This window comes from Pezoporus occidentalis, unplaced genomic scaffold (genome assembly GCF_034315485.1).
Source record: "Pezoporus occidentalis ecotype Australia unplaced genomic scaffold, CSIRO_AGI_Poc_V1 ctg387, whole genome shotgun sequence".
Lineage (NCBI taxonomy): Eukaryota > Metazoa > Chordata > Aves > Psittaciformes > Psittacidae > Pezoporus > Pezoporus occidentalis.
The window spans coordinates 1,418-136,253 of NW_026915710.1; the positions used below are offsets into that span (position 1 = coordinate 1,418).

At 54.0% G+C, this 134,836-nt stretch overlaps 7 protein-coding genes across 28 annotated transcripts in view; 5 read left to right on the plus strand and 2 right to left on the minus strand.

Moving 5' to 3' along the window:
* The first annotated feature begins 2,699 nt into the window (after positions 1-2,699).
* On the plus strand, positions 2,700-25,300 carry RNF157 (ring finger protein 157). Of its 6 annotated transcripts, none has more exons than XM_062632202.1 (20): positions 2,701-2,946; positions 7,418-7,536; positions 11,782-11,870; positions 12,614-12,760; positions 13,121-13,238; positions 13,350-13,416; positions 13,563-13,606; positions 13,971-14,018; positions 14,244-14,315; positions 14,857-15,016; positions 15,464-15,576; positions 16,172-16,398; positions 16,482-16,590; positions 16,777-16,888; positions 17,170-17,396; positions 17,522-17,587; positions 17,861-17,909; positions 19,341-19,451; positions 22,439-22,479; positions 22,902-25,300. In XM_062632202.1, exons 1-19 carry the CDS (start codon positions 2,859-2,861, stop codon positions 22,477-22,479), a joined length of 2,007 nt encoding a protein of 668 aa, XP_062488186.1. In that variant the 5' UTR covers positions 2,701-2,858; the 3' UTR covers positions 22,902-25,300. The 6 variants fall into 6 exon arrangements, with proteins under 6 accessions (XP_062488183.1, XP_062488186.1, XP_062488184.1 ...); XM_062632203.1 differs by having other exon boundaries at positions 2,702-2,946; positions 17,200-17,396; XM_062632199.1 differs by lacking the exons at positions 22,439-22,479; positions 22,902-25,300 and adding an exon at positions 21,185-21,525 and having other exon boundaries at positions 2,700-2,946.
* Positions 25,301-25,550: 250 nt separating this feature from the next.
* On the plus strand, positions 25,551-34,072 carry FOXJ1 (forkhead box J1). Of its 2 annotated transcripts, XM_062632205.1 has the most exons (4): positions 25,551-25,689; positions 27,418-27,470; positions 28,666-29,239; positions 31,727-34,072. In XM_062632205.1, exons 3-4 carry the CDS (start codon positions 28,709-28,711, stop codon positions 32,522-32,524), a joined length of 1,329 nt encoding a protein of 442 aa, XP_062488189.1. In that variant the 5' UTR covers positions 25,551-25,689; positions 27,418-27,470; positions 28,666-28,708; the 3' UTR covers positions 32,525-34,072. The 2 variants fall into 2 exon arrangements, with proteins under 2 accessions (XP_062488189.1, XP_062488190.1); XM_062632206.1 differs by lacking the exons at positions 25,551-25,689; positions 27,418-27,470 and adding an exon at positions 27,522-27,539.
* Positions 34,073-43,145: 9,073 nt separating this feature from the next.
* On the plus strand, positions 43,146-66,413 carry EXOC7 (exocyst complex component 7). Of its 13 annotated transcripts, XM_062632207.1 has the most exons (22): positions 43,146-43,243; positions 44,000-44,065; positions 45,278-45,462; positions 46,074-46,179; positions 47,403-47,625; positions 48,817-48,984; positions 49,994-50,005; positions 54,860-54,952; positions 55,943-56,011; positions 57,318-57,463; positions 57,793-57,945; positions 58,649-58,747; positions 59,335-59,397; positions 59,716-59,782; positions 62,110-62,148; positions 63,166-63,231; positions 63,945-64,065; positions 64,454-64,549; positions 64,834-64,897; positions 65,439-65,480; positions 65,647-65,780; positions 66,175-66,413. In XM_062632207.1, exons 1-22 carry the CDS (start codon positions 43,184-43,186, stop codon positions 66,275-66,277), a joined length of 2,175 nt encoding a protein of 724 aa, XP_062488191.1. In that variant the 5' UTR covers positions 43,146-43,183; the 3' UTR covers positions 66,278-66,413. The 13 variants fall into 13 exon arrangements, with proteins under 13 accessions (XP_062488191.1, XP_062488193.1, XP_062488195.1 ...); XM_062632209.1 differs by lacking the exon at positions 62,110-62,148; XM_062632211.1 differs by lacking the exon at positions 55,943-56,011.
* Positions 66,414-72,159: 5,746 nt separating this feature from the next.
* On the minus strand, positions 72,160-75,099 carry GALR2 (galanin receptor 2). Its single transcript, XM_062632221.1, has 2 exons — positions 74,679-75,099; positions 72,160-73,399 (listed from the first exon to the last, which is right to left on the minus strand). The coding sequence occupies exons 1-2, from the start codon at positions 75,005-75,007 to the stop codon at positions 72,634-72,636; spliced, it is 1,095 nt and encodes a 364-aa protein (XP_062488205.1). The 5' UTR covers positions 75,008-75,099; the 3' UTR covers positions 72,160-72,633.
* Positions 75,100-78,788: 3,689 nt separating this feature from the next.
* SRP68 (signal recognition particle 68) lies at positions 78,789-93,803 on the plus strand. The gene is made up of 16 exons (XM_062632225.1): positions 78,789-78,943; positions 80,823-80,889; positions 81,752-81,865; positions 82,810-83,005; positions 83,759-83,841; positions 84,052-84,161; positions 84,518-84,600; positions 84,940-85,080; positions 88,635-88,733; positions 89,030-89,094; positions 89,407-89,566; positions 90,233-90,327; positions 90,567-90,696; positions 91,099-91,174; positions 91,984-92,036; positions 92,495-93,803. The coding sequence occupies exons 1-16, from the start codon at positions 78,826-78,828 to the stop codon at positions 92,720-92,722; spliced, it is 1,818 nt and encodes a 605-aa protein (XP_062488209.1). The 5' UTR covers positions 78,789-78,825; the 3' UTR covers positions 92,723-93,803.
* Positions 93,804-93,941: 138 nt separating this feature from the next.
* EVPL (envoplakin) lies at positions 93,942-129,069 on the plus strand. Of its 2 annotated transcripts, none has more exons than XM_062632224.1 (22): positions 93,942-94,862; positions 110,203-110,302; positions 110,786-110,940; positions 111,604-111,727; positions 112,382-112,507; positions 112,783-112,821; positions 113,559-113,720; positions 114,219-114,326; positions 114,942-115,037; positions 115,435-115,560; positions 116,497-116,643; positions 116,771-116,925; positions 118,640-118,737; positions 119,567-119,748; positions 120,505-120,683; positions 121,079-121,217; positions 121,766-121,959; positions 122,466-122,616; positions 123,167-123,250; positions 123,336-123,446; positions 124,061-124,153; positions 125,261-129,069. In XM_062632224.1, the coding sequence occupies exons 2-22, from the start codon at positions 110,240-110,242 to the stop codon at positions 128,708-128,710; spliced, it is 5,982 nt and encodes a 1,993-aa protein (XP_062488208.1). In that variant the 5' UTR covers positions 93,942-94,862; positions 110,203-110,239; the 3' UTR covers positions 128,711-129,069. The 2 variants fall into 2 exon arrangements, with proteins under 2 accessions (XP_062488208.1, XP_062488206.1); XM_062632222.1 differs by lacking the exon at positions 93,942-94,862 and adding an exon at positions 104,152-104,366.
* Positions 129,070-132,643: 3,574 nt separating this feature from the next.
* Positions 132,644-134,836, minus strand: part of CDK3 (cyclin dependent kinase 3) — a 5,421-nt gene continuing 3,228 nt past the window's right edge. For all 3 annotated transcript variants that reach the window (XM_062632227.1, XM_062632228.1, XM_062632226.1), the window contains 2 exons: positions 133,930-134,133; positions 132,644-133,494 (listed from right to left, as the gene is read on the minus strand). In XM_062632227.1, the coding sequence (XP_062488211.1) occupies positions 133,369-133,494; positions 133,930-134,133 (330 nt within the window). In that variant the 3' untranslated portion in view covers positions 132,644-133,368. The remainder of the gene's footprint in view (positions 133,495-133,929; positions 134,134-134,836) is intronic.

Sequence of the window (134,836 nt, forward strand, 5' to 3'; positions counted from 1 at the left end):
GCAGGCAGTGGGCAAACTGTGCCAGGTGGAGGTATGGAAAGAGCAGTTCCAGAAGTGGGGTTCCCAAACCCGCTTGTCTCCTGCTTGCAGGCCTGGAGAGCACCCAGGACCTCCTGCTTGCCAAAAACACCCACATCAGCATCAGGCTGAGTTAGCAAAGCTGTGAGCAGCCGGCCCTGGGTACAGGATGCCTGTAAAACCCATGGGAATGCTGCTTATGAGCCTTCAGTGGTCTCATGCAAGCAACAGGGACCTGAGGCTGCGATAAAACAGTGTTAGTGGAATCTGGGAGACCAGGCAGGACCTTCAGAGCCTGGCCTGGCTGCAGGGCCACAAGGCTGCTGCACACACCTCGGAATTCCCACCTGGCAAGCCAGGTGGTGGAAAAGCCCCTTTTGGGGCAGGATTTGCAGGGAGGAAGATGCTGCGAGGGCTGGAGCAGCTCTGCTCTGGAGCCAGGCTGAGAGAGCTGGGCTGGGGCAGCCTGGAGAAGAGAAGGCTCCTGAAGGGGAGACCTCAGAGCAGCTCCAGTGCCTAAAGGGGCTGCAGGAAACCTGGAGAGGGGCTTGGGACAAGGGCCTGTAGGGACAGGCCAAGGGGAATGGCTTTAACCTGCCACAGAGGAGACTGAGATGAGCTCTTAGGCAGAAGCTCTTCCCTGTGAGGGTGCTGAGGCGCTGGCACAGGGTGCCCAGAGAAGCTGTGGCTGCCCCATCCCTGGCAGTGTTCAAGGGCAGGTTGGACACAGGCTTGGAGCAAGCTGCTCTAGTGGAAGGTGTCCCTGCCCGTGGCAGGGGTTGGAGCTGGAGGAGCTTTAAGGTCCCTTCCAACCCAACCCAGTCAGGGGTTCTGGGATTCGCCTTTGCCCCTTGCTGGTCTGATCCTGCCCGAGATCCTTTCCCATCCTCCCTGTGCTGCCACCCCACTGGGACCCCATGCAGGGTCTGGGCTCCCACTTCCAGCCAGGAGCTGCTCCAGGAACCAGCCTGGGGGCTGATGCCACATTAGGGCTCAGCACTCACTAATGAAGGGGCCACCCCCTCTGAAGCCATTGCAGGGCTGCACGGGGCTGAGGTCAGAGCCCTGGGCTGGGTTTGTCAGCACATCCCAGTGACTGTGGAGGAACTGGAGCACCGGGTCTATGGACAAACATTTGCTGCTCAGTCTCCCTTGAGCAAACTGCTGTGCCTTCACGTGCCTCAGTTTCCCCCTTAGCACGAGGAGGCAGGAGCAGGACCCTCTTTCCCTGCCGAACACACACCAAATCCCACAGCTTGAGCGCTGCAGCCTTGCATCTTGCCCAGCTGCGGGTGCGTTTTGGGGTTAAACATTGCTATTTCCCCATGGATTGGATTCCCCCTCCCCATGGATTGGATTCCCCCTCCCCATGGCCCTGCTGGGCTCGGTCCTGCTTTTACGCGTGCAGGATGTGGCCAGGCCTGGGAGGACCCTGCCCTCGAAGCCGGAGCATCGCCGGTTCCTGCCTGCGCTCCCGTGCTCCACTGCGGCACTGTCCTACAAAACCCTGTGCTGCAGCACAGGCACAAAACCCACCCCGCGAGCTGTGCGTGCACACGGGGCTGTGATCTGCGCGGGGCTAACCTGGAATTACGATGTGCACTAACCCCTGCAGCGGGCTGTGTGCTGCTCCAGCTCCCAGGCTCGCGTTTCCCACTGGGTGCTCTTCCGACGATCCATGTGCGCAACGGGCTCCCCAGAATGTGTTGGGGTGAGCAGGGATCAGCCCCCAAGGGCTGAAACAAGGCTCCTGGTGGATGTGGCCCTCGGCTCCTCTTTGGCGAGTGCTGGCCCCCAGCAGGGCTGTGATGTCCAGCAGTGTGGACACTGGCACTGCGGGTGACCCTGGGGCTGCGGGGCCTGGTGTGATGGCCACAGGCTGAGAAGTGGGGTACAAAGTGCCCCTGGGTGATGGTGGCTGCTCCTTGGTTTGGCTTTTCTCAGCCAAGAGATGAGGGAGGGTGAGGGATGAGTGGTCCCTCTGTGAGGGGGGAGCCCCGGGGGTGGCTCCAGGACACGGGGCAGCGGTTGCCTCCCCGCACGTCTCCTGGTTGATATTTATAGCACTCGAGTTATCAACTCGAATCAAAATCATGTGATGCTCCACTAACTTCCACTGCAGGACTACTTAATCACCACGGTTTAAGTGGGCATCCGGAGGGTCCCTCCTTCACCTTCATCTCCAAGGGGAAGATGTGAAGGTGCTCCTCAGTGGCATAATGCTGGGGGCCCTGGGGGAAGCTGGGGTGCACTGGAGTGGGCAGGCAGAGGCTGCTCCCGGCAAGCGCAGCAGAGCTGGGAAGGGGCGGGATGGAGGCGATGGAGGTGGGCACTGATAGCGGGGTTAATTCCACCCCCTTCTGAGTGCTGTGCAGCCCCGCAGGGGTCCCAGGCAGGCCCTGGGGGTCCCCATGGTGGGCTTGCTGCTCAGTGTCACCAGTGGTGGGGCTGGGCTGAGGCGGTGACACCGGGGGGGGGGCAGGTGAAGGGTATAGGGGGGTGACACCGGCGGTGGCACCGGGGGCACGCGGGTGCTATGGGGTAGGAGCAGGTGTCAGCTGAGGCGGGGGACACCGGGCTGGGGTGATCCCGGGGACTTGTCCCCCAGCCCCACGGCATCCCCGGGGCGGGGCGGGGCGGGGCGGGGGAGCCCGGCCCTGCCCGGCCCCGCATTGGCGCAGCCCCGGCGCTAGCGCGGAGGCGGTACCGGGCGCGGCGCAGAGCGGAGGATGCTGCGGGTGGGGGCCGCCGCCGCCAGCCTCGGTGCCGGTCCCGGTGCCGGTCCCGGGCGGGAGGGAGCCCCGGCGCATCCCGCCCGCTGAGCCCGGCCCGGCCCGGCCATGGGGGCTCTGACCAGCCGGCAAGACGCAGGCGTGGAGGAAGTGGATGTCCCCGCTAATTCCGTCTACAGATACCCCCCGAGATCCGGTGAGACCCCGGGGTGGGGGGGGGAATCCCGCGTCCCGGTGCCGCCACTGGGCTGCAGGGGAAAGGGGCAGCGAGGGGAGCTGGGCACGACCTTGCTCCGGTGGGGGATGTCCCTGCAGCCCCCGAAGCAAACCCCGACCGCAGGCAGCTGTGGGGCACCCTGAAATTACCCGTGTGGTGCTCGTGCGGTGCGGTAGGGATGGGGTCACCCCTGGGGTCCCCTCCCTGGGTGCCGCTTTGTCAGCCGAGCCGCACCCCCAAACTTGGCTGAGTTGATGCTAAATGTCTTTAATAAATTATTATTATTATTAATAATGATAATTTCGGCCGTTGTCTGCAGCGCGGGGCTGGAGCTGCTTTTGTAGCCGGTTGCTCCGGCGCTGGCTGCTTAGGGAAAACCTGGGTTTAAATTCCCGGGAGGCTGGGTGGGAGGGATTGGAGGGGATCCCTCCTTCCCAGGGCCCTGCCCCAGAGCAGCACCCCAGCCTCTGCCCTGGGGCGCCTTCCCCAAGCTCCTCTCCTGCCCGCGTTGTCGCTCCCGGCCCTGTCTCAAACCTTGTGCGTGACCTTGGGAAATCCGTCCCTCCCCTCCAGGCCTCGGTGTTCCCTGCAAAGGGCCGGGATGAGGCGGTGCCGGGTGGGGGGGTTGTGGTGGGGAGCGGAGATGGAGCCGGGTCCTTGGGTGGGCAGCGCTTCCCACCTCCAAAACACCCCCATTTCCCAGGATGCTGACCTGGAGCACGGCATGTGCGCAGGGATTGCCACAGGATCCTTGCGGCACGGGCTATTATTAATAGAGAACTATTTTGGTAGCTAATAGGATAAAGTAAGCCCTTGGCTTGTTAGTGCTGTGATAAATGACTTGCTAATTACAAATAAAGACCTCCTCAGGAAGCACTGCAGCCAGCACAACCCATGTTCCTGTGCTTGGCTTGATTTATTACTGTTATTTGAATTTGAAGCTGAAATGGGCTGGCACATCCATGGAGATGCAGGTTAACCAGGACACTGCGGGGTGGAGATGGCTGATCCTCAGCAGTGGGGCTCCCCCTGCTCCCCCTTTTCCATGCATTCAAGGCCTTTGTCACCTTGATGCTGGCTGAACCTGGACCACCACATCCTGGGTTTGCTCTTTGCAGGGGCTGTGGCTCTGTGCATTAAGGGGCTTTGTCTTGAGCTCCATTCTTATTTAGGGGCTCTTGAACTGCCTGGGTGTGGAGGGGTCAGTGCTGTGCAGCTCTAGGGGAGCAACTGCACCCAGCTGAGCACTTCCAAACTCATCTCAGCTGCAGAGGACACGGAGCTGATGCTTGGCTCTGGCTGTCACGGAGAAGCCCGGGCTCTTGGGGTGCTCAGTGGGGCTGGTCCCCCCGATGGGATGAGAGCAGAGCTAGGGGGACGGTCCTGGGGTCCTCAGGGAGAGGTGCCCGGGTGCCCTGGGGTGCGCCAGGGCAGGATGGTGACCGCGGGGGATTATGGCTCTTAATCCAAGCGGGGATTTGCCTTTGGCGCTGCTGGCAGCCGAGGGGACGTGCTGGGAGCAGAGCCGGTTCCTCCCTGGCAGCGGCGCTCCTCTTGCCTCGAATGCCGCATGGAAACAGCCACTGGCTTTGGGAGCGTGGCCCTGGGGCGTCCGTGGAACCCCAGGCTATTCCCTTCTCTCCTTGCAGATGTGGCTTTGGCTGCTGGGCTGCAGGCTCGCTGTTGGTGCAGCCCATGGGAATAGGGCAGCTATGTCTTGTCCCAAGCGAGCATCTCCCCTGCATCATCCCGGGGTCCCATCCAGGCTGGGGGCAAATGGGATTAGTTAAACCAGCATTTTGAAGCAAAGGCTGGGATTTGCTTTGGTGATTCTAATCTTGTGCTGGTAAAGGCAAGAAGGAGGAGCAGAAGGGGGCTGTTTATGGAGCCTGGCTTGGGGCAAGTCCCTGGAGTCCTGCCCCTGTCCCTGGCTGAAGTTGGCACTGGGAGGAGAGAACAGGAGCAGAGCAAGGGGCTTGTCCATGCAGTGACACCCCGGTCCCGGGGTTCCCATGCCAGGGTGGTGGCACTGCCATGGCACAGGGAGCAGCTCCGGGGCTGTGATGGGTGAGGGCTGACGCAGCAGAGCCTGGCTGGGGTTTGGCTTTGCCTCCAGCTGCCTCTGGCTGCCTGTGTTAGAGTGCAGTTAAATAAGCCTCAGTGTGCCAGCTCACCCATGGGGTGCTCCGGGGCAGGAGCACCCAGTGGTGGCTCAGGAGGTGATGCAGGATGCATGTCACCGAGTGCCAGAGCCATGGGCACACACAGCGCGCACCAGGCTCTGTGCCCATGGGGTCCTTGTCTCTCTTGGGGCATCCAGGCAAGGCTCACCCCTGGAACTCATGGGGCAAAGGGGCTGACAGTGTCATTGGCAGTGGCTGGTGTCAGATGTGTCCTGCTGCAGGACACACGTGGATTGCCAGGAGCCTCAGGCCGCCTTGGTTTATTGCTTCTTCCCAGCAGCAGCCCTGGTCAGCCCTTCCCGCATGCTCTTTTGGCCCCTGGGGTTTAAGATCTCATTAAAGCCTGGCTTTCCCTTGGCGATGTGACCATCCTGGATGGGCTTTTCCTTCCCCTGGGGACAGGTGTTGGTCAAGGCTTTATAACTAGCCAATAATAAGGTGGCTGTGCCTGGGAAGGTGCCTCTCTCCTCTGCCACCCGCTGTGCCCATGGGGCCACCGGCACCCCAGCGCACAGAGCCTGAGGCTCCTGTTTAATGGTGAAGCTTCTGGAGGACCTCCCCTAGGCTGCCTGCACGCAGGGATGCTCGCTGGCAGGGCGATGGGGTGGCAGTGGTGCGTTCCTCACCTGCTCCCATCCTATGGCAGCCCCCAGCACCCCCAAACCGTGGCTGGAGCCATCTCCGAGAGCCCCTGCTCCATTTTCCAGCTTTCCCCAGTGCTGGAGGAGCTTTCCTGCAGGTTTCAATGCCGTGTCCCCACCTCCTGCTCTCACCCCCAGGCAGTGCCAGGAGAAGCTGCGGTTGGCCCCGCGGTGCCCCGGCCGTGCCGCTGCCGGCAGCCCTGCAGGCACTTTGCTCGTGGCTTTTCTCTTTCCACGTGGCCACGTCCTTCCCTGGGGAGCTGCCTATAAATTATGTACGTGGAAAATGGGACCAGGAAGCAGCAGGCATCAATAATAGATGGTTGATGGTTGCTGCATCCAGGCATCCCTGCGCCGTGGGGTAAAACGCTCCAGCCCTTCTCATCCCTCCTGCTCCCGTGTTACATCCCTGCTCCCCCTCCCCTCGCGCTTTGCCTCGGGGTTGGTTCTGAAATGCAGGATTAAGGCCTGATCCAGCCCTGGGCAGCTGCTGCATCTGCTGGAAGCCAACTGCAAGCTCTGCCTTCAGTCCACACAAGCAGAGCTGCAGCCCAGGCTTGAGCTCCTTTATCCAGAGCTTTAGTTTTGGGGTGTCCCTGGGGGGCTATGGATGACTCCGTGCTCTTGGGTTTGGGGGTTGTGTAGGCTGGGCCCCATCCCCATGGCCAGCGGGATGCAGTGTGGTGCCCATCCTACGTTCATTGCCTCTCCTGACTCCTGGTGCTTCTTCTCTCCCCATCCCTGTTCTCCCCTCCCTTTCCCTTCCTTTTCCCACCTCGAGGAGAAGTCCAGACCCTCCTGCCCCAGCTGGCCCCTGTGGGGCTGCTCCCAGCTCTGGGGACAGGACATGCCCGTGTTCTGGCTCTGTGCTTTACCCTGCAAGGGGAGAAGGGTCCCTGGCCGTTGCCTGGTGTTCACCAGGGCAATGTGAGCACTTTGCAGGGGGGGGATTGAGCTTCTAGAGGTTCTACAGCCCCCCCAAATCCTCCTTCCTTCAGGTGAGCCCTTCCTAGGGAAGGCTGTGGGCTGAGAACAGACAGAACTGGGTTCAGGCGTGCTCTGCCCAGTGGCAAGGGTCTGGCTGTGGTCACGCTGCCTTGGCTGCACATGTGGTCTGTGATGCTGGGCAGGAGCAGCCCTGCCTGCGTGCCTGGTCCATGCTGCCCCTTCCCGGCTCCCCGGGGGCTCCCAGGGCTTTCAGTGCCAGCACCAAAGGTCCCTGGTTGAGGGTTGAGGTGACCGTGGGTGGCTCAGGCCAGGCCGGGGCTTGCAGGGGTGTCCTGGGCAGGGAAAGGGGCGCAGGGGAGGGACACAGCCCTGGGTGTGAGCCTGCTCCCATCACATCCCTGCATCAGCTCTCCCCACCCCGGCTCCATCCTCCCAGAGTTCAGCCACTGGAGCCCGGGCAGGGTCAGGATCGGGGGGGGGATGCAGCAGGGAGGGGTCGCTTCCTGGCCAGCTCCTCCTTCCCCTCCACCTGCTTTGTGTCTGCTCAGCCCGAAAGGCTCCAGCGAGGTGCCCCTGGGGACAAAGCCACCTCTGAGCCGTGGCTCGGTGCTGCTCCATTGCCCGGCTGAAGGCCGGTCCTCGCCCTGCGCTCAGCCCGTTTCTGTGTTTGCTTTGCAGGGAGCTACTTTGCCAACCACTTCATCATGGGCGGCGAGAAGTTCGACTCCACTCATCCCGAGGGATACCTCTTCGGGGAGAACAGCGACCTCAACTTCCTGGGGAACCGGCCCGTGGTGGTGGGCACCGGGGACACAGACGTGCCCCTTCCCAAAGTGATAGTGACTCTGTGTGTGTGTGTGTGTGTGTGTGTGTGTGTGTGTGTGATGGTGGGAGGCTGCTGGCTGTCACCCCCAAGCACGCCTGGGGTGGCCCAAGTGGATTCTCTGATGTCTAATATGAGGGTTGGCTGCTTGCTGCAGCCTGTCCTCCACTGGGCACTAACCCAAGTCTGCCTGCATTCACTCCACAGCAATGTAATCGCAGAATCCCAGCCTGGTTTGGGTTGGAAGGGGCCTTAAAGCTCCTCCAGTTCCAACACCTTCCACTAGAGCACCTTGCTCCAAGCCCCTGTGTCCAACCTGGCCTTGAACACTGCCAGGGATGGGGCAGCCACAGCTTCTCTGGGCACCCTGTGCCATTGTCACTGCTCTGTCTCCTGTGCAAGGGGTGAACGGGTTTGCGGATGGTTGGGAACAGGCTGGGTGATTGTGTGACTGTGGGTGCTGCCCCATGCGGCTCCGTGCTGTGGGTCATTGGAGTTGCTCATACTCTTCCAGCCCACAAGGGCTGCTTGCACACACAAACCTGCCAGCTTGAACACAGCAGCTGGTGAAGAAGATGGTGAAGGGTCAGGGTTCATTTAACTCCATTCTTGCTCTCTGAGAGCCCCTTTACTTAGGGGGGCTTTTGACAAGGACAGGACAAGTTCAAGGACACTTACAGCTTTTGGCCATGAAATATGATGGCACACCATCTGCTTTCAGCTCCTTTTCTAGCAGGGATAGTCCCTCAACCGTAGAGAGCACAAAGTGTTGTCAGGTTGGACTCTGATAGTCTTTGTGTGATGCTGAAGAGGTACCAGAACGACCACAGAGATGCTGCAAGGGCTGGAGCAGCTCTGCTCTGGACCCAGGCTGAGAGAGCTGGGCTGGGTCAGCCTGGAGAAGGCTCCTGAAGGGGAGACCTGAGAGCAGCTCCAGTGCCTGAAGGGGCTGCAGGAAACCTGGAGAGGGGCTTGGGACAAGGGATGTAGGGACAGGCCAAGGGGAATGGCTTTAACCTGCCAGAGGGGAGACTGAGATGAGCTCTTAGGCAGAAGCTCTTCCCTGTGAGGGTGCTGAGGCGCTGGCACAGGGTGCCCAGCCCTCCAAGCCCCCTGTGAGCACTGGGTGGGCAGAGGCAGTGCTGGGCTCTCCATCCTCTGCACTCCCCCAGAGTCAGCGCTCGGGTTCCCTCTGCAGCAGCGAGCACTGGAAACCCTCTTGGTTCAGCAGCAGCCTCTGCACTGCCCAGTGAGCAGGGCCCGGGTCAGACACCGGCAGCAGAAGCTCTGGGGAAGGACAAGGAGCAGCTTGGGAGCAGCAGGAAGAGTCAGTGCAGCGCTGGTGACTGAACTGCATCGCTCTGGTTCAATCACCAGCACCCCTGGGCTGCAGAGCTGCCACCAAGGTCCCATCTCCCTGGGGACCCGGGGTGTTTTGGGGCTGGGCTTCCAGGTCAGGCCAGTTTGGGGGGCTCAGGGAGGGGCTGGGGAGGGTCCATGTTGTTTCTGGTCCAAGCCTGTGTCCAGGCACCGTTGTTTGGGCATCTCTGATGCCACCTCCGAGACTTGGCATGATGCTGCTTGGCTGTGATGCTTTCGTGTCCTGCCTGCTGTGGGAGCCCTGGCTGGGCTGGAGGCGTTGGATGTGTCCAGTGCTGTTTGGTGGGGGTTTGTTTGGGTTCCTTGGCTATAAGGAGCCATGGAAAACGGTGTCGCAGTGTCCCAAGTCCCCTCTGAGCTGAGCCCCGTGTCAGGGCTGCTCACAGCCGCGCTGCGCAGAGCACCCCGAGGCGGTGCAGGCTCTCTCCTCCATGGATAAGCTGGATTTTCCAGCTGGGAACAGGTTCCCAAGGGGCTGGGAAGGGCGTTGCAGGCTTGAGCGGCTGCCACCAGGCTGGCACAGCCCTGCAGGGGCCGAGGAGCAGGGAAGCTCTTGCGGCACCCGCTGGGTTCCCCTGCCCCTGCAGACCTGCCTGGCTCCGCTCGTGTGGAACCCTAAGGGAGGGCTTGGGGGGTGGTTTCAACTGTAGCAGAAGGGGCCTGGACCAGACGTTGCTGTAGCTCATGGACGATGTTCTTAAGGGTAACGGTTGCAGTGAGGGGGTTTTCCTGTTGTTTTTCAGCTTGATTTAAATTGAGGAGATGCAAAACCTCCTCCAACCGCCCCTTTGTGATGTCAGGTCAGGCTTGCAGCAGCTAATTCAATAAACCCCTCAGTTCTTCCCCCAGAAAGAGCCCACACGTGGGTGTGAAGGAGCCCAATGGTGACGTTTCTGCAGCGCAAAATTTGCCTGCGGCACTTCCCCATCCTGCCCAGCACCCAGGGGACCCCTTCCTGCATCACCCACCCCTGGGTGCTGTGGTGCAATGGGGCCGGCACTCAGGGCTGCTTTGGGTATGGCTGGGCTGGAAGCAAGAGGTTGGATTGAGCAGGGGATCGTGACATGGCTCAGCTCCAGCCCGAGGCCTTTTCTCACTTGCTCCCTTCCAGCTGCAAGGTGGGATTCTGCAGGTGCACATTAACAGGTTCATTAACACCAGGTTAATGACTGAGCAGGGGCAAGCCTGAGGGGCTGTGGGTTCACCTTCAAAGCTTCTGGTGCCATCAGCAGTGCTGGGGCTGGCCCAAGCTTTAACCCGCTTTTCAGTGCCACCGGTGGGAGCAGCGCTGTGGGATGGTGGGACACGGGAGGTGATGCTGGGTGGTGGAGGAGGGATGGGGCAGGCCTGTGCTTGTGCTGCCTGGTCGTGCCAGCTGTCTGTTGCATCCCGTCCCATCCCATCTCATCCCTCTGAGTCGTGGACAGGTCCCCCAGCCCCATCCATCCTGCTCTGCAGGGCTCTGGGCCCAGGGCTGGTGCTGATGGATTTGGGGATGGGGAAGGTGCTGATGGATTTGGGGATGGGGAAGGTGCTGATGGATTTGGGGATGGGGAAGGTGCTGATGGATTTGGGGATGGGGAAGGTGATGATGGATTTGGGGATGGGGAAGGTGCTGATGGATTTGGGGATGGGGAAGCTGATGATGGATTTGGGGATGGGGAAGGTGATGATGGATTTGGGGATGGGGAAGCTGATGATGGATTTGGGGATGGGGAAGGTGCTGATGGATTTGGGGATGGGGAAGCTGATGATGGATTTCCCACGCGAGGGCGCCAGGGCCATGGGAAACCGGCACTTCGCTCCCCGCAGGGGCCATCTGCAGTTCGGTCTTGTCCCCTCAGTATCGGGGTCCAGTGGGTGCTTCACTACCTGAGCTGGGGGTGATGTGGGGGCCCAAGGGGACCCAGGCAGGCTGGCGTGGTTCCCATTCCCTCTCCCAAGGCAGCAGTTGAGCCCTTTGTCTTGTGAGCATCTGTCATCCCTGATGGCACCCGATGCCCTCCTGGCACACGGTGACAGCTCACCAAGGAGCTGGGCCTTCATCCCGGCCGCTGTGTCTCCAATGCGTCTTTGTGTTGTCCCTTCATGGGGCTTATCCTGCCTGGGAGATGGAGGGGAGGGCGATGGGTCCTGCACCCCTTCCCCAGTGCCCTCCTCTGGGCGGCTGCAGTGCCAAGGAGGGGGTGTCCCTGGCTGCCACCGGGTCCCCTCTCCCCAGCAAGCCCTGTAGCCCCTGTGCGGGTGGGCAGGAGGGACCAGGAAGGACGAGGTCACCCTGGAGGATGCCAGGACCCCTCTGCCTGTGGTGCTGCTGCCTGGTCCTGCCTGGTCACCCCTTTGCCTCCCTGATCCGGGCATGGCAGAGACCCCACCACCCCATCCCCATCCACCCCAGGGGCAAACAGGGACTCTGTGTCTGCTCCTTGGCTGTTCTTGTTCTGGAGCTTCAGCCTCCCCCTGCCCAGCCCCGTCCAGCAGCTCCACACTGCACCAAGAGCTTAAAACACACCAGCATCAGCCTGCCTGCCCTGTGCCCGCATCTCACTCACCCTCCAGCCAAAGGGACAAGGAACAGCCCCTTTGTGCATGTCCCAGCAGTGAAACCGTCCCCTGCAAGGGGCTTGGGGCTTGCTCTTTGCAGAGGGATGTCCCTGTCATCACACTGCCTGGGACCCAAGTGCCAGCGGGAGCTGCGGGTCAGCACCCATCAGGCTGTACAGGCCACGCTGGGTCCCTGCTTACAGGTGCTGGGTTGGGGATGGGGGATCCAGGACAAGGTCCATGGCTGCTGTACCCCGCTGTGTGTCTGCCTTCACCGGTGTCTCTCTCGTCCTAGTTCCCTTACGCTGCTCCACCTCCTCAGGAACCCGTGAAGACCCTCAGGAGCTTGATCAACATCCGCAAGGACACCCTGCGCCTTGTCAAGTGAGTCCTGTGGGGACAACAGGGATGGGCACCCCATGAGCTGTGGGTGGGCAGGGTCCGGCTGGGTGCTCCAGGGGATGCTGAGCACGGGGATGCTGAGCACGGGGATGCTGAGCACAGGGATGCTGAGCACAGGGATGCTGAGCACGGGGATGCTGAGCACAGGGATGCTCGCACCGTGGATAGAGGGGATGAGCTTTTGCTGTCCAAATGTGCCCCATCCGCTCGCAGCTCGGGTGCTGGTGCTGGCTGCCTCTGGGATTAAAGGAGCTTAGTGCTGCCTTTGAAGTGCTTTTTGTTCCTCCCCCACCTTCCAAAGGCTTTGCTGGAGGGAGGCTGGGACAGGAGATGTGGGATTGCAGCTGGAATCTGCTGCAGCATTTCCCGGTCCGCAGGCTGGGCTTTGCCCAGGGAAGCTGTGGCTGCCCCATCCCTGGCAGTGTTCAAGGCCAGGTTGGACACAGGGGCTTGGAGCAAGCTGCTCTAGTGGAAGGGGTCCCTGCCTGTGGCAGGGGTTGGAGCTGGAGGAGCTTTAAGGTCCCTTCCAACCCAAACCAGGCTGGGGTTCTACCACTTGGGGCACTCTGGACCCTCCTGCTGTGCCTCAGTTTCCCTTGGTGGATGGGGAAGCCCCTTTTGGGGCCACTGGTGCCAAGAGCAGCCTTGTGCCAGGGGCTCAGTCCTGGGGCACCCTGAGCCATGCCTGGGATGTGCCCATCTCCCGCACCCCCTGTGCTCCCCAGGTGCTCAGAGGAGGTGAAGACCCCGGGGGAGGAAGTCAGCAAAGCCAAGGTGCGCTACAACGTGGAGTTCACCTTCGACACGGACACCCGCGTGGCCATCACCATCTACTACCAGGCCAGTGAGGAGTTCCACAACGGGGTGGCGAGGTGAGGAGCCTGTGCCCCCCCCCATGCCCTGTGTGTGGCTCCTCCTGATGGACACGGACCCTTTCCTCCCTGGAGCGCTCCCCCATCACATTGCTGAGGGCAGAGCGGGTCCCCACCTCCCCTGGCTTCCACCTCCTTCCCTGTCCCATCCTGCCCCTCCTGGTCCCCACCAGCTGGGCTGCAGAGTCCCCTCCTGTCCCGTGTTGGCTCCTCTGGGGTTATTTTAACCCTTCTTAGGACTTAGCTCAGCCCCAAAGGCATCCACAGGGGATGAGATGTGAGCCCCCCCCCCCTTTCCCATCTTCCCAGCATCCCCATGATCCGAGGGGACCCTGACTCTGTCCTCTCTCCACGGCACAGCTACATCCCCCGGGACTCGAGCCTGCAGTCCGAGACGGTGCACTACAAGCGGGGGGTGTGCCAGCAGTTCTGTGTCCCCTCCCACACCATCGACCCCTCCGAGTGGAGCGAGGACGAGGTGGGTCCCACCGGTGGCATCACCCATGGGGTCCGGGTATGGTTGTGGATGCGGGGTGAAGCCTCCATCCCTGCTCCATCTCACCCAGCCTCTCCTGCTGTCTCCCTCCAGCTGGGCTTCGACCTGGACCGGGAGGTGTACCCCATGGTGGTGCAGGCGGTGGTGGATGAAGGAGAGGGTGAGGATGGGGTTCCTTGTGTGGGGTTGGCTTGTCCGGTGGCAGGCTTTGGGATGCCACCGCAGGGCAGAGCCTCCTGCCTGTCCTTGATGCTGCCATGGCTCTGCCCATCCCCTAAGCCCTGTGCATCCCTCTGTGTCTTGCAGAGCACAGCGGGCACTGCCACGTGCTGCTGGCCACCTTTGAGAAGGTAAGTGCCGCGCTGGGACCATCCTCATCCTCCTCCCGTCTCACCCAGCGGGCGCAAGAGCTCAGAGGAGCCCTGCAGGGCTCAGGATGGTGCTGCTGGGATGGGGCTGCTTTGGGGCTGCTCCTGAAATTCTGGGACTAGCCCCTAATATAAGCATCACTTTTGAGGTGTTCGGTCTCACCCCTCATCTTCCTTCCTCCAACAAGTCTCCAGCCTTGGATGTGAAATCCCAGCTTCCTGGTCCCGGGTGTCAGGAAACTGCTGCAGAAGGGGATGGTTGGGAACAGGGACTGCTCCAGGGTGGGTGCAAAGGGGTCCCTGGGTGCTGAGCCCCGGTGCCACCCATGTGCTCTCCTCCCTCCAGCACAGTGATGGCACCTTCTGCGTGAAGCCCCTCAAGCAGAAGCAAGTGGTGAGTGTCCGGGTGTCCCGGGGTGGTGGCAGCTCCTGCCCTGCGCACCCCAGGGTGACGAGGGGCTTTGAGGGGCAGCAACCCCAGTGTGGGCAGTGGCTGCCCCTGCTCCTGCCTCCCAGGAGCTTTTCCAGTGCAATCCTGAGTCCATTGATGCAAATGGATGGAGCAGGGAGCTGGGAGGGCCTTGTCTCTGCCCCTCACCCCTTCCCCACGGGCTTGCAGGTGGATGGTGTGAGCTACCTCCTGCAGGAGATCTATGGCATTGAGAACAAGTACAACACCCAGGACTGTAAGGTATGTGCCTGCATCCCACATCCCATGTCCCTTGGGCCTTCCCTTAGCCCCTGTTCCCTCCCCTTAGCACAGGTCCAGCCACTAGGACATGTTTGGGGCAAGAGTTTGGAGCTGTTGGGGCTGTGCAGGTGTCCGGGGACACTTTGTGGTGGCATCCAAGCTTCTGGGGGCAGAAAGCTGCAGGATGGAGCCTTTTTACCCCCTTCCTTTTTGCCCCCTTCCTCTCCCCCATCCATTGTGGCTCCCTGGGAGGATGATGGCTGGATCTTACTGGTTTCGGAGGGGACAGTGAGCCTCAAACATGGGATGTGCCTCACGCTCTGCTTTATATATATAAGAGATGGGGTGAAGGTTGCATCCCGCTATGGGTGCCTGATGCCTCCAGCCCCAGCTCCCCGCTCCAGAAGGGAGGGACAAGGTCCCAGGGTTGGATGTCAAGAGCAGGGACCCAGGCAGGGAAGGGAGCTCCCGGGACACCCACCCTTGTGCCAATGGGCTGGGGAGCAGGAGCTCGAGCTGGTCCCGTGTGTGCCATGGGCAGGTGGCCGAGGATGAGGTGAGCGACAACAGCGCCGAGTGCGTGGTGTGCCTGTCCGACGTGCGGGACACGCTCATCCTGCCCTGCCGCCACCTCTGCCTCTGCAACACGTGCGCTGACACCCTGCGCTACCAGGCCAACAACTGCCCCATCTGCAGGCTGCGTAAGCACGGGCTGCAGCCCTGGGAAGGGGCTGGCATCTCTCATACTGGGGCTGGCATTTCTCATACTGGGGCTGAAGTGTCTGGGAATGGGCTGGCATCTCTCATACTGGGGCTGGAATGACTGGGAATGGGCTGGCATTTCTCATACTGGGGCTGGAATGACTGGGAATGGGCTGGCATTTCTCATACTGGGGCTGGAATGACTGGGAATGGGCTGGCATCTCTCATACTGGGGCTGGAATGACTGGGAATGGGCTGGAGTGTCTGGGAATGGGCTGGCATCACTGGGAGTTCACTGGCATCTCCCACCCTGGGGTTCTGGGTCAGCCTGCTTGCAGCGATGCTGTGCAGCGCAGGGAGGCCCCTCCTGGGAAACGGGTGCTGTTCTGGGAGGTGTCTCATTCAGTACCCAGTTTTCCCCCAACCTCTTGTCCCTGCTGCTGCAGCTTTCCGAGCCTTGCTTCAAATCCGAGCCATGAGGAAGAAGCTGGGGCCCCTCTCGCCCACCGCCTTCAACCCCATCATCTCCTCGCAGACCTCCGACTCTGAGGAGCACTCGGTCAGTGCCCGCGGGGCAGGTTTGGGATGCACGAGCTCCCCACGGCCAGGGTTTAGTTATTTAATGCAATTGGTGTTGCCACAGACTGCAGGTAGAGACTGCAAAAACAGGGCTTTAACTCGGGTGGGAGGACCATGATTTGGGGCTTTCATTTGTGCAGGGAGTTTGTCTGTTCCCTGGGGCTTAGCTTCTCCCTGGAGTATCCTGATCCCAGCCTGGAGAAGACAAGCTGCGTGGAGACCTCAGAGCAGCTCCCAGTGTCTGAAGGGGGCTACAAGGATGCTGGAGAGGGACTCTTCATCAGGGACTGGAGTGATGGGACAAGGGGTGATGGGTTCAGACTGAAACAGGGGAGATGTAGGATAGACATAAGGCAGAAGCTCTTCCCCGTGAGGGTGCTGAGGCGCTGGCACAGGGTGCCCAGAGAAGCTGTGGCTGCCCCATCCCTGGCAGTGTTCAAGGCCAGGTTGGACCCAGGGGCTTGGAGCAAGCTGCTCTAGTGGAAGGTGTCCCTGCCTGTGGCAGGGGTTGGAGCTGGAGGAGCTTTAAGGTCCCTTCAGCCCAACCCCTCTGTGACTCCCTGGTCTCTCCGCAGGCCTCAGAGCACATCCCCCCGGGCTATGAGGTCGTGTCGCTGCTGGAGGCTCTCAATGGGCCGCTGATGCCATCCCCGGTGCCGCTGCGCAGGCTGGGGGAGCCCCCGGGCACGGGGCCCCTGCCCTGCTATGATGGGTCCCTGCCCCCCCTGCGGGCTCTGTCACCCCTCGAGCGCATCCCCGACTGCGGCCCCCCGGGGCTCAAGGTGAAGAGGAGCATCTCCAAGTGAGTACCGGGGCTGGGGGGGGGGGGCTCAGGGGCTGGGCTGGGGCAGGAGTGAAGCCCTTCCCTTTGCCCCCTCCGGGCAGGTCCATCTCGCAGAACTCCTCCATCCTGCCCGAAGAGGAGGATGAGAAGTCGTGCACCGAGTCGGAGCTGAGGGTCTCCAGGAGGAGATCCCCTGCCCGGTGCCAGGAGGTGAGCGCTCCCGAGCCGTGGTGATGACCCAAGGCACTGGGAGGGCCGCAAGTTTGGGGAGGTTTGGGAGCTGCTTGCGGTTTGCCCCTCCTGGCTCTTGCTCCATCCATGAGGATGCCTGGGGGAGATGGGTCCATCCCTGCGCAGTGTCCCCCATCCCATCCTCCCCGTGGGTTCTTCTTCCAGGAGTGTGGTGTGACGCCGGAGAGTGAAAACTTCACCCTGTCATCATCAGGGGCCATCGACCAGTCCTCGTGCACCGGGACACCGCTCTCCTCCACCATCTCGTCCCCAGAAGGTAGGCACCATGGTGAGGCAGCAGAGAGGTATCGGAATGTGGTTTGGGTTTGCATGGCCCCTTCCTATCTCTGCTTCGTCACCCATAGACCTGGAGCTGGGGACATAGGGGTGCTGATCACCCTTGCTTCATCACCCATAGACCCAGAGGGATGCGAGTCCCATGACCTATGTTGGCAGCTTTCCACCCATCACACCTCAATGGCTCCTTCCTCCTCCTCATTAGCCCCGTTGTGATTACCTGGTGCTGACCACCTGCACGGGTGGGCTGGGGGGGTCCAGTGGCCCCGCTCAGCCCCTTCTCTCCCGCAGAGCCCGTCAGCAGCAGCCTGGCCCAGTCCGTCATGTCCATGGCCTCCTCCCAGAGCCAGCACTCCCAGCTCAGCACCGACACCGTGTCCTCCATGTCCGGCTCCTACATCACTCCTGGTACGGAGGAGGAAGAGGAGGACGAAGGGGAAATGCTCCCCTCGCCCGCAGGTGCCAGCGCCACAGCCTCTGACGGAGAGGTAGGGGCTGGGGGGGGTTTGGTGGTGCCCATCACCGCCAGGCTCAAGAGCTTCTCCTCCAAACCCACCAGCACCACTCTCTTGGCTGGTTTTTCCTTTCCATCTTCCCCACCTTCTTCCCACAGTCGACGCCTGTGGAGTCCCCGGATATCAACTTCGTCAGCATCTCAGCCGAGGAGCGCGATGCCGAGGTACCCACAGCTGCCTGGGGAGGGGCTGGCACCAGCATGGCAAGGGGGGCATTGGGATCTGGGTGCCCCACGGATGGGCAAGCTGGGCGCTGGGCTGGGAAAGGGGCTGCTGGAACATCCGTGCCCCTGCAGGGCCTCCCTGGCAATGGATGGGGCAGTGGGGTTGTCCCCTACCCAGGAGCATCTTCCTGCTCCCTGGATATCCCCAGGGCCAGGGATGTCATTCCTGTGGTGGGACACTATGGGGCTGCTGATGCTCACTGCCTCTCACAGGGCAACGACGTGCTGGAGGATGAGGATGCGTCTCCCACACAGGAAGATGGTAAAAGGCCCCTGGTCACTGTTGTCCCCTCACTGTCCATTGGCTGTCACCGGTGGGCAGACGCTGGCTGTGCCCAGCTCCCCTGCCTGCCCCCTGCCACCCATGGGTGACTCCATGGGCGCTGGGGCTGGGAAAGCATCCCAGTGGGGTCACCCATGGGTGGGCTGAACACCAGTGGTGGGGGGAATCCAGGCGGCCGCGGGGACCCTGGTGAGCACAGTGTGGGATGTGCAGCAGGTGGTGGTTGGCATGCAGCATCCAATGGTGTTTCCATTGGGAAAGAGGCTCCTCTATGATTTTCCCTTTGCTAGGAAAGCCTTTCCTTGCACCTCTGAAGGTCTCCCCCCTAGGGGTCCCTGTCTGGGCTGGTTCTCATAGGAAGGGGCTGCAAAACTTTTCCCTTTGGGATGCTTTCCTGACTTCTTTTATGGCCTGCCCTCAATGTGCTTTCACGAGCCAACACACGTGCACTGAGGGCTCCTCTCACCTCCTCCCTTGTGCTCAAATAAGCCAAGGAAAGACGTGGTCACCCCTGTGCCATAGGCCACCAGCCACTTTGGATTTCTGTTGGGCTATAGGGAGCCCCCCAGCGTGCCCTATCCCACATTTGCAAGTCTCTGGTTAGCAAAAATGTGCCAAAGCAGTTCCCCCATCCAACCTGGACACTCAGCTGAGCTGGAAAGCAGGAACACCCATTCCCAAAACGGGTCTCTGCCCTCGAGGAGGCTCTTGCTGATGGAGAGACTTGTATATGACAACTGGGAGCGACCAGGGGCTGTGGTGGACGTCCATGGGCATCCCAACAACTCCGGGAGCAGGATGGCCTCTCTCCTTAGGACATGGTCCTGCATCTGTTTGCAATGGGGCTACTTACTTGGGAACATCCCTCCTGAGGTTTAGCGCCTGCATCTGATGGATGCAGGTCAGAACCCGGGGAAGATCTCTTGTAGAGGTGATGCTCAGAAGCAGAGTTATCCCCAACGGCCTCCATTCCCCTGCAAAGCTTGGCTACAGCTTCTTCTGCCCCACGCATCCGGTTGCTGCCTCCTCCCGGCATCCCTGCGGCTCCCACACGCGCTAATGGTGCTGGAGAGGCTCTGGAGGGAGGTGACGGTGACACCGTGACCGGGGACCACCCGGCTGGGCCAGGGGGAGGTTTGGTGAACCCCGGGTTCACGTGTGCCCATCACCGCATCGTTGCTGTTTCGCTGCCCTGCGATGCGGCCGGCGCAAGGAAAGGAGCAGCTGGGGCCGTTATTGTCCGCTCTTCACCCGCTCCCGGCTGAAGGCACCGTTTTAATGCCGTTTTCTTTGGAAAGAGGGTGGGAAAGGGACAGGAAAAGAGCCCGAAATCCCAGCCCCCACTGCTGAAAAGGCCCCCGCGAGCCCCAGCGCTGAGCCGCGGCGTTAACTGCCTTAACTCCCTTCCAGGCCCGAGGACAGGCGCTTTCCTCGGTCTGAGCTGTGACAATAACAATGACTTGGGCATCGCACACGTGAAAGCGCTGGACAATAAACTGTGCTCTGAGGCCTGCTTACCTGGTGAGTGGCCGTCTGCTGAACATGAACTTGGGGCGGGGGGGACAGTCCCACTCCTCCCTGCATCACCCCAGCCCTTGGCATCCCCCCCTCCTCTCCTACCGCCATCCCCATCATTCCCACCACCACCCCCAGCAGGTTGTCCTCACTGCACCAGGCATGTCACCACCCAGCTGCAGGTCAGGGTGATCTGTCCCCGCTGGGATGCATTGTCCCTTGGCCAGGGCAGTGCTGGTACCCCAGCCCTCCCTTGTGACGGCATTTGTGTGGCACAACTGCAGCCTGGTCCAGACCTGCGTTGGGCACAGCAGTATTTTGGGTTGGGATGTGATCCACAGCCCGTCCAGCCTTACAACCTGCCTCCCCTCCTCTTCTTGAGGGGAGACCGGGGATGTCATGTTGGGCTGTCCTGCAGAACCCCCATGTTCATCCCTCTTTCCCATTTCTCCATGCTTTCTTTTCCACCCTCCTTCCACTTCTATTTCCTCCCACCCTCTCTCCATCCCTCTTTTCTTTCCCTCCTCCCTCCCATGCTCCCCTGTCCCTATGGAAGTTCATGTTCGCTCTGTGCCAACACGGTTTTCCCAACCCACGCTTGTGTCCCCCCCTGCCCAGAGCTGCCCAAAGGTGACAAATGTATTGGTGACCCCGCTCCTCGTGTGGCCCAGGGGCTGCTCAGTGCTGCAGGATCCTCTTTGCCAGCCTGTGTACGGAGGAAACGGGGGGGGCAGAAAGCCCAGATGAAGCCCTCTGAGGGTCCAGGTCTCCATCAATACATTTGTGGACAAGCTCAAAGCAACTCTGCCCCCACCTTGCCCCTGTGCCTTAATCTGTGGTGGTGTGGGGTGTGAAACCTCGAGGAGCAGGGGGGGAAATCCTTTCTTTCCCCCCTCTCCTCCGGAAAGCTCCCTTTCCTGCTGCTTCCCCTGTTCCTGGTGGTTTCTGCGCTGGAGAAACATGGCTGAGGCTCCCTGGGAGGAACAGGCGCCTGCCACAAGTGCTCTGTGTCCCCTCCATCACCCTCTGGCAGCCACTGGCTGAACCCCACCAGTCTGGGGGGGGTCCCAGCAGCACCCCTACCTTTGCTGGGGGTCCCAGCAAAGCATCCCCCAGCTCTGGCACCGGCCAAAGCCATCCCCGACCGCGTCCCCCTCGCTTATACCAGGGGGAGGATGAGGAAGGGGCAGCTTTGCAGCCCTGCACTCTTGCTCTGCTGTGAGGACTGCAATGGCCTTGTCCCCCAGCTGGGCTGGGGTGCAGGATGTGGCCCCTGCGCTGAGCCCAGCCAAGGATGCTCTCTCCATCCTTTGGCCACCACGTGTGCACTGCTTGGAGCCCTCGGCAGGGATGGGAAAGCATGAGAGGGATAAGCGGGAGCTGAGGCTTTGGGGCTGCCCGTGGTCACTGGGGGCCAGGGGGAACAACCCCAGGGATGTGAGCTCTGTGCTAAGGTGCTTGGAGCAGGATTGCCATGGGAAGAGCTCGGGGAGCCGGGGCAGCGGAGGGGAGCAGCCACCCGGGGGCTGTGATGGTGGTTTCCTGGTTGCGATCAGTGTTGGGTTTGTCCCTTCAACTCAGGGCAGCTCCTTCCTTCCCCGGTCCCTCTGCTCCTCCTGCCCCGGGGCATTCAGCCTCCAGCTGTGCTGGAGCTCCTGTGGGGCACAGTCGGACGCTGGTGGTGCTGGTTTGCAGTCGCAGGGCTGGTTTGCATGCACTGAAATAGTCCTTTTTGGCAGAGGTTTCTTGCAGGTCTGGATGTGACCACATCCCCGGGGCCAGCAAGAACAGGGGCAACTTTTATTTTGGGGCCAGGCACTGGTTTCTTGGAAGCTTAGAAGAAAATCACCTTGAGCAGAGATGACGACATCATTATTGTTGTTATTTGTCCCTCCCTCAGTTTCTCTTGTGGGGTTAGACCTGGATAGACCCATGGGCTGGGTTTTGCTCTCTCTATAATGGATGAAGGCGCAGGGTTCCTCAAAGCTCTTGTGAAATCTCTGCAGGTTTCAGGCTGGTGGGAAAGGGCTTTGGGAGGAGTGGAAAGGCCACATCCCAGGATTTGGGGACACAAGGTTTATATCCAACCCGCAGACCTGTGTCCCTGTGGACCCTGCAGAGCCCTGGAGCGAACAGCAGGTTGCAGGGGCTGTCCCCATGGCTCAGAGCATCCTCTGGCTGTGGTCACGGCCTTGGCCAGATCCTGCTTCCCAACCCTGCTCCTCAGCAGCCACCCAAGGGTGCGCTGAGCTGAGCTGGGTCTGTGCTCCAGGGCGCTGCAGTGACCGATGCAGCGTCAAGCTCTTAATGGGATTTTGGGGGGTGTGTGTTCTGTGTGGTCCTGTTTAACTATCCCTTCCCTCTGGGATCTGCAGGCTTAACATGCCTTGCTCTCCAGCCTGAGCTTGCCATGGAAAGCCAGTGGAACAGCAGCTGCCCCCTCCCATACGTCAGCAGGCAGCAGGGATTTGTTGCTCCCTCTTTGGGAAAGCCTCAGCACTTGGCCTTGGCCTTGGGGTGCCCTCACATGGCCCCCCTCAACTCAGAGCTGCCCCGAGCCTTGGGCACAGGGCTTTCACCTCACTGGGGGGGAGCAGCCGCCCTGCTTTAGGGGTGCATCCCCTTCCTAAGGGCACCACGTAGCCTCTGGGACACAAGCCATGGGCAGGCAGGTCCCCAGCTCTGCCCATCACCCTGCCCTGGCTGGAGGGTGCTGCCTGCACCAGGAGCCTGCAGCCCGAGGTGGGGCATGTGGGGACGCAGCTTCCCTGTGCCACGAGCATGTCCCCCCCTCGGTTCTCCTTGGCACAAGCCCACGCATGATGTCCCCCTTGCCCCGTCGGTGGCTCCCTGTCCTCATCCCAGACCTGTTCCCGGGCAGTGAGCCCCTCATTCCCCCCAGTCACCCTGGCTGCTCTCTCGTGTGCATGTCCCCCCGGTCCCACTCTGCTCCCCCCTTCACCATGTGCCTTCTGGTCTCTCCCGCCACGCAGGCGCTGTGCCGGACTCCTGCCCCATTAACATTGAGGAATAGGTATGAGACACCCAGAGCCTGCGCCCGCCTCGTGCCCGGTCACCCCGGGGGGTTGGTGCCCCTGGCAGTCCCCTTGCTGGGTGACACCCCAGCCTACCCTGCAGCCCCCCATGGGGTGTCTGTAAGTGCCCTCTTACAGGGCACGGGTGGGCAGAGGCAGCCCCCTTCCATGCGGGTTATTAAAACCTGGCCGTGGTGCACTGTGCTTCCCATTCGCCCCTCAGCATTCCCGAGAAATCAGAGGTTTAAGGGGCTCCCCTGGTTTGGAGAGGTAAGTGCAGGCACCAGCTAGCCCTCAAACCCAATATGGGGGGGGCTGGGGAGGTGGGTGCCACTTGGGGAGACTGTGTTGCATCCCATGGGAAGATGCCCAAGGCTGCCGTGGCTTTGGCAGCCCCTAACCCCCTGTTTTCTCGCCCCAGGCCCAGAGGCAGCCAACAACAACGTGCGGCTGCAGCAGGCGCCCCGGCCCCGCTGCCCCCCCGGCCCCCAGGACCTGGAGCTGGCAGCGGCCACCCCTGTGTGAGGGCTCAGCCTCAGCAGGGGCACACGCACCCCCCGTGCACACAGAGGGGTCCGGGCACCGCAGGCATCGCCACCTCCCTCCCCTGCCTGTGGTGGGACTGCTTTTCCAAAGACAAGATGGTAACGTGGGCTTTTCCTGCCCGGCCCCGCTGTGCAGAGCGGGGCCCTGGGAACCACATCACTTCAGAGCCCCCCCATCGGCACCTTCCCATCCTCCAGCCCTGATGGGGATGGTCTGGGGTCCCCTCCTGCCCCCGGCCATCTCACACCCATCCCCAGGCCTCTCTCCTCCGGTGTGCAGAGCACATGGGATGGGGTCACCCCACAAAGGGTGTGCTGGGATGTTGCCAGAGGTGCACGATGCCCAGGGGTGCAGGTTAAGGATGAATGTTGGCACTGGCATCCTCACTACGCAAGCCAGTGACCTTCATGGGGGGCTGGCACCCCCCCAGGTTCGCTGACCCCATGCTCTGGGGTTGTCCCCATTAGTGCACTGGTGGGGATGGTGCCCCTGGGGCTCCCCGTCCCTCTGCTCTCCACCCTGGGCAGCACGTGGGCTCTAGGGCCTGGCCCATGAGTTTGTTTTCCCCAGGGGATGGAGCGGGGTGGCCAGGGGACCTGGGACACCCCCCCCCCCCCCCCGGTCACCAGCCCCAGGGACATGGCCAGTTTAACCTCACTGTCTTCCAGTGGGGCGGGGGCACAGGGCTGGGGCTGTGCCCTCTCTCTGGAACAAGTGCCAAACGTGTCACCCCTGGCCTGCCCTCTCCATCGCACTTTGTAGCAGGGGGTGGATGAGGGTGTGGGAGCTGCTTCCCCATCCCTCCAGCCCCATCCCTCTGGCCAGCCCTGGCCTCACAGCGTAAGTGGGTTTTGCTCCAGGAGACAGGAACACAGGGACTGCAGTGGGGTAGGGATGCAGCCACAGAGCTCGGGGACCTGATGGGGCCATTGGCAGAGGCCAGGCTCCACTCCAGAGAGCACCAGGAAGAGGCAGAAGGCACCCTGAGGAGCATCAGACCCAACATCCCAATCCAACAAGCTCTTGGAGCTGTTTGAGTGAGCCCAGGGTGGGAGGTTGAGCCCCCCTTTTTCCCCACCTGGTTTTCTCAGGCAGATGTGACAGCAAAGGCCACCTCCTCTTTGCAGAAGGAAGCTGCATTTCAGAGCTCCCTTAGGACAGAGATGTTCATCCAGTGAAAGCGACATCCCCAGCATGCAGGGAGCAGGTCCCCACCACTGTCCCCATGGTGCAGCACAGGCCATGCTGATAGCTGTTGCTGCTAAAGGGAGAGAAAGCCCTTTATGGGGCTGGGAGGTGTTTGCTGCTCACTTCATGTCCCTCACTTCATAGTGTGGGTCCTGCTGGAGGGGGGGTCAATGCTGGCCACCCTCCTCTGCTCTGGCACCCCACCATGACTCCTGTAAGCTCAGCAGCTCCCAGATTCCTCCCTGGAAACTCAGGGCTGGGTGCTTGATGGGGGGTGACGTCTCCATCTGTGGGATGGGAGCTGCTGCCACTGGGGAGCTGTGGTGGGGAAGAGCCTGGCAGCCATTTGGGGACATGGTGTGTGGCCCGTGGGGACACACTGCCCAGTGCCATGGTGGGGCAACCCATGGGGTTTGGGAGTGCTGGCCCCAGGAGCCAGCATCACCACACTGGGCACAATGAGAGCTTTGGGGGTTCACTGCCACGCTGAGCTGAGAGGACCAAGGGGGCTGTGGGAGGCTGGCTCTTCCCTAACCCCCAGCATGGAAAAACCAGGATGATGCTCCAGGGGTGGCTCAGCTACCAAAGCCAAACCTTCCTTGTGGCTTCAAAGGGGTCCAGAAGAGCTCTCCAGGCTCTACACCATCATGGTGTAGGGCTGTGGCAGTGCTTGTGGCTGCTGGCAGGTCAGGTCCTTGCTCAGGAGGGTCCCTGGAGGGTTTTCTGGCTGCTCTGAGCTGTGTGTCCCCAAGTTAGCTCCCAGGGTGGCTGTCCCATCCCACAGCTGGTGGCATGCACATGGTGGTGGAGAGGAGCCAGGAGGAGCGAGCAAAGAAATGAGCATCCTCCACTGGTGGCACAGGAGAGATGGGATTTGGGTGCAGGTGGCACCAGTGCTGTCCTCAAGCCACCCAGAAGGGACGAGGGGTAGGCAGGAGCTGCTGGTAAAAGGCAATAGCCCTTGTTCCAGTGATCCAGCTGTCAGGGATTTAGGGAAAGAAACCGGATTGCTGCTTCTGAACTCTGCTTTGAGCATGTTTTGGATTTTCAGAGTATGTTTAATAAAGGGCATCTTATGTCAACAAAGCATCCAGAGTCCTTCCGTGGTGACAAGGTGAGAGCAGCTGGAGATGTGGTGGGTGGAAACACTTTTTGGGTGGGAGCATCCACCCAGGAACCTCCCCAGAACCAGCCCAGCTGCTTCAAATCTCCTAAAACGCTTCCAAACGCTTCCAGCCCACACCCTGCCTTCCCCAAGCACTGCTAGGATGGAGAAGGTGCAAATGCAAACAAAGCCTCTGCAGGAAGGGGCTGGGCTGCGGTGTGGATGGCCAGGCAGGGGGTCCCTGGCACTGCTGGGATGGATGAGGACACCCAGAGGAGACTTCCTGGAGGAGAAGAGCTGGGTCCTCCTGCAGGAGAAACCCCTCCAGTGCTGGGGAGGAAAACTCATACCGGGGGCTGATACCTGAAAGGTGAGGAGGGTCATAAGGGGGGTTAGAATGCGGTTTTAGTGGAGGGGGTGATGAACAATGGGGGAATAATAAAATCATGGAATGGTTTGGGTTGGAAGGAACCTTAAACCCCATCCAGTTCCAACCCCCTGCCCCGGGCAGGGACACCTTCCACTTGGTTGCTCCAAATCCTGTCCAACCTGTCCTTGAACACTGCCAGGGATGGGGCAGCCACAGCTTCTCCGGGCACCCTGTGCCAGCGCCTCAGCACCCTCACAGGGAAGAGCTTCTGCCTAATACCTAACCTGAACTTCCCCTGTTTCAGTTTGAACCCATCACCCCTTGTCCTATCACTACAGTCCATGACGAAGGTCCCTCAGTGTTCTCACCCTGCCTTCATACAGGAGGTGCTCCAAGCCCTGCCTCCCCTGGGCTTGCTCCAGCAGCTCCATGTCCTTGTTATGGAAGCACCTTGCAGCTGCTGGGGAGGGCCTGAGGTGGCCAGATCCTCCAAAAGGAGAGGAAGAGAACTGAGGCCTGTGGGGCTGTGCCCGGGCTGCTCAGGAAAGCCCTTGGACTCTGCCTTAGGGAGCATTCCTGCAGGAGCAGGTCTTGCTCCTGAGGGAACTGACTTGTCCAGAGGGCAGGACCCTGAGCTTTGGGGTGGGTGTTTGCTGGATAGTCACCTGTGGAAAAGTGAAACAGAAATTTCCACTCCCCTGGGAGCTGCCTCCTCCACCGGGGATGAGCAGGAGCAGAGGGGAATCTGGGGAGAGGGTCTGACACCTGCCTGCCCTCCAGCTTGTCCTGCCCAAATCCCTGGGGATCCTGGCAGGAAAACCACTTAATGTACATGTGCTTCAGCCCCTGAGAGTGAGTCTGGCTGCTCCCAAACCCTCTTTCCCTGTGGGCAGACACAGGAGAAGCCTTTAAACCTCCCCAAGTCCCCCACTTCTCAAAGGGCAGAGCCTTGTGCTGTGGGGTGGAAACACAAGACTTCCCAAACAGGCTTCTCTTGGGATTCACGGCTGCTCCCTGCCCCCTTGGTCAGGGAGGGGGTCCCTCACTGGGATCCTTTGGGCTGGTGAGGGGTGGAACATAGGATTTCTTATAGAAGCATATAGTTGTAATAATTTTAACTAATAAAGGGGGACCCCTCCCTTTAATCTGGGGGGCTGCCAACCCCCTGTCAGCTTTGCTGTCATCGCTGTGGACTCCGTCAGGTGTCAGAAGCAGGTTGGGGGCACAGACAGGAGGAAAAGGGATGGGGCTGCCCCTCTGTCAAGCCGAGGGGGGTGGCGCGGATACAGGTTTGGGGTGTGCTGGTGCTGTGCTGGGTTGCGGTGGAGCCCCGCAGCATCCCTGGGTACCACAGACCTGCCCACTTCCAAACTGCGAGCATCCCCAGCCAGGCCTCTGGCCCCTAAATGCCCAAATCTCAACCTAAAGGGGCAGGTCCCCTCCTGCTCCCCATGACAACGCGGGGACCAGTGGCAGGCCCGGAAGCTGTTTACGGGGCGGAGCGTCGCCGTGACAACGGGAGAAGCCTTTCGGAGCAGCTACTTAACAGCAGCCCCCGGGAAGCCGGGAAATCACGGCGGAACGGCGGGCAGGGCCCGCACCGCCACCGGGCGGGAGAGCTGGATCCGCATCCCCCCCGCCGCATCCCGGCACCGCCGCTCCGGTTTTCTTTATTTTTTGTGTTATTTTCTCCTTTTTTTTCCCCTGTTTTCCCCCGATTTTCCCCAGCGCTTTTTGCTCTCCCGTGAACTTCGGAAGCAGCGGGGACATCGCCGGGCGGGGTAAGGGCTGCGGCAGCTGCGGGGCTGCGGGAGGGGCAGCGCAGCGCGGGGGGAGCGCCCGCGGGTGCGGTAGGTTTGCACTGGGGGGGTGTGGATGCGGCTGTGCTGTGTCTCTGTGCGTGTCCCTGGGTGCGCTTATCGTCCTGGGTTTTACTTCCTTTTCCATCCTTTTTACGCCCCCCAACACACGCACCGCAACGAGCGGCTCCGGTCCCGCTCACCCCGCCGCGGGCGCCGGGGCGAGGGAGGGGACACTGGAACCGGAGCATCCCAACCCGTAACCGCTGCTCCCTGAGCCTTTAGTTCGGGATTGGCGGGGGGAGCCCGTTTATTTGGAGCGAGGCCGGGGTTCTACTGTCCCCGCCCCTCCGGTCCCGCGCCCCGTCCCGCGCTCCCTGCGGCCGTTGAGCAGAACGGGATTCGAACCGTTCTGAAGCCGGTGCGGTCGCGCCGCTGCGGGTCGCACGGGAGAGGTTCCTCGCCTCCAAACCTCAGGATTTTGGGGGTTCCAGCCCAGCAGCGAGACCAGACACCTGCTCCTGCCCTGGGAATAACCGGGGCTCGAATCTACCGGCTGCTCTGAGTGAGGGTGTGCTTGGGGGAGAGTTCCAGGGGTGGGTTAGGGAGACCAGGGGAAGGGGGAGAGCAGCAACAGCCCAAACCCGAGGGATGCTGGTGGTGGTGGTGGTGATGGTGATGGGGAATTGAAGCTGTTTTGTCGAGCGGTTGGACCTTGAGATTTTGTCCTGCTGGGGGAAGTGGGAAAAGCATCCTCCCTTTGAGGGATGGAGTTTGTTGTTTAAAGGGGGTGTGGGTGTTATTGATTTATAAATATTTATAAATACAAATATTTATTTATAAATAAGTTTTATATATTTAAAATAATTTTATTTATAAATAAATATTTATTTATAGTTATTTATAATTAAATTTTAATTTTATTTATTTATAAATTGATGTGCTCTTCAGCCCAAGGCTTGTGCTGGGACACCTGGATTGGGGCATACTGGGGGGGGGGGGGGGATGTGGTGCAGCAGTTTGAGGTTCAGGGCTGCTGAAGCACTGCAGGGGAGTTGATGTGGCTCCAGCACGCAGCACCCTGGGGATGGGGCTCACCCAGCAGCACCCAGGCCCAGGTGCCAGAGAGTGGCTGCACCTCAGGGAGTCTCCAACTCTCTCCCTGTTGTTGCTGCAGGATCTGCCCCATCTCCTCCCTTCTGTATCTGCACACCCTGCAAATGCAGAACCCGGTACAGAACGAAGGCATCGCTGACGTGTGGTCCAAACGCGTGCGGGAGAGGAGGAAGAGACTGCAGATGGGCACCTTGGATGAGTTTGATGCGCTGGATGACAGCCTGACCAGCCTCATGTGGCTGCAGGACTTCTCCATCACCAGTGCCAGCATGGGCAAGTCCTCCTGCTGCCCCACTGGGCCGGACCCCCACGACTATCAGAAGATCCCCAGCTTTGCTGCCCCGTGCTCACCCCTGGCCGCTGACCCAGCGTGCATGGGTGTGCCCCACACCCCCTGCAAGCCCATCTCTTCATCCACCTCGAGGACAGCACACACCATCGTGGCCATGAACCCTCAGCTCATGGAAGACATCGACTACAAGACCAACCCACACGCCAAGCCACCCTACTCCTATGCCACCCTCATCTGCATGGCAATGGAAGCCAGTGAGAAGCCCAAGATCACCCTTGCTGCCATCTACAAGTGGATTACTGACAACTTCTGCTACTTCAGACATGCTGATCCCACCTGGCAGGTAGGAGATTTGGAGACCTCTTGCCCTGTCCCCTCTGCTTGCAGGGCTGAAGAGGGCTTTCCACAGCCTCCACCATGCAAGGCAAGGTCCCACTGGGATGCTGGATCCCACTGGGAGGACAGCTGGTGGGGAACGGCTGTAATAGGGGCACAGAAATGCCACAACCATGAGGCCAGCAGAGGGAAGGAGCCGTTACAGGGGAGAGCCCAGGGCCATTTTGGGAACAGGGAGGTACCTGCTAGTCCCTGCGACTCCTCTTGGCTCTGGCGTGAAAATGTCTGTGTCCCCAACTCCACCTTTCAGGATTCTTGTGGGGCCCCGAGTCTCTTGGGGCTGAACACATGTGAAGTCACCAGGGTGAGTATCTCTGGGTGCTGAGGACCAGGAGTAGCAGAAGGATGGAGAAGACCCTTGGGGAGATGCTGCTTGCTGGACAAATCCATCCTTGAGGAGGTTCAGAGCAGAAGTGCTACTGCTTTCCAAGCAGGGCAGGTCTCTGGTCCATCACTGTAAGGGAAGCCCAAGAGAGGTCAAACAGGGCTGCTGTCCCCAGCTAGCACCAGCATGTCCCCATTAGGTATGGGACAGCCTCTGGGCTCCCCAGCTTTAGGGACAGCCTGAAGCACAGGGGCTTTCCCAGCCACCTTGGCTTGCTGCCTTCCTGTGTCACACAAGGGGACCTCTGGCATGTGTGGTTTGTAGGATGTGGCAGGGCAGGAGGGACCTGGTGGCTCGTCCCTCTGCTTGGGTTATTCCCAGCCCAAATCCACAGTGTGCCAGTGATCCTGGCAATGGTGTTACCCAGGCAGGGCTGGGCAAACCAGCCCACCTTGTCCTCAGGCAGGGGGGTCTCCAGCAGCTTCTTGAAGGCCACCATGGAGAAGGGTCCCTCTCCAGGGCCACCCCAACCTCCCCTGAGCTGGGGGGAAGCACAGGAGGAGGAGCTGTGCCAATGTGTTGACTTGCTCCTGTGAACCCATGGATAAATACCCCAGTTTTAATTAAATGTGTTGATGAATAAAAGAAAGAAGGTTTCCAATCCCTGCCCAGAGGTGCAGGGGGGGGCACAGCACTGCTGCGGGCAGGAATGACAACTATGCTAACCGGGGAGGAAGGCTGGAGTGGGTTTGGGATGAGGAGGGGAGAGGGGGAGCAGAGAATTCAGCCTGTGAGTCTCTGAGCCTTGTAAAACTCAGTTAAGCTGTAAATCTGGAGTTACCAGTCTGGATTGTTTCAGGATGTCTGTGTCCTGCTGCTGCTTTCTTCTTTTCCTCCTTTCTTTATTTTCCTTCTTTTCTTTTTCCTTTATTCTTCCCTTATTCTCTCTTCTTTCCCTTTTCTCTTTCCTTTCTTTCTGAGGCTCTCTTCTCATTCTCTCTCCCAATTCCTGTACTGAAGACAGCCTAGAAAGGTCATGCCACCCATCCTCCGGGGGGAGATGGATCTATTCCTGTGGGAGCTGAGTGCTTTGGAGAGGAGCCAACACACCCGAGGAGCTTCAGCCCAGAGGAGGGTTTTGGTGTGTGTGTGTGTGTGTGTGTGTGTGTGTGTGTGTGTGTGTGTGTTTTTTCACCAGCTCCAAGCATTCAAGCCTTGTTTTTCTTCCTTGGCACTACGGATTATGGGTGAATAAGCATAAAGATATCCAGGCAACATTAGGGGGAAAAAAAAGCCTCTACCATATCCAATCTCTTAATACAGTCTTGGCTTTGTGGAGCCCAATGCAGGGTTATTTACCCAATAACTGAGTTCCCTTTCTGATTCTTCACATCACTCCAGGCACATTCAGGGGGTCAGAACAGCTCAACAGGAACAGAAATTCCTCTATTTCTTTTTTATTCCCATTTTTGACCCTCCCTCAGCTCATTTGAGCAGTGGCTGAGGAAGATGCAGTGATTCCATGTTAGCTTCCTTGGTTTACCTGCCTGGTGCCTAGTTTTTGCCCAAATATTTTCCCTTCAACACTAGCAATAGGCCCAGAAGAACTGGGGAATGGAAGGAAGGCCCTGATGATGCCCTCACGTGTGGGACTGCCATGTGTTGCCACTTGTCATGGGGCTGTGGTCACATTGGTGTAAAGAGCCTCCTCTTCCTCCTTAGCTGTGAGGGAGGACCCTTAGCTCCATGCCTAGAGCATGTCTGGCCAGTTTCTCCCAGTGCTCTGCATGATCCAAAGCCCCATGGCCTCAGTTTATAGCCAAGGAGAGTGGCCCAAAAGCTTCCTGCTGGTTGGCAAGTCGCAGCCTTGAACCCCTTGGCTCTTGCCACCTCTGGTTGGGTTAGACAGGAGACAAGAACACTGCTGGTGACTCAGGGGAGTTTCTGCTGAGCATGTAGCCCTGGATGCCCTGATGTTGCTGATTCTGCCTTCTTTTTCCCCAAGGTCCTTGCTGAAAACACATTTGTCCACCCATCTCCCCATGCAGGTAGGTGCTGGGGCAGCTGACCAACATTCAGCCTTGGCTTTCTTTCTCTTTTTGGTTCTAGAACTCCATCCGGCACAACCTCTCCTTGAACAAGTGCTTCATCAAGGTGCCTCGGGAGAAGGGTGAACCAGGGAAAGGGGGATTTTGGAAGCTGGACCCCCAGTACGCCGACCGGCTCAAGAACGGTGCCTTCAAGAAGCGGAAAGTGCCCCCTGTGCAGACCCAGACGGCCTTCACCCAAAACACCCAGCAGGATCCACCATGTACCACCAGCTCACCCTCTTTGGTTTGCACCTCCAGTAACATCCTCAACGTCAACATGGAGTCGCAGCAGCTGCTGAAGGAGTTTGAAGAACTCACCGAGAGCCAGAACATGAATCCGGTCAATGATGAAGTGGGGTGCAAGCGCAAGAAGCCCCTGCCCAACCGAACGGCCAAGGTAGCTCGTGTTTCCAGCTCTCCCTTGCTGACCCAGGAGGAGCAGACGGAGCTGGGGTCCCTCAAAGGTGACTTTGATTGGTCAGCCATCTTCAGCGCCAGCCTGAATGAAAACTTCTCAGCTTTTGAAAACCTGGAGCTCCCACCTCCAATCGATCCCATCATAGGTGATGTGGACCTGGAGGCACACGGCCACATCGACGGTCCCCAGGGGCAGGAGCAGGCCCTCACCGAATCCAACCAAACCAACCCAGACCTGGATGAAGCCTTGATGGCCGCAGCTTTCCTGGACAGCCCCTGGGATGAAGGCACAAACGACTGCCTCTCCAACTGTGTCAACATTGACCAGCTCTTTGAAGCCTGTGACGCCTCTTTGCCAGCGGAGGAGGGCAACTGGACCAGCCTCACCACCCTTGTATAAGACACCGGTCCCCATTTAAAGCCCATGCAGACTTTATGTCCCCCCCAAATGCTGCTGGGACTTAAAGGGACAACATTTTCTAGAGACAGAAACATCCACAGTGACTTTTGCCACCTTTTAAGATTACACATAAAAACATTTGGGGGAGGGGGGACGAACCACCATCACACGAACTGTTTGGTATATCCTTAAAGGACACATCAAATCACTAATTCATGAGTTTCCTCAAGAGAAGAATTATAACAGTACTTATTTTTTTACTTTTAAAGGAAGAAATGTGAATTATCATTTGATTTTATCCATAGAAATGGACATCTATTCCTTCAGGGCTAAAGAAGAAGCACCTGCTAAATTCCACCCAAGACATGAGATTCCTGGTGGCTTAGGACTTGATAGAATAAGTGCAATTTCCTTACCTTTTTTTGCTCGCTGTTTCTCTTCCCTTGTTCAGAGTAGTTGGTAGGTACAGTATGATCATTAGCAGCCAATAGATGTCCCTTATGGCTTCTGGAGTTCAAGCTCCCTCCTGACTTGTGCCTAGGGAAGAAGAAAAGGTTTATCAATTCACCAAGGCTGCCTCTTTAGACGGTTTTATATTATCTATTATATATTATATATTCAAAGAAACCTATATTTTTAGCATTAGAATTTCTTCCTAGTGGGGGGGATAGGGAAAATACAGTTTTGGGGTTTGTTTATATTACCACTGTTTAAAGGCTTGTTCCATAAACCAGCACTATAGGAGGGAAGATTCCTGCAGCAGCAGCAGCAGCAGCAACATGGCAAGGAGCCAGGGATTGGTCCTGGCAGGAGCTGAGCAGGATGCTCCCAGAACTGGCTTTTGTAATTTTTGCACCCCAAATCCTTGCTGTGGTTGCTGAAGGGTTTATATCACCATGAACCCTCTCTGCCTTTCACCCCTTTCTGCTTTTTTGCTCCAAGACTCTTGCTCTCCACTTCTGCTCATCCATCAGGCTCCGAGTGGCTGATGAAGGACCCCGGTTAAGGCTGTGCCATAAGGAAACACCGTGGCATGGCCATTGATTGGTGGCAACTGGGTCACTTCACATTCTATGCTCCCAGGTGGGACCGAGGAGGAAAGAAATCCACATGAAGCCTCCATCCAGGAGCTCAGACTGTGTGTGCAGCAGGCTATGGTGATGGCAGGGGAAATGAAGTCACATCCATCTGGGAGAGCTATTGGGACTGACACCAACTGAAGCTCTGTGCAGTGAGAATATGGCCGGTATCTGCAAATGAACATTTCAGGAGCGAAGCCAAATGCTGCTGGAACTTGACTTGAAGATCTCAAGAACTGGATTCTTTACCTCTCTTCACTATAGGTTTAGAGTTAAGAGTAGCCTTTAGGTAGGAGGAAGCAGAAGTTGTAGTTTTAGTGATATGTTTTAGTCTTATATAGAATTGGAAGATTGGAAAGAGTTTCTTTTTTTGTTACTAAAGCACTTAGGACCTTTCATAGGAACAATAGGATTTAGCAAGAGTAGAGCTGTAGTGTAAGAATCAATAAACAAGCCTTTCAAACAACAACCCGATCACCCTTGGACTGATTTCCACCCAAATTTGGGGAGAGGGTTGGAGCTGTGGAGGTGAGAGCACAAGTCAAGTCCTGCATACTCCTGGGTATAAAGAACCAACATCTTCAGCTCATACAAGCAGCAGGGCTCAGGGTGGGGCTGCTGCTTTGCCTGGGTACCAGGGGCTGAAGGCTCATGCAGGTCTTTGGGGGCCAGCATAGATGCTTCTATGTGTATTGGTGATGCTTCTATTTTTATCTGTTGTTTTATACTTTCCTGTTTGGGGGCCTCTATCTTGATGCTGAAGACCTGCAGAGATGTGTGTGCAATTGAACCTTTTTCATGGAACATTCTTTACAAATTAAAACAAAAAAGAAAGAAATTTTGAGAAGAAAAAAACCCCTTTTGCCTCCTTGATTCCCTCCTCCTCTGCCTGACCCTCTCCTAGGGGAAGGGGACATCTCACCAGCCCAGCCCTGGTTGCACACTCACCAGTACCTGGGTGCCACCATCCCCCTTCATGGCAGGATAGCAATTCCCCGTGGGGAAACTGAGGCACAAACCACCACCTGTGTGGCAATGGGTACGCAGTACCTGTGCTGCACACGGGTGACCAAGTCCTGCGAGCTGCTCCCACCCCCTGGAGCACCCTTCCCTGCAGATGACATAGTATGGGTATCTTGGCCTCACTTCCCAGGGAAACGGTGGAATCACCATCCCTGGCAGTGTTCACACACCGTGTAGATGAGGCCCTCAGCACCATGGGTTAGTGGTGGCCTTTGCAGTGCTGGGGAACAGTTGGAGCTGATGAGCCTTAAGGGCTTTTCCAGCCTGGTTGATTCCATGATTCTCTGATTATCCCTCTGCTTGTGCCATGTCCTCACCTGGCCCTAAAGACACCCTTAGAACCACAAGTGGCTTCAGAACCCTCCTGGGTGCAGGGTGGTGAGAGGAGCTGCACAGAAGCCGCAGGAACAGCCGAGCCCTCCTGAGGCCAATTACACCGAGGAGTAGTTGGGCTCTGCTAAGGCAGGGAGGAAAGGCAGCACACACTCAACACCCAGCCTGGGCTGGGCAGGATGGGGGAGCTGGGGGTGCAGGCATGGGGAGCCCCATGGGGAGGGCAGCTTGGCTCAGGGAAGTGGGGCTGGTGCAAGCCTGCAGGGGCCAGGCTGTGGGTACCCCTACAGCTGTGGGGCAGTGCTGCCATATGGGATGGAGAGAGAAGGCGAATCTGGAAAAGGGGGGTCTGGCCCTCACTTGGTGGCTGCCCAGTTCCCACTGTCACATCTGAGCATCTCCAGGGACAGGGATCCCCCTCCAGATTCTGTCTGGGGCTCATCCAGCTTGATGGTCCACTCCAGGACGTTCCACCCGTCTTGCACAGGGGACACAGCACTTGAGGAGCATGCTATGACCTCCCATTGATCTGCTGGATCCCATTGGCACCAGGCCCAGCAGCAGTGAGCCCTATGGCGGCCCCTGTGCACTGCAGTGGTCACAGCTGCTCCCAGTCCAGCCACTCAGCCCAAAATAAAGGTCGAGACAGAGGCAACCCTGGCTTCTATGTGCTTTCTGCTGGAAGAGCAGGATGTAGCTCTGGGATGAGGTAGGATTATCCTTTGTAGGAGACGGCTTTGGGGGGGGAGGAGGGGGGGGAGGAATTTTGGAAGCACATCTGGACTCTCAGCTTGAGGACACTGGGGACCATGAACCCCTAAAGGCAATAAGGAATTCCCTGTCCTGGCTTCTCCTCCTCTCAGCTCCCTGTCGGTAGCACTGAGGGAGCTGCTCTCTCCTTCCCCTCAGTAGTGGTGGCACTGGCAGGGCTGCAAAAACCTGGCAGCCCACTTGGTCCACTTCTTTATCTGGTTTTGCCAAGCACAACTGTGTAGTTTCTGTTGTAAACCCCCTGGAAGAAGAGGAGCCCCCAGCACCCCTCCCAACCCCCCTGTGCCAGGGGACTGGAAATCACCACCCTGCCAGGAGAAAATATTCCAGCCTGCCGGAGCCAGTCGAGGGTTTTAAAGCGAGAAAGGGTGAATATAAAGGAGGCACCAGGCGAGGCCTGAAACAACCTCGTTTTGTTCAGCTTCTGAAAGCAACAAAACCAACTGGAACGTGAAGTTTTGCTTTCAGGGAGCTGGTTTGGTGTGGGGGTGATGCTGCAAGCAGCAGGCAGGAGGTGCAGCTCTGGGGTGGGAGCCCTGGGGCAGGCAGGACACCACGCTGCTGCCCGCACAAAGCCCATGTGTGCTGGGCTGGAGCCCAGTGCCAAGAGAGAGGTCAGGCCCTGGCCTGCCCGGGCTTGCCGGCAGCAGCGGGGCTGCTGCAGCCCTGCCCAGTGCTGCTCCAGCCCTGCCCCAGCTCACCCAGCACCACAGGGATGGGTTGGGGACCCCTGAGCTGCCGGTGTCCCCCATGCTCTGCGTGTGTGAAGTGAAAACCCAGAGCCTTTGGGGGCATCCCACCACCGGCACCCACCAAAGCAGGTCTGAAGGACTCAGCTCCAAATCCTCCCTGCAGCCTCCACAGCTCCTTCCTAGCCTGTTATTAAACCCAGGGCAATTATTCCTTTATTATTTCTTTCTGCTATTCCTGCAGCCATTCCCTCCTCCATCCATCATCCCTTCCCAATGGGCAAACATTGCCACCTCAACCCAATCTCCCGTTCACAGAGAGGGAGAAAAATATACACATAAGCCCTTCTTTTCTCTCCTTTTCTTGCCGGGTCTTTCTTTGCTGTGCATTGAGTGCAGGGCTGGCCCGGAGCCTTCTGGCAAGAGCTGCCTTTCACTTGCTAATCATCCCAAATATTGAAAATCAACCCCAGAATCAACAGCTCCAAGACTGGGGCCATCTCTGCTCTGTTTGGAAATGCAAATCTCGCTGCTTTTGTTTTCCCTATGTGGGTTTGGTGCTGGCTTTGAGGAGGTCACAGCTCACAGGTTCTTCTTCCAGCCCCAGATTTCTCTTTTTATATTATTATTATTATTTCCCCCCTTATCCCCCTCTTCAATGGGATAAATTCAGCCTGTTGTAACATTTCAGCCTGGGATGGCTGGAGGAGTGAGGGGGGAGAAGGGGGAGATGGGATGGAGGAGAGTAGGGAATGGACTTGCCCTGCATAGCAATGAATGAACCTCTGAAGTTTGGGAGAAAGCAGGTTCCCAACTGTGCTTCTAGGAGCTCACACGGATGAGAAATCTCATGGGTGCTGCACTTGGGCAGGGAGCTTCATCCCTGGTATAGCAGGTCCCTGGAGGGGATGGGGACGGCATCAGGGCAGAGATAAGGACAGCTCAGGGGCTCCCTGCCCCTTCTACACTGATTTTTATGGGGTTTATAGCTGAGGGGATGGAGGTACCAGAGCAAACCCCACACAGGCTGCACCGGGCCCAGGGCTGGACCCTGATGTCTTTGCCGGGATGGATGAGGCTGGATGTAAACACCTTCCTGCAGGCTCACAGGGGCTCTGGGAAAGAGGGTTTTGAAAACACAGAGGGGACAAAGCCCCCGTTCTGCTTTTCCAGCAGTGCCCTGGGACTGGTGGCAAAGCCTGGTGGGACCTGAGGATGGCTTGGATGGCTCACAGCATCCTGGTGGGGGAAGCTGAGGCAGGGCAAGGCAGTTGTGCAGTGGATCCTGATTACCTGGGCAGCACTTTTGGAGGACGCTTGCACCCTCATGTTTTCCATCATGTTTTTGGGCCATGCACACCGTGGCACGGAGGATCCCATTCAGCAAAGCTCAGTTGGCCCCCAGGGCCGGGTCAGTCTGGTGCCAGTGGCTGTTCCTGGCGGCAGGGCTGGCACAATGCACGGGCAGGTCAGGGCTTGCCCTGCTGGGGGAGTGCCCGCGGCACCCGGGCCACTGTGGCGTGCTGCCCTTCCTCCTCCTTCTCCTCATCATCATCGCTGTCACCTCCCCAAGTGTGTGCCCGCATAGGGGGCTGCAGCCCCACAGTGCTCCTGCCCCTCCAGCCCAGCCCATCCCATGCCACACAAGGCAGCCCCCATGGGCAGGGGGTCACATCCAGCCCTGTGGTGCAAGGGCGGAGCTGCCGGGGCAGTGCCAGTATCACCTCCTCCATTGGGAATGCACATCATGCCGAGCTGGAAACTTGGCCCGTTTGCAAACAGGCACCGGGGCCACTGGGAGCTCTTCACAAAGGCTGGTTTCAGGTGATTGACTGCCAGGTTTGGAGCGCTGGGACCAGCCCATGGTCTCAGCATAGAGAAATTCGCTTTAGGAATACAAAGCAAACATCCTCCTTTGGTGTTAGACTCAAGGGAATGGGCCCTAAACCCTCCCCAAGGTGCAAGCAGGGGCAGGCTGCACCCTGCAGACACAGCTCACCCATGGGTGCTGCTGAGGGCAGCAAAGGCAGCATGAGGCTGAGCATCCCTCATCTGGAGAATGGCCCAAATGGCAATGGGAGCATAAATATCCCACCCCAAATATCCAAAGGTTATGGATGGGCCTAGCCAGGCTGAGCAGTGTGGGGATGCTGGGTGTGAATCCCATGGGATGCTCCCATTCTGTGCATGGAGAGAGCTGGCACAGGCAGTGGGGAGGCTCAGGGGCACTACAAGAGGCGGGTGTTGACCTAGAAATGGGAAAGAATTTGGCCTGGCATCGTGCTGGAGGGCAGTGTGCCAGCCTGGAAGCACGGCTTCACGATGGAATGGCACTCCTTTCTCCTGTGCCTGGCTGCAGGCGACTGCCTTCTGTCCTGGGAGCTCCGTGGGCATTCTGACTGGTGTCGAGGGGTGGGACGCTCATGCTGAGCATTGCTGGGGAGTTGTTTCTGTTCCCACCCAGCACAGGGTCAGTGGCGATTCTCAACTGAGGAATCACAGAATCATGGAATAGTTTGGGTTGGAAAGCTCAAAGGTCATCTAGTCCAACCCCTCTGCAATGAGCAGGGGCATGGAGGGGGGGGTGCAGACCTGCTGGGGGGAGCAATGCTCCATCCTGGCAATGTTTGGTTATGAGACACATTAACAAGCAGGAATGTGCAAACAAGCAAAGGTCGGAGCTGCACAGGGGCGATGAGGCTGCCGTGGCTCCAGCCCCTGGCAGTGCAGCAGGCGAAGGCAGGAGCCCTCCCTGCTGTGGGCAGAGGGGGTGGCAGGGGAGGGTTCCCAATGCATGGGGCTCATTGGCACTCCTCGATGGAGCCCAGGGCCTGGGGTCACTGAGTGTGTTCATGCTGAGGGGACAGGGGGAGATGCAGCCCTGCATGGCCCCCCCGTCCCATCACGTGAGGAGATGCACACCCAGCACTGACCCCCATGGCAAACACCCCCCCTTCCTTCCCCAGCAACGGCATAGGCAGAAAGAGAGCATCACCCCAGCCCGGCCCCAGTGCATGAAATCAGCCCTCCTGGTGCACACACACACATGCCACTCATCCCACACCCTGCTGGGACCCTCAGCTCCTGCTCTAGGGAGGAGGGAAAGGGCTCGGCCATGTGCTGGTGGCACTGTGTTGGTCCCCAGGATGTGCCAGCTCTTTGGTGGCCCTCGGCTGGAGGAGGGGGTCTCTCCCTGTTCCCCCCACTCTGCAGAGCACTAAATAAACAGGGAAACCTCCTTAATCCTGGTCATTCACTACAATAAGCCATCTCGAGCTGGCTGTGCAGGCAGCTATCAGAGCACAGGGGAGGGTTTCCCAGCAGGACCTTAATTCCCTCTGCAAATAAAGCTGGAGGGAGGGAGAGCACAGCTTGTGTCTGTGATAGATGAGGGCTTGGGGGGGCTTTTGGGGCCAGTCTTCAAAGGGCTGATCCCCATGAACCCCCTTTCTGCAAGAAGCCGAGGGTCACTGAGGGATTTCCCGTTAGGCCACTGCTTGGGCACTGTTTCAGTCCGACTGCTGCCATGCCACATCCCTTCCCTGGAGCAGTGAGGCTGGAATGGTCCTCAGTGCCACACGGAAGGACTGGGAAGCTGCAGGAGCCCACATGCCAGCCTTTGTTCCACATGGACCTGGTTTTTCTGAGAGCAGTGCTCATCCCTACGGCACATCCCAATGCTCCAGATCCATGTCAGGATCAAAGCACAGCTTAGAGACGTTATCAGAGAGGCAAAGTCCTGTGGTGGATTTGGTTCCTGCCTCATCCCTTCAAGCTTATGGGCACGGATACAGCCAGGCTGCATGCCTGGGTGCATCCCATGCCCTGTCTGTGCACACTGGCTCCTGCTTTCAGGGTCTCCCCCCTTTTAACCCCACCTGGAAGGAAAAGCTGAGGACTCCTGGGCCAGCTCAGAGTTCCTTGGTTTAATATCTGAAGATTAATGTGCCTAAAGATTAATCTCCTTTTCTAGCCAGCTGACCTAAGGGGGGCCAGAACAGGCTGGGTCTGGGGAGGAGGTGAGGGCAGTGCCACTGGGGATGGTGTTCCCACAGCCCGGGATGGCCCTTCAGCCCATAATGAAAGTGGTGTAATTTTATGTTAATCCCAGCTCTTCCATACTCTGATCCCTCAGCAAATGCAAAGCCCTTCCCGAGGCTCCTGGCTGTATTAATCTTGTTTTGCCCTCGCTGGCTGACTCGCAGGAGGCTCCCATGGCTCTGGGAGTGCTGCTGCCCAGAGGTGCCCCCACTGTCCCCTCCAGGCAGGATTAACCCCACTGGTGGGAGGCAAGGGCAGTAAGAATTCTTTTTTTGGGGTTTTGCACTAAAATGACTATTTTATAAGCAGAACTGCTCCTGGAGTGAGCAGTACTGAGCCGCAGTGCAGGGAGACAGCAAGCCCCTGCTCTTGAGAGCTACTATTCACTGACTGTAGCTGAATCGTGTCAAGGTTACACCTCTTTGAATGACCTTCACTAGGAGGGTGGTGAGGCACTGGAGCAGGCTGGAAAGGGCTTGGAGCAACCTGGTCTAATGGAAGGTGTCACTGTGGCAGGGGCTTGGAACTGGATGAGCTTTAAGGTCCCTTCCAACCCAAACCACGCTGTGATTCGCCACACCTTTGCCACCATAAAGGTTACCAATAGAAATGTGGATTTGGGGAATAGCTGAGTCTTCCCAGGGACGGGGAGCCAAACCCTGAGCAGGCAAAGCCCAGCCCCTCTCTGCCTCAGTTTCCCCACCTGTAAATCAGGTGCATTCTCTTTTCTGCAGCCTCTGGGTGACCAACGCCCGGAACACGCTGTCCTTGGGGAGAAGCAAGAGTCACGTCCCCACCAGCAGGAGCCGCTTCCTCATGCCTGTGGTGGTGAAAACTCCCGTTGCTGAACAACGGGGCCATGACGTTCGAACCCTCCATACCACCGAGGTGCTGGGCTCCCAACTGATCCTGTGCCTTGGGTTTATGGAGCCTTGGAACCAGCTTTGCTTGCCAAAAGCGACTTGGGGGCTCTCTTGTTAGCGCAGTGAAGCACTGAACACTGCACTGAGGGTGCAGTCCTCATTCAGCTTTCCTCCTCTGTACCTGTGCTGATAGTGAGCACAGCCACGTGGATGAAAACCCCTTCTCCGGGAAGAAAAAGGGGCTTTTCCTGCCTGTTCTGTCCTGTGCAGTAGGAGGCAGAGGGTGACTTGCATTCCTCCACGCCACTGCTGAGTCACCAGATCTGTCTTTCATCCTCCATGAAAAGCAATTCCTCCGGGGCCAGCAAGGGCTGGCGGTCTGCAGGGCGGGAAGCAGCGCTCCGGCGGGAATGGGGCCGGGATTGTCTCGGAGCTGCCATTCCACTGGAGAAACAGCCAGGGATGGGCTTAGTCCCGGCTGTGCTTTACACCCTTTTGCACTGTATTCTAACACACGTTCAAACGGCAGCATTCCTATCCTTTCTGTTTCATTTTGCCAGGAATAACCCCTGCTGCTTTGAGCCTCTTGAGCAGCAAGCCAGGATTTTTCTGCTGCTTCCCCTTGGATATGGCATTGCACCTCCCTTTGCAGCTGGGACATGGGCTGGGTGCTTCTATTCAAGCTCCTCTCTTTGCTCTGAGGGCTCAGTCGCCCCATGAGGGAGTGAAGGAGCCTTTTTTTGCTGAAGATAGACAGTTATTGAGGGGGAGCACACAGAATTGTTCCCCAGGCTCAGGGAGGGGAGGTTTCCTTTTGGCTCTGGCTGCCCTTTAGAATGATGAGGTGAGTGTTAGCATGGATTGCTCTTCCCAATCACACCAGCCCAGTGGGGAAAAGCCCAGGAAGTGCTGGGCACTGACCCTGCACAGGGATCTTCTCTCTTGTACCCACAGGACAAGGTCCCTTCCAGCAGCTGTCCCCACAACCCACGAGCAGGCAATGTCACACACAGAAAACACATCCCCCTTGCTGTGCATGGCCCCTCGCAGCAGCCAGAGCACAGCTGTTTGCAGTGTGATAAGGTGAGTTATGGAGTTGATGAACAAAAGAGGCTCTTCAAGGCTGTCTCGGCTCCTTTCCAGAGCCTGCCGTGGTCTGACGCGGGGAAGATGGATGGGAACACGCTGGTCCCTTTACATGGCAGGGGCTTTGCCTCAGAGCAGCACAACATGGCGAGAGGCCGGGACTGTTTGCGCTGATAAAACCAGTTCCCTGCTCCCAGGTGGAAGTGGTTTGTGAAGCAGCAGAGCTCTGTAACTGCCTGGGTGAGTGATGAAGCTGCCCTTGCCTCCCGTGCTGCAGGAGGGAGAAGATGGCTGCCTCCCTGAGGCGGGTGGCCTGTCTTGCTGTTAAACGGCTGCAGGACAGGCGTAAACCAACCTGCAAACGCCTGTGTGTCTGTAATTCTGATTGATTTAATTTCCCTGGGCCCAAATCTCTATAATCTTCACACCTTGCTTCTCCCTCAAGCTGTGGGGCACAGTGGGCCTTTGCGTGGTCACCTCAGCAAGGGCGGCTCCAAAGCTGGGTGGCTCTGGGGCTCCCTCCGGACCCCGTGTGCTGTGCAGCCATCCCTCACCACCGCTCTGCTTGGAGGGGCTGGCTCTGGGGAGCCCCCCCCGGACCCGCCATGACACCTCCAACTATGGCGGCGCAGCCCTCCCTCCACTCCCAAGATGGCCGCGACCAGGGGCACTGGCCGCGCAGGCGCACGGCTTTCCTCGCCGCTCCCAAGATGGCGGCCCGGCAGTGACAGGGGATAGAGGAGGTTGTGGGTAGCGGCAGCGGAGCGCGGCAGGATGATCCCCACCGAGGAGGTGTCGGCCCGCAGGAGGGAGATTGAGTACAAGCTCAAGCAGGTGGGACTGGCGCCCGGACGTGCTGCAGGCCCGGCTGCGGCCTGCGCTCATAGCCCCAGCGCGTTGCTCAGGAGACGGGCCTGGGGGTGCCCACAGGGCTTGGGAGCCACCCGGGACCCCCTTAGAGCCTGGTCACCCCCTCCGGGCCTGGCAGCATCCCAGGTCTCCTTCAGCGCCTAGGGCCCTGCTTGTCAGGGCTATCTCTACCCCACCCCTTCGGCCTGTGGCAGCTCTCTTAGGGCCTGGTGGCCTCTTGGAGCTCTCTCTTCAGGTCCTCAGACCCAGCCTGAGGCCAGCCCTTGCAGGCTTCTGTTCCTTTCCTATGCCTGGGCTTTGGTGTCTTGAAAACAGCCCTTGGTGGTTGCTTTGCATTGGCTGCTTGAGTTCATGGCTGTGCGTGGGATTTGGGGGATGCCTGTGCAGCCACTGTGTTGTGCTATGGCAGGGAAATGTGTGCTCTCAGTCGGTGTGCCTCTGTGGTAAAGGTATTAGTTTTATCTTGTGCTGTGGCTGTAGGGTGCTAAGGCTTGTGGTATTGAAGGGAAACAAGTAATCTGTAAAAACCTGGCTCATTTTGTTGTGTCTCAGCTTGGGTCAGTTGCCCAGATTTCTGTTAAGAGGTGGGTGGCCTCAGCATCAGACCAAGTGTGGTTTGCTGCAGCGTTTGCCAGGACGTGGAAAAACCTTCGTGTGATGTTGAGTGACTTAAATGCTCAGTGTTCAGAACTGAAGAGTATTTTTTCATCTTACTGGCAGGAAGAATTAACTCTGTCCTTCATCAAAGATAGCCTTGAGAAGAGTGACCAGCTCACAAAGAACATGGTAAGTTGATCCTTGAAATTCAGCCCTAATGTTGGGCCTGGCTTTACTCTTTATTAGGAGAAACTGTGTTTGAGGCTGTCACTGTGCCCATCTGAGGAGTGCAAAGTAATGAACCACTTGCTTTGTGTCTGTGTTTTGCACTTCAGTACCTGGGCAAAAGGGAGAACTGATCATAGAATGGTTTGGGTTGGAAAGGTCCTTAAGGTCATCCAGTTCCAACCCCCTGCCATGGGCAGGGACACCTCACACTAAACTGTGTCACCCAGGGCTCTGTCTGTCCGGTCTGGCCTTAAACACTGCCAGGGATGGAGCATTTACCGCTTGCCACTTGATGAATGTTTCTGTCCTAAGCTTCTCTCCTGTTTAGATGAGGGCTCAAATGAGCTGTTGGCCTCATGTCTTTATGGTCTGTCCCTCTTGGGAGGAGGTATTAATAGACCTCAGACTAGTTTGTGCAACAACATCATGTTGTTGCTTCATAAAGTCAGGTCTTGTTTGGAGTTATATTTTGGGAATGTTCTGTTTAAGAGGTAGAAAGTAGTATTGTGCTCTCATGGCATGATAGCCCCCAGCTACTACACTATGTCTAGTTTTGGGCTATAAGAAAGTCATAAAGGCATCACTAGGGAAGTGTGGAAAGCGTAGCATGAGAGTTAATCTTGAAGGAGTTGCATTTTGGCCTACAGAAGATGACAGTAAGGCATCCTTTAAGAGCGTACTATGGTTTAAAAGTAGTATCACGGTCCCTTTTAAGAAACAAGTGTCTATGATGGGTAAGATTTTTGCTTTACTTGTACTGTGCCTTCAGGTTGTGCATCTCATGTGTGGGTCTCAGTGGTATGGGGCGAAGTGGCTGCTGGTTTATGTGGGTGTCCTTTTTACCTAGTGCACCTGCAAGCTGTTCCTGTGGCTGTTCATGCTGTCAAATGGACTTTTGCTCCCCCTTAGGATGTCCTGAAAAGTTATTTTCACACTTCACAAACATTTAAGATTGGCCCATCTCTGTATGGCAGGTGATCTGTTTTGTAATTATGAATTGAAATTAGGACACGGAGGGATTAAAGAGCCAACCTAAGGAGAAATCAATAGCAGAGCCCCAAAAGAGACAGTGGGACCTGAAGGTCCCTGATTGCCCTACTGTTAACTACTACCCTACTATATGGATACATGTGGAAGGATGTCCTCAGCTCTCATTCTTTCTTGGTGTTGTAGGTTGCTATCCTCTCCTCCTTTGAAAGTCGTCTGATGAAGCTGGAGAACTCCATCATCCCAGTCTATAAACAGACAGAGAACCTGCAGCGCTTGCAGGAGAATGTGGAGAAGACCCTGTCCTGCTTGGATCATGTCATCAGTTACTACCATGTGGCTAAAGACACAGAGAAGATCATAAAGGAAGGGTGAGTGGAGCAGCTAGATCTTGCTGTTGAACTTTCAGGATGGAAGTAAGGGAACTGACTCCACACACTCTTCAGAGTGTTCCTTGTACCCTTCCCACACACTTTCCCTAGCATCACACCACAGTGAAGCTGCTTGTCTTGACCTTCAGCAATCCCCAGAGGGCAAAGTCTGCTCAGGCTTGGCACTGGTGTCTCTTCCAGGTTTAGCACACATGCTGCTATATGAAATTCATTAGCATTGGTGGCTTCTTTCCTCCACTGTTTTCCCAAAGGTTCTTCCTGCACTGCTGATGTTGTGCAGAACTCTATCCAGTTCTGGAGCCTGCTTTCAGTCTTCGGGTGGATGCTGTGATGGCCCCTCACTGGGGTGGGTGAAGACAAGGCTGAGAGTTGTGTGCTGCTCAGTCATCAGTACCTTTGCACTTGCTGCATGGATTTTATATTCTGCCATTGAGTGGAGGCAAAAGGGAATCCCATGATGATCTCCTGGTGGAAGAAAAGGGAATTGAAATGTTCCTTATTGTTTTTATCCTGATTTTGGTCTGATGCTTTCTTAATAACTTCATTCTTTGCTTCTTGGGGCATTACTTTAATTTTGGTTTTATTTTCAGGCCTACTGGGAGGCTGGAGGAATACTTGAATTGCATGGACAAAATCCAGAAAGCAGTGGAATACTTCCAGGACAACAATCCTGACAGCCCGGAGCTGAACCGTGTGGTAGGTCATGGGTTTGGAGCCTTGCATGAGTGAGATAGGCACAGATGTAGCCCTGCTGCTCAGCCTTGTGCTGTGAGAGGCTCTCAGCCTTGCTGCTGGTGAAGAGGGTGGTTGGGCACAGCTGAAGAAATGATTGTTTTGGGGTCTGGTGAAGTCTGTACACTTGGCAGCATTTCTGCTTGTGGGGTTCTGCTCTCTATGCGTTGCACCAGTAGGACATCTGAAAGCATGTCACAGAATCCTAGAATGGTTTGGTTTGGAAGGGACATTAAGCTCATCCAGTTCCAACCCTCTGCCATGGGCTTGAACACCTTCCACTAGAGCAAGTTGCTCCAAGCCCCATCCAACCTGGCCTTGAACACTGCCAGGGATGGGGCAGCCACAGCTTCTCTGGGCACCCTGTGCCAGCGCCTCAGCACCCTCACATGGAAGAACTTCTTCCTTATATCTAACCTGAACTTCCTCTGTTTCAGTTTAAACCCATTACCCCTTGTCCTATCACTCCAGTCCCTGATGAAGAGTCCCTCTCCAGCATCCTTGTAGCTCCCTTCAGACACTGGAAGCTGCTCTGAGGTCTCCAAGCAGCCTTCTCTTCTCCAGGCTGAACAGCCTCAGTGTTCTCAGCCTGTCCTCATATGGGAGGTGCTTCAGCCCCTGATCATCCTTGTGGTCTCCTCTGGACTTTCTCCAACATCTTCATGTCCTTAAAACTTGCACATGTGATGGCGTTGATTTAGCCTCTTCTTGAGTAGCTCTTGTTGGTCCTCCAGCTGCTTGAGCAGAATGGGAGATGTGTCTGAATCCTGCTTGAAGACTAAGCAATTCCCAAGCAGTATTTTTTATTATTTCATTAGCTTTAAAAGTCTCTTACTTACAGATGCTGCTGGAGTTTGAGCCATGTGGTACTTGACAGTGGTCAGAAACACTGCAGGAAGTATGTTCTTACGCAGAAATAATTTGGATGCTGGAGAGGGACTTTTCATCAGCAACTGTAGTGATAGAACAAGTGGTGATGGGTTTAAACTGAAACGGGAAGTTCGGGTTAGATATAAGGAAGAACTTCCCTGTGAGGCATCCCTGCACTAGATTAGACTGGGCAGGGGTTGGAACTGGATGAGCTATAAGGACCCTTCCAACCCAAGCCAGTCTGTGATTCTATGAAACATTCATGAGGGACTGATTACAGAATCTCTGTCCTGCTTTCTCCTTCTGTTTTGTGCCAGAAATCCCTCTTTGAGAGGGGCAAGGAGTCCCTGGAGTCGGAGTTCCGCAGCCTGATGACACGACACACCAAGCCAGTGCCACCCATCCTCATTCTGGACCTCATCAGTGGGGATGATGACATGGAGCCCCAGGAAGAGATGTTTCTGGAGCACCTCCCAGAGGGTGTCCTGCATGATATCATCCGCATTTCTGGATGGCTGGTGGAAAATGGCAGGAATCAAGGTTAGTGCTGCCGGGTGTTCCCTGGTAGTGGTGTATTGGGGAATGCTCTCCAGCTACTTACAACGTGTAGTTGAGACCAGAAGTAGGGTGTTGAGGGCTGTGTGTAGCACTGCACAGCTTGTCTTATAGGTCAGCCGTGAAGCCTCTGCTCAGGTGCTGCTGTGGTTAAGAAACCCCCAGGCACACTGCTGTTGGAAGCAGCACCAGCAAATCTAGTGGCTGCCTCAGTGGAACCTTTCAGGTGAGTAGTTCAGTCTTTCAGTCACCTCAAGATTCCACTTTTTTACAGTTTGGAGTGCAACTGAAGTGATGGTTTATTAGTTACAAAATAATCTCCTCCAATTTGTCGTAGTGCCTGGTCTGACCTATAGCAGAAATCCATTTAACTTGCAACTGTAATGCTTTCTGATGGAGCTGCAGCTATCTAGTCCTCAGCTATTATTAATGTGCAAAACACTGGTCACTTATTCCCATCTGGGAACTATTTATGAACAGATAAAATGTGACCAAGGGCAGGGAGAAAGCAGCCCAATCAGTACATGCATCTTTCATGTTCTGCTGCATCAAAATATGCCTGCAGCTTTATATTATATTAACTTTTCCTTTGGAAGTGATTGACTTTGTGGAATTATTACAAGAAAGCCTGTATTTCACATGCATGGAGCTGCTGGAATCACCCCCACTTCAGTCCTTTACTTCAGAGTGGGGATTACTGTTCTTACCAAGTATGACAAACATCTTTAAAAGCTTCTTAAGAATTTGTCCATGATCAAAGGCAATTCAAACACGTATAGCATAGTTTGTCAGTCACTTTGTGTTCTGCTTTTAAATGATGAACGCCTCATTTAGTTCCTGAGCACCCTGAACCCTGAGAAGTGTGTAAAGCCTCTTATCCTACAAACTGAGCCCTTCAGTTGGCAGCGTCTTGCACAAATGTCTCCCATCAGTTTCACAGCTGATGTGCTCTTGTAGCAGTGCATAGACTTAATGTTGTGTGTGGTGGGAGGGCTGGAATGAATACTGCGGAGGAGGGAAGAAGCTGGTTTGGAGAGACTCTGTGAGGGAAAACCACTTAGCACTTCCTTAGGGTCCCACATCAATGCTAATAAGCCCCCTTAGGAGCACAGAATGTTTCAGGAGAGGTTTGGTTTCCCGTTTGCTTATAACCTTGTTTCTACCTTGTCTCTGTAGATTTCATGACAGTTTACTTCCAAATCCGCTCGGTCCAACTTGACCGCTCCATCAAGGGGCTGAAGGACCATTTCCGTAAGAACAGCTCCTCCACGGGGGTTCCCTATTCCCCTGCCATCCAGAACAAAAGGAAGGACACTCCCACCAAGAAGCCAGTCAAGAGACCAGGTGAGTCCCTAAAGTAGGGGATCACTGCAGTATGTATCCTCTTGGCTGGGTATGGAATGCCTTCCCTTTGCCGAGGTAGCCTCTGTGTCTAAAATGTCCTTTCAGGACAGGAGCAGGGGTAAGATTTTGGAGGTGAGCACCTCTTCTCTGCCCTGGGTTCAGCATTTTGATGACGGATGTTTTCTGTCTTCTTGTCAAGTCCTCAGACCTGTTCTTTGGAGGAGAGGTCCTGTATACAGAGAGAGAAAAGGTCATTGCCTTAACAATGGAGATGAGTAAAGAGACCTGAGAGGGCTCTATCTAAGAACACCTATCTTCAGCCTTGGAATAGTGCTTATACATTGTGCCATAGCAAAACACAAAACTCTGATACAAGGCATCACTTGAATCACTAGTTATGAATAAACTAGTGCTGGGAAACCAAGAACTGGTCAGGAACCGGGATGGGGTATGGGGAGGTGCCTACAGAAATGAGATCCAGAGGTTTCTGAATTTTGGAAGGGTTGCTTAAGGCTTTTGGCTTGGCCTGTTGTTGAAAGAAAGTCTGAGGCTGGTGGGTTGTTCCACCTCTCCAGCTTATCATGGAGTTCTGCGTGTTTTGCAGCTGGTGAGAGCAGTCACTCCAGCGTACTGAAGTGTGGAGCTGGAGTTCCCATCTCTGAAACGTGCCATCTAGTGGGAGCACGGCCAGAAGGAGAGTAGCAAAAGCTAATGTGTGCCTCCCACAGCAGCACAGTGAGGTTGTCCCTCTGTGTGTCACGGCACCTTATTTCCTCCTCTGTAATAATGATGAAAGTCAGGAAAGTCCATGTTTATGTGGGTTTATACAGGCAATGCTCTCCCACCCACATATATTTTCCTGTGTTGTCCAAATACTCTTACTGGGTTTCAGGAAAATAACAAGCAATGTGGGTAGGGCCTGGGAATGGATGGGATGGGGAAAGAGAGGGAAAGAAATACCCATTTTAATTATGTTGTGTTTATTTTTATAATCCTGATGTGAATGCAGTCCTCATCCCAGGTAATGTGTCTCTGTGTGTGTGCTGGCCCTGGGGCTCTTCACTTCTCTGTGTGGAGATGCTTTGCTGGGCCTCTTCTTGCTAAAGCAGAGGGTGTGCCTGGGATATTTGCAGAGGGAGGTCTGTGGGAGGTTGAGACAGCTGGAGATCACCCCTCTGGTTGTTTAACATCAATCTGTTCCCTTGCTGCTGTGCCCTGGAGCTGTTCCTGAAAGCTGGAATGGGAGTTGCAGGTGATGGGTGCAGTCAGGCTGAACTACAGTGGGGTTTCTCTTGCCAGCAGAGAACCACCTGACCAGGGGATGTCTCTCTTGGTTTTGCTCTGGGGGTTGGTGTGTATTTACTTGAGTAAGAATTTGCCATCAGTATTTGGAGATCTGTAGAGGACAGTATCCTCCTGCTAAGGAGAACTGTGCTGCAGATGGCAGAAACCAGTGTTTAAAATTGCTCCTAAGCATGGTGACAGTCATTAGTGGCAGTACCTCCTACCCAACAGCATGATTACCACAGGTAAAGACTGGTTTTGTGTGGTTCAGTAGCTCTCTCCTGGAAAGATGCCCCATGGGATACGTAGATGAACCATTGGGGTGTGGGTGCTTCAGGCTTGGTCCACAGTGCTCAGTTAACACCTGATGCTAAAGAGATCTCTGGGTGTTGATTGCTGTGAGGTCAACATGGCCAGTAAATATTTCTAAGCAGCCTGCCAAATGGTGACATCTCCCCTGTGCTCTGGGTAAACAGAGATAGAGGAGAGGGATTTCATCATGGGCAGATGGAAATGAAACCAAGCACTAGGCTATTTTGTGAGTCTCAGATCTTGAGTGCTCACATAGAGAGTACAGAAAGTACACATGTTTGAGAGCACAAGCATTTGTCCCTATGAAGAAGAGTCCTCCAAAATGAATGCATTTGGGCATGGAATATTCCTTGTCATGATGAGTGTCTGTGCTGTAGATTTACCAGGAGATTTTCACACCTTTTTGCCCAGTTTCATTGGAGTTACTGGGGTGGGTCTGGTAGAAGGCAGAGAGCAGGTCTGGATGCATTTAGAGAGCTGACAGTGACAGAAAGAGCATTTCAAGTCATCTTTTGGGGTATTGTTCATCTCAAGAAAAAACTAGTGGCTAATTTGTCTCCAGTTTTCTGTGAACAAGGACAGACTGTAGCTCAAGGCAAGGGGTGGTTAAACCTCATGTACCAGCCATCTCTTACGGCCACTAAATTGTACTTAAGTGAAATTAAAAAATGAGGGAAAAAAATAGTCTTTGAGCAGATTCACAGGTTTTTCTGCAGTCCCATCAGCTTTCAAGGACACCTCTTGAGGTCTTTATCCTCTTTGCACTGGCACAGTGGCTCTCTTCATAGCAATATTCGTCTGGTGGGATTTGATTCCCCTGTTTTTAGCCTGTGTTCAATCATGGAAGAACAACTGGTTTCCTGTACTGTTGCTTCAGTAAGCAAAGTCAAGTTCTGCCAGTTTGGGTTTCAGACAAGGGGATTTTCTCATGGCTTCACTGAGCAAGTTGATTTCCTTATTCCTCAAGGAAGAATATCCCAGTGCACACCCCAGCGCACACTTTAACCTGTCGCAAGGGAAAAATAACAAACTAAATCCGATGTGCTATAACTTCTTTGCCCACAAAGCACAAGAGAGCCTACAGGTAAAGGGCAGGTGCTGTATTAGGGGCAGGGTAACAAGGCAGAGACATCCCCTCCCTGTTCCCCAGGTATTATTGCTGCATTATGGAGAACTTGTTCCATATCCATGTGTTGTTTCAGAGGGTCTTCATCCCTCTGTTGTGGTTTTATTTGTTGGTGTATCCTGTACTATCTCCTGTTGTTACAGCAAGTAGTTGGAAACCTGGCTGCTGGAGATGCTTCTAAATCAGAGTTATCTCCTCTTAAATGAAACTTGCCAAGTCGAGTTGAATTCATGGAGCAACCTGTGGGCTTGGTTTTTAGTAGTTTGCTATTTGAAACGTCAGCAGTGTATTCAGATTCTCAAATCAGCCTTCTGCAAACATATGCAGATCAAATATTGCTTCTTTGGGATGCCTATAGACCCAGTAGTCTCTTCTTGGCTGGAGAGCAGCAGGTAGCTGGGGAGCTTTTCATTGCCAGGGAATGATAGGACCAGAAGATGCCAGCCTGGCTGCCTGCAAGAAACAGAACAAGGTACAATTGGAAAACTGTGCCTCATGTATGCCCAAAACCTATTTTAACAACTGGGCCACAGGAGCAAATATTTCAGATGTTTTTTGACTTGTGGGGGCTCTTTTTAAGCTATAGGGAGCCCTTTTCCAGTGTACCCAGGGCTCCCCTTTACCTAGGGCTCCAGTTTACCCAGCAGTGTGGTGCTACCTGAAAGCAGGCTGTGGAGTCTTTGTGTGGCAGAATAAAGAGCTTCCCACTTCCCATTATTGATCGCTGCCTGGCTTGAATGTGATGTTTTCATTAGCAGCTGAAGCACAGTCCCATTTGGTTTGGAACTGCTTAATAGAAAAAACCAATCATGGAACAAAAGCTTTGGCTTCCCCTCGAATCCATTAAAGCCTAATTACAGTGCAAAGAGAGAGGGATGGAGCAGCAGTGAAGGGATGCTCAGGAACAAACACGGGTAACTGTGTTATGCAAAACAACACAGCAGAGGTTTTCAGCTCTCATCTGAGAAGGAACTGTCAGGGGTGGGCTGTGGAGACATGCTCTGCATACCTGTGAAGTGAGAGCCTCTCTGCTTGTGTTTAATGCCAGTTTACCCTCTTTTTATTTATTCCCCCCATCCACCCGGATGCTAGGAAGTGGGAAAGATGAAAGAACTGGTAGAGGAGCAGTGCCTGGGTTGAGCTGCTCTGCATCAGCTGGGCTACGGGGACAGCAGTAAGAAGGAGCTTAGCACATATCTCCAGAGCTTGTTACAACCCTGCTTGCTCAGAGGAACTTCGTGTTGTGCCCAAGCTCTTAAGGTTTCTGCAAGTAGCTAAGAATAAACTGGAAGTGTTGGGTGTGAAGAGCACTGGGAAGCTTGGAGGAAGAGGAAGAGCCCTCTCATTTGATCATATGGCTGAAGGTAGGAGCAAATGCATCAGCACAGGGAGGGTGTAAAGTCTTCCCACCTCCCTGCTGTGCGCCTAGAGGGGAAAATGTGGTTTATGGATATGATGGTTTTTTTCTTTACTAAATGGTTGAGAGCAGCCGAAACTGGTAGTAGAAAGATGTTGCCAGTGAAACATTACACTTTAGGAACCATGTGCTGTTGTTTAGCAAGTGCACCAGGTTAAGGCAGCTTGGTAGTTCAGTGGGAACTTCTCTCTCCTGTTCTCCCCCATTAGAGATGCACTGGGGGAAGTTTCAGTCCCCCTGCCCTATATCTTCTTATGAGATAAAGCTGTCCTGCACACCAGGATGCTGTTCTGCAGCAGTGTGTGCTTGGGCTTCCCCTCAGGATAGTGGTCCTCAGTGTTAGTGCAGCCAGCACTGTTTCTAGGCTGCACAGTGGCTCAGTCACTGATGGAAGCAGGGATTTTCTGCATGTTTGGAGGGTTTATTTCTTCAAAATGGAAGAACAATTCTTAATTTTGGCAGCAGCATTTTTATTTCTTGGATCCTTCTTCATTTTCTCAGTTCTGTTGCATCTGGGCCTGCTATAGAAACTCCTTCCACCTTCCGAAAACTTTCTGTTCCCTGTTGTGCAGGCAACAGCGAAGCTCTGCTCCGAGAGGGTGTCCATGTGCTTGTGCTAATTGTAGCTTCTTGCATGAAGGACTAACCTTTGAATGTGGAACCATTGTCTTCAGTTGTCACATTAATGCTTTGTTTTGTGCTGTCTAGCTGTATAGCCAGTGCTGGCTTTTGTTCAGTTCTGTCTGGTTTTTGTGTGTGTGAAGTATAAATCTTTTAACCCAGTGTTATGTTGTGTTTTTTTTTCCATGGTTTGAATTGATTTGCAGTTCCTTAGAAGAGAAGTGGCTTTGGGGATTAGGGGGTCTTAATGCCAGTTAGACATGGGTGGGCAGCATCCATTATTCTGGGATTCCTGGGATGGGAATTGCTCCCTCGAGCCCAGAGATTGTCACCATTTTACTGCTTCCTGTAACACCAGAGATCATTCCTTGGCTGTGGAGATCATTGTCTTGGCTGTTCGGCTCCTGATGGGTCTGTATTGATTCTGCTCAGAAAATCCCCCTTGGAAAGGTACCTCTTGCTGCAGCTCTAACCAAGTGGCTGCAGTTGTGGCTCTGGGGAGCACACAGTGTGTTGCCAGACAGGAATTGTTGGCACTGCAAAGCCTGCTTCCAAAGCTGAGGAAAAGCAATGATTTTGTATGCTTGGATGTAGAGCTTAAAGTCCCTACAGGGAAGGGTGCTTCAGTGCTTCCCTTCTCTGCTCCTGTTTTCTCCACCTCACCAAACTGGTTGAACACCCTCTGATTGAGGGAGTCTCTCCGTGTGAGGCGCTGGCACAGGGTGCCCAGAGAAGCTGTGGCTGCCCCATCCCTGGCAGTGTTCAAGGCCAGGTTGGACCCAGGGGCTTGGAGCAAGCTGCTCTAGTGGAAGGGGTCCCTGCCCGTTGCAGGGGTTGGAGCTGGAGGATCTTTAAGGTCCCTTCCAACACAAACCAGTCCATGATGATTCTGTAACCCTGGCTGGAATTGGTGCTCCCACCCTCAAAGCAGGGAAGCAGACTGGAAATGCCATTGGATCTGCACACTTGGACATGAGCTTGGGGTTCACGTTCCTGTACTGAGCTTTCTCATTGGTGCCCAGGTGACTTGCTGGTGGAGGGCTGGTGGTCCGCGTTTGTTTTCTTTCACTCATTTTCTAGGTCTTCTTGTCTCTTCTCTCTGGCTCTGGTGACAGGCACGATCCGTAAGGCTCAGAATCTTCTGAAACAATACTCTCAGCATGGTCTAGATGGGAAAAAGGGGGCCTCTAACCTCATTCCTATGGAAGGTAATCACAGCTCTAGCTACTTCACCCTTGACTTTCTGTGTATGAGCCTTGCTTTTTCAGGTGGGACTTCCATTACCCTAGTGCTTGGTGGCCAGCATTGGATACGTGCAGGTCTTCTTGGGAGCCAAGGAGATGCTGGAGGGCCAAATTATTTATCTGAGTTCAGTCTCTGACTTACAAAGTCTCCATAAGCATGAACACAGGTGGAAAGGAATGTGACCTTAAAGCAATTGACCCACCAGAGCCACCTGGCTAATGGAAGCTCTGCTCTGATGACATCTGCTTGTGGTGTTTCTGTTCTCTTTTCTTTTTGCCTGGACTTTGAGACATTCCGTTTCCTGGTGACCTTTCCAAACCTGATGCTGAAGTGTCAGACCACAGCCTAGCTCAATGCATCATGTGTGAAGTTCACCTCAGTGCATCACTGTGAAGACCTACCTAAATAGTTGTCTTCCGTATTCTGATCTCCTCTGCCTATAGAGGTTGGACCAGATAAGGGGAAGAGGTCACTTGCTTCAAAGCATCTAAGACCTTTCTGCCCCCTGTTATGTATGCATCCAAAGTAGATCTCTTCGGCACCTACACTGTAGTCTACTAAATCCCAGATGGTGACTAACATCACTCATTTGGGGTGGAAAAATCCTTGTGCTGAGCAGGAGATGGGCTTTGAGTTTGGCTTTGTGATGGTTGAGGGTACTTCTGGGGCCCGCTGTCCCATTCAGAACTTACGGCAGGAGGTTCAAGGGACTCCTGTGGCCCAGCAAATGGCTTGACTCACACTTTCATCAGGTTTCAAAGGGTTGCTACTGCCGCATAGCCCAACAAAGGGATTTGGTCAGGTAGTATTCCTGGGACTGTAGGGCAAAATAAGTGTCCATAACCTCAAATAAGCCAAGCTTGAAGCAGCTTCAGCCCGTGTGAGCATCCATCCATGCTGTAACCACCTGGATAAATTGCGCCTTCTGTTTGTGCCGGCTGCCATCTCACTAGGTCATGAGCATGACTTACGGGTTAAACACCTTTCCGATGCCCTGAGCGACAAGCATGGGCCAGCTGCTGGTAAGTACCATGTTGCCACTTCACACCAAGCTGGCTAACATCCCTTCTCTCCAGCATGTTCACGGTAGTTCTGTAGACAGTGGCTGTTCATGGGCAGTCTGGGAGCATGGGCCTTCTCTGGCTAAGAAGCTCTGGCTCTTCTCAGTAGAATTCACTCCTACTAATCACACACCCCCCGAGCCCTCAAAAAGGGAACCCTGGCTTTAGCCAAGCAAAGACTGGGAGCCACCATGCTGAGAGGCACTTTTTTATAGCTAGCTACTGGCTTGTTTGGTGCTGCAGTGAAGCAGACAGGAAAGGGATCACCTCAGCATGCAGTGGTGGGTCACTCTCCACTGTAGGCACTCTGAAAAACCACACATGTGTGTCCCCTGCTGACCATAGCCTTGAAAAGCTCAACCTGAAGGACCTGTCAGTGTAGGGAAGAATTGGTTCTGTGCCTGTCAAAAGTTGCACATTGTTGCTGGGAGAAGAGAAACAGCAGCAGCACCTATAGCTTACAGAAGGCCTCTCCATGTAATCTGTTTTATAGTGGTTCCTGCAGGGGTCTGGGTGATGCAGGATGGTGTGTGTCACTTTGTGGCTGTCCTCATGACACATGCAGCTGGTGATTGGCATGAGCTGATGCTGGCCCTTGTATTGTAGCAGCACTTCTCATGCTTACCTCTGAGGTTCTTTGATGGATCTTGAAGACATCTGTATGCTAGGACTCAACTATTTGCATTTGTATGCAGCTGTGTGTGAGATAGCTCACCCAGCTGTGCCGATAGTCCTGCTTCATGGGGTCAAAATGTTCATCTGCCTGGTTTTTATCTTGTTTCTTCCTGTGGGAAGATGCTGCCTTCCAGGACAGCTTTGGTTTCCCAGAAATGGTGATGCAGAATGGCATCTCTTCATCTGCATGATGGATGGAGATAAAGAACTCTAAAAATACCAGCAGAGATATTGAATAATTCACCTCAGACATTCCCAAGTACTCGGTGTTCAAGCCTTGATTTAATTTAGTCTGTGTCCCAGAAGAGTTCCAAACCTGCCTTTTGCCATGAGGCTGGCAAGAGCTGATGGCTTGATGTGCCTGTTTCCTGACCTGCAGGTAACTCTGCATACCCTGCAGGAGGCATTCATAGCTTCCTGTGCACAAACCCAGGGGCAGTTTGGTGAGAACATGACTGTAGTTCTCACACAAGGATGTGTGCAAAGCCAGAACCACCTTTTCCAGAAGAACCTTATGCAAACCAAGGCCTTGAGCAGAGCTGCTGAAGCTCAGGGTGGAGTTTGATCTCCTAAAGCCCTCTTGCCCTTGCAGGGAGGGACGACGTCTTCGACATTGAGATCGACGCGTACATTCACTGTGTTAGTGCCTTTGTCAAACTAGCCCAGAGTGAGTACCAGCTCCTGACAGATATCGTCCCTGAGCACCACCAGAAGAAGACCTTTGATTCCCTCATCCAGGTCAGTTGAGCCTCTTTGCTTGGCTTCTCTTGTAAAAGGATGCACACAGTCTTTTTCCCTTCCTCTTCATTGTGAGGATGTGGATTCCACGACCCACTGTGGGTGCCCAGGAGCACCACCACTGCTTGTGCTGTCCTCCAGGAGCTATTGAGGGAACTGGGGCCTCACAGACCCTGGAGAACATGTGCTCAGAATCACTCACTGGGTACCACAAATGAACCATTGGCTGGATTGGCACCTTAACTAGGGCATCCTGCATGGAGCCCCTTGTGCTGCTTCCTTCTGACACTGTCATGCTGCTTCCTTCTGACCCTGTGGTTTTGTTGCAGGAGTCACTGGATAACTTGATCATGGAGGGGGATAACATTGTCTCAGCTGCCCGCAAAGCCATCATCCGACATGACTATTCAGCTGTGCTTACAATCTTCCCCATCCTTAAGCATCTGAAGCAGATGAAGCCAGAGTTTGACCAGGTCTTGCAGGTGAGTGTGACAGGATTGGAGAGGGTCCTGTGGCTTGGGATGTGTGGAGAACTTCCTGAAAGGGATTATCACAGTGGCTTTGAACAAAGCTGCTTCTGTCTTCCAGCATGGGCTGGATGGAAATGCAGCTTGTTTCTTTCTGTGACAGTGAACCATTAACTCGGCATGTTAATGGTTAAGCTCTTTTCAGTTCAAGTCATGACTCAGTGATGGACCATATAAATGGTCCATTCTGCTATGTACATGGCCTCTGAGGAGCTTCATCTCTGTTAGTGTTGAGCTTAGTTTAGGCTGTGCTTACTGATGCCTGGAAGATGGGCTCCTCTGAGGAGAGCCTGCTTGGACTGTGCCACAAGGTACTCCAGGTATCAAACACAGCATCTAGGTTTAGCCAGGCTCCTTTCCATCTGCTTCCAGCTGGTGGCTGTGATGCAGCAACCCCCTGTATCAGGTACAGTCCAAGAAGAGACATGAGAAGTGGCAGGCCCTGGTCACCACTGGGGTCACAACATCCTCCCCTTCTGTCTAGCAGAAGGATGCAGGATTTCATGTGTTGTGGTGTTGATGGTGTTGTAATTATTCTCCTGGCACATGAGGAGTTGAAAATGAGATGCTGGGGTCGGGGATCAGGGTGGGTAGGTGCTGGATGACAGTTCAGATGCTGTTTGTTTAGCTTCTCTGATCTGTAATGAAACTGTTGCAGGGAACTGCAGCAGGCACCAAGAACAAACTGCCAGGGCTGATCACTTCCATGGAGACCACTGGTGCAAAAGCACTGGAAGAGTTTGCAGACAACATTAAGGTAGGATTCTCCTCAGTGTTCCTTTTGGCAAGACCAGCAGGCTTGGTAAAGGTGTTTTCTGTGCAGAACCCCTACTTTAGCTTTCAGCTTTCCATGAGACCCTGCAGTTTCTGAGTCTAAAGGAGGTGCTTGCTGGATCAGCTGCAAATACCAAATGCTTGGTGCTGATTTCAAAGACAGAAGGTCTCTGCATAAGACCCTTTACAGGGTTACTACAGATAATCTGCCATAAATTTCCAGATGCAGAATTAATCTCAGAATTAATCCTATTTAAGAAGAAACTAAAACTGCTGACTTGGTAAATTTTGGGGTACTCATGTGAAACTGGCCCTATGTAAGGTGTGTTTGGTAAGCATACTGCCTGGTAGGTGAGCTTGATGGTCACATGCTGCCCAAACCCCTGTGGTTCTGAGCTGCTGGTACGTTGGAGCTGTGGTTTCTGAGCACCAGGAGATGGCACTGCGAGAGCCAGCTCTGAGGGTGTTGAGAGAGGCTGGATGAACAAGCCTACAGCTCACTTGCAGCAGTTTTATTGTAGAGGCCCTGTTTCTTTACATGCTTACCTTGTGCCTTTCTTTCTTTCTTAGAATGATCCAGACAAGGAATACAACATGCCAAAAGATGGGACAGTTCATGAACTCACCAGCAATGTATGTGATGATGGTTTGAACCACCCTGTGTGAAAAACAGCTTCTGATGATGTTTGAAAAAGAGTAGTAAGGAAATTTCTGAAGTTAAACTGTCTTGGAAGGGCAATGAACTGGTTTCCATGGGGAGATCAGTCAGTTACTGGTTGAGCCATGATATGACTCTGTGAGTAAAACCCAGCAACTTAAAGCAGTGTAATGATTTGTTTCTTGAAGGCTTTTAAGTGTGGGGGACACATGGTCTTGCATGATCCTTAATAGCAGAGCATTTAATAGGAGATGCAGTGTTGGTTGTTCATAACTTCCCTCTCTTGCTTCCAGGCCATCCTTTTCCTCCAGCAATTGTTGGATTTCCAGGAGACAGCAGGTGCCATGCTGGCATCACAAGGTACAGACATGCATGAGGCTTGTTTGGGCATGCAGTTCCTTCCCCACATTGTCTGGACATCTTCCCTAAAAAGCTCAGACTTCATCATGCCTGTGAGCTTGTTCTCCTCCTGTCCTTCACCCTGTGGTTTGTCTTGTCCTCTGATATGCCATGACCATGTAGATAGTTATCTGGAGGGGATGCCGAGAGTTTCCTTCCACACTTGCTGCTATCAGGTACTCTTGGGGTAGTGTTTATTGCTGATGTGTTCCATCATGAGAGGATGCCTCAGTCATTTAGCTACAAATCTGACACTGGGCTGGTTCTCTGTGGCTGTACTGGAGTGAGGGTGGATGGACCAGCTGAGCTGGCTTTAGTTAGGGGTGTGTTGATGAATTTCACCTTTCCTGCCACAGCCTCTGGTCAGAGCATAACAGTAGCAGCAAGAATATTCTCCTTGGAATCTAGCATGGGCAAGCTGGAACTCCTGAGCTATGTGTGTGCCTTGTGCTCTAGCAGAGAGATGAGTTTTAGCTCTGCTCTCCAGGATGCTAAAGAGACTTAGCATCCAGAAAGAAATACATGGATCAGAAGCTGAGGGCAGCTGCCTCATGGAACAGGATGTTGCTGCTTAACAGCTAGAGCATGAGTCTGTGTTCTGTGCAGAGCAGCAGCTCCCTGCTGAGCCCTTGGCCTAGGCAGAGCTCGTGTTTTCATGTTTCCCTTGTAATAGAGCAACTTGAGAGGTGGAGAACTGTGGATTTTGGAGGTACAGAGACCTGAGGAGGCACAGGCCAGCCACAGCCTGGTGTTTGGGAGCCCATTAGGAGCAGGGGAAGGGGGAAGTTTACAGCTGCCTCCAGACTTGTATCTGCTATTCCTGCTTGGAAGATCCTGCCAGTTCTAAATTAACTCAAGCTGGGATGTGTCTGCTTCTTGCCACATCTCCTGTAACCACTGCCTTGTGCCCTTGGCACTTGTAAGCTCAGTGTGCTCAGAGCCTCCTTGACTTTCTCTCCTTACCCTAAGAGGTGATCTGGGTTTTTTTCTTCTGGAGAAACCAACTGTTTCCCATGTCCTTCCCTGAGTGGTGATGTCAGCACCATTATGTAAAGCCTTGACATGTTGTCATGCACTAGAGCTCTGTCACAGGAGCTGATGCAGAAGGTAAATAGGCTTTTTTATTCTCTGTATTGGTCATGCAACAAAATGTGACACACAAGCCATTTCCTTTTGAGTTGTGGCTGTCCCATCACATCAGGTGTAGAGGGATCCTGCTGTATAGTGAGACACACAGCTTTGCCCTCTGTTCAATTATTAAAGCTTGAAGTCAATGTAATTGTAGCAGCTCTGGTAACTTGGGCTGACATGCAGGAGCTCAGAGCCATGCAGGAAGTGACCCATAATCCATGTGCTGTCAATGGTGCTGTCTCTGGCTGCAGCCAGGCCTCGGGGACCATCTGCTGCAGTGGTGTTCTCCTGCAGAAACTGCTGTCACTTGCTCCAAAGCTATGCCCAACAGAGGGCACTGTACAGGCCAGACGGGTTCTCATTTTGAGTGACACTGGTTACTGATTGTTGGTGAAGCTGTAGTCCCTGTCTGGCTGTGGACCTGGTGTCACCCTACACCAGCCATCATCAGATCGGAGGTGATGTTAGTGAAGTTGGAGGGAGTTGCTTCTGGATCAGAGGCTTTGGGGTGGTGACTTGCCTTCAAGGCTTCACTCTGCGACAGCTTCCTGCTGCCAGCTCAGGTGTGGGTGCCTGGAGCTGGGTTTGATAACTCCCAGTGATCCCAAGTGGTGGGAATTACAGTTTTTTATGTGATGTTTGCCTCGAGTGGTAGCAAAAGCAGAGTGATGGGTTAAATGTGTGCTGCCAGTTCCTTCCTCTTGCCTGCTGAATGGTTATGTAGAACCCTGTATGGTCATGGAGGGATGCTGAAATGCAGAGTGAGGGTGGGAGTGCTTTGCTCAGGTTCTTGGGAAGGTTACGTGGGCTGTGCAGTTCATTTCTGGGGCATTAAACTGCTGCTTGTGTGAGGGGAAGCTTTCCTTTGCCTTGAAAGTGTGTTTGAACTCATTTGGAATGAGATGTCTTTCAGTGACCATGCAAACAATGTTTCTGGCAGGGGAAGGAGGTTAGACTGCCTTTCCTCTGTGATCTCCACTCCGTGGCCTTGGAAGGAGTTCTGCCTGCTCTCCTGTGTAGCTGTCTGTGGCTGCTCTGTGTTAATATCTGCTTTGTTCTCCAAGAGATGCTGGTCTCTAACCTGTCTTTTTGCACTTTGCCTTTCTTTTTCTCTCTCCACCCGCCCCTTTTCTCTCTGCTCTGCCTAATCTTTGTAGTTCTTGGGGACACATACAATATTCCTTTAGATCCCAGAGGTAAGCAGACTTACCCCCACCTCCCTGTTCCCATTGCCTCAGATGCTGGTGATGTATGTTAATGCTTTATCCTCCAGGAGTGGTAAATAAATGAACATGTAACTGAAAAGGGAAAAGGGGAGAGTAAGTAACCCTTGCCAGGGCTGGAAAGACTAGGGAGGGCTTGTCACCAGCAGACAATGAGGGATGCCACATGAGCTGCAACAGGCTAAAGACACTCTCTTGGCACTGAATCCCTTTGGCACGGGTGCAGATTGGCCCAGCTGGGATCATGCTTTATCCCATGTGCATTCGGCTCCTTATTGTCCAGCTCCCAGCAACAGGAGCCTCGAGGCCTTTCCCATGGGGGCTGATGAACTCAGACCACCCCAGCTAGGCCTGGCTGCCAAAGTCTCTGGTGGAGGAGGAGGAGATAGTTACCCCATGTGTCCCATGAGCAGCTGAGGGCAGAAAGCCATCTCTTATGCACAGAGGGACATGTGCCAGCCCAGAGTCATTGCTTATAAGGGCAGGCTCCCATGCTGGTGCAGCCCCTCTTACAGAGCCAAGCAGCCCTGTCAGCAACCATGGGGATGGCTGAAACTTCCCAGAGCCCTTGTGCCTGTTCCAGTTCCTGTTGTGTGCCTGCTGTGAACAGCTCCAGCTTGGTTGTGCACCGATTGCCAGTTTCTAGTGCTTCCAAAGCCTTTCCAGGTGGTGGGGGAAGAATGGGGATGATGTGCTTAATGACTCTATTTCTGATCAAGAGGATGTCCTCTGAGCACTAGGAAGGAAAGGAGAGGTTTCTGTGGGGGGTGCTGAGCATCTGATGCAGATAAAAGGGGTGAGAGGTGCACAGCTCTTCCAGCCTTGCCCTGGATAATCAGCACTGAAGCAGGAAGCTTCCCACTGGTGATGGGAGCTCTGCACTAATTCCATAGCAACTTGGATGATGCTTGTTTGACTTAGAGGCAAGGCTGATGACACATATCCCCTTCCCATGGCATGATAACTGGCCTGAGACTCTTTGCTTTTCAGAGACCAGCTCTTCAGCTAGCAGCTACAGCTCGGAGTTCAGCAGGCGGCTGCTGAGCACCTACATCTGTGAGTACCCTGCACACCTTCCCAGTTCTTCCCCATCGCCTGTCCTTTGTGCTTGGGTGAAGAGCACAGGCTGTGTCTCTAATGCCATGTGCTCTTTCCACCTTTGAGCTGGAGTCTGATGGGAGGGCTGGTGAAAAAAGGGTCAAACTGGGAGTTTCAGGCTGATAGAGTTGGTCAGGACAAAGCGCAGAACTTTGTGTTCACTGTGCTGCAGAGCTTTTGTCATCAGCTGCCTCAAACCGTTCTCAGACAGTACTTTGCACCTTCAACCCCACAGAGGCTCCCAGCTGTCAGATGAGCTCTGTAAAACCTTTATCCTGGCTTTAACAGTAAGGTAGTGGGATGAACTCATGGTGCTACCTCATCATGATCTGTTACAGTGGGGATCATGTCCTTTGGCTTCTTTGAGATCAGAGCCTGCATCATGGTCAGGCTGTGTCTGATCCCCCCTAAGTCATGGGATGTGCTCTGAACCCAAAACACAACTATTGCCAGTTGCAACAAAGGCACTAGTTTGCAGAGAGCTTTTGGTGGCTCCCTGAGGAAAGACTGTTGTAGGGCTCATAGGATTGTCCCCTTGCCTGCACGTGTACGTGCAGCTGGGACTGTGCTGTTCACCTTGCTGGGGCCCCCAGTGATGGTACAGTTTGGATTGCCAGTAATGAGAAGTTTCAGTGCAAAACCTTTTTGTTATCTGTTTTTCCCTCTTTAAGGCAAAGTGCTGGGCAACTTGCAGCTTAACCTTCTCAGTAAATCCAAGGTTTATGAAGACCCAGCTTTGAGTGCCATTTTTCTGCACAACAACTACAACTACATCCTGAAATCTCTAGAAAAGTAAGTGTGGAGCTGGGTAAATCTCCCTGAAGTCCAGGCTGAATCTAAGCGTGGTTCTGGAGCAGAGTTTTGCATCAAATGCATTTCCTTGCCAGCCTGTCTCATCTCTGCTCTTCCTTCCATTCTTAAAGTGCTCTTCTGAAAGCCTTGCTAAGCATCACATTACCCAAGAGTAGGAGATAAAAGCATCAGAGATACCTTAGCTTGTAGAGTGTCCTTGATCTTGGGAGGACTGAGGACATAGGTTTGGAAAGTAATTTCTGTCTCCCAGTTTGTGCATTTCAGGGTCCTTTTTATTGTAAAGGGCAGAAACTTGCTAATAGGGGGCTGAAGTGCAGACCTGACAGCAGCTGCCTCAGGTGCTTCCTCAAGTGCTCTGTCCTTTCAGATCTGAGCTGATCCAGTTGGTAGCTGTGACACAGAAGACAGCCGAGAGGTCTTACCGAGAGCTCATTGAGCAGCAGATCCAGACCTACCAGCGCAGGTCAGTCACATCCTCTGCTCTTCCCTCCATTTGCTTAGTTTGGAGCTCCTTGGGAGCCAGTGCTGTTGGAGCGGTGGGAGAGATTGGTCTGAAAATTGGTCTAAATCCAAACCCAGGTATTTTGGTTTCCAGGCAATGAATCTGACTTGGGAAGGGGTCCCTGTAGGAAGCTTTGGGGGGTGTATTGTCAGGGGTGGCCTTTGGGTCATGCGTGAATACACAGATGTTCTGGTGAGGCAGGAGTGACTTCTCTTTGCCTCTGTCCTATCTCATTTTACATACAGCTGGCTGAAGGTGACAGACTACATCTTAGAGAGAAACCTGCCTGTCTTTCAACCAGGAGTGAAGGTGAGAGGATGGGCAAGGAGGGTTTTGAGATGATAGAAATGGCTGGAAGCATCTTCTCCTTTGTCATATGAAACAGTTTCCAGAAACCTGCTTTATATCTCATGCCAGTAGTGCTCTGTGAAGTGAATACTGTGCCTGGGATAAGATGGAGAGCATCACTGCCTTCTGATTTGCCCCAGGCTCATACAGGTCTTTTAATCTCTGCCTCCGTTCTTATATTTCCACCTGAACAGTTCCTTCTATTTCAGATCTGTAAAACCTTGAGACCTTCTCTTAGAAAGGGCTGGGAGCATAAAGAAATCTATTTTTATGTCTGTTCTAGCTGAAAATTACCCTTGTTAAACCTACTTCAGATGAAAGCCAATTGCTGAATGTAGAGTGTGCTGCTCACTGCAGCTTTCTTTCCTCCCTGCTTTAGGAGAGGGAATTCAAGCCAAGTAAGTAGGATATTACTTAGGTTGGATGGGGAGCTGTGGGCAAACACTAGTGTTGGAAATTTACTTCTGGAGATGTAATAAAATCTTTTCCCTCCTTGTTGCAGCTCAAGGATAAGGAAAGGCAGATGATAAAGGAGCGCTTTAAGGTGAGGAGGTGTTAGATGGCCTGGGAACATCCCTTGGTGATGGGGATAGGCAGTCAGACCAGAGATCTGCCTGAGGAGGAGACCTGTCAGTGGAGAGGAAGAACATCAAACTTGGTATGGAGATGGGGTTGCAGGCAGGACACTCACTGAGTTTTACTTTGGACAGGGATTTAATGATGGGCTGGAGGAGCTGTGTAAGATCCAGAAGGCCTGGGCAATTCCAGACATGGAGCAACGGGACAAAATCCGTCGGGCACAGAAAACCATTGTGAAAGAGACCTATGGTGCCTTCTTGAACAGGTGACAGCATTGCAGCATTGTCCTCTCTCCTTTGGATTTAAGGAGGTCTTTAGGCCCTAGAGTAGCCTCAGATGAGGCATTTTTCTGTTGTCCTGTCTTGGCTTCCCTACTAAAACATCCCCAAGCTGAACTCTCCTGGTTGCCAGCATCTGCTGCCAGCCTGATTCCTTGGTCAGGGTGAGTGCAGATGTTGTAGCCAGCACAAAGCTCTGACCCACCCTGAGCTACTCATGTAAAACTCAGGAGAAGACCCATTATAACCAGGTTACTTGCTCCCTACAAGATAACCTGTCAGTGGGATGTGCTGGTGTGGAACTGATTTGTGGCACGGGAGGCACCAGTGGGTCTCTTTTCTGTGTTCCATTTGTCACCTAGGGGTTGTCTTCCTTTGCAGATATGGCAACGTGCCCTTCACCAAGAACCCTGAGAAGTACATCAAATACCAGGTTGAGCAGGTTGGGGAGATGATTGAGAAGCTGTTTGACACCTCAGCATGAATCTCTAGCTGTCATATACAAGTCAGCACACTCTCAGCAGCCTTTGGGACTCCCTTTGTTCCCCCCCTGCCCCATTGTGGTGGGCAGGTTGTTATACTTGTATTTATCAGATTTATAAACCTGTGGAAGCACTCCCTCCTGGCTGCCTCTCCCTTCTTCCATGGATCTGGAGCAAAGGCTGCTGTGTGGGCTCTTACACTGATGCATCTTCAGGCCTGGGTGTGTTAATGCTTTGATGTGCAGCAGATGTGGTGAGTTGTTTAAAAAAAAGGCAAAACAAAAAAAATCTCTTATGGGTACAGCCCTTCTGTTAAGGGCAGAAGGCCTTAAACTCCAAGTGGTGCTTCCTGCTTCCCTGATGGGTTTTGGGAATCTTGGTTCTATAGGATCCCAAAGGATTTTCCCACTGTAACTGTTAGTTCAGTGAGGGGGTGAGAAGCTGAGTCTCTCCTGTGGCTGTGCCTGCCAGGCTTTGTTTCCCCCAGAGTTTCATGAGCTGTCCCAGTAGCAGTTGTCCTGTGTGAGGTGGTGGGAGTCATGACAGAACCCTGAGAGCCGGAGGGAGCTGGGCTCTGCCATGTGAGACGGGCTGAGAACATTGGGGCTGTTCAGCCTGGAGAAGAGAAACTGCATGGAGACCTCAGAGCAGCTTCCTGTGTCTGAAGGGAGCTACAGGGATGCTGGGGAGGGACTCTTCATCAGGGACTGGAGTGATGGGACAAGGGGTGATGGGTTCAAACTGACACAGGGGAAGTTCAGGTTAGATCTAAGGCAGAAGCTCTTCCCTGTGAGGGTGCTGAGGCGCTGGCACAGGGTGCCCAGAGAAGCTGTGGCTGCCCCATCCCTGGCTTGTCCAGCTGCAGCTGGACCACTGCATGGTTCAAATCCTGACTGTCCCTGCTTGGCTGTTTTTCATGGGTCTGGCTGTGCAGGCTCACAGCTCCCTGCAGGGACCTTCCCTCCTGCTTTCAGAGCTCAACTCCTTGAGGAAGGCTGAGGCTTCAGTGCTAGCTGTTCCCTCTGCCAGCTCCAAGAGCCTCTGCAGGCTGGCAGGCAGTAGACAGAGTGGTTTTAAGCATAAGCAAAGTGCTGCTGGCGTGCATGATGTGCAGTGTCAAGCCTGCTGGATCCACATGCTGACACTGACCAGAAGGAGCTGGTTTCCATCTTTCTGGGTCTGTTTCTGCCACCACAGTGGTCTTGACCTGAATTTCTGTCTCCAGGAGAGTGGGTGGAATTGGTTGATGTGCTCATGTTGAGTCTGTAAATCATGTTTTATTGCAGCCCATCCTGGGGCGAGGTGATTCACCTGGAAGGGTTGGAGGCAAAGCCAGGGGAGGGAAGGGGGAGCTTTGCCTCCAGCTTTTAAGGCTGTAAGCTGCCAGAGGCGAGGTTGAGATGAGCTCTTAGGCAGAAGCTCTTCCCTGTGAGGGTGCTGAGGTGCTGGCACAGGGTGCCCAGAGAAGCTGTGGCTGCCCCATCCCTGGCAGTGTTCAAGGCCAGGTTGGACACAGGGGCTTGGAGCAAGCTGCTCTAGTGGAAGGTGTCCCTGCCTGTGGCAGGGGTTGGAGCTGGATGAGCTTTAATGTCCCTTCCAACACAAACCAGGCTGGGATTCTGTGATTTCTGGAGCATTTGAGCCTTAGTGTACAGGAGCTGGTATCTCCCTGTACTGATGTTCTTGTGCTCACCAGGCCCCAAAGATGGATGGGACCCTTTATGGACTGCTATGGCGCCACATCCCATTCTCCACAGGCTCTGGGAACATCTCTGCATGGCCTGTACTGAAAAAGGCATTTCTGGGCTCCACTGTAGGCCTTTTCCCATGGGAAAGCTGGACTGGTCTGGGGCTGTGAGGAGCAGGACCAGCTCGGCTCAAACATGGGGAGACGCATTCAGAGGGGTGCGCAATGTCCCACTCCTCTGCCCTGGTCTCTCTGTTACCAGCACCAGAAGTTGGCTGGGTTGTTTCCTACCCTAGGGATTCTTTATCCACATCTGGAAGAAGGAAAGGGGATAAAGAGGCTACTGAGTCCTAGCTTGGTGGTAGCTGTGCAGCAAGGAGGAGCTGGAGGTGGTGAGTACCCAGAGGAAGAGGCAGCTTGTGCTGCTCCCAGGTGTATGGCTCTTAGGTGGGAGACCAAGACTCTGTTTTCCCTGAGCTAAAGGGAAAGCAGAAACTCCCTATTTCCTAAATCCAGCCTCCCAGTTGCTGTTCCCACACCACCTGCCTCTCTCCTGCACAGGGAATGGCCATGAGGAGGTGGATGGGATTTCAGCCTTCTCTGGTGCCCCCTGCAGTGCCCAGAGCTGCTGAGGGAGCAGCAGCAGCTTCAGCCAGAGCTGCCCTTCCATGGGGTGGGAGCAGGGGAGCCCCTCGTGTGTCCCCCCCCTTCCCGGGCTGACCTCACGTGTCTGAGTGGCACCTGATGCTGCGCAGCGCTGGGGAGCGGCTGCCTGTGCTCCGTGGCTTTTTATGGTAAGGAATGTCAGAGCATCCTCATCAGAGCCACCGTGGCAGCCAGCACCACCCGGCACGGCTGAGCTCCTCACACCCCTGCGGGAGCTGAGACCACAAAGCCCACTGGGGGCTGAGCCCCCTCTGCCTCCCCACTGGCTTCCTCCAGGGCTCCAAGCCCCCTCCTCACTTCCTGCCCTGCTCTGGCTGCTGGTGAATCCCTGACAGGCTGGAACAGGCTGGGGATGTGTCTGATTCCAGGGGTTTGGGGCTGATCTCTGATGGTTTTTCTCAGCCAATGGTTTTGGGGGCTGGAGCTCCAGTTCTCTGTTTTGTGTTGGTCTCTCCTGCAGCGGGCCATGCTGTGGGGATCTGCAGGGTCTGGTGTGTTACCTGCACTGACTTACTCTGGGGTAGCAAAAGGGGTTTCTCAAACCCTGCAGGGACAGTGACCAGCTCTGTGTTCCCTGCAGCCCCCAGGGCTGCTGTGGGTGCAGTTTGCAGCCTGGTACAGCAGATGAGGGTGAGAGGCTCAAAAGTCTCAGCCCCAACCCCCCTTTGGCTGCTTATGAGACCAGGGAGCAAATTTGGCAGAGGAAGTGTTTGAAAACAGAGCAAAACCCCAGATGAAACCAGCTTCTTCAACCCAGTGCTAAATCCACATGCTGGACAGCTCACATCAACCCATGCCCCTCAGCTCCCTGCCCACGGCTGGGCGTGATGGGAGCTGAGTGCAGCCTGTTTATGTTCCAGTTGCATGCGGATTTATTAAGCTTTAACTGGGACAAGGGGACTTGTAATGTTCATTTAAGATAAAACCTCCCAGTGGAATGGACCAGGAGCCTGTCCCTGCTCAGCTGGGAGGTGGCAGGTCATGGTGCTCTTGTCTTGTCCATCTGGTATGTTGTTATTCAGGGCACAGTCGCTTACCATGGTGGTTTTGTGTTGGCAGCAATATCTTGTGCTTGCCCTTGAAGGGCTTCTCAAGGTGTGGGCTGGGTGGAGCAGGGTGATGGCTTCCTCCTCAGATGAACAGAGGCAACAGCAGATAAGTTGGAGGGTTCGTTTTTCCTCTATTCCTGTAGTATCCTGTAATGATCCAGCAGCTGATCCAGGCTTCTCTGCCTACAAATGAATAAGGACCAATGGATGGGGGAGGATCCATAAAACAAGGAGAGCAGTTGCTTGTGGCACACTGCAGGGACCTGTGAAAGCCCAGCCCTTGCTGAACAACCATCACAGAGCCCCTTCCTGCTCCTGTGAGAGGGTGAGAGCAACATGGGGTGTGTTGGGGGGATTTGGGATGCAGGAGGGAGGAGTGAGGTGCACCCCCAGGCAGAGCCTGCCCCAGCCCCATGTCACACTGGTGCTGCTGAGCAGTGACCAGAAACGAGCCAGTGCCCAGGTAAAGGGGATGCAGCGATGCTTTGGGCTGGGATTGGGGTGTTCTGAAATGTGTCCTCAAAACGGTCACAGGGATGGCCAGGCAGCTCTAGAGTTGTTAACAGGGGAGGGCAGGGCTCCATTTCCTTCCTTTTCATGTTTGTTCTTTACTGTTCTCCTTACAGAATCCCAGACTGGTTTGGGTTTGGAGGGAGCATAAAGCTCATCCAGTTCCAACCCCTGCCATGGGCAGGGACACCTTCCACTAGAGCAGCTTGTTCCAAGCCCCTGTGTCCAACCTGCCCTTGAACACTGCCAGGGATGGGGCAGCCACAGCTTCTCTGGGCACCCTGTGCCAGCACCTCAGCACCCTCACAGGGAAGAGCTTCTGCCTAAGAGCTCATCTCAGTCTCCCCTCTGGCAGGTTCAAGCCATTCCCCTTGGCCTGTCCCTACATCCCTTGTCCCAAGCCCCTCTCCAGGTTTCCTGCAGCCCCTTCAGGCACTGGAGCTGCTCTCAGGTCTCCCCTTCAGGAGCCTTCTCTTCTCCAGGCTCACCCAGCCAAACTCTCTCAGCCTGGCTCCAGAGCAGAGCTGCTCCAGCCCTCGCAGCAGCTCCATGGCCTCCACTGGCCTCGCTCCAACAGCTCCACGTCCCTCTTGTGCTGCTGCCCCAGAGCTGGATCAGGACTGCAGGGGGTTCTCCCCAGAGCACAGCAGAGGGGCAGGATCCCCTCCATGACCCTGCTGCTCACACTCTGGGGGTGCAGCCCAGCACACAGACACAACCCCCTCCACACCCGTCCCCTGCACTTGGCCTTTCTCTGCAGGAGGCTTTTGCCTTTCAAACATTTGTTTTCCCCCACTGAGTGTTATTATAACCAGATCTTCCTGTCCCCATGCAAAGGGCCGTAAATCAGCCACTGCCTCATATCAATAACCATGATATTTAGTCTAGGCCTGCTCCCAGCATAAGTCACCGGGAGCAAGTGTATAAACAGCACCATTACTTAGATCTGCATTTATCTCCTCTGCTCAACCCTTCCCAGCCAGGGCAGACACTGAATCAGACACTCAAACACAGCCAGCAGCTCATCTTCCCTCTGCCCTCACCCACCTCTGCTTGGCGAGCTGATGGATCCCCCCCAGCCCTCTCCTGGACACAGTTCTCACCTCACCCTGAGGATGGAGACATTGTCCCACACCACCCCTGCACTGCCCAAGGACAGGGGTCCCTGTGCTGGCATGGTTGGGGGTGCAGCATCCCCCATCTGCTCGATGCCATCCCAGAGGAGGCACTGACCCTGCTCCCCTCCTTGCCCTCCCTGGACCTGTTTTCCTATCACACGTGGCTGCACCCACAAATCTCAACCTGAGATGCTGCAGGGCACAGAATCACAATCTGCTCTAGGGGAAGGTGTCCCTCACAGGGAAGAGCTTCTGTCTTATGTCTAACCTGAACCTCCCACATTTGTATCCTTGGAGGTAACCCCCACACAGCACCCCTCCAGCCTCTCGTCCGCTGCAGCCTCTGGGGTGTCTCAGTGGAGCTGGACACAGCACATGGGATAAAGGGCTTTATTGAGGCTTCCCCAGCTGCCTGGGGTTGCCCCCCGCCAGCCCTGGTTGTCCAGCCCCACGCCATGGCCACGGGAAAGCTTTTCTCTCCTCCACAAGCTCCTTGCTGGGTCTGCAGTGCTGAGCCATGCCCAAGCTGGCTGCGAGCGGCACTGAGCCATTGATGCCCTGCTCCCCTTCCCCTGACAGCACAACCTCCCCCGTGGGGCCGTGGTTGTGTTCCTCCACCCCACTGGCCCTTGGTGACCTCTGCCTGGGCTGCAGAGCCAGAGCCTCGCATGCACCCAGATGGCCAGGGTGAGCCATGGACAGCAGCAGCAGCACAGGGTGGTGGTGCTCTGTGCTCTCAGCACTCCATACTTGGGCTATGGATATGTGTTCCAGCTTCCAGCCATGGGCAAACCTCTTTGAGCCACAAACCCCGCAGCCCAGGCAGCACTGGAAGGTTTCTGTCCTAATTTCTGTGCTTCCTTCCTGGATTTCCTACCTGAGCCAGGTTTTTGCCCATGGGGCTGTGGCCAGTGGTTCCCTGGGACTCAGCTGCTGAACTGGGATACAAATGAACCAAGCCTTCCCATATGTCCCTAAAAGTGCACCCAGCTGGAAGTTGTGTTGGTTGGAGGGAGCAGAGCTTTCAAAAGGCTCCAGGTGTAGATGCAACTGGGTGTAAGTCCATCTGTAACAGAGGAACACATGAGACACGTGAGTTTGATCTCTGCTCTCAGCAAGTGCATGGTGGAAGCAAATCCTGCCCTTGGCTCTCTGCTTGGTTGCTTGCTGAGTCTGTAGTGAGGACCATCACTTTAACAGGTATGTTATCTGGGTGCATTTGAATGAAAAAGGGAATGTTCTGATGCATTTCAACCCAAACCAAAGCCCATCCCCAGGCCTGTGATGCTGCAGGACACTGCAAAGCCATGGGGTGGGAAGGAGCTCTGCTAGGTGACGCTGAAGGGGATGCGGGAGCCATCATCTTCCCGCTGCTCTCCCAGCAGCCCTGCTTTCCCCCAGGGCCGGGCTGGGCCCGTGCAGCGCAGGGAGGAGCGGCCGCCGCGGGTCACCTGGCTGAGCTCTGCCTCCAGTGTGCTGACCGTGTTCATCACCTGGGCCCTGTGCCCCTCGTGGGCCGGCTCCTGGTGCAGGAGGCAGGTGAGGATCTTCTTGAAGCCCTTGCGGAAGCGCTTGGAGACCAGGGCGTAGACGATGGGATTCACGCAGGAGTTGGCGTAAGAGATGAGATGCGAGAGGACGCGGAGCACGTACGTGGCGTGATTGAGGGGGAAGTACCCGAACCAGACGCAGAGGATGAGCAGGTGATGGGGCAGCCAACAGAGGCAGAACAGGACAGCTACAATGATGATCATCCTGGTGACCTTCCGCTTGGCCTTCTTGGCCTCTGACATGTCTTGGAGAGGGTCCACGGACCTCCACAGGTAGTGAATAGTCCGCACGTAGGTGAGGCTCAGGATCAGCACTGGGATGATGTAGCTGAAGATGAAGGTGCAGATGTCCATGACCTTGCGCTGGGAGATCTCCCAGATGGGGTGGCAGACGGTGAGGTTGGCCAGCTGGAACTCCTCATAGTAGCTGAGGTAAGGGCCCGAGAAGATGAAGGAAAACCCCCAGATGAAGCAGATGGCAGTGAGGGCATTCCGGGGTGTCCTCAGCTCCCGTGAGTGCAGGGGGTAGCGGATGGCCAGGTACCTGCAGGGGAAAGGGACACGACTGCACTCCAGGGGAGGGCACGGGGAGCTGCTCCAGGAGCGGGTTGGAGAAAGGGCACATGTGATGGGTTTGAGCTTTCCAGGGCCATCAGTCACACAACTCATCCCTCAGGGTAGCTGTGCAGTGCAGTGGGGTGAGGAAGAACCTCTCCCCCAGCCCTGTCTTGTCACCCTCTCTGCTCCCTTGTGGAGGGGATGCGGATGGTTCCCTTCCATCCCTCTCCCAACTCCAGCAGATCCTCGCTCCATCATCAGCCTGCCTGGCACAAGCGATAGCAGCAGTGAGGATATGAAGGCAGTAGCAAGCCCCCATGATCCCCAGGCATGGTGTTCCTCACGCTGGCACATGCTGAAGCCCATCGCCCATCTTCAGTCCTGCAATTAGCTGGTTCCTTACACCCATGTCAGGGGGCTCATGCGAGCCCCCGTTGCTTGACACCTCTGTTCCCCTCTGTGGGCTGTAGGAGATCAGCCCCTGGCTGTGTTTTGGGGGTGCTGTCCTGGGAGCCAGCATGGGGCCGTGGACACATCCAGCTCTGCTCTGGGGCTGCCATGGCCCTTCCCAGGGGATTTTCAGGGGGACCTTCCAAGTGCCATCGTGCAGGTTTCGGGCACTGATGGAGCAGCACCAGGAGCTCCCTGCCTCTCTCTTGCTGGGGATTAGTAACTCACCAGCTCTTACAGAGGAGAGCTGGAGTGAGGTGAGGCACAGGCAGAAGCCCCAGGCAGAGCTTCCTGGCTAAAACCCACCCTGAGCCAGGCTGGGGCAGTCCCTGGGACAAGGGACAGCACCAGGACAGAAAGGGGCTTTTCCCCACTCTCCCCTTTTACTAGCAAAAGCAGAGCCCCAGCTCCAACATCCCAATGTCTGCTTGAGGTTTGCCTGCTTTGCCGCGGGCTGTTGGGAGGGTTGAGGATCTCTCCATGCATCCTGGGGCTGTGCAGGGACAGAGCCTGGTTTCTCTCTGGTTTTCCATCCCCCCTTCAGCTGCCAGAGCCTGTGGATAAACCACAGTCCTACAGCTTCAGGGTCTGAAAGCTTCCTCCAGCTGGGGACAGGGCTCCCAGGGCAACCGCTCTGCTGGACCCCCTCCTCAGTGCTTGCATTTCCTTGCCCTCATGAACTGGGAAACACTGAGGGATTCCACTGGGAGGTCACAGCTTGGCTCCAGGGGGCTCTCTCCCCTCTTCTGCCTGGGGGGATCCAGAGAAGGGGGAGATTTAGGCTACAGGGAGAACCCCCCCAGCCCCTTTCCTACCTGTCAAGGGAGACGGTGGCCAGGGTGAAGCTGCTGGCATACATGGTGAGGAAGATGAAGAAGTGGACGGCCTTGCACATGAAGGGCCCAAACACCCACCCTTCCAGGGTGTAGATGGTGGCTTGGAAGGGGACGCAGAAGAGGATGAAGCAGAGGTCGGCCACCCCCAGGTTGAGGATGAAGAGGTTGGTGGTGTTCTTCACCTGCCCGCTGCGCAGCAGCACGGCCAGGACCAGGCAGTTGCCCACGGTGCCGATGAGGAAGATGAGGAGGTAGGCGAGCGGGATGAGCACTGCCTCGGGCTGCCAGCCCGCGGCCGAGCTGTTCATGGCCGGAGAGCACGGGGCGTGAGCCGGGATGCACGGGAGAGTGGGGACTGCACCGGGAGGCACAGGAGAAGGAGGTGCACGGGGAGAGAGCAGGGGTGGATGCGGAGGAAAAGGGGTGCACGGAGAAGTCAGCGGGGGTGCATGGAAAGAGAGGAGTGCGCGGGGAGAGAGCAGGGATGCACGGGAGAAGGGGTGCACAGAGCGGTCAGAGGGGAGCGCACCAGGGATGCACGGGAAACGGGGCGCAGGGGCAGCACATTGGGGAGTGCAGCCGGGATGCGGAGGTAAAGGAGGTGCGGGGGGGGGGGTGCAGCGCACAGGGATACACGGAAAGGGGGTGCAGGGGGACCCGGTGCCCTTCCCTTCCTCCCGGGGGCCGCTCGGCTCGGGGCTGTCCCTCCCGCCGCGGGGGGCGGCTCCGGGGCGGCCGCTCCCTCCCGGCTCCGCTTCCCGCTGGGATAAACCCCGGCCCCGAGCGACGGCTGCAGGAGCCACCGCGCAGAGCGGGCAGGGGGCCTCGGCCCAGGGCCGGTTTGCTCCGCTGGTGGGGGGTGTAAAATGTCTTCCGGTACCGCGACCCCCGGGATGGGGCTGGGCAGCCCGCAGGGACCCGGGCACCCGAAACGGGGAGTCGGGTGCTCTTCCTTATCTCCCCCTTTAGCAGGCACTGGGAGAGGGCCGGTCCCACCCCGGGGGTTGCAGGGTTGGAGATCAGGACCAGGGGTCCTCCCAGACTGTGAGCGTGTCCAAATCATCCCGCATGCAGCTCAATCCCTGCCCCAAACACCCCCGAGGTGAGCTCAGGTTTGTGGGGTGGGATCAGGTAATTCACTGCAAAGAGGACAGATCTTTAACACGTGTCTTCTCCTGTCTGTAAACCCGCCTGGTTTGTGCCTTCGGAGCTTCCATGGGTGGAAGTCTCGGGACTGGCCGGTGCAATGAGCTCCCCAAGGACACCCCATTTGGCCCCAGACCGAGTCGCTTTGCTCCTGTGGACAGAGAAGCATTTAATACCTCAATCACACCTCTGACCAACCCGCTCCTCAGCTGTCCTAATGGACGTTTGGATCGCAGCCTGGGGCAGTGCTGGGAGCAATGGGGACAGCCACAGCCCTGTGATGGTCTTGCCACAGGACATGATGTGGAGCCCTTTCACCCCCAGCAGCCCACAGGCAGCCCCACAGAACCTGTTCCCATTCAGCTGCGCAGATAAGGTGGGGAAGCCAACACACCACTTTGGTGTGAGGATGCTCTGCTCCTGATGTTATCTGACAGGCAATAGCAGGAATCGGGAGCAGAGGAAAGCTCCATCCTGTAGGGCATAAGGAGGTGCTGAGACACAGCAGTGCAGCACTGCCTTCCTCTTCTCATCCCAGACTGGCCAAATGCCCATGAAGAGTCACTCCTGAGGGCTGTGCCCCATCCCCATCCATGCCCATTGTGGTTGCAGGGCCAGCTCATGGGGAAAGTCAAGCCCCAGGGAGCTTTCACCTTGGCTCCCTTTCCCCTCCCATACTCACAGTAAGACACTGGCATCTGGGCTGAATAATGCTCATGGTGTCTTTGGTCTCCCTGGAGCTGCTGTCAGCTCACAGAGACGCCAGGTCTACCCTCATGCTGCAGAGTACTGAAAATGAGGGAAAACACCCAGTTTCATCCCAACCACCGGCAGCTCACAGCCCGTGATGTATGCAAAGATCAGGAGCAGGATCCCTCATCCAGAGACAGATCCTGCAAAAGAAATTCCTGGCCCAAGATGTAGATGGGTTATTTGGGCAGGCCTGCAGCAGGCTGGGCATTTCCCAAGAGGGGCCAACAGTGCTCCCAGGGGTGGCCAAAAGCAAGAGCAAAAGGCACGCTGTAAGGCTGCCAGCCCTCGCAGGGCGCAGGGGCTGGTGGTGCAGGGTGCTCTGTGCGCGGTGGGTGTCTCTGGAGCTGGTGGCCCTCAGTGCATTTATTCCCCACAGCCCTCTCTGTGACCCCAAAGGCAGCTCAGCCCCACCTCCTTGCTGCAAGGCTCTCAACCAGGGCTCTTTGGATGCGGTGCCATGGGTTTGTGTTGCCCTCCTCTTCCTCCGCCAGCTCTGCAGCAGGTACCCATGCCCTGAGCCAGTGCCTTATCCTCCTGCTTACAGCCTGCAGAGGAGCAGCAGAGCCTCGTGCCAGCACAGGACGAAGGCAGCGTGGCAGAAACATGCCTGTGATAAACCTGATGGATGTTCTGCCCTGGGCGCTGGTTCCTTGGTGTGTGACGTGCACATGTTTGCACTGGGGCATCCGAACATGGGTGCTGCAGTGCCAATAGAATCCATGTCTGAGCCACCATGGCCGTGAGAGAGGAGCTGCTGTGTGTAAAACAGGCTTTGACTGACACCTGCTTGATCCAAGAACCATCCTCAAACACTTTGGTTTGGATGGGGGAGGATGGAAACCCAGAGCAGCCAGAAGTGACTTAGGAAGATTTGCAATGGAAGGCTGCAGCTTGAGGGCTTGAGTTTTCTTTCTCCCCTTTGAGCTTTTAAGGCCTCAAGAGGGAAGGAGAGCTTTGAAATCTGACATAAGGGTCATAGCTAAGCCCTCCGAAGGGGAGAGGAGCCAAAATTGCTGCTTGCTGTAGCATGGCAGCTGCCGACTGATCCCACTGGCCCCAAAGTGGCACAGGCAGGTTTAGGGGGGTGAGTGCAGTGGGAACTACCAGAGCAGCTTGTGATGCTCAGTGTTCTAATGGCTGTGTTTGCACAAGGATTTGGGATAGGTATAGAGAAAACAGTTCAGTGTCTGCCCCTGAAGGGGTATCTCTAAGCTTGGTTCAAATATTTAAACCTTTTCTGCAAGAGGACCTGGTCTGAAATGTTTCCTTCAGGTTTATACCTTTAAGCAGCTGCAGGGTGGACTTGGGTGCTTTTGGGGCACCAGGTACACAGAGGGGGCAGAAGTACTCCTGCTGCTGTGCCTGGTGGTGGGAGATGGTGCCCAGTGCTTGGCCTGAGGGAGTTTAAACCACTCAGCTAATGGCTGCCCAGCCCCACACACAGATCCCAGCATCGTTAGGGCTGGAAGGGACCTCTGGAGATCACCCAGTCCCAGGCAGGGTCACACAGGAACATATCTATGCAGGTTTGGGATGCCTGCAGAGAGGAGACCCCACAACCCCCCAGCAGCCTGTGGCAGGGCTCTGCCGCCCTCCATGGAAAGTTGTTGCTTGTGTTGAGGTGAAACTTGCTGAGTTTTACTTTCTGGCCATTGCTCCTTGTCCTGTTGCTGGGCACTGCTGGGAAGTGTCCGGCAGCATCCTCCTGGCACCTGCACGCTTGAAGGTGTCATAGGAAGGTGCTAAGGGAAAGAGAAGCTCCCCAGGGCCTGCCGCAGCAGCTGGGCACCCTTTGCTGGCCGGGTACAGCACTGGTCCCAGAGCCAGCGTGGATCTGTTCTCCTTTGCCCCGCAGCAGCCTGGGCTGAGCCCTTCAGGCACCGCCAGGGTTTGCAGGGAGGCTGCAGCCACGGACCTGTCCTCAGCCCTTCCCTGGGATGCTTCGGGGAGCGAAGGTGCCACCAGAGGAGCAGGAATGGAAGTGGACGGCAGAGGAGGGGGCTGGGCAGGGGCGTCAGCCCCGGGAGGGCCCGATCCGGGGGGATGTGCCCGGGTCCCGCTTCACCCGCGCATCCCGCTGGGTACCAGCGCCTCATCCCCGCCCCAGCCCCGCTCCTCCGCCGTCCCATCGGCCCCCGCGCTGGCCGCGCTACCCATGGCATCGGAGCGCGCCTCTTCTGCCCCGGCCCATGATGCAGCGCGGCGGCGGCGGCGGCCCGGGCACAAGATGGCGGCGGAGAGACAGAGTGGCCGAGGCGGCGGCGGCGGCGCGGAGGAGAACAAGGAGAACGAGAGGCCGGGGGGGCCGCAGGCCGGGGACCTCGGCGACAGCCTGGGCCTGGAGAGCATCCTGTGCCGCGGCGGCGGCGGTGGGCGGATGTGGCAGGCCTGGCCCCGTGCGCGGCGGGGCGACGTGGCGGCTGCTGTGTGCAGCGCGGGGGCTCGCAGGCCGCGGGCAGGCAGGGCCGGCTCCGCTTCCCCCCGGGGCAGTCGCGGGCGGGCGGCGGAGGCTGCCGGCCCCTGTGCCAAGACGGCGGCCGGGCCGGGCCGGGCCCCGGGGTGCCGGTGTGAGCGTGTCGGTGCGGGGGCTGCGGGAGCCCGCGCCGTGCCCGCGGGCAGGTTCCCGTCTCGGAGCTGTGAGGTCGTGCTTTGCCTTTGCAGCGTGAGAGCCTGGGGAGCAGAGCTGTGCGCTGCGGGCTGAGGGAGGAGCTGCGGATGGTGGCGCTTGAAGCGGGTGCGGGTGGGTAAAGTAAATCTTAACGGGTAGCGCTGAGGTGGCAAACCAGCTCCGCCAGGCTGAGCCCTTCTCCGGTGTGATGTGGCACATAGAGCTCGTGGTGTGCCTGTGCATGGAATTCTCCTTGAAACTAGTCCAGGTGCACGGCTCCGATAGAGCTGAGCTTTGTGGGTGAGAGCGAAACCCAAGTTTAGTTTCCATTTAGTTTATGGCAGGTGTTGTGAAGTAACTGTTGAGTAAGATGTAGATAATGTCAGGAATACCTAAGTTAATGATAAGGTAAATGATAGAAGGGGTATAAATTCAGTGGGTAACTGCACAGGATAAAACAGAGAAAAATTCTAGGTAGACAGCAAGGAAAAGGATTGTTGTTGAAATGTTGTTTGACTTGTTTGTTCTACAAATACAGACTAATTCAGTCTAATAACTTGATGCAGGGTTTTAATGCTTCATCTAAAGAGACTGTTAGGTGTAATTCTGAGAGAACACTTTGATAGACATCTGCCATTTGAACCTTTATAGTTTCTTTTGGTATAGTAACTTTCGCTTGATGGGTCACTGTATAGTCTGGCTTTGGTTTTGTGGAGTTCTTTTTGAAGCTAAAAAGGGAATTTTGTGATATAAATGCGTCAAGCACAGAGATTTCTTGTTTGTGGTGGAGGTTTTAGTTCACAAAACAATCTGCCTTGTAAACTGAATGACAGCAGCAGATTTACTAGAACACAGCATGGTTTTCTTTGGTAGCGTAAGAACCTGTGAAGGGTTTGATAGTGAGAATCATGTTTTTTGTGAATAAAAGTAGGTGAATAAACTCAGTACTGGATGCACAGGAGTCAGCAAATACGGTGAAAAATGGAGAGACTGGATGGAAACTGTGGAGTCAGTCAGGCCAGTGCGTTCTGTCATGGAGTACTTGCAGGAATGTGCAGTAAGACTGGAAATGTGTTGGAAAAATCTGTAGAAAACAAGTTCCCCCAACAGCTCTTTGTATGAGGTTCTCTGTATTCAGAAAACAGTTTGTGGAGGCTGTGTCAGGAGGCAGCAGTGATCCTGTTTTTCCTGAGAAATGGGATGTTTAAGGGCAGGAAAGCTGCTCTCTCTTCCAGCTTCGCCAACCAAACTGTGTCACAAGTGTGACTGAGAGGGGGTGTAGTGTAGGGTGGGGAGTTACATTAACCTGGATGTGCCTGGTGGCAGAGCCGATTATGCTGAAAGGAGCTCTAGAAGCAGCACGACTGTGGTGGTTGTCTGTGAGAGGAGCTGCTTGTGGTGTGTCTTTGTCCTGGCCTTGATGACAGTCGTAAAGCTCTGAAGTAGGCAGTGGAGCCATGAGGTCTTCTGGGATCATCACTTGTCTCAGCTGTGCTTTTTTTGGGAGGTTTTTGGGTGCCCTTCTTTTTCTCTAGAGTTCCCTTCCCATGTGTTTGGGGTGGAAGGAAGAACTGGTAACAGACTGTGCTGTCAATCTGCCTTAACACAAGCCCCAGTCCTGCAGATCGTGAAGGAGTCTCAGCAGCAGCACGGTTTACGACATGGAGACTTCCAGAGGTACAGGTAAGTACTGTGAGTGGCTTGGAGTTACCAGTGGGACTCGGCTTGCTTCATTTAGTATGTAAACTCACTGTAGCAGGCATCAGAAATGATCCACCACATAAATACCCCTTCACAGGTTGCTTCATGTGAAGTAACATGTTGTTTTACATGAGATACTGTGAGCTGTGGCTGTTTCACGTAGGAGGTTACGGACTCGCTCTTACTTTTCCATTGCTTTTAAAAGCTTGTTTCTTAACACCTCACTCATAATCACTGCACTCTTCCAGAAGCGTGTGTTCAATAAACGTACATAAAGCAAATAGACAGTAAAGGGACCATCATTCTGATTTTTTTAAGTTCAGGAATTATTACGTGTCTTACCTTTCTTGTGTTCTGTTCTAAGAGGGCTGACAAGAAGCCTGGAGAGGGGCTTTGGACAGGAGCCTGTTATGGACAGGCCAAGGGGAATGGCTTTAACCTGCCAGAGGGGAGATTGCCATGAGCTCTTAGGCAGAAGCTCTTCCCTGTGAGGGTGCTGAGGCGCTGGCACAGGGTGCCCAGAGAAGCTGTGGCTGCCCCATCCCTGGCAGTGTTCAAGGCCAGGTTGGACCCAGGGGCTTGGAGCAAGCTGCTCTAGTGGAAGGTGTCCTGCCCATGGATGAGCTTTAAGGTCCCTTCTAACCCAAACCAGTCTGGGATTTTATTAACCACTGGTTTACAGGTAGTTCCTGAACTACTTCTTACCATATGTCATATGGAGTTCTTAGTTGTTAAAACGTTGCCTGTCACAGCCTTTGGTCACTTATTTTTTCCAGTTGTAGAGAGCATTAAACAGAAACCAAGTTGTTCTTTGGCCAGACTGACTTAGTTGCCTTTTCTTTAGGGGTTACTGCTCCCGTAGGCTGAGGCGGCTCCGGAAAACTCTCAACTTCAAGATGGGAAACAGGCACAAGTTCACTGGGAAGAAAGTAACTGAAGAGATTCTCTCAGACAACAGGTACCGTTGCTGGATGGAATTGAGCACTCAGTACATCAGTGAATAGTTTCTTTTCAGTAATTCCTTTTCATGTGGGTGTGGTGGAAAACTGTTCTCTACAATGTACTCAGAAAGGTTTCTTCTCAGAGATGGGTGTTGTTGGTGTTAATAAAGACAAAAGTTCAGGCTGCAGTGTGGGGGGGAAGAGGCACTGCTGGGATCCTGCTTCATCATGTGAACAAGTGGGAGAAGAGGGAGCAACAGCAGCCAGTTCCTTCTCATCCCTCATAGTTGCTGAGTGGGTTTTTCCATAATCAGTAAATCATTTTGATACTGCAGAAGAAATGCTTCTTCAGATCTGTTGTAAGGTGGCCATATGGATGCTGAGAACATAAATGGGGCAGCCAGTGAGGGTGTGGTTGGAGACATATCCCCTTTGAATAGAAATAGTGCAAGTTTTACTTTGGATTTTCCAAATCTGGCACATTCCTTCTCTGATAAAATATGTGGAGAGTAGACAGGATCTTGGGCTAATTTCCCACCTTTTAGAAGAACTTGAAATGTCTATCTTGTCTTTTCCTGTGGGGAAAAGAGGGCAGGATGCTCTCTTCACCTGTGTTGTTAAGAAGCCAGATGCATTATAGCGTTAGCTATAGGGAGAGCAGATGTATTTACATATGTTGAACCAGTTCGAAGAGCAACCTAAAATCATCAGTCCCTTGGTAATGTCTGTGGTGCTACAGAATCATCAAATTCTCTTCCTCAGTTGGGTAATTACATTTCTGCAGGGAGAAACAGAGTAGAAATCAGTGAGAAGTAACACAACTTTGTGTGCTTAAGAGGTTAAGAAATAAAAACATCCACCTTTTATTAACCAAGCTGAAGTTTTGCTCCCAAAGTTTGCAGATGTGATGCAGGGATACCTGTTTCAGTGGCATCGTTTTGTCATTAAACTTCCTCTGCAGGTATTTGCTGTTGATCCTGATGGATGCAGAGAGAGCCTGGAGTTACGCCATGCAGCTGAAACAGGAAGCAAACACAGAGCCCCGCAAGCGGTTCCACTTGCTGTCTCGCCTGCGCAAAGCTGTGAAACATGCTGAGGAGCTGGAGAGACTCTGTGAAAGTAACCGAGTGGATGCCAAGACAAAGCTGGAAGCTCAGGTAAAAACTGATCCTTGGATCTTTCACAGCGAAAGCTGAATAAGAAACCTTTGGATTTTGGGTGAAGAGATTATGCCCATGGCAGGGGGCTTGGAACTTAATGATCTTAGGGTCCTTTCCATCCCTAAGCATTCTGGTAGATAATCCAGATTGACTGATTCTCAAACTGGGTAATGTCTCCCTTTGAATAGCTTGGATTTATGTTAATGAAGCTGCTGGAATTGCAGAAATAACCGGTGGCACCAGCCAAGATGATTATAAGATCAGTATATCAAATGATTGTCCTTGCTTTGAAACTTTTTAAAGTAAAAAGAATTGAGAGAGGCTTAAGATGGTGCAACACAGCCTAAGAAACTATGCTTATTTATTGAGTTATTTGTTAAATGCCTTAAAGTAGCCACTTAGGACACAAGACTCGTGGCTTCAGTTCCTGGCACACAGAAAGCAACTGTGTTACGACACAGCACAAAACCCCAAAAGTTCTTTGGCATCAATAGGCCATGTTGATTGCCTGACAAGCCAGAAGCATCTTTGCTTTCATCTCCATAGAAATGTAGCAGTGTCAGTTAAAAGAAGGGAAGGTGGGTAGCTGGTAATCCACAATCCAGACCTGTTGTTTTCTGTGGGAAGACCAGATGAAAAGGACAGGGCTTAGTCACTGACTGTAGGCATCACAGCAGCCCTCATACTCCAGGTTGTACAAACTAGGCTGTCAGTCTGGGGGAGGTTAATTTGTCCTTGTGCTGTCTGCAGGCATACATGGCTTACCTCACAGGGATGCTTCGTTTTGAACACCAGGAGTGGAAGGCAGCAATGGAGGCTTTCAACAAATGCAAGTGAGTTCCTCCCACTTCACCAACTTCATTTAGTAAATAGTATTGGACCAGTCTAATAAGTTTATGTACAGTATGTGGGAGCTGGTTACACGTAACACCGAGGTACTACTGAAGAAATAGCATCCTCCAGAGTAGAGACAAACTCTTCCCTTAACATAGCCTCTCATAAATGACAAATTCTGCAGTGTTAATATTTATCCTCTGCTGTAGGACCATATATGAGAAACTGGCCAATGCTTTCACAGAGGAGCAAGCTGTTCTGTACAACCAGCGTGTGGAAGAGATCTCGCCCAACATTCGCTACTGTGCCTATAACATTGGTAAGGAAAGGGGTTACCTCATCTCCAACACAGAGCACGGCTTGTTCATGTGAAAGGAATAGTGACTTGATAGTTAAATACCAATCGAAATGACACTGCAGCGAGTCCATAATACTTTGGGCAGATTCTGCATACATTCTGGGTCAGTTTAGCGGTGGAGTAATGTACTTATTTTGCAGCATGTGGTTTTGTATAAAAGGATAGAATGTCAGTTTGCAGGAGTTTGCTTATAAAGTCAGAATGAAATTGCAGATTTATCCCCTTTGTCCCCACATTGCCAGTATAACACCTATTGATGAGCTTTCCTATATTAAAGCAATTGGTGAACTCAGATGTTGGTTTGTTAATTCTCTCAGGTGACCAATCTGCCATGAATGAATTAATGCAGATGAGACTGAGGTCTGGTGGCACAGAAGGCCTTCTTGCAGAAAAACTGGAGGTAACTTATTTGCATGGTTCAAGTTGAAACGGTATCACTCTGAGCATAAGTATTGCTGCAGCACATCATTCAAGAGCTAAAACACGTGAGAGGAAAGCAAGCAAAGCCCTGGGCTCTATGGGAAACCACAATTTTTCCTTGGAGCAGCCTGGTCTAGTGGAAGGTGTCCCTGCCCATGGCTGGGGGTTGGAACCAGATGGTGTTTAAGGTTTCTTCCAAGCCAAACCATTCTAGGATTTAGTCTATAATTTCAAAATGGTCAAGGGTAGTATGAATTTGAGAGGCTGGATTTTGGCTACCTGAAACTTCAAGCTCCTAAATTCAGTCCATTCTGTACAGGCACTGATTACTCAGACTCGAGCAAAGCAGGCAGCCACGATGAGTGAGGTGGAGTGGAGAGGAAGAACTGTCCCAGTGAAGATAGACAAAGTGAGGATCTTCTTGCTGGGGCTGGCTGACAACGAAGCAGCAATTGCTCAGGTAACCCAGAAGCCATCTCCAGTGCTGGTGTTCTGATCTTTATTATATTTCTTTCAGTGTGCAAGATAATATGTGATACTTCGACCAAAAGCTTTGAATAATCTTTCTTCAAACTTGAGGTTGGAAGGCTAAAAGTGGGAATACTGACTGTAACCCAAAGCTGAAGTCTCAGTTGGGGATAGCACCCGCAGTCTAGTAGTAGTAGTAGTCTGAGAGATCTGTACTGCCCAGAAGTGCTATCTTTCAAGTGATAACCATTATTATTTGTAAGTCAGTTGGATATGAAGGTTACAATTTTAAGAGTAACTGGGTTTGGAGTTGCTGTTCTAATTTCTCTTGAGTATCTTGCTGAAATGCTCCAGCTTCAGAGCACTCAGAAGAGATGTGTATGAATCATGGTTTTTCAGCACTAAAAGCACTTTGCCAGGTGAAGCAGGTGCTGTGAGATCTACAGCATTCTCTTCTTGACTTACAAATCCTCCAAAGCAAGAGGAGGATTACTGAATGTCAGGATGCGAATCATCCTCAAATGTAAGCTCTGGAGCACTTGCAGTGGCACATACTATGTGTGTCTTGCAGCCAAGTTTTCTGCATGGGGCTTTTTACCTTGGTGCCCAGAGGATGTATTTTGCTTCCCAGTGGCTGCATACAGGTAGTGAAAGGATCTTTGGTAACAATTGTTACCACTAAAAATCTGGGGGGTTTTTCAGCATCAAACCCCATTTATCACCAGAAGAATGATGACAATAAATAGAACTTTAATAAGAAAATGAAGGCCCTGCAGAGGAATGAGGCTAGTGGCCAGGAGCCAGAGACAGTGTTGGGAAGATAGTGCGATTAGGGTAAACTGGTTATGGTTGAGGAGGAAGCATTGATGTTTACCAGTCTTGTCCTAGTGTTCTGAATTGGAAGGTGCTGTTTGTATTGTTGGTAGGTAGTACAGTGGTATGACCAGCAGGTGGAAGTGTAGCTTAGGCTTTAGTGTCCCCTGTCAAATGTGCCCCCTGCCAGGCTAGCAGTTAGAACTTTTCAGTTTTGCCGCCCTCTTTGTCCTGTAAAGCTGTGGCAGAACAGTGATCTGGATTTGTTTTCTTCTTGCTTTGTGTTCCTTGGAGGCTCTGACTAAACACAGGAGTTTTGTGGAACCAGCTCACAACCAGCAATGGTGAGAGCTAAGCAGGCAGCAGCAGTATTTACATTCCTAGAGGGGTAAAACTTGGCTTTTTGAAAGCAGTGGTGTCAGCTGTGGTGGGCAGCCCAGCCTTAGCTAAATGCACTGTGGTTCCTGGGATCTTTGGCTAAGGCAACCTTCTGCTAAGGTTGAAATCCTGACTTCACAGCAGCTCTGCTCAGGGTTTGATTAGGAGCAAACACAGGTGGGTGTTGTGAGTAAAAATGCAGATTCTCAATGGAGTTATACCACTGCCTTCAGCATATTGATAACAGAAACAGAACAAATAAGCCAAACTGGAATTTGAATCCACATTTTGCCCAGGGAAGTTGTGAATGCTCCATCCCTGGCAATGTTCAAGACCAGGTTGGACGAGGCCTTGGGTGATATGGTTTAGTGTGAGGTGTCCCTGCCCATGGCAGGGGGGTTGGAACTGCATGATATTAAGGTCCTTTCCAACCCTAACTATTCTATGATTCTATGATTTAAAATTACTCATGTTAGCCCTTGTGTAGAATTGAGTGCATGACTTCCAGGGCCCATTGACTCCCACCAGGAAGAAGGGAGAAGGCTAAAGGGCAGAGTGATGGAAGGGTGCCCCTGTCTGGTATTGCCTCAAGGATTCTGTGGGCATCTCTCTGGTAACCAGGACTGCAGTAAAATGGGTGGTAATAATGTTCAGAGACGATCCACAATGCTTCAGAACAAAGGAAAAGTAGGAAGTGAGCACTGCTGGGCTTTGAAGAGTGGGTTCAGTGAGATCAGTTCCCTTGACCCCTTTAAGAAGAACCTGTGCTGTTCTATCAGGCCACTTGAATCACCAGCCACAGCACTTGTATCTCAATTTTATGTTCTGCTATCTCCCAGATCGAACATAGGTGTATTTTTGCATAGAATCAGCTTAACCTTGGGAATTTTTGCTTAGAAAGGAAAGCCTTTGTTTCACTGCATGGCCCAGCCCTTTCCCAGCCCTTTCCCTGTTGTGCTTGACTGATGATCCAGCTCTGTTTTCCTTTTTGTACAGCGCAATTGCTGTGCTACTCTGGGTGAGGTTGAGAATGCTGTCAGACTCGTCCCTGCTTATTCTGAGCAGTCAGTCCCACCTTAAAAGTGGCAGCAAATCTTGCAGAAAAAAAGCCTTCATCTCAGGTCAAAATACCTGAGGCTTTGTGAAGGAGTAAAATTAACATTCCTTAATGGCTTTGCGAACCTGGGAAGAGCAGAGGCTGCAGAGCTCTGTGGAAGATAAACAAGCAACTGTGGGTTTAGACAGCTTTTTCTTCATCTGGACAATTGCAGATTGATTGCAACAAACTTTATCTTATGCTGTTACATGATGTGGAAGTGATTTAACACAGTGCAGGTACACTTTAATCCCTCCTTTGATTGCTTAAGGTCAGGGTTTGTTTCTGGGCAGTTTCCTCTTACTGAACTTAAGCAGGGGAAGTTCAGGTTGGAGATCAGGCAGAAGCTCTTCCCTGTGAGGGTGCTGAGGCGCTGGCACAGGGTGCCCAGAGAAGCTGTGGCTGCCCCATCCCTGGCAGTGTTCAAGACGAGGTTGGACCCAGGGGCTTGGAGCAACCTGCTCTAGTGGAAGGTGTCTCTGCCTGTGCCAGGGGTTGGAACTGAATGATCTTAAGGTCCTTTCCAACCCAAGCCATTCTATGAATCAGTAAGAGCCTTATGATCCCCATCTGGTTACCTTCTCAGTCCCTTGGATGGAAGTGGAGTTTGGGTTTGGGTGCACTGTTTAATTGTGTACATGATATACTAGTTCATCAGGCAGGGCTCAGGCTTCAACTTGCTTTTCAGAAGTTGTTTTCCAGTTTTGGCTGTGGTTCAGAAAGCCAAAAGCAGCTTTGTTTTTTGACGGAACTTGTGGTGACAGCAGAAAAGCTCTGGGTCACTCCTGCTATAAACTGCAGGCTGACTTAAAAAAGTGCTTCAAACAAGCAAATTACTGAGCATTACTGGAGTGGGAGTGTAGAAAAGATAATCATCTACATGTTGTTACCACATGAGAGGTGAAATCAGCATAACAAGAGCAGTCTACATTGACAGCTTGCCAGGTCAGTAATACTCAGCTGCTCTTGTGGTGCTGGGCCTTTCCCACAGTGCAGTCCAGCCCCAGCTGCTGCAGGGATGAGGTGGTCAGAGCTGTGTGTGATAGGCCTTCAGAGCTGCTGAATTCTCAGCACTGACCATGTTCCCCACCATTTACCCCCTAGAACGTACTGCAGACAGGTACAGATTGGGGTTCTAGCTGTCCATGGCTCTTGAAGCCATAATTTGGGAGAAACTTTGTTTAATCTCAGTTAATTCTTGCATCATGGGATGCAAAAGACAGTAATTTCTGATAGACCTGTTTTGTCTTTGCTCTTAGGCAGAAAATGAGGAGACAAAGGAACGTTTGTTTGAGTCTTTACTCAGTGAGTGTAGAGATGCCATCCAGGCTGTCCGTGAAGAGCTGAAACCTGACCAGGTAAGCAGCAAACAGCAGTGGTTCTGCTTTCAAAACACAGCGTTCCTTTGGGACTAATTTGTTACTGTTGAGCTTGCTTAACAGTAAAAGTGACTGGGATTCCTTGAAGAAAAAGGCACAAAAGAGTCAATACCTTTGAGTTTTATTCTCTTCAGAATTGGAGAGAGTGAATAGCAATGTGAAGCCCTCATTCTTCTGTGTGGAAATCTGTTCTTAACTCCCTGGTTTACCCAACCCTTGAGTTGTTTCTGATGTTTTCAGTAAATTGTGCGCTTGTTTGTCCCCAATTTTTGCAGAAGCAGCGGGAGCACTCTCTGGAAAATGATTCTGGGAAGGTATCCAACATCCAGTACTTACACAGGTAATAGTCAAACATTGCTGCCTGTTCTAGTGCGAAGAAGCCATGGTCTTATGTCAGGGTTTTATTTCTGTTTGGTTTTGCTTTTATGGTTTTTTTTTGCTCTGGGCCTCTCAGTCTCAAAGGGTGACTGTATGGATAAGGATCTGATTCATGCAGCACTGAAAACATTTTACTTAAGATGTTGACCTTTCACATGGGATTTTTTCCATACTAGTATCAGCTTAGACTGGGGGGGAAGTGTTCTCAGAACAAAGAGCAATGTCTGAGTAGTTCTGACACTCTGCTAATGGCATTTTATCTTTCATCTTTTAGTTATTTGACCTACATCAAGCTGTCAACAGCCATCAGGCGCAACGAGAGCATGGCAAAGTCTCTGCAGAAGGCCCTGCTGCAGCAGCAGCGGTCAGAAGAGGATGGCAAACGCACACCACGGCCTCAGGACCTGATCAGGCTTTATGATATCATTCTGCAGGTAGTGCTGGGAAAGCAAATCTTAATTCTTCATATTAACTGGAGAACTTTGGTACAAGAAGCTGTTGTAGGAAATAGAGCCCATGAAGTCTGAAGAGCAGCTGAGTACCTACAGTAGAAGATGCTCAACATCTACATGAAACACAAAACCCCTCTTCTAGCTGTGAACAGAAAATGCTCCTAGAATGGGTGCCTTTGGTTGTACACTCTGATGCAGTTTATAACTAGTTTTTCTGACTGTTTTATACAGCACCCTGATAGCTGCCTTTAATTTCTGCTGGCCAGAGAAAGTAGCAGCTACAACTACTGAAAATGTTCTTCATAAGCAGTTTTTCAGTTTCTCACATAAGTTTTCTCTGTGGGAGCCTGTGGCTGAATCAGTTGTGAATGGGAAAGGGAAATGCCTTATAAAGGAATAACTTCATGTGAAATCTGAGGAGTCTTTGTCCTAATTCCTGTTTGTGTCAGGGAATCTGTCCTGAGGGCAGACTTGCACAAGTTTCAGTGGGTGTCCTTCAGAAGGTTAGAGTGCTGACAATTAAAAACTGGAAACTATTTCCATGGGAGTGTACTGTTGACTTGTTGAAAGGGGCAGCTTTCTCTTACTCCAGCAGATTCCAGAGGAAAACAGTGCCTGTGTTTGTTACTCTGACTCTCTTTCGCACAGAACCTCGTGGAACTGACACAGCTTCCTGGCCTAGAAGAGGACAAGAACTTCCAAAAAGAGATTGGATTGAAGACACTTGTGTACAAGGCTTACAGGTGACTTAGAAGCAGCCAGGTTTTCTTTAGCAGGCATTAATATCTTAGAGGTTGCTATTCCAAAGCTGTATGGGGCTGTACAGGACACTGATGCGGTTTCCTCAGCCCTGTTGTGAAGTGAAAACTGGATACTAAGGGGAAACTGGCCAGTGCTACTTAACAATATCCTCTGTTATCAACAGTTTGAGTTGGCAGGAGGTGTGGGTAACAAACATGTCAAGGATCCACTATTGTTGCAGGTGTTTCTTCATTGCCCAGTCCTATGTCCTGGTGAAGAAATGGAGTGAAGCTCTTGTTTTGTATGAAAGAGTGCTGAAATATGCCCGTGAAGTTCAGTCAGGAGCTGGAGCTTACACAAACAGCTTGAAGGTAGGATCCCAGTCCTGGGTGTAGGAGGGAGCTGAAGTTTATGAGCAAGCTCTGTCCTGGTATTTATTGTCAGTTAAGTGCCAGGCCATTACAGTTCAAGACTGATATTTAGGGAGAATAATACAAGTGTGACTTCTTGGCTCATTGTAGTAGAGACTTCCTGTGAGGTGGAGAGGCAGACTTCCTGACACAACTCCATAACCATTTCCCACTTCTTCTCTCGTGCATTTTCTATTACACAACTTCTGTAGTGCCTGAAGGGCTGTAGCTTTGCCTCTTCTGGGAAGGCTTATCAGCACCAGGACTTAATCTCTCAGTTCTTGCTTTATCAGCTTTAACCTTTGTCCTAAGTCTTAAACTGGTATATTTCAGGCTCTCTAATAATTGCCTTTAATGATCTAGGAGTTGCCTGATGTTCAGGATCTGATCACTCAAGTCAATGCTGAAAAGTACTCCTTGCAAGCATCAGCTATACTGGGTGAGTTGCACAATTATACTGGAGCTTGAACATCTTTTCATTCCTCATACTTCATTTCTGAAGTTCCAAATGTTTTTCCTCTTCACTCTGATCACCTTGGAAGATGTTTTTTCACCCTCCCAGTTCTAGGTTCTTCTAGCATTGTGTAGTGCAGCTAGACAGGCAGTGACCAGATATTTGGCATCTTGCTTCCTGCCCAGAGATATGAAAACACTTCTTGAGGATGTGCACCTGATTGGTAACCTCAGAACACTCTGTTTAGGGTTTATTTTTTAGGCTACAAACAAGGCCAGCTTGGATGGGGCTTGGAGCAGCCTGCTCCAGTGGAAGGTGTCCCTGCTGGTGGCAAAGGGTTGGACCTGCATGAGGTTTATGGTCCCTTCCAACACAAACCAGTCTGGGATTCTATGAAGTTGGCCTTACTCATCCCAGTTCTGCCCAGCTGGGAGAACTGCTGTGAAAGGGGAGTAGTGATGATCGGTGCCAGTGCTGACCAGTTTAACAGAACTTTGGGGAAAATGGACAACCAACTGTCTTGTGTAAATGTTACTTTAACAGACCCCACTAGGGTCTTTCATCATCTCCTGCTTTGCGCTTAACTCAAAATCTGTGCTTTCAGGAGCTTCTCGCGCAATGTGGAGGAGCAGCTTTCCATCACTGGAGAGCTGGGCTGGCTGTAGATCCTTTTAGTCTAGACAGCGAGTTGATTCTAGTGAAAATGCTGTCTTGTGTATCCCAGAAAGTAAAGCTCATAGCTAAGCTTAGGGGACAGCCCTCTTATTCTTACCACTTTTTCTTCAATCTTCCAGATGCAAATGATACTCATGAGACTGAGTCTCCATCACAGGTCAAGGATGGCAAGGTAAGAGCTGAGAGCTCAGGCAAATTCCAGTAGGGTCCTTAATGACCATCACTTTAAGCTGTTAACCTGAATGTCTCTCACAATCGGAGCAGTTTCCTACTGATGGGAGTTTGGTCATGACCAGTGTATTTAAAGGACTTTATTGGACTTGTTTTCCTTCTGCAAGTCCTGCAGGTGGGTGACACAGTGGTTCCTTGGATAGGAGCTAGGCAGCTGCTTGCAGCTTCTAGTGTGGCATCTTTTGATTTTATTTAGCTTTACCCTGTGCATGGGAAGGTTTTCCAGAGATCCTGCAGTGATGTTTTGACAGGGGTTTGAATCATTTTCAGGGACCTAAAGGAACTTCAGCTTATGTTGTCTCAGTCCCTGCTTAACCCCAACCCCCTTTGCTTGTTTGGCTCTTGTCATCTGTGATTTGACATGTGCTTGATTTGTTTTTCTGCACTGGTCTCTTTCAGCCTCTCTCAGAACGGTTTGAGACTTTCTGTCTGGATCCTTCTCTTGTCAGCAAGCAAGTCAGCCTCGTGCACTTCCCTCCAGGCTTCCAGCCCATTCCATGCAAACCCTTGTTCTTTGACCTGGCCCTTAATCACGTTGCTTTCCCACCTTTGGAGGACAAGGTGGAACAGAAAGCCAAGAGTGGCCTCACTGGATATATAAAGGGCATCTTTGGATTCAAAAGTTAACCAGGACCCCCTGAGGAACAGAGGTTTTATCCTGTATTGAAGGAAAAGCTCCAGCAGGTTCTAAGGACACAAATATCTGCATCTGAAACCAACAAAGGGAAGTTTTACCATCTTCTTCCCTGTGTTCTGTGTCTATGTCTGTGCACTTACATTCTTGCCCGGTGTATTAAAGACAAAGCAATCTCTTACATGTACACTATCAATAGCTGAAAATAATCTGAAGCACAGAGAAATTCCATCCTGCTTGGAGGAGCTGGAGCTTGCTTTGTGACTGGTCAGGGCCAGTACACATCTACTTACCATGGACCAGGGCATAGGTACAATTTGATTCCTCCCTCTGCCCCATTATTTGACACTATAAATTGGTATTTTGGTCTAGAAGTTGGGGTGTGATGGGGAACCAGAGGCAAAAGTAGGTGCGGAACTAAACCAGAAAGGTGAAGCTGCCTACAGGACAAGAAACAGTAGACAAGGGGATAACTTCTTTTTGGCTCCCTGAAGTCTCTGTATTATTAAACAGAAATGACAAAATAGAGCTTCCTTATGGGTAAGGATGGCAAATACCTTCCCAAATGTTAATGGTTACCCTAGTTTTGGTGGAGTATAACCTAAATTTGTACTCTGAGCCAAAAGAATCCTCCTTTATTTGATACACATTTTGTTAACCCCTCAGATAGAACCTATTCCTGCAAGGCTTTTCCTGGGAAACCAGCTGATGGGTGGCTTCAGAAGTCGCTACTTGCTCTTCATGGGAACTTGGGTCTCTCAGTGTTCGTTTTGTCTCTGATCTAAACCTTGCCTGAAAACAATAAGGCCTTTTTCTGGAGTCCACTTGTTGCTTTTTTCCCTCATCCTCAGGCAGGAAATGCACCTGAAATGAGGAACTGGCAACAAGAGACCAGAAGGTTTTTGAGTGATGGATCTTCTCTGTCGTGCCACACAGCTTTTTTATAAAGCACCTGGGTGCTCTGATGAAAGGCACTTTCACAATGGGTAATTCCATAATTGTGATCAATGAAATGGGAAAAAACCCCACAGCACATGGGCAGAACTGTTCCTGAATAAAGAATTTGGAAGTTTCCACCAGCAGTGGTTGGGTTTTCACTTGCTCTGTGGCTGGGAGGGGAAGAAGCAGTTTGTTGTAGCTGCATCAGCTCCTCTGCACCAGTTGTCTTTGTGGTGTTTCTCCATTTTAGGCACTGGAGTTCATAGGGGTGGAAAGCAGAGCTGTTCTAAATGATGGGATTGTTGTTGTCATGGGAATTTTCCCTGCAAGGCGCATGTCAGATGAATGGGGGGAATGAACACTTCCCATTATTTTAGTCTGAACATTTGCTTCTTTGTTCCGAGCTGAAGTGATTTGTGAGTTCTCAAAGTACAGAGCAGCTTTCAATAGGACTCTGCTCAGAGGTGAGGGAAGGAGGAGGAACTTCTTGTTTGTGTTTGATTTGGAAGTAGAATGGAAATTTCTGGTATTGTAGCAAATTCCATTTTCCTTTGGATGCTGCAGGAGGGGGGTTACAAGAGAAAGGAGAGCGTAGAGCTGAAAGAAACTTAGAAGTCTATGTACTCATCAGATGCCAATGTCTAGAAAGCCTGGTTTTGAGTGGCAGATCTCTCTTCCCCGTAAAGCCTGTTTCCTTCTAGACAAGGAAGGGTCATGGAGTAACCAGCAGAGGCTGAATCTGAGCTGCTCTCTCCTTTTCAGCTTGTCCATTGCAGAACCAGTTTGAGAGCTGTTCCCCAGTTTGGTTTCCAAACTGAACTCCTGCTTTTCTACCACAAATGTCTGTGGTGCCTGGATTGATTCCAGGGAAACTTGTACTGCAGCCACTTCCTAATGGGTGAATTACAGAAGGCTGAGAGCAGCTGCCCCCTGTGTCCAACATCTTTTCACAGATCTAATGGATTAGCTGAGCACAGATAAGAAACCTGGAAACAATGAAGTTTTATTCTGGAGCTCTGAGGCATGTAGTTGGTGTGGAGCACTGGGAACACCAAGCACCCTTTGCCTGTGAAGCATTCAAAAGATCAAGGTCAAAGCATCAACCTGAGGCTACATAACCGCTGGAGAATGGCCACTTAGTTCTGGAAGAGGATCCTGTGCCTGAGGGCTCAGATAAGGACATCCACCACTGAGGTAACTTGGCTTATTTAGTTTGATGTGATGTTAATGGCAATTAACAAGAAGTAGAGTGGGATTTGTGAGCTCTCGTGTGCCTTAAATAATGGGGAAGGCACTGGTGAGGGACTAGGAAAATGTCTTAAAATGTAAAAAAAGGGGGGAAATGGTGTTATTGGGGTCATTGAGTGGGGAAAACCAGACTGCTGAAGCTCATTGTGGCATTTAGCCCTGCAGTGGAGCAGGGAATGGCAAAGGTGAGGCTTGGCCAACAGCAGTTGGAAGGGAGCAGTGCAGGGAAGTGGAGTGTCATGGCACATCCAGACTGATTCCCTGGAGTGCTGGGTATTGGTGTGCCTGGAACACCTGGAGCATGATGCAGAGCACTGGGTTATGGGGGGTGGAAACCTGCTTCCTTATTGCCCTGGTCTTTCATCAGGCTGCACTGTTTGCTGTGAAGTGTTTGCTCTCTTGCCATGAATGAATTGGCAGGTCGGCCTCATGATTGCCCTCAGACCATCATGCTGGAGCTTCCTGTTGGGGTTATTGCTTTCCATCAACTTTTCCTATGGAGTATCTTTGAGTTTAGCACTGGAATGTTAATTACAGGCTAAGCCTGGTGCCACTGCATCAGTTAAAACAGCAGTGAGATGTACATTTTGGCCTACGGCTACACCACCAGTGAGGGACCTGGCTGTTGGGCAATGTTCACTCTGGTCTTGCACTCTGAGGGGTCCAGTGGCAATGGGTGGGTCTAGAGGGACTAATGGGACATGACAGGGCAGTTTCAAGAGAGAAATGGGAGGTGGCTTGTAGGACAGTAACAGTCTGGCCTTGGGAGCTTTGAGATAACAGTCTCTGCCTCCTTCAAGCCAAGGAATTGGGGTGTTTTAAACTGAAGGTGTTGTGTTAGTGGAGAAAACAATCTGTGATCCAAGCTGCCTCAGGCAGACACATCCCCAGTGGGTGCTGGAGGTGGGCGGCTGCAGCTCCTGGAATTTAGATGTGGGGAGTCCTTGTACAGCTCCAGTGGCAGTGAGTTAGAACTAGAACGAGCTCCTGGGACAGCATGTGTCTGCTGAGGGATGTCTGTGCTCCTGCACAGCTCTTGCCATAGACTCACAGCCTGGGTTGTGTTGAAAGGGACCTTAAAGCTCCTCCAGCTCCAACCCCTGCCACAGGCAGGGACACCTTCCACTAGAGCAGCTTGCTCCAAGCCCCTGTGTCCAACCTGCCCTTGAACACTGCCAGCGATGGGGCAGCCACAGCTTCTCTGGGCACCCTGTGCCAGCGCCTCAGCACCCTCACAGGGAAGAGCTTCTGCCTAAGAGCTCAGCTCAGTCTCCTCTCTGGCAGGTTAAAGCCATTCCCTTTGGCCTGTCCCTACAGGCCCTTGTCCAAAGCCCCTCTCCAGCTTTCTTGTAGCCCCTTAGTTTGTTCTTCAAGCATCTGCAAGTTGGTTTGCAGCCAAAGAGCAGCCCGTTCTGATCGGGGGGGGGAGGGAAAGGCGCATGGTGGGTGCCCCAGTGTACAACAGGAAGCTCCAAGAGGAAGGATATAATGCATATAAAGGTGACAAGGATCCTGAAAGCTGCTGAGCAGAGGTGGGCTGGAGCAGCCTGTGTGCTCTGAGCATCCCTGGGGCTGCAGCTTCTCCATCCCAGCTTGGAAACCCAGGTCACAGCTCGAGTCCCTCTTCCTGTGCCCTGGCACAAGGAGGGGTTGCTGTGGAGCGACTGTGCAGCAGGAGCCGGTCGGAGGGACACGCCTGCAGCAAAGGCTGGTGCTGGGCTCACCCAGAGCCTGCCGAGGGTGAGCAGGTTTGTGCAATGCAGCCACTCCCTGACCCTCTCCCTTTGGGTGAGGTCTCGTGGGCCTGGGTGTGCTGCTTTGTGCCTGGGGAGCGGCCGGGCCCTCGCTGTCCTCCTGCATCACCTGAACTGAACGGCTGATCCAGAAATCCCATGCTGGGGAAGGGAATCATGGTGGGATTTGGGTGGGCGCAAAGCCGGAGAGTCCTTGCTCGAGTGCTTCCAGCCCGAGCACCTGGAGTGTCATCGCTCCTGGGGCTTTGGAGTGTTCCCACTCTCGTGCTTTTCTTTGCACTGGGATTTGCTTCGCACCGCGGAGCAATTGGTGCCCTGCTCTGTGCTGAGCCCTGGCTGGCAGTGTTCGGGTTAGAGCTGAGCCCAAGTGCAAATTCCCTTGTGCCAGGGCTGGCATGGGAGGGAGGCGGCTGTGTCATCGCTTCCCTGCATCCCCAGCCCTTCTTTGTCAACCGGGGCTGGAAATCCTAGCATCTCTGGCCTGGAAAGCAGTAATGTCTCAGAGGAGGGGGTTTAACACCACTTCCGAAGGGTTCTGCCTGTTGTGTGCACGTGGCCTTGGGCACAGCTTTCACGTTCTCCAGGTGCCATCGCATTCAGACCCAGGTCCTGGCATGTGCTCATAGCACTGCCATAGCATGATCTTGGGCAGACTCCACTGCTGGGCACCTGCAGTGTTGGGGTTATTGAAGTTACAATTCCTGCTCTGGAAATAGTCTTCCTGTGCTCCCGCTGGGTCTGTGGTGTCTGTGCATGGAGCAGACACAGCAGCTCGCCCGAGGCTCACGCTGTGATGAGGATTAGCGACTCTCAGCCCAGCCTGTGGTCAGTGCAGGCAGTGATGCCGTGGCTGTGGTGCCCGAATGACTGAAGAGCTGCGTCAAAGCCTCTGAATTACCTTCAGTGCTGGCCTTTTTCCACAGAAGTGGGAGAACATCTAATTTTCTCAGAGCATCAATTTAAGTCTGGGCAGGCAAAGTCTGGCTGCACAGAATTAGTTGTGGCCGATGGATTCATCCTGCTCTGGTCCCTGTGCCACAGAGCTCCCCGCTGAACGAGGCAAGAGCAGCTCAAAAAGGGAGCTTTGCAGGTTTGTGTCTGATTGAAATGCACTGGGGGCTGCTGGGGGGGGTCAGCCCCTGGCTCAGCTGCTGGGTGCCGCACCCTCTGCCCCCGAAGGAGGGGGTCCAGTGCTGCCCTCCTGCCTGGGTGCTGGTTTGCAGGGGGTGTCACCACCACCCTGCTCCCAGCCTCCCCCAGGAGGGATTTGTCTCCTCTCCCACTAATGCTGTGCTACAAACAGAGCCCTCCTGTGGGCTTGGTTTGGTTTGGAGGGTGGCTGAAAGCACAGTCATAGCCTCACAGCCTGGTTTGTGCTGGAAGGGACCTTAAAGCTCATCCGGTCCCAACCCCTGCCACAGGCAGGGACACCTTCCACTAGAGCAGCTTGCTCCAAGCCCCTGTGTCCAACCTGGCCTTGAACACTGCCAGGGATGGGGCAGCCACAGCTTCTCTGGGCACCCTGTGCCAGCGCCTCAGCACCCTCACAGGGAAGAGCTTCTGCCTAAGAGCTCATCTCAGTCTCCCCTCCTTCCTGGGAGGTGATGATCCTCCCTTGGTGCTGTGTGCCACAGCGTGTGAGCACCAGGAATCTTCAGCTCTGGCCAAAGGGGGTGCTCCAGCCTGGACCCCTCTCTCCCAAACATCACCTCCTCCACTCAGCTCTTTGTACCGAGGCCAGAAGTGTTTCTCCCAGGCAGGCAGGCAGGCTTTGGGCTGTTCAGGTGTCCGTGGTTCAGCTGCCACCACCTACAGTGCAGCATCCTGCAGGGATCTATGCACAGTGCAAGGCCTTTGTGTTGTGCTTGAGTGCGGAGGCACAGAGCAGAGCAAACCTGCCCTCGCATTTAACTTTCCATCACCCTGATCTCGGCCTGGTGCTTCATCCCAGTGCCCGCAGGGGCCGGTCCCTTCTCCAGGATGCTGCCATTGGAGCAGAGCAGCTCTTTTGGGGGATGTGGAAGAAACCTACCCCAAAAGCTCTGATCTCCACCCTGATGCCATGGGGTGCTTCTCCAGCTGTGCCATGTGTGCATCCTTGCCTGCTGAATGATCTAGGACACAGCTTGCTCAGATCCAGTTGCCCTGTTTGGGGAGCAGCTCCCTTCAGCACTGTCACTGGATAATAAAGCCAATTTTGCATCCTGAACAAGCTTTCCAGACAAAGTGTCTTGAGAATCTGCCATTAGTGAATGCATTTAGTGCTATTACAGCCTTGCTAATCCTCTGGGGAGAGGAAAGCCAGGCTAAGGCGTTAGCTGCTGCAGGAGATTGCCATGATGTCCTGCTCCTTGGCTTGAGGGTTTGAACTCAGAAGGAGCTGGAGGATGCTGTAATGAGCCTGGAGAGGCGATGGGGTGGTAGCAGGCAGGTCCTTTTGATGTCTGAAGGGTCTAGGGATGAGTAGCTCCTAAGCCCTAGGACTGAGCTGTTAATGAGGTGGTGGAAGTGTCCTCTGTATTTAGAGAGATACAAAGGAGGACCTGGATTTCCCATTCATCTGCTGGAGTTTGGCCTCCTCTGGTCTCCCAGGGGAAGGCTCCTTGGTCCTGAAGCCCCTTTCCTCTGCTGCCCCTGAGCCAGCCTGTCCCAGGGACCTTTCTTATGGGTCTTAATCAGACCTGCAGGGAGAAGGGCTGGGGCCTTCGTGCTTCCTTTTTGCACTTATCACTTGGTAAAGATAAAACCTGAGGACTGAGCGATGCTAGACTTGGGAAAACCAATTGTCCTGTTTTGCCAGTGAGATGTGAGCTTTTAGAAATGGGCTCTTGCGGGGCCCTGGAGTTTCCCTTTGGCTTGGATGGAAACTGCACAAAGAAGAAAAGGGGCTGGGGTAAAAATGACACAAAAAGATGTGAGAAAGGATGTGGCTGACTTGTGTGCAGTGGGAACAGGCTCTGATACCTCCCAAGGGAGTGAACGTTGGTGTGTCCCTGGCTCCTGACTGCCGTGGCTGCCCTCTTCCTGCATCCCAGTTCTCCATGGAGACTCTTAGAAGGGTTTCCCTCTCACCGAGGACAGCTCAACTCTTACAGCCTCTGTCTGCAGTCGTAAAGAGGCTGACAAGCATCCTTTGCCATAGGCATCCTTTGCAGCAAGCCTTGGCCTGGGCTGGCTGTACCTGTGCATCCTGCTGCCAAACAAGCAGCATCTCTGTGTCGCAAAGCATCTGCCACGTTCCAGAGGGTTCCTGCATCTCTCCAAGACACAAAAGTCAGATGCTGGGCAGAGGCAGGGTGGCTGTGCCTTACCTCTGCTGGGCCGTGGAGTGAAGATGAGAGGTGACCAAGTGAGGAACCTTCCTCCAGCTGCCGGGTGCTGCTTCTCTGACCTCGTGGCTGTGAAACTCTTCCTGACGTTGTCCTTGGGGCCGTGGTGGTGGGCAGGGCCTTGGCTTTACTTGGTGTAAGCATGGGTTACTGTTGGCAGGGGCTTTACAGGGAGAGGAAATGTGTTAAAGCTTGGCCATAGGTGGTGTTTTATGAGCAAATCAAGGCTGTTTCCTGGTGTACTGGAGGCCAAACCCCAACCACCCTCCTGCATCCGTGCTCACTGATGGCTCCTGCTCTTCTCCTCCCACCTCCCAGCTGTTCAGTTTGTTGGAAAGGTCCTTCCATTGCTCTGCTGTAGGCACCCATCACTTCTACAGGGCCATTTAGGACCTTAGCAGTGGTGTTTTCCGTGCAGTGCCTGCCCAGGAGCAGCTCGGTGCTGGGATGTGGGAAGCTGGTGCAGGGTAAGGGCTCTGCTCGTTGCTTTGATTTCAGCACATCGCTTCCCAGGAGAATCATTTCAAGAATGAAGGAGCTCAGCAGCAAGGAGGTGAAGTGAGAAGAAAACTCAGCCAGAGCCGTGGTGAGCGGAGGATGGCCAGGAGAGGTGCAGAGAAGGTGAGAATGTTGTCACCCAGAAGGGCAAATGATCCTAACAGCTAAGAGTGAATAACTTATGGGTCATATTAAGCCATCACCTCCTCTGTAAAAGCTTAACCTGCCCGGTAACAGACGCGCCATCCTCTGAACTGCTCCTCTGCCAGGCTCTTAGGAAAGATTAGTCCAGGATTGTTCCTGAAATCTTCACTCCTGAAAAGGTAACCTGCTCGCCAAGGCCCTCTATGCAGCTGTGCCTGCTGTCTGCCCCTGCAGGCACCTACTCATCGGTGTGAGCAGCAAGAGAGCATCTGGTAATGGTGCTCTGTAAACCCAGGCATCTGCATCCTGGCACAGCTCCGGGCTGTTGGGATGGATCCCCAGGTGCTGTTCTGGAAAGTGAATGAAATGATTGGGATGTGACTTCCCAAACCATCTCCTGCTGTGCCTGGAGCCCTGCCAGAGCAGCCAGCCCCATGTCTGTACCCCCAGGACATCTGTCTCACCCCCCAAAGTGAGCTGTAGCCTATCTGGGACCTACCTGGGCAAGCCACAACCTCCTCTTGATTGGTCTTATCTGTAGATCAAGACCAGCATCCCAAGGCTGGTCCACTGGGAATGAAGTGAATGCTGCCCACCCCTGCCCAGGAATGACCTGGATCCATTCTTAACATGGATGATCTTGCTGGGGCAAGGCAGCTCTGCTGGCTGTGGCAGCAGGGAGCTTGGTCCTCACTGCAGTGCAGCGATCCCATTGGGAATACAGCTGGGGTGGTCGGGATGTGCTGTTTTGGATGCCTGTCTTGGAGAGCTGTGCTTAGTTTTCCAGCTCTAAGGAGCAAGCACATCTTGGGTTTTGGGCTCGGGTCCAAGTGCCAGGCAGTGTGTGGGTAGCTGTGGTGAAGAACTGGCTGAACTGGTCTCCTTGCCTGTTGCTTCTTGCAGGGCCTGGGTGAACCATTGTACTGTGCCCTGGCATGGCTGGGGCTGGTCTGGACAGAGCCCGCTGAGATCTGGAAGTGACCTGGGCTGCAGCAAGCAGTGCTCATCACAAGTGTTCCCCTGAGCAGTCTTGCAGCCACATCCCCTTCACGTGTGCAGGTCGTGGTGGCCGTCGCTGGGCTGGCAGCAGGCAGAGCATCCCTCACTGCAGCAGACACTCAGAACAAGGCTGGCAAGACCTGTCACCCACAGCCATCCTTGGCTCTCCCTGCAGCCTCCCCCTGCCACTCTTGGTCCCTGGGGCTGGGATGGTGACAGACCCCTTGGGGCTTTGCTGAGGGCTGTGTGAGGCCTGCTTGTGGCACGGCTCTGTGCTGGCTCTGCCTCTTCTCCTCCCACCGTGCCTGTCTGAGCGAGGAGGAATCGGGTCCCTTCACCTCCATGAGGCAGGCTGGGTGCTTGGCATCGCTCCTGGAGCAGGGCTCAAACCCCAGGTGGGATCTGGCCTTGTGTCTTGCACCATCTGTGAGCAGGCAGGTGCTGCTCTGCCACTCTCTTCCCGTCAGCCCAAGATTAGCTGGTGTTGGTCTGTTCGCTCTGCGTATGGCACGGAGGATGCTGCTGCCTGCCAGAGCACGTGTGTGTGTGTGCACAGGGCTGCGACCAAACACTCTGAGCTTTCCAAAATGCTCTGCCTGGTCCTTGCCAGCTGGGGCTCGGATGGGGGGAAGGCTCAACCTCTGCCTTGTTAAACACAGCAGAGGAAGGTGCTGGTTTAAGGCTCTGTGGGTGAGGAGCTCCAGCCCTCGGCTCCAGGCTGCGGGTGATGGATGGCTCGGGGAGCAGCTTGTCCTGGGGGTGTTGGGATGTGCCTGGTTTGCTGTTTGTGTTACGTACAAGCGTGCTGTGTTCCAGGGGACTGCAGGCAATCGGTGTTAGCCCATTGAGTTTGTTTGGTTTGGATGCCCAGGGGATTGATCCCTCCTGGCTTCTGCAAGCAGCGGCCCTGCAGAGAGGGGCTGTCCCATGCAGCCATGGGCTCCTGCATCTGCTGCTTTGTGTGGGTACAGCCTGAGGTCTGCTGGGCCTCGGATGCTCTCAGCTCTTGGCCCTGGCAAGGCTTCATCTTGCTTTAAGGCTTTGAATGCAAATGCAGCAGGGTCTGGACCTGTGGGCTATAGGTGCTGTGCCTCCTGCCTGGGGCCCTCCAGCAGCTCCGGCCAAGGAGCTTTCCAACCTGTGTATAGACCTTCACACAGCAAAGACAGGCCCCGAGGCAGGTCTCTGCTAACTGCAGCCCCCTTGGAGGAGAGGTCCTCCTAAGGTCCACACCAGCCACCTCCCAGCGCTTTGAGCTGCGGGGACCTCCCATCTTCATGCTTTTGGGATCCCCGTGTGAGAAGCAGGGCCCAAGCTGTGATACCACCAGGAAAAAGTGGGGCTTTGCAGCTTGCTGGAGCAAAATTGTAGCAGAAAGCAAGTCACTTGTAAAGGAGCCTTGTCCTATGCATGTCTTTCCCTTTCTCCTGAGATAAGTGTGATTTGGTCTGTGCCAATTTAAAGAGGACAAAGAGGTCACCCAGGAAGTGATGAGGGACCCTCCAGCCTTTGGCTCTAGATTGTTCTGAGGTCACATGAAATGGGGAAGAACAACCACAAATGTGTGTGGGCATCACGGGTGGCTGGTGCTTATGTGGGGACTGTGGTCCCATCTGCTCCTGTCTTCCTCCTCCGTCCTCTGCCCCTCCTCTCTGGTCCTGCACTGGATAAGGATCCCATGTAGCTGTGGGATCCATGTGGGATCAGCCTGAAACGCAGCCTTCCTGATTTCTGGGGGTCTTTGGACTTTGCTTTCTCTGAAACCCACAGGATGTCGATGCCAGCCCAGCCTTGCAGTGGCTTAGGAGAGCTGCGGGGTGCAGCATGGCCTGGATGGGCATCCCCGGGAGCCATGGAGGTGCCAGAGTGTTGTTGGGCTGCACTGGGAACCAGCTGGGACTCTGAACCTTTGCTCCCCAGGGAAAACAGCTGCCCAGAGGCAGAGCCTGCTCTAAGGTCTCGCATAGACCGGGTGCCTCAGTAGAGCCTCAGAGCCAGGTCTTGGGGGCTTTGGGACCTGAGTTTGTCTCAGAGCCTGAACCATACAGGCTGCAGCTTTTGTGATGCTTGGAGCCTCCAGCCTTCATTCTGCCATGGCCTTGCAGTGTTTTGCTGGAGCTGGGGCTGCCGTGTGCCGAGCCTGGGCCCAAAACCTTCCCGAGCTGCAAAATAACATCGTGTTCTGCAAATCGGTGGTTCCCAAAGTGCTGAGCTGCCTTGGGAAACTCTTGGTTGGCTTCGTCTGCGGGGTTTCTGCTGCTTCCCTGGCATTTAAACAGCGAATGGCAGACGATGCCTTACAACGCGTTTGGGACGGGCAGCGCATCCCTGGAGGAGGCGGTCGCGGGTTTCCCTCGCTGCTGCGCTCGCCGGTCTCCGCTGGGGCTGGGCGCGCAGAAACGCTCCCCCAGCCAGGGCGGGCCCAAGCCCCGGCCTCCCCCGGGGCTCTGCTCTTCCCCCCCCAAACTGGTTCATCGGGTGCCTGCTCCCGCTCCCGCTCCGCCGCTCACCTGCGCCCGGGGAGGAGCCGCCCCCAAGCTGCTCTTCAGCGGCTCCCGGCCGAGTCCCGTCCTCCCGTCCCGACAGCGAGCACGGAGCCAGCGCCCGCCGCGACCCCGCCGGCGCCCGGAGACCCGCGGGGACCTCGCCGTCATGTTCAAGGGGGTGGGCAAAGGCTCCCCGAGCAGGAGCTCCCCCAGCAGAGCTTCCCCTGTCAAGCCAAGCAAGTAAGTGTGGGTCCTCTCCTCGCCCTAAGCTGTCCTGGGGCCCTGCGGGAGGATGAGGGGAGAGCGCTCGATGTGTCCTAGGCCACCCTAAAGAACCAGAGCCGTCCTTGTGGAGCAGCTGGGAAGTTGGGGCTCGCTGGGAGGGGATGCCAAAACGTGCTGCCCCAGCTCTTGTCTTTGATGGGCTTTGTGCTCTAGACCAGAAGAACCTGTGCAGCCTCTGGGACGGACAGTGCTGCAAAGCCCCTTGTGGGTGGGTAGGAAGGAAATAGGGAGAATAAAACAGCCTCTTTGCTTGGGTGGAGCGAGGTGTGCTTGATGGTGGAGCAGATACCAGCCTGGAGTTGAGATCTCGGGACTCACTGGCTGTGTGAGGTTGGTGTGATGCTGCCCTGGGACCTGGGGTCTGTGAAGAAGGATGCTCAGTTCAGTGCTGCTGAGGTGATGAAGATGGGTGAGGAGCAGGCTTGCTGGTGACTGCTCTAATCCATCCTGGTGACAGGCTGGGTCTCTGCAGGTCAGAGAGCTGAGCTGGCACCAAAAGGATCTGACAGCGCTGTCCCTTCCGAAGAGATTCCCTAAGCTGTGTGTGATGGGACCAGGATGCTTCCCATGGAGCAGGGTGTCCTCTGGGAGGGGTGCTCCTGCGGGGAGAGGGCTCATCCCTCCCTTCAGCAGTTGCTAACTCAGGGCCATTTTCCAGCTTCCTCAGCAGTTCCACGTCTCATACACTCATGGACTGATTCTGTGGGAATCCCTGTGGCCAGCCAGTGTTAGAGGCTGTGGAAATCACAGTGGGGGTGTTCTGAGGAGGGGGGACCTGCAGGGTGCTGGCCCCATCTCCTGGGGTCAGCAGCAGCCCAGGATGGCGTGGGGCAGACAGACTCCTGGGTGGACACAACACGGTGCTGGCACCCAACTGCACTGTTTATGGGGGCCAAACCCTGGGAGCAGACAGCAAACAGGAGGGTGGTGGCTCTGTGCTGCTGGGCAGGGCAGTGGGGCAGGGGGAGAAGGGGCCCACGCAGAGACTGAGGCCTCCCCATGTAGATGTTGGGAGCTGGAGCCCTGCCTCAGTGGAGCTGAGCCCTTACAAACATCTCAAAGAGGGATCTGGGGCTCTCTGAGCACCAAACGTCTGCTGGGGCCTGGCTGCAGTGAGACCCCTCCCCAGGAGCCCCGGGGCTGTGTCAGCCTCAGGTTTTAGTCTTGCTAATGCAATCTACCCCCTTCACCATCTGGGTTCCAAACCTGGGACGGGGATTTCACATGTCCTGGGACAGCCTCACTGCAGCCCCTGTGGGTTTGAGCCAGGTTCTTCCCCAGCATGAGCCTCTCGGGATAACTGGAGCTGCATCCTGCTGAGACCTCACAGCTCTCCCCTGTGCGGGACGGAGCCTGGAGCCAGAAGCCCTGCAATTACTGAGCTAGTTGTGCTTGTTTTAGGAGGCACCAGCCATCAGACAAGGGCTGATTCTCCTGGCCATGGCCTGGGGCTTGGTCAGCGCCAGTGTTTGCTGAGAGAATGAAGGTGAATGAGTTGTCTGAGGAGCAGCCGCCAGCGCACACTCTGCAGGTGGCCCCAAGAAGATCTTGGTGGCCCATTGCTGCTCCTGGTGGCCCCAATGTCCACGATTCATGCTGCTGCTGCTGGCACAGACCCCTAGAGAGGTTCCTTGGGACCATGATGTTGAGCATCCTGGCTTGCAGGGCCCTTTGCTGTCTCTCCTTGGTGGGTGGATCCCAGGGGAGGCAGTGGCAGGCGCAGGTTTGTCCCTGAGGAGCATCCTCACTGTGTGCTGGAGGAAGCACAATGCAGGGCTGAAAGGGAAACCTCCCGAGAAGGTGGAATTGAATCAGATCTGGCTGGACTGGCTGCCCAGGTGCGATCTCGACACCAGCAGTGGGTGGGTTTGGAGGTGGATGGAAAGTCCTGTCCTGGTTTTGTCATCTGGGATTGCTGCTTGGGCTGGAAGATCAGAACGTGTGAGGACTTCTGTGTGCTGGGGAGAGCAGACCCATCTTTGCGCTCTGCCTCATGGCTATAAAGCAAAGCCCACTGAGGAAGGGACAGAGGGGGTCAGGGATAGAAGCTGGTGGGTGCTGTGGTCCTGCCCAAAGATGCTCTGGCAGGAGTGACCCAGAATAGGGCACAGTCCTGCTCCTGCTAAGAGACACTGTCCCCGGTGTGCGGTGGGACTGGCCAGGAGGCAGAAAGTGGTGTGAGGAATGAACCAATTAATGATGTTAATAACTGTGCTCTGCCTCTTGCAGGCATGAGATAGCCCTAGGGAGGAGGCCTGTCCTGGCTCCCGAGGAGGAGGAGCAGCAGGAGCTGGCCGAGCCTTGCCCTCATCCGTCTCGGCCATGCTGGAGCTGTGGGTGCAGGCTCACACTGTGTGGAGCAGGACCTGAGCCCCAGGAGCCTGAAGGATGCCCAATGTGAGCACAGGGGAGCTCGTGGCTCCTCGTATCCCACCCGAAGCCTCCCTGCAGCCCAAGTGTCAGCGTGACCACCCTGAAACATGGGGCCAAGCTGTGCTCAGGTGTGAGTGAGGGCTTCTGCCCGGGAGCAGGAGGGACAGGGATGTGTCTGAGTCACTGCAGGCTGTGGATGGGTGTTGGCATGGACAGGAGATGCTCACGCTCCTTTTGCCATGGTCTGTGGATGGGATAAGAGGGTCTGTGGTGGTTTGGGCACTTCTCTAAGCGTGCATGGACCAAGTGGGTTCCTCAGTGCTGCTCTCACCTTGACCGAGGAGCAATGTGAGGGTGGGAGGCTCAGCTGAGGCGGCTTCAGGCCTTACTCTGGCTCCCAGGGCAGCATGCAGACACCTCTCTCCTCCCAGGAGACATCCCTTACCTGCCTCCAGTGTCCTCCAGCATCCAGACTGCTCTTTCATAGACTCTGAAGTGGTTCAGGTGCTCGTAGGGCTGGGGAGCTGCTTCCCGTCAGGCTGCTGGATACAGGGTCTTGGTGTCCTCCTCTGCCAGCCTTCCTTCCTTAGCCAGCAAGGGGACCTGGCTCTCCAGTCTAGGACACACAGGGCAGACCCTTCTGCTCCTGAGACTGCTCTGCAGGAAGCATCACTTCTTCCCTGAAATCAGGCTGTTTGCTGCAGCATCCTCGTTGCTAACCTCAGGCACCCCATGTGAAGGCAGCGCAAGTGGGGATGGGCAAGGCTGAGTCCCTGTGACCGGGAGGTTGCTGAGCTCTTCGCAGTCCATAGTTTTGTTGTGGCTTGGCCTAAACGAAGCTGATTAGCGTGTCCAGCCTTATGAACCAAGGCAGGGGGTGTCCCAGTGTTTTCTTCAGCCAGGAGGGAGGTGCCACAAGAAATAAGCAGGAATCTATTGGCAATCCCCTGTCCCTGGGAAGAACGGATGCTCACTTCTCCTCTCTCAGAATCAGAGGATCAGCCAGGCTGGAAAAGCTCTTTAAGCTCATCAAGTCCAACCTTTGCCCAGCGCTAACCCATGGCACTGAGGGCCTCATCCCCACGGTGTGTGAACACTTGCAGGGACATCCACGCTCACATCCCAGCAGGGCTCACACTGGACACCCCATTCCTGCTCTCGCCAGGCAGGAGCGGAGCTCAGCAGCCCTCCCGGCTGGATGCTGCTCGCCCTGCGCATCGGGACAGGCATCCATCCCCTGGGATGGGCCAGCCCGTGACTCACTCCCTCCTCCCTGCACAGGGAGCCCGAGCAGCAAACCTGGGTGGTGCCCAAGTATTTGCTCATGGGACACCACCTCATTCCAGGCGTGTCGGGGATGAGTGGGAGATTGTGTAACCTGCTGGGGAGGGGGCTCCTCCGCAGCTTCCAGCCTGCCACACGCTCACGCTCACAGCCCTGGCTCCATGCTGCTTCCATCCGCCCTGTGGTGCTGGGGCTTGGGGCTCTTCTTCACCTCCCCAGGCACTGCAGCTGACCCCAGGACAGGCATCCCCGGGGCTCGGATGGGATGTTTGATGGGGTGTAAAAGACAGATTGCAGCAGTGATGTTTTGGTGATGGCGATGATGAATGCTCTGCTTGGGCGCTTTGGCTCCATGATCCCATAGAAGAGGGCAGCAATCCCCCCTTCTCTTTGCTGACACGCATTTTGCAGGCAGGGAAGCTGAGGCATGGCCCGGAGTCACTGCCAACCCAAATGCAGAGGGAGCTGAGAGCTGCTGTGCTGCAGGCCCACACCTCCCAGTTGGGAAATCCAAGCCAAGGGAGGAGCTGGAGAAAGGGGACAGGAGGATGCTGTGAGCGGGAGCGCTGCTCACCCGGTGTTACACAGGCTTGGCTGTGGTCAGCAGGGGCTGAGCTGACTTGAAGCACAAGCTCTGACTGTGGCACCCAAGTGCTTGGCTTGGGGTGACTGTAACACTCACTGGCACTTTACAGTCACTTGGGGCTGTAATAAATGAACATCCCAGCAGCTGCTCTAGCCTTTGGTATGAGCCGTGCATAGCTGGAGCCATGATGAGGAGCTGCAGCAGCGACGGAGCCGCTAGAGGAACCGCTTTCCTCTGTCCTCTGCTGGATTAGGGGCTAGGAAGGAAACCACGTGGCTGGAGGGCAGATGTGGGTGGCCCTGCTGCAGGCCAGCACCTTCCTCCTCCACCAAAGAGGTACCAACCAGCCCTGGAGAAGTGCCCCCCCCTTCAGCTGACCCCTTGCAGTGTCCCATCGCTGCTGCTCCAACTCTTTCTTCCTGGTCTCAGACCCCGGAGTCGGCAGGACCGGAGCTGAGCCTCTGCTGAACTTTGTCCCACGGGCAGTTTTCCAAGGGCTCATCCCTGGATGATGCTTCAGGTCCCACAGCCTGGCAGTGCAGCGCAATCCCTGCCTGGAGGGCACTGTCCTCAGGGGGACGTTAGGACAAAGGTGGCACCAAGGCTTGTCCGCAGGGAGCTTTGGGAACCATCCTGTGCCTCGCTGCGGTCTCTGGGGCCAGCAGAGCTCTCAGTGCCCATGGTGGCCATCTCGGTGCCATCCCTTGGTGGGGATGGAGTGAGGGCTGTGACGGTGCCCATCGGTTGTGTGGTGGCACTGAGGAGACAGACGATAGGGAATGGTCTGATGGGGACCTTCAGCGAATGTTCGCTGGTTCTGTGTTCTGGGCCTGGGCAATTTCTCCCCAGGCCCTGAAAGCAGCACAACTGCAGCAGCTACACAGTGCCCAGAGGGGTTTCTTGTCTGCGTCGCAAGTCCTTGTCCACTGCAACCCAGTCCTGGGGTGGCACTGGGCTCTCCAGCATCTCAATGGGCTGAGCCGCAGGGCACTGAGCATGAAACAAGGGTGCAGGAAGGCATCTCTGGGTCAGGCTGAGGGGACATCTCACCCACCTCTGCCAGCAGCCAAGGGCAGCCACGCAGGGAAGTGCCTCCAAACAGGGCAAGCATGTTGTGCTGCCTCTGCAGGGTGCTCTCCTGGCCTCCAGCTGTCTGTGGCTTCAGGTCTTCCCCACCCAGATGTGGTGCTGGTGTATTTGGGAGCCCTACAGCAGATTCCTTTTCTCTTCCCCCCTCACTGCTTTTTGAATGCACTCAAACTTTGGAGCAGCTGCAGTGTCCTGCAGCAGGGAGTTGTGCCGATGAGCTGCGTGGTGCTCACAAAGCCGCCGTCTGAGCACACCACCTTGTACCTTCACTTGGCTGAAGGCAACAGCCAGGCGCCCAGCACCCATATACACCTTGGCCACACTTAGACTCTTTCTTTGGAGCACGGGAAGGCAGAGGGAGAAGATGTGAAGAGCCATCCCCACATCGGGTCCTGGGTGCTGATGAAGAGGGTGCGAATTGCCATCACCCACCCCTTGCTTTGCTGCTCCCTCTCGCAGGTCCTCCACAAACGAGCTGGCCGTGCTCATCTCCTGCATGCAGACGAACGCTGACCAGGTGGAGAGGGACATCCTGGAGACACAGTCCAGGCTCCGGCAGGTGAGCTCTGCAGAGGGGGTGCAAAGGGGAAAGGCTTTGCAGTGCCTAGGGCAGCAGGTCAGGCGTCTGCTCTGTGTGCATCAGCTTGCTGGTGCAGGTTTGGGGGCTGACTCGAGGCTGGGGAGGAGCGGAGCACCCTGCAGAGCCTCCCAGCCCCTGGGGCTGCATACCAGGGCCTCCCAAATTCCAGCCTCCGTGCTTTCTGCTTGGTGCCTCATGCTTCCCACAGCCAAGGCTGTCTCACCCACAGCAGCACAGCCCTGTGCCTCCCGGCAGCCCCAGAGGCAGGCAGCCAGCCTGACCCACACTGCGCCCTGGGTGGAAGAGGTGCTGAAGCAGACAGCTTGGCTGCACCCTTGCATCTCTGTGGGGTTCCTCTGGGGTCAGTGTGTTGAGCATCCAGGCCCTGTGTGTTGACCAAGGAAAATGTTGTGAGGTCTGCGTGGCCCAACCAGGCTCCTTCCTGCCTTCCCTGGTCCCCAGGATGCCAGCAATCACCAGAAGAACAAGGCTTTTGAGTTCCAGCCGGAGAATGCCAGGAATCTGAAGGAAGCAGAGACCCTGCTCAAGGACCTCTTCCTGGATGTGGACCGTGCCAAGCGGCTGAAACACCCTCAGGCTACTGAGATAGAGAAGGAGTGAGTACAAGCGGGGAGGACTGGTGTGATGGGGGCATCAAGCCATTGAGAACCCTGCTAAGGCCTAGACTGAGCTCCAGTGGTTGCCGTGAGAGGCTGAGTTTCACCCTTCCTCCCATAGACTTTATCCTTAAAATCGGGGATTTTGCCAATATAGTGTAAGGAGAGGGGTGTGTAGGGTGGCTTCCGAAGTGATCACCCGCAGTGCCCGCTCTTATTTGGGAGCTCTTGTGAAAGGTACCCAAAAAATGCAGAGCTGAACCACGGCCCCGTTCCCAGAGCAAATCCCCTTTTCCTCTGCCTTTCCTAAAACGAATGCCTTTTGTTCAGGCGAGCACAGAGGTGGTGGTTGGAATGGGAGAAGGGCTTCGGTTGGCCTTTGGTTGCTTTGCTCCCCTTCTCTCTCCAGCCCTTCTAGGTGGAAGCCAGGAGGGAAGAGCTCTTTCCTAGTTGGGAAGGGACAGCCCTGATCTCCCGGCAGCTGCCTTTTTCCTGGGTGGGGAGTTCTGAGACACCCCTGGAGATGGAGAGCACCAGGACAAGAGCCCAGGGTCGCAAAGGGACAGCAAAGGGTGTTACGAGTGAAATCTGGGCTCCACAAACCCCACTTTGGTTCTCCCCTTTCCAAACTGACCCTGAGACGTGTTCCTTTTCTCTTGGCAGCATCCAGCAGCTCCATGACCGTGTGACACAGCTCTGTGCAGAGTACCGGGCCCTCTATGAGCAACTGAACATCCCTGACGTGGGACCCAGGGTAGACTGGGCCAAGATCCTGGACCAAAAGATGGTAACAGCTGCTGGTTTTAGATGCATCTCCCAAATCCTGCAAGGCCAGATAATGTCTGCTATTGCCTGTAGGGCTCTGCGAGCCATCGTGTGCTCAGCAGCAGCATGCTGGGACGTTTGGGGTGGTGGAAGTAACTCAACTGCTCTGGGTAGGAGAAGGATTCTCTTCCCACCTCTTAGAACTCTCTGGAGCATCTTCTTGATTGACCCCTTCATATTAAGAGCTGTTTTAGGGGGACCAGGTAGAGGTGCCCTGATGTGGGATGAAAGGATAGAGAAGGTGATGTCTTCAGGGACTTCACAGCCCTACATCCTAGGGTTTCATGCTGCAGCCTCAGGTATGTGGAGTGCCCAGTTTGGAATCATTGGATTCCCTTGGAAGCTGGATGGTAACTATGTGCATTCAATGCAGCCACCACAGGCTGGCTGGTTCAGCTTAGGTTTGTACACCAGGCTTGTACGTCCTGGTAATCTTTGCCCTGCATATGGCTGGGGAAATGGGAACCTACAACAATCACGGTAAAGCAGATCCCTTCCCTTCCTCCTGGACTGCTGTCAAATCCCAGATCTTTTCATTCCCTGCCAGCACTCACTGGGGCTTTTCCCTGAAATAAAGTCTCCTGCTTTAATCCCTGCCTCAACTCCTTTTGCACAGAAACAAGTCGGCGCGGGGCAGTACGGCCCCGGCATGTCAGAGCTGGAGAAGCAAATAGCTGAGCACAACATCCTCCAGAAGGAGATTGAAGCCTATGGCCTCCAGATCAAGAACCTCCGCTGCGGGGTAAGGCACCCTCCATCCCCTCCCTGTGCCTGTTGGCTTTGCTTGGACCCTGCAGGCTCTGCTCATCCTCTCCTCTGCGTGGTGAATAGTCACCCCGTTCTGCAGAGGGCATGGGGAGCTTGGACAGCCCAAACCATGCAGGGGCCAGGGAGGAGGTTCCTGAATGGCTTCTAAAGCACTTCCCATAAATCAGCACATCAGCATCTACCACGTGTTTTGCTAACAGCTTTTTTCTCTTTTCTTTTCCCCATGATCTTGGCCGTGTTGTAACCCAGGATGTGGCAGATTTAAAAAGTCAGTACAAGGACTTGCTGGTAAGCTTCCAGCGGCTTTCTGGGCAGATGATGGGGTCACACCGCAGAGAAACCCCCTCCCTGATGGACAGGGAATGCCTGACTCAGGGCAGGAGCTACCTCTGGTTGTGTCCCTCATCTTGTTGCCCTGTTTCCTCCCCACCTGGAGTGTAAATTGAGAGCACGCTTGCTGCCCTCGGGGCAGTGCTGTGGGTGAGATCTGTGTGTCTCCTCCTCATGGATTGCTGGTCTGGAGCTGCTGTGTGTCCGTGAGCGCAGGGTTACGGGTGCAGCAGCAGGAAACCCTGTCCTAGCCCACACTGTTCCAAATCAGGATTGCAAATGTTGAGGCTTGCAGTGATCCCTGACAAGGGCTCCAGAGAGGAAATGAACAGCCGGAACAAAGGAGGTGGTTGGGAATTAGGTCCTGGGTTTTGCCAGCTGGGCCTGGAAAGGTTGATGCTGAAGAATGGCATTTGTGAGAAACAGAGCAGAGCGGAGCCAGCCCTCAGCCTGCCCCAGGCACCAGCCCACACCTGAGATTCTGGTTAGACAAACACAGCCTGTCTGTGAAGGAGGGAAAAGGGATTGGCATCCCCATCAGATAAGAGCAAGGGGTGGCAGAGATGTCTCACCGAGGGCTCTGGGAATCTCCCAGTGGATGCGCAATGAGAGTGGGATTCTGGGGGGGGAGGAGGAGGGGAAGGGGCTCCTCAGCCTGAGCACCAACGCTGTCTCTCCCCTGTGTGCATGGGCAGAAAGCCTCCATCTGGCGAGGGCAGAGCCTGGGCAGCCTCTACCACCACCTCCAGGGCTGCACCAAGGAGCTGGGCTACCTGACGGAGCAGCAGACCAGGATCCTGAAGCAGGACTGGAGTGACCAAATGATGGACATCCAGAGTGTGCGTCGGGAGTACGAGGTGGGCTCCTGGGGGCTGGCCAAGCCCAGCAGCCGAGATTGGATCCCAGCCTCCTGGATATCCACCCCCAGCCCTGAGCCTGCTGCTTTCCCAGGCACAGAAAAAGAGGTGGAACAGATGCTCTGAGTCCATGCCGGAGTTAAGGATGAGCCACTCTGAGCATCCCCTGAGCTGGCATGTGGGATCACACATTAGAGAGCTGTTGGTGAGGGAAAGGCTCAGCATCATGTCAGCCTCTGCATCCAAACTACAGCACCCAGTGCCAGCTATATGCTTGGATCTGGAAAAAGGGGAGGGATAATTGCTTAGGAAAATGCTCTCTGGATGAATGCCCTGATGCTCTGTGAGGCCCAAGCGTGTGTAATTTGTTGTAGCTTTGCTGAGCCTCTTCTTTCTTTAAAAACAACCCAATAAGGATGTGTGTGCTTTGATGTCCCAGGAAACCGCTCTGTGCTCCCTGCGTGCTCCCATGGTCATGGAATTTCTCTTCCCCTTCAGGATTTCAAGTCCAAGGAGCTGCTCAGCCAGGAGGAGTTTGTGAACAATCTGCAGGACGATGGGGACAGGATGATTGAGCTAAAGCACCCTGCGGTCAAACCTATCCAGGTAAGGCAAGGGGTCCTCCCAAACCCTGTAAAAGAATGAGTGTCTCTGCATCGAGAGCCAGGAAGCGCTTTGGAGGAGACCTCTTCTGCAGAGCTGCTGTGCTACTCTTTCCTTCCACGGTGCCGCGGACAGCCAGCATCAGTCTGCCTGCTCCAGCCCTATGGGGAAGCTGAGGGCAGTGCAGGGTCTTCACCCCTTCAGGAACCTCCAGGAGACAGTGGCTAACGTTAGTGTGCTGGGACCAGCTCCTGCTCTGGCGCTCAGACGTGTGGTTGGTGCAGCCACATTCCTGCTGCTGTGAAGCTCCAGCTGTAACATGGCAAAATCTCTCCCAAGTTAAACCAGCCCCAGATCTCCATTTGCAAGCCCACAGACACGGTGGGAAGCTGAGGTGGGCTCAGAGCTGAGGCCCCTTGGGAAATGGTGGCTGCTCTGTACGAGCCAGGTCCTTGCCACAGTGTCCTTGCTCAGCTCAGCATCAGGCAATGTTTTTGTCTCCGCTCAACAGCAGCCTTCACTCTTGCTCTGGTCTCTGGGGCCTCTGGGGAAAGGAGAGCAGTGGTGGGGGGGTAGGACCAGCTGGAACCCACCGCGTCCTGCTCTGTCCCACCACAGGCTCACCAGGAAGCCCTGAAGAACGAGTGGCAGAATTTCCTGAACCTCTGCATTTGCCAGGAGAGTCAACTGAAAAACGTGGAGAGCTACAAGAAGGTAAAAAGCAATGAGGAGAGCACTGGCCATGGGGCTGCAGGGTCAGGTCTGAGTGGGCAAGCTGGGAAGAGGGACAGCAAAGGGATGAGGATGGGAGCTCCTTTGCTTGCATCTAGTGAGGGTATGTTGGGGAGACACCCCTCCAAACCAGTCCTTTAGTGCTGCAGGGAAGGATGGCTCCCATCTCATCAATTCAACCCTGTTGTGTTGGCGTGCTGGCTTGGAGGAGAGGGGCAGGGAGGGTTTGCACATCACTGTTACCACGTGAGGGTGGTCTGTAGGGTCTTGTGAGCCCCAGACAGGCTGCAGGAGATGTGCTGGGAAATGAGACCCATGACAGGACTTGGAGATAGCAATGTCCTCCCATCGCTGACCATTTCCCTACCCACACCTCCAGTTCCAGGATGATGCTGAGGCTGTAAGCCGCTCCCTGAAGAAGATGAGCTCTGACCTGGACACCAAATACAGCAAGTTTAACAAAGACAGCCCTGGGGTAGTGTCAGACCTGCTGCTTCAGCTGGAGGTGAGGTCCTCAGGGCTGGTGGCCCTCACCAGACCTAAGGGGCAGACCAAATGCCACAACATCCCCAGGAAATAACAGTGGGGAAGGGGAAGAGGTGGGTGAATAACCCTACTGAACCTAGTGGGACAGTTCATCCCAGCTCATTCCCAGATGAGGGGGAAGCCCACGGCAATGCTGTGCTCTGGATGCTGAGTCCCTGTAGCCCCCAAAGGTCTGCACTGCTCACGCTGTGGGGCAGTGAGCCCATGGGAAGGCACTGGTCCTCATCAGTGACACACAGCCTGGCCCCAGGTCACCATCAGAACGAAGAAGTGCAGGGAGGAGCTGCATGTTCTTGTCACTGAGACACTTGGATTAGAGGCCCTGCAGAGAACGTGAGCTGCTGGCACTCAAACAGCAGGGAAAGGTCCTCCCATCTCCTCAGCAGTGTCATGAGCCAAGGGCAAGGGAGAGATTAAAGAAATCTGACCTCAGGGGTGAGATACAGATAGGAGAGGAATATTTGCCTGGGAGAGAGGGAGGGGACGTGTTCAACACGGTGTCTTCCCATGCATGCAGCACATTTTGCTCTGGTGCTGGGATCTTGGTACCTTCTGACACTGGAATGCAGCCACCTCTTGGCAGGTCTCTGTTCCATTTCCAAGAAGAAAAGCTTCCCTAGGAGATTGAAAATGACAGAGTGGAATCACCTGAGGTTAGCTCAGGCTGCGCCTTCAAGGCCAGATCTGCTGTGAGAGAAGGAAACAGAGGAGAGTGTTGAGGATGAAAAGGGGTAGAAAGGACATGGAGGGGTCAAGAATGGAGAAATTCCTGACTCCACCTCAGCAGTGATCACACAGGGCTGGGCAACTGGCCCCAGCAGCCCCACTATCGTGTGACCTTCCCCTTCCTTCTCATCCAAGCCTGGTCACAACCACTGTCTTCTCTGTTCTCTAGAACGAGGAGAAAGCAGTGAAGCAGGTGGAGAAGAGCATCACAGACCTGAAGAGAAGGAGTAAAGAGATCAGCCCACTGAAACTACGCCGGATGCATCCGTCTCAGACCCTCACCTTGGACACCCTCTGTGACTGGGATGCTGGGGAGGTGGGGGCTTCACTGGCAGTACCCTCAGAAGAGGCAAGATTGCTCCAGATCTTGGCTCTGTGATGGGAGAAACCAGCCTGGTGCCAGAGAGCCAAGTCTCTCACTGGGTTTTGTGTCTTTGTCCCAGGTGCAGCTGGCCAGAGGTGACAAGTACACGCTGAAGGACAACAGCAACCCGGAGATGTGGGTGGTGCAGAGCAGCACCGGTGTGGTCCAGGAGGCACCGTCCGCTTGCTTCTCCATCCCTCCACCAGACCCTGAGTCCGTAGACAAGGTCAATAGGTGAGCCTGCAGTGAAGAGCCTGGCCCAGAGAGATGTCCAGACTTGCTCTTAGGTTGTAGCCAGTGTGGCTGCCTCATCTCCAGAGAAATAGCAGCTGGGAGCAACCTCTGCACTGCCTAGTATGAAATCCCTCCTGGAGAGGGGTTGTTCCCTGCACCCAGCTGTCTCATCGAGGTCCCTGCCATTCCTCGACAGCTCTGCATGCTACACAGACCTTGCTGTCAAAGAGTTTTCTGGCAGCCGGGCTTGATTTCTTCACCCAAACATGTGACTTGCATAGGTTTGACTAAATTCATTGCAGAATCAGTCTGGAGCTTGGAACTTGCTAAACAGGACAAGTTATCTGTGGAATCTCCTCTCAGACAGCCCCAGATGGAAACTGAGAAGTGTTCTTGAATCACCGTGTGCTTCGCTGCCTGGGTGCCCAGTCAGCTCCTGTGGTTCCCACAGGATGGATGGGGTGGTGGTGCAGGCAGCCCTGGCATTACCTTTATAATCATGTCCCTGGGTGCTGGGATAAACCAGTGCTGCTCAAGTCTTTGGGAAGAGCCCACAGCCTAGATACAGGGCTCCTTGGGCATGCCTGTGATGGGAGCATGGGTCCCCACTCAGCTGGGTGTGATTACTTCATTGTGCTGCTCTTCCTGAGTGCGAGCCCCTCTTCACACATCCTGGATTACTGAATCCTTTGGGTTTATGGGTTTCATGTGTGTTTTAAAACAGAACAGCAAAAGTTTGCCACATCCTCCTGGATAACAGCTCTAGAGATATTGCCTGGGAAACACTCGCCCTATTCAGGCCATGTCTGACAGCTTGTTCCATTTCCCAGGGTTTGCTTCCCTTCCTACACACAAAATGTTTGTTGTATTTCCCAGCCTGTTTCACCATTCAGTCCCTCTGCATGGAGCTATGTCCTGCTGCTGCAGAGAGACAGCCTTTGCCTGACAGCACCCAGCAAGCTGGGACACGGTGGTTTTAGAGCACAGTGCATGTAGCAGTGCAGAGCAGGGATGTGAACTAGTCTGGTCCTTCAAATAGCCTACAAGTAACCTGGAGAGGGGCTTTGGACAAGGGCCTGTAGGGACAGGCCAAAGGGAATGGCTTTAACCTGCCCGAGGGGAGACTGAGATGAGCTCTCAGGCAGAAGCTCTTCCCTGTGAGGGTGCTGAGGGTGCTGAGCAAGCTGCTCTAGTGGAAGGTGTCCTTGCCCATGGCAGGGGTTTAAGGGTCCTTCCAACCCAAACCATTCTAGGATTCCATGGCTCAAAGGCCCCTGCTTCCATCAGTCTTTTCTCACCCAGAGATATTTTTGGTTCTCCCAGCTCCTTCTGATCCCAGCTTGTTTTAGGACGGAACCATCCTTACAAATGAGACTTGGCATTTCTGCTGCAGCAGCCACAGAAGCAGCTGCTCGTACTTGCTTCCTGTGGAACTGCAAGGCACTGCAGTGGTACGGAATAAACATTCACCTTTGATAGCTGCTGCTGTGAGCTGGAAACATAGGCTCCAGTGAGAGAAATGTGCTGCTCAAACCAGCCGGCTGCTCTTCCTGCTGTCCCCTTTCCTAAGGGACACCTCCAAGTTACAACAGGCTGCAGGCTCCCAGCCTGCCCCTGCCTTTGGGAGCACAAAGCTGCTGCTGGGCCGGGCTCTGTCAAGGCTTGCTCCGTGGTTTCCACGCTGCTGGCTGATGATGCTCCTCTCTGCTCACAGGCTGGAAGCAGAACTGAACACGGTGAAGCAGAAGCGAGCAGCGGTTCAGGGCACCCTGAGATGCGGCCAGAAGGAGCAGGTTCAACCCAGCCAGCAAGGTGCGCATGTCCACTGTTAGTCGAGCTCTCTCCAAAGCCACCCCATGCACCTCCCTTGCGGAGCACCTAAACCTGGCTGGAAGCAGAGCAGCCACCCGAGCAGGCAGAGGTACCTGTACAAGTGCGAGGATGCCTTCTGCTCCGTGGAATAGCGCAGCCGATGGGATAACCTGACTCCTAGTGCTGCCAAGGATTCACTGTGTGGTCTCAGGCAATTCTCTTAAATTCCCTGTTGCCTTTCTCAACCTCAGCTCCATCAACAGCTGCAGGGTATTATTTAGGGTTGCAGGGGGATGTGCTTATCTAGAAGCCTTAATTAAACCTTGTTTGGGATCTGGGTCCCTTGAAGTTCTCTTCCCTAGCTGGGGGCTGTGGGATAAGCAGGCAGCCACGGCTAAATCCTAACCCCTGGCTAAACTGTGTTACTCCCACAGCTGTAGTTGGAAAGCTCCCAGCAAAGCTGAGCAGGGATAGGTCTGCATGACAGCACATGGATGTTTGTGTCCCTCCTCTGGACGTGAGCTCTGGTTGGCCAAGGCAGAGCTAAAACCGTTTTCCTAAGCCTTTGCCATGGGTAGGCACCTGCATCTGCATGATCCTCTGTGGGTTAGAAATGGTAACTGGATCCTTTATGGTTCCATCAAAACCGCATGCCCAGGAGAAGCCTTTGTGCCTCAGAGCTGCAAAACACAAAGGGCAGAGCTCTGTAGCAGGGTTATCATGAGAGGGAGCTTTAGGGACCATGCATGGGAGAGCTCTCAGGGCCATGCACCACGGCTGGGATGGCAGATGGGAAACAGGGATTAACCTAGGCTGTGTCTCACTGCAGCTCTGTCCAGGAGCCCCACTGTAGTCCAGGATGACCCTCAAGCTGACCAGCTTCTCAGTAGCCTGGATCGTGTTGGCAAGGACCTGATCCAGGTAGAAAAGGAGGTGTTGAACCGCGTGAGGTCTCCAGTGAACTTCAGTGATCCCACAGATGACCTTGCCAGGAGGATCAAACACCAGCAGGTGGGTGCTGCTGCTGCGGCAGAGCTGGAGCAGGGTGAGTTTGGTAGCACTGTGTCCTTGGCCCCAAATAGGTTGATACAGGAATTACATGGGAGATGACAGCTTGTGCTTTAAAGAACACCATGCTGCTGTTGCAAGGCTTTTAGGCTGCCTCAAGCCCTGGTATGGGACAGGTTAACCTAAACCCTAGGCAAATGCAGGCCCTTCTCTTGGCTCAGCCCTGTAGCAAGATGGTCCATTTGTTTCAGAGCCAGTTTTAGGGTGCCCTCAGCCTTGCCACAGGTATGCTGTCACCCTTCACTCCCAGGTCTGTAGCATAAAAGTCTGGGATAGAGGAAATTACTCCAAGGACCAGCTTTGGCTCACGTGGTGGGGAGTACAGACTGGTAGATGGGGGAGGGACAGGAAAAGAGGCAGTGCCCTGGAGCCCCTCTCCTTTCCTCTGTGAGAAGGTCTGGGTCTGTAGCAGTTCAGCTTGTTACACCTTCACCTGTGGGTGTTCATCCAGCCCTGGCAGAGGGATGGACTCAGGCACATAGGTTTCCTCCATCTCTGCCTCCTTGGATCCCTTTCCCACACCCTGGCCTTGCCAGACAGCCACAGTCTGGCTGGGGCTCTGCCCCAGGGGCCAGCTCCTCATGAGAGGGCTCCTGCACCCTTATCCCCACAGCAAAACCTGTCCCTGAGGGAGACACGTTTTCGCAACAGCCCTGTTATGACTGTGTTGGGTGACTCTGCTCCCATCTGATGTGCCAGGAAACAACAAAGAAACTTGAGAACCTGGGGGCAGCCAAGGATGCCTTGCAGAAGGAGTGTGAGACCTTCCTTGCCAAGAAACCCACCAGCACCTCGGCTTCCCAGCTCCCTGTCACACTGAATGCCCTCAGGAGCAAGTACAATGATGTCAATATGCTCTCCAGCCTGTACAACGAGAAGTGAGTGATGGTGGCAAGGCCTGATGGGGATGAGGGAAGGAAGTATTTGCACAGAGGTAGCAACACAGAGGCATGAGAAGATGCTTTTGGTCTATATGGGCATTGGTTGAGGTCCATCCCAGGCAGTCCAGCTTGGAAACCTCCCATCCATCACCAAAAGCACCTCTGAAGGAGTTCCTGTGCATAATCTGTGGACAGTCCACTACAATGGGTGTGTGTCCCAGCTCCGCTGTATGCAGCGAAATGCTTTCTGGGTAGCATGACAGGGTGGTGAGTGTGTTGCTTGTTCTCTGCCATGCTGCAGAAGCTCTGATGTTAAATAAGCTTAAACATGCAAAATCAGAGAGAAGAATGGGGTCTTCTGTAGCTAACCTTGTTGGTTTTCCCTTACCCAGGGCTAAGGCTGCCCTGAACCTGGAGACTCAGATTGATAACACAGACAAGATTGTCAGCACGTTTGAGGCCAGGCTGGCTCAGGACAGCATCATTCCTGCATCCCCCAATGCTCTGCAGGATCGGGCCAATGATCTGCAGGTAGGGCAGCATCAGGGTCTTCGTGAAGGAAGGGAGATCTCTGAGCTCAGGTAGCAACAGTGGGGAGAGTTGGACTTTGCTTATTTGAGCACCTCAAGCCTTTCTAAGGACCAGATCTTTGAAGGCTTTACATTGGTGTTGCAGGCTGATCTGCACTCACTGGCTAGCAAAAAGTTCTGTCCCTCTCAGGTTACCTTTGGGGTCCCTAAATACGCGATGAACCCCTTAGCATCTAAACTATATTGCTCTGCTTTACACTCATCCCTGTTCTTTCCTGCTCCCAATCTCCCTGCCCCATCCTTAGCACTCACAGTGATCCTTTTCTGCCTTCCTCAAAACTTTTCCCTTCTGCTCCATGCACTGTCCAACCCACCTTGCTTTCCACCTTCTTTACTGCATAAGTCTCACTGCTCCATCTCTTCCCTGTTGCACGTCTCTTGGAGAGCCTAACTACCCCCCAGGTGCTGCACAGTGAATAAGAGTATTAAGTACTTCTGTTTGGTGCACTGACTGATGCAAACCTGGAGGTGCCCTGTTTCCCCCTGCAGAAGATGAAGCGGGAGGTGGTGGCTCAAGAGGACTGTGTGCTGAAGCTGAACCGGGGACTCAAGGATGCTGAGCACAGCTGCAGTGCTGTGCAGAACAACTTCCAGGAGTACTGCCCTGACCTGCCGAGGCAGAAGCGGGAGGTGCAGCTGCTCAATGACCGCTACCATGCCGTGGCAGACCAGCTGGACCAGCGGTGAGGAGCTACGGCATCATCTCTGCTTCTCTTAGCTGACATGGGCCAGCATTAGTCAGAGACCCGGGAATATGTTCTTCATTGCAGAGCCATCCTGAACACTATCAAAGAATACTGAGGACTAGGTCTGTCTTGCTGTGTAGTTGCTACCTTCCTATGCACAGCAGAGGCTTTGAGCTTCCAGATAGCTGTGAGAAGCTGGCCTTAAGTAGCTGACTGCTGGCCTCTGCCTGACCCATGAGCCTGCCCAGAGAGACCCTGATGTTTAATAATTCTCACAGGCATTGCTGTTGCTTGCCTTTTTCTTTCTCTCATCCTCCCAGGTTGCAGTAGCAACCACAATGTGCACAGTTGGGCTCCCCACTCGGGAACCAGTTATCACCCCCTTATTTTTGTTGTCTTGGTTTTTGTTGTGGTGACATTCTCACCATAGTGTCTTTTTAGGAACTTGCACATGAATCTTTGCCCTTCCCTTTTATGTTGCTGATCACTTCTGTGCTATGCAGAGAGAAGACCCTCAGAAATATCAGCCTCACCTACCAGCAGTTCCAAAACTCCAATGAGAACCTGATGTTCTGGATGAACAACCTACCCAAGCACCAAGTGAAGACCACTGATGGGCCAAGCCAGGTGAACTACAAGCTGCAGGCACAGAAGGTGGGTTCCAGGGCAAGCCTCATAACCTGTAATGTTACTGGGATGGGGGGATTTGCTTATGAACAGTTGTGTGCTCCACCCATCACAGTGAATGAACTAGAACAAGGAGGCAGTGATTGCAGCCCACAGATGATGTATCTCACCCAGCTGCCTTCATCCTCAGTGCTGGTGTCCTCATCTGTGCCAGTCACCCCCAGGCTGATAACCTCTCCATGGAGAGGGCACACACAGAACCTGAAAGATTGCACCTTGGGCTGAGATGTTGCATCTGGGTTCTGCATCTTTCTCTCTCTGAGTGGATCCTAAGCTGACTAGTTCAGAGGATGAGATGTGGAGGCCTTTGTGTTGGCTGGTATTTATCTCATACATGATAAATCAGTATGGCAGCTCCTGGGCAAATGAGAGTGCTGCTGAGATCCTCTAAAACCCCCTCTTAAATGTATTCCTGTTCTCGTCACTCCAGTACGAGGCTGAGCTACTGCTTGTGTAAAGAGTATTACTGCGTTTCTGTATTTCAACCTGTCCTTAACACCATGTGTGTCTCCTGCAGAGGCTGGTGGAGGAGATCGAAAGCAAAGAGCCAGAGAAGAACGCAGTGATCAGACTATCCCGGAACGTGCAGTCCACGCTCAATGTATGGCTGGGTGTTCCCAGGTAGCACTCCCTTAGTGTCCCACCTGAGAGATCCCAGCTGATTCTTCTGTCTCTGCTCTTAACAGGACTATGAGCTCCAAGCAGGCAAATACAGCTCTTCTCTGGACCCTGCCCTGACTGACTTCGCTGCAAAGAGGCTGCGTGTGACCCCCCTGCAAGAAAGCATCCAGGCCCAGGTAAAATGTTAAGATAAAGGCATTGAAACAGTTGTCCAGCTCCTTGCCCAAGCCTCATGTCCTCTGCAAAGCCTTAATCCAGCCTTAAAGTGATCATGGTCCTAATCCCAAAATCCAGTGTCATCAGGGATCTCTTTGTCTATTGGTCAAAGCAGCGTGTGATCCAGAATTAGGGGTGTGCCTGGTACCTTTGGTCGAGATTGCTGATGATGCCTCCTTACCATATGGTGTGTGAAGATAAAACACAGGGCAGGTGTGTGGGGACAGGACTGAGCCAGAGCTCCTGTGTGCTCTTCCCAATTGCACCCAAGTTCTCCTGCATCACCTCGGGCTATTTGCCCATTGCCATCCATGTGTGGCCCAAAGTGAATCTGTAGGTCTGGACCATATGTAGGTTATCAGGCACCTAACAGGCATTCAGCTGAAGGGGACAGGGTCTCCTACATGAGTCCTTAGACTCTGTGTCTCTAGAAAGCCAGATGTGAAGACACAAATCCCTGGAATATTGCAGTACACAAAGTGCATCCAGGTGAAAGGAGGGGTGGCAGTGTGCCATCCCAAAGAGCTGTGCCAGGGCGAGGGGGGCAAAGCTCTCACTTCTGTTTCTGTTTCAGGAAAACGATGTAGCCAAGCTCTACATGGAGCTGGCAGCAGCAAACAAACAGCAGCTCAGCCGGCTGGAATTTGCCAAGAAGATTGTTGAGAAGGTACCAGCTTAACAGCTCCTGGCAAGAATGGGGTACTCTAGCTTGGGGATTGAACTGATCTTTCCAAAGCTGTCAGACTGGGATCATACCGCTCCCTCCCCAGATCTCCACGTCCAAGTGTGAGGAAGGACAGAAATGGAAACCCCTGTGAGATAAAGACCACGAGTTACCACAGTTTCACTGACACTGGTCCTGTTCTCAGCTGCATCTAATCGATGTTCACAGACTGACAGTTTCAGATTCAGCTGTGGCTGGTATTTAGTGCTCACAAACTTCTGGAAACATCCCAAAGCAGTAGAACTTTTATGCCTTTTTAGAGCTTGATTCACCTGTATTAAAGATTGCTGGGCTGTATGATTTTCAATGTGCTTAGGAAGGACAAGAGATTAAACTGGGGCACTCTGTGATGCTGCCATGAACCATCTGCATAGTGGGGACTGGCCATGTTACCCTCCCTCAGCTGAAGATACAAGGCAGCACAAAGCACCTTTATGGGCTGCTGCAGCACCACCATGACGGGGAAGACACCAAGTCAGTTGCTTGAGATATTGAGAACGTCATAGAAACCTAGAATGGTTTGTGCTGAAAGGGACCTTAAAGCTCACCCAGCTCCAACCCCTGCCACGGGCAGGGACACCTTCCACTAGAGCAGCTTGCTCCAAGCCCTGTGTCCAACCTGGCCTTGAGCACTGCCAGGGATGGGGCAGCCACAGCTTCTCTGGGCACCCTGTGCCAGCGCCTCAGCACCCTCACAGGGAAGAGCTTCTGCCTAAGAGCTCATCTCAGTCTCCCCTCTGGCAGGTTAAAGCCATTCCCCTTGGCCTGTCCCTACAGGCCCTTGGCCAAAGCCCCTCTCCAGGTTTCCTGCAGCCCCTTTAGGCACTGGAGCTGCTCTAAGGTCTCCCCTTCTCTTCTCCAGGCTGAACAACCCCAACTCTTTGCCATTTATCAACAGTTTTATTTGGTGGTTCTCTGTGGCTTCTGTTCCAGTTCTGTCTGTCTGTCTCCTACCGCACCTTGTTATGGAAAGGCCTCAGTGCCAGATTCAGGGACTCAGTTTCCTTGCCTTTTTTCTTGTTTTAATTCCTTTTTGGTTTTCCCTTGCAGAAGGAAGTGCATGAGGACATTGAAGCTGTACGTGAGCAAACCCAGCAATCGGAAAGCAGAGCCACAAGCAGCAGGGAATCTGAGGGGTTGAAATCGCAGCTGGAGGAGGAAAGGAGGAAAGTGGCCAAGATTGAAGGGGACCTGGAGGAACACAGAAACAAGCTGCTGATGTTGAAGACTCAGAAGCCCATTGAAAAAGTGGAAGAAAAGGAGGTGATAGAATATTACAGAGACCCACAGGTGGAAAGCAACCTGTCTAAGATGGCACAGCAGATTGAAGAGGAAGGTAAAAAGAGGCAGAGGTTGCAAGAAGACATTGACTTGATGAGCCAAAAGCTTGCCCAGATGGAGAGTGAGAAGAAAGACACTCCTGCCCAGCTCCTCACCAAAGAGATCACAAAGATTGAGAGAGATCCAAGCCTAGAGAGCCAAGCAGCCAGTCTTCGTCAGGAGATCAAACGTCTCCAGGAGGAAAGCTTGGCTGCTGCTTCTGAACTTGAGCAGCATAAGAGAGAGCTCCACATACTGGAGCGAAAGCAGCCCAACATCCGAGAGAAAGTGGTGGTGAAGGAGCTGATCAAACTGGAGAAAAACCCAGAAATGCTGAAGTCTGTGAGGACCCTGCAGCTACAAATTGATGAGGAATCCTTCAAGAGGAAGTCTGCAGAGGAAGCCATAGTGAAAGTGAAGAGCAAGATTGAAGAGGTGGAAAGACTAATTGAAATGGCAGAACCCAAAATTATTGTTAAGGAGGTGAAGCAGGTAGAGCAGGATCCAGAGTTATTGAGAGAGTCTTCCAAGCTGAAAACTCTGATTGAAGAAGAGAGGAGCAAAAACATGATGCTTACAGGTGAGCTGGGAGAACTGCAGAGCCAGTACAGTATTGCAGAGAAGCAAAAGCCGAGGGTAGAGGTTAAAGAGAGGGTCAATGAAATTTTCCTGGTGGATCCTGAAACAGAGCGGCAAATTGCACACCTGAAAAGGGAGCTGCAGGAAGTTACTCTGAAAAGGACAAAGGTTGACAGTGAAGTGGAGGAGGCCTTAGCAGAGCTCAATGTCCTCAGGTCACAGAAACCAGTGGTGGAACTTAAGGAGGTCATAGAAGAGGTGGTGAAACATGAGAAGAGTCCGGAGATTCTCCGAGAAATAGACAGGCTGAAAGAGCAGCTCAATGAACTAGTGAACACCAATGGCAGGACCCAAGAGCAGCTCATTAGGCTGCAGGGTGAAAGGGATGAATGGAAGAGGGAGAGATCCAAGGTGGAAACCAAGCTAGTCAACAAGGAAGTAATCCGCTACGAGAATGATCCACTCTTGGAAAAAGAAGCTGATCGCCTCCGTCAAGAGGTGCGTAACATGTCTCAAAAGAGGAGAGCTGCAGAGGATGCAATCTATGACTTGCAGAATAAATACATGCTACTGGAGAGGAGAAAGCCAGAGGAGAAGGTAGTAGTTCAAGAGGTGATACTGACTCAAAAGGATCCGAAGCTCCGAGATGAGCACAACAGGCTGCGCAGGAGTCTGGATGAGGAGGTGAGCAACAGGCGGCGTCTGGAACGTGACGTGCAGCAGGTTCGTGCACTGGTGGAAGAGCAGGAGAAGTTGCTCAATTTTCAGGAGGATCGAAGCAAGAGGCTTGCACTGGAGAAGGAGATGAGACAAATTACACTGAGAATAAAGGAGCTGGAGGAGAGCCCAGCCCCAGTGCAAGAAAAGATCATTATGGAAGAAGTGGTCAAGTTGGAGAAGGATCCAGTCCTTGAACAGTCTGCTAGCAACCTACGCTTGGAGCTGGACCGTGAGAAGATGGAGGTGCTGAACTTGCAGAGGGAATGTAAGAACCTGCAGATGCAAGTTGATGTCCTGCAGAAAACAAAATCCCAGGAGAAGACCATCTACAAGGAAGTGATTCGAGTAGAAAAGGACAAAGCACTGGAGAGTGAACGTGCACGCATCTGGGAGCTGCTGAACAGGGAGAGGGGAGCCAAGCAAAAGGCAGAAGAGGAGGTGCGGCGGCTTAGGGAGAAGATTGAGAGAGCTGAAGGCATGAAGAGGACATGGGCTCGTGAAGAGACAGAGCTGCAGAAAGCCAGGAACCTGGCCATCCAGGAGAGAGCCAGCTTGGAGAGTGAACTGCGGGAGCTGGAGAGGCAGAAACAACAGAAAGTCCTCTTCCTGAGGGAGGAGTCCAAACTGCTTAACCAACGGACGGAGAATGACAGGCAGAAGAAGAAGCAGCTGCAACACGAGTTCTCCCTGCTGGAGGCAGACATCCTTAGGGAGAAGGATCAGATCTACAACAAGGAGAGGTTCATTCGAGATCTCCAGTCAAGAGTCAACCGGGAAGAAATCAACCATGAGACCCAGATGAGAGAGACAAACCTGTCCACCAAGATCTCTATCTTGGACCCTGAGACAGGGAAGGATATGTCCCCTTACGAGGCCTACAAGAGAGGAATTATAGACAGAGGTCAGTACATCCAGCTGCAAGAGCTGGAGTGTGACTGGGAGGAAATCACCACCCTAGGCCCAAACGGGGAAGTCTCATTGCTCCTTGACAAGAAAAGCGGGAAGCAGTACTCCATTGATGATGCGCTACGGCTGAGGAGGATCACAAAGGAGGAATATCAGCTGTACCGGGATGGCAAGATTCCCATCTCTGAATTTGCCTTGCTGGTGGCTGGGGAATCCAAGCCTCCCCCATCCCTCTCTATTGGTTCCATCATTTCCAAATCCCCAGTCTCGTCACCCACCACTCACCAAACCCAAAGCTTCTTCCCCCCAGCCTCACAGAAGGGCTTCTGTGATGATACATCCCCCATTGCTGGGGTGTATGACACCACCACCGACACCAAGTACAACATCAAGACTGCTGTTGTAAAGAAGCTGCTTGATCCCATGACGGCTCAGAAGCTCCTGGAAGCCCAGGCTGCCACGGGGGGCATCATAGACCTCATTTCTCGGGACCGGTTCTCAGTCCATAAGGCAGTTGAGAGGGGGCTGATTGACAGGACCTACATGCAGAGACTGCTCAATGCCCAGAAAGCTTTCACAGGGATTGAGGACCCGGTAACCAAGCGAAGGCTGTCTGTGGGGGAAGCAGTTCAGAAGGGATGGATAACCAAGGAGAGTGCTTTCCCCTATCTGGAGGTCCAGCATCTAACTGGAGGGCTCATTGATCCCAAGAAAACCGGTCGTATCCCCGTGCTGGAAGCTGTCCAGACAGGGATGATAACAGGCAACCTGGCCAACAGGCTCCAGGATGAGTCCAGCTATGAAAAGGATCTCATTGACCCTATCACTAAAGAGAAGATAAATTACAAGGAGGCCATGGCCCTGTGCCAGAAGGATTCTCTGAGCAGCTTCCTGCTGCTCCCAGCCACCTCAGAGGGTTATCAGCGGTACCACCAGGCGAGCCGTTCCCCCAAGCTCTCACGGTTCAGGCACTGAATGGATTCAGGCACATACTGGATCTGGTTCCTTCAGGAGTTCTTCCCTTCAAAACACCTCTCCCCTTGGAGGCAGCAGCGATCACAGGAACAGAGCATCTAGCATTTAGGGCTGCACACTCCTCTATCTTAGCTATCTGCTTCCCAATGCAGCTTGGCCGTGCAAGGAAGAAAGTGTGATCGTGAGTGTGCAAAAGGGGTCTCCACAGCCCCCCGGGCGCTGCTGCGACAGCAAAGGGGGGTTGATTGTGAGAACTCCACTGGTAGTGGGTTAAATGTGTTCATGGCCAGAAAGGAGGAAGAGCCAGAGCATTTTCTAGTTGGGTCATTCTTCTGCATGCAATAAACATAGGAAGTGTGTCTCTGTGGCTGTGTTGTCCCTGCAGGCTGAGGTGCAAAGTGGCGGAGGACATGGCTCCACTGTGGAGTGTCTCCTGGCTTTGTGGGATGAGAAAAAGGAGTTTCTATTGACATGAGCTGCTTCTCCCCCTCTCCCGAGGGCTCTTTTAGCTGACATTGTTTGGGAACTCCAACACACCCAAAACAATCCATAAGGGTTTTCTCCCTCTCCTTTCCCCATCAGGGCAGCAGCAGCATAGCCTCTGTTTCCATATGGCCTAGCTGGGATTTGAAGTCTGGGCTCCAAGAAGAAATTGTTCTCATGCTGGCAAGCTCAGCATAGTCACAGGTCCCTTTCCCTTCCTGCTGGTAGGCAGTGGTAGTGCTCAACATTAACAGTCGAGTCCCGTATAGAAATGCCATTTCCAGTCCAAGATCTGCCTGGGCTCTGTCCATCCCCTGCAGGGTCTGTTTATTGTCAGGCCTATGGCTGGTATCTGTAGCCATCTCAGCTGCCGTGATCAACACAGGACAATTTGTTGGTTTACAATGGGGAAAACTGCTGCCCACACCCTAGAGCATCCATGCATTCCCAGCCAGTTTCCTCTTGGTAGAGCACTGCTGCGACACGGCACACTGCGTTCCCCTCCTGGCTGGTCTGGACCAGGGGACACATGAGGGGAGAAATTCTTGCCTGATCTCCTGCCAGGGCAAACGCAACAGCCCTTGGAGCACAGGAATACAGTCAGATGAGGATCACATCCCAGCACAACCAGTGTGAGTCCCAGCTCCTCAAAGCTGCTGGGAGCAGCCTTGCTCTGCTCCAGATTTCTCCCCTTAGCTGGCTGAACACTGGGAAGATCCAGCAGCAGCAGGGCTGTTGCCTTTCCGCAGTTCACCTCTGCCCAGCAGGTGAGTTTGCTTCAGCCTTCCCTTGCCCAGTTCCATGGGACTGCCCCTCTTGCCAAGGAGAACAGTGCTTGCTTTTAATGCACAAGGTTCACGTGGTGACTCTTTCCTGAAGTGCTGATTAAATGGTTCTGGGGAAATGCTCTGTAACTGAAGGACTTGGTGTCCTGGTAATTAGGCACTCAGTTAATTAGTGTGGATAAAGTGTTCCCCTGCTGTGAGGTGGGAGGTGTTCACCCAGGGCTGGTTGAAGGCATTAAGAGATGATCAGGTGCTTGAGTAGGCTCCCTTCAAGGCTGGTCTGCCTTTACTTTCTGAATAAAACCCCACTAAAAACCCTTTTCTTTGGTACCAAGTGGCCCTCACCTGCAGAAAGTAGCTGGTATCATGTATTCCTGATGTGTCTGTAGGAACACCACACAGCCATGGAGCTTCCCCAGAGCCCAGGTGGCTTGTGAGTTGCTCAGGAGCCAGGTAGTGCTTTTCCTCCCTTCCTGTGCAGAGGGTGATGTTGCTGCATCATGGCTTTCCCAGAGTGGGTGTTTCAACACAGCTGCTGTTGGGTTCCTTTTTTGGCAGTAGGGTTGGGTCACAAATATGTGAAATTCAGGGTGTTGCATCATCTTATTGGGCTAGATGAGCTGTAGTATTTTTATTTATGTTTCTGGTCTTGAAGAAGGCTGTATGGAGGCCTCAGAGCAGCTTCCAGTATCTGAAGGGAGCTATAAGGATGCTGGAGAGGGACTCTTCATCAGTGACTGTAGTGATAGGACAAGGGGTGATGGGTTCGAACTGAAGCAGGGGAAGCTCAGGTTAGATATAAGGCAGAAGTTCTTCCCTGTGAGGGGGGTGAGGCGCTGGAATGGCTTACCCAAAGAAGTGGTAAATGCTCTATCCCTGGCAGCGTTCAAGGCCATGTTTGACAGCCTTGGACAGCATGGTCTAGTGGAAGGTGTCCCTGCCTGTGGCAGGGGGTTAGAACTAGATGATCTTAAGGTCCTTTCTAACCTGAATCATTCTCTGATTGTATGTATGTCCTTGGTATTTACTTTTTAATGCAGATCTTAACAAATCAAAAAGCAATCTCTCCTGAAAACAGCTTGTCTGGTACAACACAAGATTTGCTTGCATAGAGCAAACAGTATTGTCTCTATGAAATGAGATAACCTAAAAAAACATATGCAAGGGTAGGGAAATGATTCCCATAACAGAACTCATCCACGTCTCACAAATGTGCCCCTGTGAGCTGGGTGTTGTCGCATAGAGGTTATGAGAGGCTGCAGGAGCACAGCTTCTCAATCTTCCTGCCACGCAGTTCTGGAGGCTGCTGCTGAGCCCAGCCCAGGGGCAGGTGAGTAACATGTCCCAGGGTTTCACTGTGGGGATCTGTCAGGAGTTGTCCCAGGGTTTCACTGTTGGGATGTGTCAGGAGTTGTCCTAGGGTTTTGTTGCTGGGATCTGTCAGGAGGTGTGGCTGCTGCAATAGGGATTCCAAAGGTCTTTTTGGTGCCAGGAATAAAGCAGAGCCACCCACTGCCTTGTGTTGGGTGGGGAAGAGGAATGAATGATGGAGGATGTTAAAGAACATAAAAAGGACATGGAACTGTTGGAACAAGTCTAGAGGAAGGCCACGAGGATGATCAGAGGCTGGAGCACCTCCTGTATGAAGACAGGCTGAGAAAGTTGGGGCTGTTCAGCCTGGAGAAGAGAAGGCTGCATAGAGACCTCATAGCAGCCTTCCAGTATCTTAAGAGGGGCTATAGGGATGCTGGGGAGGGACTCTTCATTAGGGACTGTAGTGATAGGACAAGGGGTAATGGGTTAAAACTTAAACAGGGGAAGTTTAGATTGGACATAAGGAAGATGTTCTTTACTGTGAGGGAGGTGAGGCACTGGAAAGGGCTGCCCAGGGAAGTTGTGAATGCTCCATCCCTGATGGTGTTCAAGGTCAGGTTGGACAGAGCCTTGGGTGACATGGTTTAGTGTGAGGTGTCCCTGCCCATGGCAGGGGGGTTGGAACTTGATGATCTTGAGGTCCTTTCCAACCCTAACTATTCTATGATTCTATGATGTCAAAGGACAGCTGAACTTGGCTTTAGACAGGTAGGTCTTGTATTGAGAGGGCTTTCCAGGAGGCATTCTAAAGCCTTCCCTCCACTGTGCAAGTTCTCTGATATGTGGTATATGCAGAAGGAGAGTGTTGCTACAGCTCTGTGTGCTCTGTGTGCCCCTCTCCTTTACTGCAGTGTTTATCTGTCATGAAAGTCTATGAACATGATGGCTTTTGGGATAGCACTTTTATGCTGAGGATCACAGTCATTAGGAGGGCATGTGTGTGAGTGCACGGAAAGCAGAAGCACAGAAGTTTGTCTTTCTTATGTTAAAAATCTGTGTTTTGGGTATTTAAATGTAGAACATAACTGAACTGGTTTGTGGGAACCTCTGATGGAAAGCAAGCCCATCTTACCATCGAGACTGCACTGGCCTGCAAAACCATCAGTCCCATGTCCACAGTGGAAGTGAGAGCACATCTTTGCACCTGCCAAGGGTTTGGGCTGGAAAGGATAAAAGAAAGAGTATAGGAGATAAGAAAAGGACAAGAGCCCTGTGGGAAAAAAAGGATGAGCCAGACTGGGCTGCCTCGTTAGCTGATGGGCTGCCCCAACCAAAGAACAAATGCCAAGGCTTCTGAACAAATGACAAGCCTTTATTTCTCTTCTGTACTGAAAAGAAAAAGATGTAAAAAACACACCAAAAGTTAGGGACAATTCTTGAATCATTTGAACAACAACATTTTCAAGATAATAAAGTGAAGGAAACAGCATTATGTCTGGACCAATGGTGGACAACCAGTGCTCTAGCTGTTTCCAGCCGTATACATTAAGTGCTTTATGTTAACTGGATCTTTCGGATTCTTGGTCCCAGCTAAGGTACAAATTAAGACATCATATAGTGCATTTCAGCTTGTGAAAGAGCAGAATGCCAGCTCTGTTAAACAGCTCAGATTAAACAACTTGTCTAGTGCTGACAAGCCAAGGCTTTGGTAACAGCAGCGGAGCAGAGAAGTGCTCCCCTGCCCGCAGTGGAGCGCCGGCACACCCTGCTGTCAGAAACTGCCACCGGCGCACCTGGGGATGTGCCGGTGCTGGGAATGCGGGGATGACTCCAGTGCTGGCAGACATCACTGTGTCACCTTAGCTCACCAACGCAAGGACAAACCTCTGAAAGATGATCTCTCACATTTCAGTGTTTTACGCTGATAAATACCCCCCTACTTTTGCACGTGACCCATTTAAAAGGGTTCTATGGGCTGTAACTCAAACTTTCCCCCAGGAAAACAGGCTGAGAGTCTCTAAATGCAAGAATGTCCCCTCCAGGCTCCTCAGGAGAAGGGATCCCAACTGTATTTTCTCATCTGCAGTGTTTCTGCAGCACACGTTGCTCTTCAGGCTTCCGAGGGCTTCTCTGGAAGAAGTACTGGTGACTGAGGGCTGCCTTGGCTGAGATGCGCTTGCTGGGGTCATACAGGAGCAATTGCTACCAAGAGGAAACCCAGAAGAATTAGCAATTTAAAAACAAAATGATGGAATGTACCTGCATGTGGTGGTCCTAGATGCAGATGTTGCTCCTGCTTTTCCTCCTTTCCAGGCTTTGGGGGTAACCCACAGCTGGAGTTACCATGGGAATTATGTTAGAAGGGTTTCTTGACCCTCAATGCAGTGGTTTCCTAGAGGAGCCTGCAATGACAGTCCTGCTTTAGAGCCAGGACTTAGCACTGTTTGATGATTTGTTGTTTCTGCAGGGGCAGAGATGAGCATTAGAGCCAGGTCAGCTAATGCACATCCAGGTAGATCAGTCCCAAATGTCCCTGTTCTTTTCCCAGTTTCAAAAGGTCCTGCATGTCCCAGGGTCTTGTTCTGATGATTCTGTGGTCAGAACAGAGTCCCTAAAAATAGTGCACTTGTTACTCACCACCAGTAAGTCTCTACCATCTCGATTTAAGCTGGGAACAATTTCTGTCATCTCCTTCCTTGCCCACTGGGGAAAGTTCTCCTTGTAGTCAGGCAGCTGGGTCACTCCAGGCCAGGTCTCCTCAGTGGGAGTGCCCAGAGTGCGAAAGATCCGGAAGAGCTGATCGATCTCAGAGTCCCCTGGAAACAGGGCCTTCCTGGTCAGCTGTGGGGGAAAGATAATTCCCACCTTTCTATCAGTTCTATTTCCTGCTGTAAGCAACCCTATGTCCCAGCAGATGCAAACAACTGCACAGACAGGTCAGTGGTTGGGAAAGTCACAGGTGTGGCTGCTTGTCTCCAGCACCTCTCCATGGATCCATGTTCCCCTGAGGCTGCCTCCCTTTCAGCCAGTTCCTTGTCCTTCTTTGTCTCCAGTTTCCTAACACCTGTTCTTGCAGGTTAGCTCCTTCCCCTCTTACTTGCCCAGGATCTGCTGCTTGGCAGCTCCAGAGGCTTCGTGAGCTAGGGATAGTGCTATTACACTGCAGGGATAACAAAAGCCCTTCAAAGTGGTGTATGGATCCCAAAGAAATCCACTCTGCCATGCTATGAGAGTGTTAGCTCTCTGCAGCCTATTATGGGGACATCTGCAAGAGGCATCTCCTCCCAGGGTCAAAATGCTGCAGCAAAAACATTGAAGTTGCCCCTTCTGCAAGGGGAGGCACCAAAATTCCCACCTACCTGGAACTGCAGCCAGGCAACAGAGACTTGGCCTTCTGCCAGGCACATGAGGGTGGCAGATTTCCTTCTGAACCCACAGTTAAAGATCAGCTAACCCTCACAGAATCATAGAAAAGCTTGAGTTTTAAAGGACATTAAGATCATCTTTAGTGTACTTCCCATAAAATACACCCCAGCATAGGGTG

Coding starts and splice junctions, on each gene's coding strand:
- FOXJ1 (XM_062632205.1), top strand. CDS start 28,709: ATGCAGAACCCGGTACAGAACGAAGGCATCGCTGACGTGTGGTCCAAA. Junction 29,240..31,726: donor ATGCTGATCCCACCTGGCAG/GTAGGAGATTTG, acceptor TTTTGGTTCTAG/AACTCCATCCGGCACAACCT.
- EXOC7 (XM_062632207.1), top strand. CDS start 43,184: ATGATCCCCACCGAGGAGGTGTCGGCCCGCAGGAGGGAGATTGAGTAC. Junction 47,626..48,816: donor GGAAAATGGCAGGAATCAAG/GTTAGTGCTGCC, acceptor TTGTCTCTGTAG/ATTTCATGACAGTTTACTTC. Junction 63,232..63,944: donor GCTGCTGAGCACCTACATCT/GTGAGTACCCTG, acceptor TCCCTCTTTAAG/GCAAAGTGCTGGGCAACTTG.
- GALR2 (XM_062632221.1), bottom strand. CDS start 75,007: ATGAACAGCTCGGCCGCGGGCTGGCAGCCCGAGGCAGTGCTCATCCCG. Junction 73,400..74,678: donor GCCACCGTCTCCCTTGACAG/GTAGGAAAGGGG, acceptor TTTCCCCTGCAG/GTACCTGGCCATCCGCTACC.
- EVPL (XM_062632222.1), top strand. CDS start 104,293: ATGTTCAAGGGGGTGGGCAAAGGCTCCCCGAGCAGGAGCTCCCCCAGC. Junction 104,367..110,202: donor TCCCCTGTCAAGCCAAGCAA/GTAAGTGTGGGT, acceptor TCCCTCTCGCAG/GTCCTCCACAAACGAGCTGG. Junction 110,941..111,603: donor GCTACTGAGATAGAGAAGGA/GTGAGTACAAGC, acceptor TTCTCTTGGCAG/CATCCAGCAGCTCCATGACC.
- RNF157 (XM_062632199.1), top strand. CDS start 2,859: ATGGGGGCTCTGACCAGCCGGCAAGACGCAGGCGTGGAGGAAGTGGAT. Junction 14,316..14,856: donor ACAACACCCAGGACTGTAAG/GTATGTGCCTGC, acceptor TGCCATGGGCAG/GTGGCCGAGGATGAGGTGAG. Junction 17,588..17,860: donor CCGAGGAGCGCGATGCCGAG/GTACCCACAGCT, acceptor TGCCTCTCACAG/GGCAACGACGTGCTGGAGGA.
- SRP68 (XM_062632225.1), top strand. CDS start 78,826: ATGGCGGCGGAGAGACAGAGTGGCCGAGGCGGCGGCGGCGGCGCGGAG. Junction 81,866..82,809: donor GAGATTCTCTCAGACAACAG/GTACCGTTGCTG, acceptor CTTCCTCTGCAG/GTATTTGCTGTTGATCCTGA. Junction 88,734..89,029: donor AAGAGCTGAAACCTGACCAG/GTAAGCAGCAAA, acceptor CAATTTTTGCAG/AAGCAGCGGGAGCACTCTCT.